Below are 144,179 nucleotides of genomic sequence, written 5' to 3'. Positions count from 1 at the left end.
GCTGGACATCTGCCACCAGAGCCTGTTTTAGCCACTTCGTGAGGAGTTAGGGGCTGCTGCCCTGTGGCCAATTCAAACGGACTCATCCCAGTTGTAGATGATCTATGTAGTTGTAGCTAGGGCTGTGCAAAATACCGCCCAATCCGCTAAAACCGCACCGATCCGCATCTATCCGCACTGCTCTAACCACTAACCGTGGTTTAAACTTTAAAAATTATAATCCGCCAACCGAACTGCTCCGCTCCGCTATAGTTAATACATATATATTTTTTAACCTCCAATGAAATATCAATGTAAAAATGAGTGTGAGAGAGATATAAGATATGAAATTTATTACAAATTAGTGGTTATATATATGAAACATATTATGTAAAATTACTTTGTGTTATATATCTAAAAAATATTATACAAATTAGTGTTATATATTATGCAAATGTATGATAATTAGTTAGAATATTCTTCAATCTGCCAATCCGCCAAAAACCGCCCAAACCGAAATTTGTCAATCCGCTAATCCGTCAACCCGCCATTCAGTTTGTAAATTTACCCTCAAACCGTCCGAACCGCACCGCGCACACCCCTAGTTGTAGCAAAACTGTGCACTGTCCAACAATTCAACCCGGTTCTTTGGACTTGCGGTCACATAATGTCAGAGATACTCCTCCAGCAATCCATTCATCCTCTCGATTTGGCCATCCGTCTGAGGGTGATTTGCTGTGGAGAACTTTAATTCGGAACCCAACAAATTAAAGAGCACAGTCCAAAACCTTCCCGTAAACAGGGTATCCCTTTCGCTAATTATGTCCTCAAGAAAGCCAAAGTATTTTACAATATACTTATAAAATAAATCAGCAGCAATATTAGCGGGACAAGCATGAGGAGTAGAGATAAAAACAACATACTTAGAAAAACGGTCAACAATTACGATGATGGAGTGCATCCCATTAATTTTAGGAAATCCAGAGATGAAGTCCATGGATATGGAAACCTAAGGCTTCTAAGGGACCGACAGTGGTTGTAATAACCCAGCTGCCTTCTTTCTTTCGGTCTTGTTCAATTGGCATACGATGCAAGTTTTGACATAAGCCTCTACGTCTTCTTCTATTTTTGGCCAAACATATGAACGCGGCAAAAATGCCATCATGCGTTGTTGTCCCGAATGACCAGCCCACTACGGGTCATGTGTTTCTCTAAGAAGTTCCACTCGCAGTCCCCCAACACTAGAGACATATAGCCTATCTCCTTTGCCATGGAGAAGACCATCTTCAAGCCAATACCGAAGAGCAATTCTATCATTTACTTGCTGTACCAACCGTTGATATTCTGAGTCCATTACAGCACTATCCCTGATCCTTTCCAGCAATTGTGATTCAATGTTGGAGATAGCAGCCACATATTCAATTATCTCTTTCCGGCTTAAGGCATTAGCGACTAGATTATGTCGTCCAGGCTTGTGTCACCACTCAAGGTCATATTCTTTAAGGAATTCTTGCCAACGGGCCTGCCTTAGAGATAACTTTTTCTGAGTTTTGAAGAATATATTAGCCACATTATCAGTAAGAACCAAAAACTTCTATCCCAACAAATAGACCCTCCAGGTGAGAAGGCAATGTACTACTGCCGTCATCTCCTTCTCATGGGCTGAATAATTCTTCTTAGCAGCATTCAGTTTTCTGTTTTCAAAGGCCACAGGGTATCCTTCTTGCACCAATACTCCTCCAAGCGCTTTGTCTGAGGCATTCGTGTGTACTTCAAAAGGTAGCTTGAAACTAGGCGGTCGCAAGACGGTTCGCTTTCCACTGCACTTTTCAATTTGTCAAAGGCCTCTTGACAATTAATGGACCAATGCCATTTGTGATCTTTCTTCAGCAAATCAGTGAGGGGAGCAACCTTTTTTGAATATCCCTCAATGAATTTCCGATAGTAATTTGTCAAGACCAAGAAGGATTGCAACTCTACAACATTGGTGGATGGAGACCATTCCATAATAGCCTGCATCTTTTTTCCATCCATTTTGACATGGCCTTGACAAATAATATGCCCAAGAAATTTAATTTCTTTTTGAGCAAATTCACATTTCTCCTTCTTTACATAGAGTTTATTTTCTCGCAGTCGGAAGAATACCTTTTTGAGATGGGTCAAATGGTCTTGTACTATTTCACTATAAATTACAATGTCATCTACGTAAACAACTACAAACTGATCAACATAATCGTTAAAAACATCATTCATTAAATTACAGAATGTCGCAGGAGCATTAGTAAGGCCAAAAGGCATAACTAAAAATTCAAAAGAACCATATCTAGTTACATAAGTGGTTTTTGCCTCGTCTCCTTCCGCAACCCGAACTTGCCAATATCTCGAGAGCGAAGGTCCATCTTTGTGAAGAATGTGGCCTTGCTAAGATGGTCGAACAGATTAGCCACCAAAAGGGACAAGGTACTTATTTCTGATAGTCACCTTATTTAGGGCCCGATAATCCACGCACATCCGTAATGATCCGTCTTGTTTCTTTTGGAATAACACTGGGGCACCGTATGGGGCTTTGGAGGGTTGGACTAAGCCGGCTTCCAATAACTCCGACAATTGCTTCCTCAATTTAGCAAGTTCCAACGACCACATTCGGTAGGGTGCCTTGGCAGGAGGCTTCGCTCTAGGCACCAATTTGATTTTGTGCTCAGTGGCACGTTGAGGAGGAAGAGATTTAGGCAACTCTGGAGGCATTACATAAATGAACTCCGCCAAGACAACAACTACTGTATCTGGTACTTCCACGGTAAGGTCAGACTTCATTTCAATCAATGCTACAAGGAATGTTTCCTTGCCTTTTCTTAGTCCGTTAAGCACTTGCACGGCCGACAACATCTCATCCTTCTTCTTTGCCCTATTTTTCTTGTCTGGTCGGGTAGAGCCCGACACAAAACAAGGTTGATTTGCAGCCACAAAGAAATCATTCCCAAGAATAACATCAAAGTCATCTAATGGGACTGCCATCAAATTTAGTTGTCCAGTCCATTCACTCACTGCTACCTTCACATCTCGAGCCATCCCATGCACCGGTTGGGCTACAGAATTCACTGTCTTGATTCTGCTTGGATTCTAGACAATCTTTAATTTTAGGGATTGCACTACCCTTTCAGACACAAAGTTATGGGTGGCTCTAGTGTCCACCATTGCAAACACTTTGATACCGTCCATCATTACCTTTATGTACATTAAACCGGATAAGGGGGTCTTTTCTGCCCGAATTACATTCAGCAATTGCAAGGGGTTGACTCGAGTAGGGCCATCTGAGTCAGATCCCGCCTTGTCATTTTCAGCAACCATCGCGTTAAGTTTCTTACGTTTGGGACAATCCTTCGCTCTATGGGGTCCATCACAGATGAAACACCCTTTGTTAGATTTCCCACCATTGTTCTCGGAAGTTTCCCCTTTTTACTTGTATTTGAAACCGTCTTTGCCCTTCTTGAAACCAGACTTTTTCTCCGTCGTCTTCTCTTTCCTTTTCTTCTTGGTTTTGCTGGTTTCAGATGTGGGTTCTTTGCTTAACTTGTAGTCAAGCAACCCATCCGCTGCAGCCATGGCAGAGGGCAAATCCTTGACACTGAGTCTCCGAAGTTCCACCTGGGCCTAATTCTGCAACCCAGACATAAAGTTGAAGAGTTTATCTTCCTCATGTTCTTGATGTCAAGCATCAAAGAACTGAATTCTTTCACATAGTCCTTCACCAATCCGGAATGTTTCAACTGTTTCAAGGCGTCTCTTGCAACCCAAGATGTGTTGCAAGGAAGGAATTGTTCCTTTATTTCCTTCTTAAGAGTCTCCCATATTGAGATCTCTGGCCAAGTATCATCTTCGACACGTGTACGCCACCAAAGTTTACATCACCAGTAAGGTACATGTTTGTGATTGTAACCTTATCTCTTTCTAGCACATAAGCAACCTTAAAGTATTGCTCCATGTCCCACAGAAAATTCTCAAGTTCCTTGGCACTCTGATTTCCACCAAAAGCTTTAGGGCCTGGAATTTTGATTTTCGAAGGAGTCTTGTCAGAATTCGTATGCCTATAGACAACCTTCTTTAGAAGGGTCAGTTCGTCCATAACTTCTTGAAACTTGTCCTTCAAAGAATCCGAAATGGCAAGCATATCTGTCAGCATGTTTTTGAACCGATCTGCTATCGAGGTCTTAACGGCAAGAAACCCTGAGGCCACAGCATCCAATCGATCCGTCAGCGAGCGGTTCTCATTAGCAAGGTCACCCACGAGATTTTCTAACTGCGTTACTCTTTCTTTCAAGTCATCCATGCCAGAAACCATTAGAGCATAACCGTGCTTTGATACCAATTGTTATAGGGTCAGTTTTTGTTTCAAATGTTCAGCCTGTAATGGCACTAAGTTAGAGCACTTAGTTTAAGCCAATTATGAATACACACACACACACAAAGTGTTATAACAAGTAAAAGAGTAGGCAGCAAGAGATTACAGGAAAATTCCCAACCTTTATTAATTGCACCAATAATACAAAGGTGTACCTATGGTAACTCTTACAAACACTTAGTTATTTCCGAGTTCCATGGCTATGCCTTAAATAGGCTTACAATCAGTTACAAACTTATAACCAGTATTACAAGAAAAGCATGCCAAGTGGCATGGTAGTTGACACCCCCAACTACCTAGGGACTTAGGAACATTTCTGGGACTAACTGCTATTAACTGCTGCTATCTTTCAGCCTTGATTCCTGATGTCCAGGCTTGCCTTGTCTTTGCCCAACATAGATAATTGCTGCCAACAGACATGCATAACTGTTATTAATTGCCATGTTGTTTGCCTCATCAAGTTAGCTACGAATTTGGTTGTCTTGGCCCCCAGACCAAGTTTTTCCCACTGATTGCTTTGAACCCCCAAGTATGCTGCAGCCCACATTTGGGTCATGTTAATGCCTTGCATTTGTGCAACTGCTGCCCATACTTTGGCCAAGGGTTGTGTACTGCTGCCTTAACACTTTGCCAACTTTCTACCTTGCTGTTTTGGCATGCCACCATCATGCCATTGCCTTGGTTGGACATTGGCACAAGGTGTTGCCAATGCCAAGCTTGCAGCCTTCAAGTAGAAGGTGCTAACAGCTATAGTATATTTAGACTGTCCCCCTAATGACTGGGACTATTTAAGGATGCTGTCAATAACTTTAAACAAAATAGAGGACTTTCGTTCATTCAGAATTAAAATAGAGATTCATAAACCATAGCATATTATCAAGCTTTCCAAATAAATTTTGAACATAATGTTATAATAATATTACTCACAGATGGTTCGTGCACGACTTTACCCTTTAATGGCCTTGGCCTATACAAAAGAATACCAATACCGATGTAACAAAAGCATAACAATCGAACTAACTTACCTTGGCTTCATTTAGATTGGTGTTTGAGTGTATTTAACTTCCAAATAGGTTTAAAAAATGTGTAAGGGTGTTTGAGGGTCGAAGAAAATGAGAAGAAAACAAAACGGACTAATACCCTGCAATCTGCACGTACGGTGGAACAGGGCCGTACGTGTGGATTGCACGTGCAATTAAAGCAGACATAAATTTGGTTTTGGGTTGGGGATGTCACACGTGCGGGGACCAATTCAGCACGTGCGGGGATATGTTGCACGTGGGTTTGAGACAGCTGCTTGTTCTTCGTGATTCTTGAAGTCTCCAATCCATTTTCACACTTTTAAGGTTCAAAACTCAGTTCTTAACATCGTAATATGCATATATATATATATATATATATAACGTAGAATCAATAAAAACACATGAATATACATTGATTTGAAGATCAAAATAAGTAAAAGATTGATTTAATTCATGTTACAAATCTTTTCTAAACTTTCTTTTATTTCTACACTTTCAATTCTTCAAAAGCATGATTTCAAGACTCCCAAGTGTAAATAAAGGGTGTAGGTTCATGGCTTTACAATTGTATAGCTCAAATCTAACATAAAATCAATTCAAAACATGATTTTTCAACTAATTCCTCAAACCCTTTTCTTATTTCAAACTTTTCTATTTTCCTTTCATTTTAATCTTCCCAAAACTTGTTTCTAATGAATTTTTAACTAGGTTTTGATATCAATTTATGGAAGTGGGTGAGTTTCTTACCTTATAGTGATTTTCTTGGGATTTCTAGGATTTTGATTTTTTTCTTCTTTTCTCTCCTTTTTCTCTTAGCTTTCTTTCCTTGCTCTTTATGAACACTAGCTCTCCCCAACTTCTCCATCTTTCTAGTATTTGTAGGAGGGATTAGTTTAGTTTGCTAATTACTTCATTATATTAATTAATTAGGCTTAGTTCTAATTAACCTTGTTTAAGTCCTTATCTTGGTTAGCCTAATTAACTTTACTTAAGCTTAAGCTAATCTTATTTAATTCTTGCTAATCCTCCTTAATTTTTGATTAAGTATTCATTAGACTCTATTCATTAGACCAAGATCATTAAGCTCCTTACTTAAGGTTTTCTACGTCATCTAAGCATTCAATTTCTCAATTCAAATAGTTTCCCTAACTTCTGAATGCTTACTATCTTAAGGTTTCATACTAAAGTTCTGCAAAGCTAGTTAAGCTTCCTACTCATATTCAACAATTTCTACATTTCTTTGCAACAACCATATCTTATGCGTTATGCCAATAAAATGAAGGAATTTACTATCATGAATGAATATGTGAATGTTATGCAACTTGGTTATCACAAAGAAATTTTTCTTGAGTTTTTCTTTTTCTGAAAGCTTTCTTATTATTAATTAATACTTTATTTTAAATATTGAACATAATGGAATGGTTAGTTTGACTTAGAGTATTTAAGCGTGGTTATTAATATAGTTATGGCATGTGATGTTTTTTACGATATCAAACTCATGAATCCAAACAGTGTTCTTCAACCTAGACGGGAAGGAATCACACCTCCTTAATTTAATATAGACGTTGTTATTTGACATGATGCCACCTGCCGCAATGAGGATGAGGATTGATGAGATTACTAAACTATCAGTTACACACAGCAGAGTTCATACAGATGAGGTACAACATACCAAAGCTTCTATCAATTAATATAATTGTATTTGTTATATTAGTTGAGTTGGTTATAATATGTTAGATATAGAATAGATATAGTCAGTTAGGTTCTACTGATGTATAAATATAGATATGGTGTAACTAATTCTATTCATTGAATAAGAGAGATTCATATCTTCTTCATGGTATTAGAGCAATTGCTCTAACGAGCTTAGGTTCTGGAAGCATCTTCAATGGCGTTCATGGATGAGTTTGTAACTACTCTTCCTCCTAATTTCACACTCTTGATTTCTATTTGAACTCGTTTGTTACTGTCAAATTAGATTCTTCTAATTACATCATCTGAAAAATTCAGTTCCAGAACATACTCCGAGCCACAAATCTATTGAGTTTTATTAATGGTTCTGGTGATTGTCCTTCTGAATTTGTGCTTGATTTGAATGGTAATAATGTCATCAATTCCGGATTTCAGAAGTGGAAGCAGATTGATTCTCATCTGCTTAGTTGCATCACAACAACTCTTACCTCTTCTGTGTTTACCTCTATTTTTGAATGTACAAATTGCAGAGAAGTTTGGTCACTTCTTGCTAAGAGATTTACTTCTCTCTTTCGTTCACATATTCATCAACTCAAGAATTAGTTGACTAACATCTCAAAGAAATCTTCGACAATAGAAGCATATCTTAGTTAACATTTTCGATCAGTTGGCTCTCGCTTCTTCACCTATATAAGATGAAGATCTTGTTCTCATTGCTTTCAATGGACTTCCTGCTGAGTACAATGCTTTGAAAACTACCATTCATGCTCGTATTGAACCTATCTCTATGTCAGATCTTTCTTCTTTGTTATGTTTCGAGGCTTTACATGTGGAAGGTGCTTCTTCAGTATCTTCTTCCTCAGATCTTACTGTCGCATTTGCAGTCATGACAGATCAGAATTTTAAATCTCATTCCTATGGTTTTCAAGACAATCGAGCCTCTTATTCTAGAGGAGGTGGTCACAGAGGTGGTAGATTTTTTCGTGGTTCTTCTACTAGACGAGGTGGTCACAGAGGTGGTCATGGTAGCCAGCACTATAGCCAACAGCCACAACCATTATACCAGCAACAACCATCATACCAGTCGGCTTCATCCTTAATTTGTCAAATTTATGGCAAGCCTAATCATACTACCCTCACCTGTTGGTATAGGTTGGACACTTCATTTCAACCCTCATCTTCTTCCTCCAAACCTCCTTTTGTTGCTTCTTCCATTTCCAATTCCTCATCTTTATCAGCAAATTGGTATGCGAATTCTGCTGCCTCATCTCATGTGACTTTTGATTTGAACAATTGCCAACAATACCAGCCCTACTATGGTATAGATCATGTTACCATTGGCAATGATCAGTCCATTCTAATTCAACACACCGGTCAAGGTATCTTACCCATCCCTTCATTTCCTTTCAAACTAAACAATATTCCTCATGTTCCATCTATTACTTCTAACCTCTTGTCTGTCCATCAGTTGACTTATGATAATAACTGCACTATCACATTTGATAATCAATCTTTTGTGATTATGGACAAGATCACCAAGAAACTTGTCTATAAAGGTGTTCATAGTCATGGTCTCTATCAGTTGCCTTCTGGTTTGCCATTATCTACCCATGCATCATCTGCTTCTCCTGCCTTTCTTGCCACACTTTCTGTCTCTCCTACTACATGGCGTACCAGGCTTGGCCATCCTTCCTCTCAAAAGATGCAAGTCCTGATGAAGAAATTTAGTTTTCCTGTCTCTTCTACTTGTAATAAAACTCAATTGTGTACTCATTGTGCTGTGGCCAAGAGTCATAGATTACCTTTCCATTTGTCTGATACTACTATTAATAAACCATTGTCCCTTATCCACAGTGATGTTTGGGGTCCTTTCTCTTCTTCTACCTCCAGTATTAAGTACTATGTTCTTTTTATAAATGATTTTAGCAAGTTTACCCTGATTTATCCTTTGCTTTACAAGAGTGAAGTTTTCTTTAAATTTCAAAAATTTAAGGTGTTTGTTGAAAATGAATTTGATACTAAGCTTAAAATTTTTTACATCGATGGTGGTGGTGAATTTACCAATAATCAGTTTGAAATGTTTCTTAAAACTCATGGTATTTTGCACCAACTTTCTTGTCCGCATACTCCTTCTCAAAATGGAGTTGCAAAGAGGAAACATAGACATCTCATTAGCACCACCATTGCTCTTCTTCATTAATCAGGTCTTTCACTGTCCCACTGGTTTGATGTTTTGGCTATATCTGTTTTTCTTATAAATCGTTTACCTAGTTCCAAATTGCATAATAAAACTCCTTTTGAAATATTGTTTTATCGAGCACCAGATTTTGGTTTTCTCAAAAGTTTTGGATGTAGATGTTTTCCTTGGATTAAACCCTATAATTCTCACAAACTTCAACCTCCTTCCTTGCCTTGTACTTTTATTAGTTATCATCATTCTATCAAAGGCTATAGATGTCTTGATCCTCTTACAGGCCACATTTATGTGTCAAGACATGTTGTGTTTGATGAATCTTTATTTTCTTTGGTCATTTCTGATACACCATCTTCTGCTACACTGTTTCTTTCCTCTGGTTCTGTTCCTGTATTTTCTCAGCTTTACGCTTTCTTTTGGTCTACTCAGTCATCTACTCCATTGAGTTAGTCTACTTCTGTTTCACCTCCTCCTCTACAGGCTTCTCTGTCTTTTGCATCTCTGTCTCCATCAGTTTCTGCTTTTGTAGTTTCCTCTACTGCTGCACCTGTTCTATGCTCTCCTGTCTTTGCTGCACCTGGTCTAAATCTGTCTCCTCCTACTGTCCTTCAAACTGTGGTTTCCACCAGCCCTGTTCTAGCTGATCCATCCTCTTCTATTATTCCTATTGGCTCTTTTGTTATTGATCTCAGTCCTTATTCTTGTCTAGCTCCTTCCCTAGCTCATTTTCCTTCTCCTTGTCTAGTTTCCTTTACTATTCCAGCTACTGTTAATTTTCATGCCATGGTTACTAGGTCCAACGCCTCTCATTTCTCCTTTCTTACTTTCACTTCTCTTTCTCTTGATCTTTCTCTTATTGAACCTCAGTCTCATCATGAAGCTCTTTAAACTCTAGCCTGGACTCAAGCCATAAATGAAGAATTTCAGGCTTTGCAAAGGAAGAACACTTGGACTTTGGTTCCTCTTCCTACTCATAAGCACTCTATTGGCTGTAAATGGGTTTTTTGTCTTAAGAAAAATTCTGATGGAACTATTGCTCGCCATAAAGCCTGCTTGGTTGCTAAGGGTTATCTATAAGAGAAAGGGATTGATTATCATGAAACCTTCATTCCTGTCACCAAGCAACCTACCATTCAAGTGTTTCTCAGTCTTGCTCTCCATTTCAATTGGTCCATCAAGCAGTTGGATATCTCTAATGCCTTTCTGCATAGTGTGCTTGATGAAGAGGTTTATATGGTTCAACCTCCAAGGTTTGAAGACTCTAACTTTTCTTCTTATGTGTGCAAATTAAGTAAAGCCTTGTATGGTCTTAAACAAGCTCCCAGAGCTTGGTATTCCAATTTCTCTTCTTTTCTTCCATCTTCTGGTTTTGTTAATAACAAATGTGATTCCTCTCTCTTTATTCATCATTCTCAGTCTGTCATTTTGTTATTGGTATATGTGGATGACATCCTTATTGCTGGAAATAATTCACAGCAAATTTCTTCTTTGATCAAACATATGCATTCAGCATTTTTTATGAAGGAATTGCATACTATTTCTTATTTTCTTGGAATCTTTGTTCACTCCACTGTTGATGGCTTCTTTTTATCTCAGCAAAAGTATGCTTTTAAGATTCTTGCCAAGGCTGATATGACTAATTACAAGTCCTATTCTTCTCCTATGGCTACCAAGTCTTCTCCTTCTCCTGACACTCTAGTTCCTTTTTCTCAAGCCAATCTTTACAGAAGCATTGTTAGAGCTTTACAGTATCTCACTATTACTCGGCCTAATCTCTCCTTTGCTGTGAATCATGTATGTCAATTCATGCATGCCCCAACTGTGGCTTATTTTAATGCTGTTAAGAGGCTTTTACGTTGTCTTCAACGTATTTTGCATTATGGTTTGCAATTTGGACCTAGCTCTTTGGATCTTCATGCTTACTCCGATTCAGATTGGGCTGAAAGTGTAATAGATCGAAAATCTACTACTGGTTATTGTGTGTTTCTCGGTTCCAATCTTGTTTCTTGGACTGCCAAAAAAAATGCACCATTTCTCGGTCCTCCACTGAAGCAGAGTATCGAGCTTTTGCTCAAGCTGTAACAGAGTTGGCCTGGCTTCGTATGTTTCTCCATGAGCTCCATCTGCCTTCCTTCACTCCTACTCTTTGGTGTGATAATCTTTCTGCCATTTTCTTAGCTTCTAATCCGATATTCCATGCGAGGTCCAAACATATTATTGTGGATTACCATTACATTTGTGAGCAAGTTGTTGCTAAACAAGTGGTTGTCAAGCATGTCTCTTCGGTTGATCAAATTGCTGACATTCTTACTAAACCCTTGTCCACTGACTAGTTTACTGCTTTACAAGCCAAGCTCATGGTTCGTTCCTCTCCCATTTGCTTGAAGGGGCATGATGAGATTACTAAACCATCAGTTACACACAACAGAGTTCATATAGATGAGGCACAACATACCAAAGCTTCTATCAGTTAACATAACTGTATTTGTTATATTAGTTGAGTTGGTTATAATATGTTATATATAGAATAGATATAGTTGGTTAGGTTCTACTGATGTATAACTATAGATATGGTGTAACTGATTCTATTCATTGAATAATGGATATTCATATCTTCTTCAAGGATATCATGTGATAATGTTTACAATTAATATTCATTTTTTATTTCACTTTTTCACTCTAAACACAAAGTAATAGGGTCTACCTCAATAAACGAGCGTAAAAATTTAATACAACTGTGATATTACGTCATCAGTGATACATGGTGTTACTAACTAATAAAAACTCTATATGAAATAGATGAATCCCTTTTTTACGATGTCACATATACCTAACAAGAAAAATAATAATAAATGATTGGAGGGTGATACCATGTCATTAGTATAGTGGTTGTATTCAAATTTTTCTCAAATAAATGCACATGAAATTTACTTACTTGTGCCGAGACATGAAAAAATGAGATAAGAAATAAGATTATATGCAACATTTTCCTAAGTAAATTTAAAATATAAGTTTTTCCATTATGTTTCAACTAGTAGTAAACTCATTCTATGCGTGAGATGTGAAAAAAGTTAATAATGTATTTATATATATAAAAAAATAGATATAGTTATCTTTTTTGTATGCAAATTATAAAAATGAAAAGACTGATACCCATTTTTTTTTTTTTTTTAGATGGTTGACCTACAATTTAAGTCTCACAATTTTACCACAATGACTTTATATGTCAATTATTGATTTGTCATGAACTCAAACCATGTAATGTTCAACCCCCTTGTTAGAGCTACAAACTTGGGTGGGCTTAACCTGATCAACTCAATTCTAGCCCAAAATTTTTAAGAATAAAGATTGAGAGCTTTAATTTTGGAGCTCTAAAGAGAGCTCTAGCGATGTGGCAATGGGTGGGCCCCATATGTGATGTGATGTGTGTGCTTATATTTTTATTTTTTTTTCTCTTGCCATATCATTAGAGCTCTCTTTAGAGCTCTCTATCATTGTTTAATTTTTAAAGAATCGAGCAACATATTTTTTATTTCGTTGAGGGTTTGGGCAAAAATTCAAAAACACGAAATAAATCCAGACAGGCTTGGATAGAAACACCAAACACTACAAAAATTTCAATTTTTTGCGACGGCACTCTTAATGCCGTCTCAAAAAAGTTTTAGCGACGACAAATGACTTTTAACGACGGCAAATGGAGGGTTACAACAGAAGGCGTTGCAAAAACCTTGCCTTTTTTTACTGATGACAATTTTTACCTTTTGCGACGGCAATTTACTGTCACATATAATATGTAAAAAAGTCAGACCTTTTGCGACGACACCGTTTTACCATCGCTAAAAGTTTTTTTTGAAACGGAAAAAAATGCTGTCACGAATGGTTTTGTTTTCTTGCAACGACATGCCCACTGTTGCCAATGGTTCTGATATTTTTGCGACGATATGGTGCCGAAAAAAAAAAACTGCAATATAATTATTAAAAATATTAAAATTGCCTGTTTTTTGCGACGGTGTGGTGCCGTCGCAAAAAATAAATGAATAAATAAACTGCAATATAATTATTAAAAATATTAAAATTACCTATTTTTTGCGATGGTGTGGTGCCGTCGCTAAAACAAAAAAAAAAACCTACAATAAAATTATAAAAAATATTAAAATTACCTGTATTAAATAAAAAACAATTGAAAAAAAAATCAATAATTGCATAATAATATAAAAATTCCTGTATAGAAAAAATAATTTCTCTATAATAAAAATATTCTTGCATTTATAACTATACATCAACAAAATTACCCACTACATAATGTTCCATAATACATATATAATGTTTAAATACATACTGTTGTTCATAATTCAAAATAACATAAACCAAAATTGCAAGTTTTGCTCATCATTCTCCGTGGGTAACAAAAACAAAAATTAGTCGTATTCTTCACAGACATGCATTCCACAAGAAGCAAACTCCTACTTGGGAAATATCTGAAAACAAAAAATAAATATAATTAATGACAATATAATTATGTTTTAATATGTTAAATACAAAAAAAAAACATAAAAATTTAACTACTATACAATTACAAAAATAATTAAGCAAATAATTTTGCCTAACCGAAATCTGGCTCTAACTCCCAAACTGGGAACTCGATTCGAGTCTCGTCTTCTCCCACAAGTCTCTCATGCCTATGCGGTTGTGTGTGCCAAGTTTTGTGCTACTTTTGACGTTGTTTGGTGATTTTGGGGGCATTAACACCTTGAACTCTAAGTTTCTTAAGAAACTAGTTTGTTTAGAGTGAAATCCAACCCTAACTCCCAAACTGGGAATTTGATTTGAGTCCCATCTTCTCCCATAAGTCTCTTGTGCCTAGGCGGTCGTGTGTGCCAATTTTCGTGCTACTCCAATGTCGTTTGGTGATTTTGGGGCGTTAACACATCGAATTCTAAGTTTCTTAAGAAATTAGTTTGCCTAGAGTGAAATTCGGTCCTAGCTCCCAAATCGGGAACCCGATTCGAGTTTGTTTTCTCCCACAAGTCTCTCGTGTCTAGGCGGTCGTGTGTGCCAAGTTTCATCTTACTCCGGCGCCGTTTGGTGATTTTGGAGCATTAACACCCGAATTCTAAGTTTCTTAAGAAACTAGTTTGCCTAGAATGAAATTCGGCCTTAACTCTCAAACCGGGAACTCGATTCTAGTCCCGTCTTCTCCCACAAGTCTCTCGTGCCTAGGCGGTTGTGTGTGCCAAGTTTCGTGCTACTTTGACGTTGTTTGGTGATTTTGGGACGTTAACACCTTGAATTCTAAGTTTCTTAAGAAACTAGTTTGTCTAGAGTGAAATCGGACCCTAACTCCCAAACCGGGAATATGATTCGAGTCTCGTTTTCTCCCACAAGTCTCTCGTGGCTTGGCGGTCTTGTGTGCCAATTTTTGTGCTACTCCAATGCCGTTTGGTGATTTTGGGGCGTTAACACCTCGAATTCTAAGTTTCTTAAGAAACTAGTTTGCCTAGAGTGAAATCCGGCCTTAACTCCCAAACCGGGAACCCGATTCGAGTCCCATCTTCTCCCACAAGTCTTTCGTGCCTAGGTGGTCGTGTGTGCCAAGTTTCGTGCTACTCCGACGTCGTTTGGTGATTTTGGGGTATTAACACCTCAAATTCTAAGTTTCTTAAGAAACTAGTTTGTTTCTTAAGAGTGAAATCCGGCTCTAACTCCCAAATAGGGAATTCGATTCGAGTCCCGTTTTCTTCCACAAGTCTCTTGTTTCTAGATGGTTGTGTGTGCCAAGTTTCGTGCTACTCCGACGCCGTTTGGTGATTTTGGGGCATTAACACCTCATATTCTAAGTTTCTAAAGAAACTAATTTGTTTCTTAAGAGTGAAATCCGACTTTAACTCCCAAACCGGGAATCCGATTCGAGTCCCGTCTTCTCGCATAAGTCTCTGATGCCTAGGCGGTTGTGTGTGCCAAGTTTCGTGCTACTCCGATGTCGTTTGGTGATTTTGGGGCATTAACACCTCAAATTTTAAGTTTTTTAAGAAACTAGTTTACTTAGAGTGAAATTCGGCCCTAACTCCCAAACCGGGAACCCGATTCGAGTCCTGTCTTCTCGCACAAGTCTCTCGTGCCTAGGTGATCGTGTGTGCCAAGTTTCATGCTACTCCAATGCTATTTGGTGATTTTGGGGCATTAACACCTCAAATTCTAAGTTTCTTAAGAAACTAGTTTATGTTTTAAGAGTGAAATCCGACTCTAACTCCCAAACTGGAAATCCGATTCGAGTCCCGTCTTCTCCCACAAGTCTCTCGTGCCTAGGCGGTCATGTGTGCCAAGTTTCGTACTACTCTGACGCCATTTGGCGATTTTGGGGCATTAGCACCTCAAATTCTACGTTTCTTAATAAGCTAGTTTGTTTCTTAAGAGTGAAATCCGGCTCTTACTCCCAAATTGGGAATTCGATTCGAGTCCCGTCTTCTCTTACAAGTCTCTCGTGCCTAGGCAGTCGTGTGTGCCAAGTTTCGTGCTGCTCCAATGCCGTTTGGTGATTTTGGAGCATTAACACCTCAAATTCTAAGTTTCTTAAGAAACTAGTTTCTTTCTTAAGAGTGAAATCCGACTTTAACTCCCAAACTGGGAACCCGATTTGAGTCTTGTCTTCTTCCACAAGTCTCTCGTGCCTAGGCGGTCGTGTGTGCAAAGTTTCGTGCTACTCTGACACCATTTGGTGATTTTGGGACATTAACACCTCATATTCTAAGTTTCTTAAAAAACTAGTTTGTTTCTTAAGAGTGAAATCCAGTTCTAACTCCCAAATCGGGAATCTGATTCGAGTCCCATCTTCTCCCACAAGTCTCTTGTTCCTAGGCGGTCGTGTGTGCCAAGTTTCGTGCTACTCCGACGCCGTTTGGTGATTTTGGGGCGTTAACACCTCGAATTCTTAGTTTCTTAAGAAACTAGTTTGCCTATAGTGCAATCCGGCCTTAATTCCCAGACTAGGAACCTGATTCGAGTCTCGTCTTCTCCCACAAGTCTCTCGTGCCTAAGCGGTCGTGTGTGCCATGTTTCGTGCTAAAAATGGAAAATCCTTTGTCTTTCTTTCTAATTATGGAATTAACCTTTATTATTTTTGGCTGTGTACAGTTAATGTATGGTTATTCTTAGCTTAGAATGCAAATATATATTTTATACCTGATCTTCTGGTGGTGGTGTATATGGAGTCTCATCTCCTGTAGATTCTCTAAATACCCGATGGCCACTGCATGCATCAGGAGCCTATGACAATCCATACATAATGTATTATTCATATTTGAATTTTACTATATATATGTATATATATGTTGCGTGAAAATGTAACTATCAAACAATTTAATTTATATCGAACTTGTTTGTTGGGATCCACACTTGCCCCTTGTGACACAAAGGCCATCATCTCAGCTCTCATCTGCTGTAAATGTGTAGAAAACTCTGCTCGTATCTCCTCCCTCAGCTCCTCCCTTAACTTATCCTTTAGCTCTGCATGAACCTGCTGGGTGATCTGAACAATAGTTGATGGCTGGGGTGTTAATTGTGATGGCCCATCACCATCTTTATACATTGCGCTCTGAGGCATAGTTCTCATATAAGAGCAAAAATATCCATGCCCGTCATGACCTATCAACTTATGGCAAATGGCATTCCTAACCTCTAAAGTCCGGCAATCCTCAGGTAGCATGAAAAGTTGACGATTAAACTCATCTTGTATTAAATAAGCAATACAAGCATATGTTAAATTAAGATGATTGACACACAAAAAATAAAAAATAAAATTTAAATTCAATGATAGGTGTTTGGAAACTAACAAGGTCTGGATAACCTTAAGGTTATCTGTTCTACGTGTCATAAGCCAAACATTCATTTTATCAGTAGACTCCCCGTTGCTGGTCATCTAGATTTTTTTAGAAATATGAAAATTAGAATCCAAATAATTTTCAAATATATAAAAAAATAAAAACAATAAAATATAAACCTTATGCCGGCTTTGAGCGAAAGTAGTGTGGTATGAGGTATGCCGTGAGCTCGCTGATTTTTAGCGTTCCTCGTTACAATTTTCTGTAATAGATTCAACAAATGGCAGTTCATAACTATGAGTTGTATGTTTACATATCATACATATAACTTATTTGTATACCTTAGCATCGGAAGTACACCAATACTCCACAAGTTCTTCCTATTGGCTTAGTACAATGTGCAAAGGAACATCATCCTTCAAATTGGGATCAGAACTTCTAGGCTTGAAATACTTGGTCTTAATCTTATTCTTGTGATCCTTCCATATGCTGTTGCAGGTTTTCATGTAGATTGGCTTATACTCCTCTAGACATATATTCAAATTGTCCTACAAAACACAATTTGAAGGTTTAAATAATAATAACATAATTTTAAAATTTGAATTTTTAGACAAAAATATACTTTTACGTTTACATCCTTCCAGATAGCATCAATAATATCGTCAGGCATAGTGATCTAGTCAAGAAAAGTAAGAGGAACAATGTTACCGTTGCGTACAATAATGCCAAGTTGAGTAGTTAACTTAGACATATTATCCCCTATTGGGCAGTGATTTTTGTCAAATTGTATATCCAACTTTGTACTAGTACCCCACTTCTTAATGCCCTTGGCACATCCTCTACCATGCCTAATTGAGGTTGATGAAGAACTAACATGACCTGCGAGATACAATAAGAATAAACAATATACAATGATATTAAAGAAATGCAAATTAAAAAAATGTTAATACAAATCGAATTCTTATACCTGAGGTGGGCTGTGAAGAAGTCAAAGGGTCTGGAAAATACAATGACAATAAACAAGTTATATAAAATGAGAATAAATAAATGTATATTTAAATAATTTTCATACAAATCAAAGCAAATTTATATACTTGTAGTTGGCTGTGAAGATGATGACTCTAGTCAGGATGATAGCTACTGCAGTGCCACTGATGGTGGACGCACCGATGGTAGGCGTGGAGGCTAAGTAGATGATAACTGTTGTGGTGCACTGATGGTGGTCGATGCGGTGGCCCCTCTGATGGTGGTCGCTACGGTGGCTGGTCAGATGGTGGTGGCACTAATGGCCCCTCCGATGGTGGTCGATGTGATGCCTCCTCTGATGGTGGTGTTATTGATGTCCTCTTATGTACCACATCGGACATCATGCGCAGGGAATGATCAGGCTTTTTCTTCCTTCCCATAATAATCTGCAAGCAATATAACATTAATTGACATTAGAAACATAGAGAATAGTTTTGAATCAACTATAATATGACATTAATTGAACTAATACAATTACAAAGACAAAGTAAATTAAGAAACTGATGATTAACTACAACCTTGGCCTTAATTCAATTACTGATGTTGATTAAATATTAGTCTATTTCAACATCAACTGTTTCTCCTTCTGCGGCTTCCTTTACCCAACCAATTTCTTCATCACGGAGCATTATATTTTCTTCCAATTGTTGGCTCATAGATGGCTCGATTTTTGGATCAGTCGAATTCATATCAAATAAACATCTTTGAGACATCTTCACCACCACTTGCCAGTCTGGTTTTAATGGGTCTGCAACATACCAAACTTGCTCTGCTTGGGATGCCAAGATGAAAGGTTCATTCGTAATTCGATCATCTCGGTACAACAAATGATTGAAGTTGACCAACATGAAATTGAAGACATTTTTTTTCTTCCCGTGAATGTTGTCAATCCAATCACACTTAAACAACACATGTTTTTTCTCATTGAAATATCAAATCTTAACAATATCTATCAATTGTCCATAATAGTACACAGACCCCACATGAGGATTCTTGTCTTTCCGACTAGCATAACTTATGGTATCTGCCTTCAAAGCTACGCCACAATTTTGTGTGGCTCGACGGTCATCCATGGCCTTTACTCGATACCAAAACCCATTCATTATATACCCGTTGAACCTCCTTGCCAGGTTATGAGGACCATTTGCCAATATAATATTTTCTTCAGAAAATGTGATATCACTAGTCCTTTGCAAAGTTTGGACCTATTTAAAACAAAAATGTAAATTTAAAATGTAGTTTGACTTAGGTAACCAGAATATGTAGATTTAAATACATACATGTTCCTTGAACCAAATGTGAAAAGTTTCAAAATGTTCACGTCGAAGTTGATGATCGTTGACACGAGGCATTTTGAGATTAAGTACTTCAAGGTGTTTGCTCTGTAGATTGAAAATTTATCAATACAAAAAATTTGATTCAAAATTCAATAAAACATAATAAAATATTGAGTAAGTGACATAACCTACTTTATAAATGGTTGAACCGCGCTTGTACTGAATAAGACATACTGATGAGCTTGTACCCAAGAAGTATTATTAAGATAAAAGCTTGTGTTTTCACCAACAGTATGACCCAGATTATCATCACCATTGTAGTTCCTCACGGGTTGACTAGATTTGGTTTCCACATCATTGAGATATTGTGCACAAAAATTAATGCATTCTTCTATAAGAAATCCTTTAGCAATTGAACCTTTTGGATGAGCTCTATTACGTACATATTGCTTCAAAGTAAGAAGATACCTTTCAATTGGATACATCCGTCGAAACTGAATCGCTCCAGCCAGTAATGCTTCGTCAGCTAGATGTATAGGCAAGTGCTTCATTATATCAAAAAAAGTCGGAGGAAATATTTTCTCTAGATGACAAAGTGTTACTGCGATACGATCTTGAATATAGTGCAAATCTGTCACACGATTCACTTTGGAAAACAATTGTCTAAAGAAATTACTCAATTCAATCAAGGGTTCAATTACATTCTTCGGTAATGATCTTCGAATAGCTAATGGAATAAGTTGTTGCATCAGAATATGACTATCGTGGCTCTTAAGACCCCTAATACTTCTCTCATGTGAGTTCACATGACGCGATATATTGGATAAATACTCGTCGGGAACTCTAACTTTCTTCAACACTTTCAAGAACAAATCTTTCTCATCCTTGGTCATTGTGAATTGTATTGGTAGTAAATAAGCTTTATTCGACCCTTTTAATTGCAAATGTAAGGGTTTTCTAACATTCATATCTTGTAAATCACGTTAAGCATTAACACCATCCTTCAATTTTCCTACAATCCCTAATATTGTCCACAACACATTGCCACAAACATTCTTCTCTATATGTATCACATCGAGGTTGTGTCTTATTAGATTGTGTTCCTAATATGACAGTTCATAAAAGATACTCTTTTTCTTCTAGCTATGGGTGTGATGTCCAACTTTCTCATTCTCTACTTGTCTCTTATGCCTCTCCTTAAGGTCATCCCTCCTATATTGGGTTAAAATACCCTCAGATTCTAATTGTAGCAGCATCTCAGTTCCAGACAACAATTTTGGTTTGAGTCTAACTTCCCGACTACCATCAAATGATACTTTATACTTTCGAAATTTATGGCCACTAGGTAAAAATCTGCAATGACCCAAGTATGATTGTTTCCTACTATGCTTCAACCAACACGATGTAGTTTCCTTATTGCAACAAGGACATGCATATTCACCTTTAGTGTTCCATCTTGACAAGTTTGCATATGTAGGAAAATCACTAATTGTCCACAGTAAAGTTGCATGCATTTGAAACATTTGATTTGTTGATGCATCAAATATGGAGACACCGTCATTCCATAGTTTTTTTAACTCCTCAATCAACGGTTGCATATACACATCAATCTTGTCACCAGGTCCTTTTGGGCTGTCAATAAACACAGATAAAATTACAAATGGTTGTTTCATGCACATCCATGGCGGCAAGTTATATGAAATAAGCACAACAGGCCAAGTGCTATGAACTATGTTCATCGTCTTGAATGGGTTAAAACCATGAGACGCTAAGCCAAGCCTTACACTTCGGAAATCATTGCTAAAGTCAATATTCCAATGGTCAAAATCTTTCCATGCAAGGGAGTTTGCAGGATGCCTAAAGATGCCGTCATCAGTTCGTTCCTCTGCATGCCATCTCATTAACTTGGCTGTCTTGGATAACATAAACAACCTCTGCAACCTTGGCTTTAAAGAAAAACACCTCATTTGTTTTGAAGCTATTCGTTTGCCACCTTTGTTAGAACCATTTGAACCACCATCACCATTTGATTTCCATCTAGAACTGTTGCATATGACACATTTGTCAAGATTGGCATTCTCGTTTCGTCCCAACATGTAACTGTTGGGACATGCATCCCACGTCTCATACGTGAAGCCCAAATCTATTGTGACATTTTGAGCTTTATAATATGAGTCCGGGAGTTTCACACCTAATGGGAATGCCTCATTCAATAACTCAAGCAACATGTCAACAGAGTTGTCTGTCCACTGATTAAGCACCTTTAGATGTAGAAGTAGAACAATGAATGACAAAGATATGAACTTCTGACAATCCGGATACAATTCACTTTGCGTATCTTGAAGAAGTTTGAAATACTTTGCAGTCTCTATATTTGGACTGAGCTGGGGTTCAGATGCATGGGGATTAGGCGCTTGTGGTTCATTACCCTCGACACTTGTATCGGCATGTGGATTTCCCATAGCCCCTTGTATCATTTTAACCATATCATCCCCAATGTCTAAATTAGCCAATGTTTCATTCTCTCAATTACCATGTAGAGATACGTAAGATTCCCCATGATTAATCAAATGTTTGTACTTTTTAAAAAAACTATTCAAAATCAGATGCTCCCGCACACCCTCTCGTACAAGATGATATTGATTCTCACATTTTCTACACTGACAACTAATCATCGAACCTTCAGCCCTATTGGTGTAGGCAAACACAAGGAATTGATCAATCCCATTAATGTATTCCCTCGACATCCTATTTGGCAAGTCAACCCAACTCTTATCCATCCTCTATTCTTCCCTTAAATATCTCTTCTGCACACATCCACAATAATTAAACATCAAAATAACTATAAAACATGATTAATTTGAAAAAAAAAAACAAAAACAAATACTCTTAAAACATCAGTCTTGAATTGGGTTCACGGTTTGAGGGTTAGAGCTAGATTTCACTTTAGATAAACTAGTTTCTTAAGAAACTTAGAATTCGAGATGTTGACGCCCCAAAATCACCAAACGGCATCGGATTAGCACAAAACTTGGCACGCATGACCGCCTTGGCATGAGAGACTTGTGAGAGAAGATGTGACTCGAATCGGGTTCCCGGTTTGGGAGTTAGAGCCAGATTTCAATCTAGGCAAACTAGCTTCTTAACAAACTTAGGATTTGAGGTCTTGACGCCCCAAAGTCACCAAACGGCGTCAGATTAGCACGAAACTTGGCACACACGACCGCCTTAGCACGAGAGACTTGTGAGAGAAAATAAGACTCGAATCGGGTTCCCGGTTTGGGAGTTAGAGCCGGATTTTGGTCTAGACAAATTAGTTCCTTAAGAAACTTAGAAGTCGAGGTGTTGACACCCCAAAGTCACCAAACGACATCAGATTAGCAAGAAACTTGGCACACACGACCACCTAGACACGGGAGACTTGTGGGACAAGACGAGACTCGAATCTAGTTCCCGATTTGGGAGTTAGAGCCGGATTTCAGTCTAGACAAACTAGTTTCTTAAGAAATTTAGAATTCGAGATGTTGATGCCCCAAAGTCACCAAACAGCATTGGATTAGCACGAAACTTGGCACACACGACCACCTTGGCACGAGAGACTTGTGGGACAAGACGGAACTCAAATCGGGTTCCCGATTTGAGAGTTAGAGTCGGATTTCGGTCTAGGCAAACTAGTTTCTTAAGAAACTTAGAATTTGAGGTGTTGACGTCCCAAAGTCACCAAACGGCGTTGGATTAGCACGAAACTTAGCACACATGACCGCTTAGGCACGAGAGACTTGTGGGACAAGACGGGACTCGAATCGGGTTCCCGGTTTGAAAAAAATCCAATCGAAATCATGTAAATATTATTTTTGTGATGATGAGGAATGACATTATGTAAATAAGAATATACGAAAGACTAAAATCCAGTAATTGAGAAGGCTAGAAAACAAAATTTGAAATTTGTTCAAAATTTTAAAACAAAGAATTCGGTGATGAATCTATATTTAATATTAAATCAGACTTCTTTCAACTTTATTTGTGTGGCTTAATTTTATTTGGCAATATGCTTTGGCTTTAGATTCTGAACGATTTGAAGAAAAATTTAAAATCCAATCTCCATAAATAATGTGTTCAAAAAAGTCTCTATAAACGACTATTAGCATTGTATGGAGAAACAGACATATCTTCCCTATTTAAAATTTCTATAACCATCACTATTGTAAACAATACTAGAAGGCCATGAATGGGATCACAACACATGTTGAGACTTGAGAGAGAAACATGAAAATGAGAGATAACAAGAAAGAGAGAGTGGTAAAGTGGGAATAATAATAATAACCCTTAACTGGTAAGTATAGATGATGGACATTTAACAAATAAATGTGAGAGACCAAATAGGTCTTCTGATTGTTGTAATAAGCAATTATGAACTAATATTGTTAAAATGTCAAAATATAACATCACATATATAGCTGAAACAGACAGGATAACAATATTAGAAACTTTTTCAGGGTATCATGAAGAGAAGGCTCAGTCAAAATGCAAAAATAATATACTGTTTCATCCGATTTTGACATTATGAAAATAATGTCAAAACAAAAACAACCACAAAAAAATCCAATATCACAACAGAAACTTGAAGACCCAGTTTTAATACCTTGAAAATAATTAACTTCACCATATTAAAGGATTATTATGGAAATAAGAAAACACTGTACTGTTGCATTCCGATTTCAACATTACGAGAACTAGTTCAACAACCACAAAAATCCAATATTACAAAGAATAACAGAAACTTTAAGACCCAATTTCAATTACTTGAAAATCAGTAACTTCACTATATTTATAAATAAAATAAAAAGAAAAAAAGAAAAAAAGAAAAAAATGGAATAACTAGCTGCAATTAAGTTTATATACAGCTAAAAATATGTACAGCTAGCTGTAACTAGCTACAATTTTTTACGTCAAAGTGTTATAAATTTTGGTAACATTAATAGAGCATGTGTTTTAAGGCTGTTTAAGAAGACAAGTTTGATTTTAAGACATTTTTAAGAACTAACTTGACTGCATAACTCACAAACATTAATTATCATTTTATATATCACCCATTTTCATGACAATGAATTAACACAAACAACCCATTTTTAACATCTCTAATCTTATTGCACATGCATTGTTACCTCCAAAAGGAGGGGGGACACAGAGAGAGAGATTTGCAATGTTTTGTTTCATTTTGGATATAATTCAAATAGTTAATTCATTATTATGTGTTGCATACAAAATTAGGCTCAAGAAATAGACAATATAACGTAATTAATGAAAAAATGTGAGAGCAATGGTTATCCTAAAGTCGTTTTCCTATTATATCCAAATCAGGGAAAGAAACTTTTGAATGACTTTTAGCAAAAACAATCAAAAAAATCCAAGTAAAACAAAATGTAATTTGAATACAAACAAAATTTATTATTCTGACAAGTTGATTGTAGTAGTATTGTTGCATGTTGGCCTAAGGCTAAATTTTAATAGCAAGTCTTCAACAAAATTGTGATCTTGATTTCTAACTGCTAGCCTAAATAAAACTTAGCAAATCAACAAAGGAACAATTAAATATAATTCAACACAATTAAAAATATGGTCCACAAATTGATTAAAAAATTAATAGATAGGGATGAGATGGGCTTGTTTGGTGTAAATTTGTTGTAACATTAATCATGACTCGATCAATTCAAGCTTCAAAGAAACAATGCAAAATCTAAAGACAAAAACAAAACTAAAAAGAAAATAGAAAAAAGGACACATGTAACAAAACAGAAAATGAGCATCCATGAAGGCAGATCACTCTAGATTACCTATAGTGGACAAACAGGATAACACTGCTGCAGCTGCAGCTTCCCTTTGAAAACTTTGGGGTCAGTTTAAGGATTTACTTAAAATTAAACATATGGCTGGAACCTGAAGAAACCGACCATAAGAGTAAATAAATAAACACTACCCAAAAATAAAAATGAGATTTTGTAAATAAAAAAATATAGAGCACTTACATCTTTGACAAGGAAACTCCGGCGGGAGTGAGATTTGGAGGAGGAGATGGAAGGAGGAGGGAGTTGGAAGTGGAAAGGTCGCTGCTAGCCGTCACTCGCTGCTGCTCGTCACTTCGGCGACGGCTGTTGTTCGCTACTAGCCGTCACTCGCTACTGCTCGTCACTTCGGCAAAGGCCGTCGTTCACCCTCATCACTCGTTGTTCACCCTCGTTCACCCTTTTCAATGTATGGCAATGCTGAATATGACAGTAACTTTTAGGGATTTTGAGGATTTTGGTTTCAGAAGCTTAGAGGGATTTTGGGGATTTTGGTTTCAGAAAGCTTTTTAGGGATTTTGGAGAACACTTGACCGCGAATGGGATAAAATGAGCGGGACACAAAATTTTTATTTTTTGCGATGACATATTTAAACCGTCACAAATGATAAATATTAACAAATAAAATGACGTCGTTTTAACAAGATTTAGTTTGCGATGGGCTTTTGCCATCACTAATGGTCCATTATTTGCGACAATAACTTTTTTCTGTCTCAAAATAATTTTTTTTGCAACGGTACACCAGGCGTTGCAAATGTTCCTGTATTTTTCTTGTACAATCGTTAGCGACGGGGGTCATTACCGTCACTAAAGGTAATTTTTGGTGACAGTAGATACACGCTGTCGCAAAAGACCTTTTTTGGTGACGGCAGCTACAAAATGGCGATAGCACTTACCTTGTCGCAAAAAGTTCCGTATTATTTGCCCAGTTTTCTTGTAGTGAAATAACCTGAGCAACCTAAAATTTGAATTGTATATATAAATTATCGTGTAGCCATCACATTTTTTTTCTTTTTATTTAATTTTAGCAAAAGTTATTTTTTTAGCTATTTAAGCCAAAAATATTTTTGCTTTTGATTGTAATTTGTATAATGGGGAAATTGCATGTCAATGTACACTTACAAAAATATTTAAAAATTAATGGAAAACTTTACAAGTATTAAAGTATGTAATGATAATTTTTTTTATTAATTAGTAATTAATTTCTACAAAACCCACTAAGGACTAGTTTCTCTCTAATTTATCACTCCTAAATAATGACTTCTAATGATGTGGCATTGAAATTAGATCCCGCATTATAAAATATTTGACAAATCAAAACTTGACACTTGTCAAACAAATCATTATGGACAAGTTTTAGGAATGATAAATTAGGCGTCTTAAATATTTTTCATATACAAAAAGATGAGAAATAATATTGTATTTTAGGAAAAGTTTAGAGTGACTTTTTTTTTTTTTTTTATAATAAATAATATTAACATTCACATTTCTTACTATATATATTTTTTTGCAATCTTAATATCAAAAAGTGTGAATGTTCATTTTTATTGAATGATTTAAATATGTTATAGCATTTAAGTAAATAAATTAATCGAAAATGTGAAGTTTCATTCACAATTGCACCTTTTGTATCACAGTCAAAAGTGTGAAGATTCGTAATTTTCAAAATTCATATTATTATATTCATTGAAGCTGTGACATATAATTTTCACAATTATTACGAAATTCACACTATTATAATATATAGATTTTGTAATTATAAATAATCATAATTAGTGAGATTTTATTTTGTAACAATAAACAATAGGGATGTAACTTGGGCGAGAAAGTCGTTGAACTGACCTTGCTCGTCGACTTTGGAGTTATTTGCCGAGCTGATCTTGCTCGCCAAGAAGAAAGTCGCCGAGCTGACCTTGCTCGCCGACCTTGGAATTCCTTGCCGAGCTGATCTTGCTCGCCAAGAAGGAAGTCGCGAAGCGGACCTTGCTCGCCGACCTTAGAGTTCATTGCCGAGCTGATCTTGCCCGCCAAGAAGAAAGTCGCCGAGCCGACCTTGCTCCCGCTCTTGAAGTTCCTAGTCGAGCTGATCTTGCTCGCCAAGAAGAAAGTCGCCGAGCTGACCTTGCTCCCGCTCTTGAAGTTCCTAGTCGAGCTGATCTTGCTCGCCAAGAAGAAAGTCGCCGAGCTGACCTTGCTCGCCGACCTTGGAGTTTCTTGTCGTGCTGATCTTGTTCGCCAAGAAGAAAGTCGCTGAGCTGACCTTGCTCCCGCTCTTGAAGTTCCTTGCCGAGCTGATTTTGCTCACCAAGAAGAAAGTCGCCGAGCTGACCTTGCCCGCCGACCTTGGAGTTCCTTGCCGAGCAGATCTTGCTCGCCAAGAAGGAAGTCGCGAAGCGGACCTTGCTCGCCGACCTTGGAGTTCATTGCCGAGCTGATCTTGCTCGCCAAGAAGGAAGTCGCGAAGCGGACCTTGCTCGCCGACCTTGGAGTTCATTGCCGAGCTGATCTTGCTCGCCAAGAAGCAAGTTGCGGAGCGGACCTTGTTCCCGACCTTGGAGTTCCTTGCCGAGCTGATCTTGCTCGCCAAGAAGAAAGTCACCGAGCTGATCTTGCTCGCCAAGAAGCAAGTCGCGAAGCGGACCTTGCTCGCCTACCTTGGAGTTTCTTGCCGAGCTGAGCTTGCTCGCTAAGAAACAAGTTGCTGAGCTGATTTTATTCGCCAAGAAACAAGTTGCTGAGCTGATTTTATTCACCAAGAAGCAAGTTGCCGAGCTGACTTTGCTTGCCAACTTTGAAGTTTCTAAACCAAGCAAAGTGAACCGCCGAGGAAAAAGTCGAGCCCGGCCTTGTAATGTAATTCTGGTCACGCAAATGCGGACGAAATTAAGGGGCAATTGAGAGGGAGATTTCTGTAATCTCGGCTTGGGTTGCGGTTCTGGCCGAGCTGAAAGTGGTCCAAGCATATTTGGACCGAGTTGGGCTAAGCCATGCTGAGAGGAAGCTTGTTCGACCGAAGTCCAGACCAGAGTTGGCCGAGATGATCCTCTGCCAGCTTATCTTCTCTTGTTCGCTCGTTTTAGCTCGGTGATCGTGATCTGCCGCAGACCGGCCTAACTTGGCTGGAGCACAGTCGCACCGGAGTGCTGCTGAGTTCAGTAGTGATGGTGCTCGACGAGGAGCATTGTTGGGCTCGTTAGGCAGCACAGTTGAAGGAGGCCGGGATGGTGCTGCCGGGCTGTCCGTTCCCGCTAATGTTGTCTGGCAGTTTGATTAGGTGGTGTTTAGCTGGATTTGCGCTGACAGATGGGAGAGCAGCTCCACGTGTCAATAGACGAATGGGTGCAGAGGTGAATGCAGAAAGTATACAAGCATGACTGCGCCCCCCATGCGGTGGATGGAACATCATTTGGTGAGATAGACTTACATTCATTGCGTTTCTCTCTCTCTCTCTCTCTCTATCTCTGAGTGTGTGCTAACTTGATCGTCGAAGGGGTTTTCCGGCCACACACCGCCAGGTAGCTCACCACCGTTGTGCTCGTAGGTCGATCGGATAGACAAGGAGCTTGGACAAAAGGAGTACGGGCTCCGCGAAATATTTGCTCCCTGTACAGGGATGTTACTTGGGCGGGCTCAATCCGAACAATCCGAGCCCATTCTGAATTTTTTTCGGTCTTGGAAAAAATATTTTTAAATTCGATATGAGCTTGGACAAAAATTTAGAAGCGCGAATTAAATTTCGGCAGATTTGGAAAAAGATATCAAACAATCCGAGCAACCCGGAACCCAAATTAAATATATAAATATATAAAAATATTGAATATACATATAAATTATTAGTCATTAGATGATATTAAAGTAATTTAGATCGTCAACTCATATTGAATATATATTATATACACAAGTAACACAAAATAAAATTTTACTTATTTATTTTTTCTTACTCATAAATTGTAAAGACCATCATAACAACGTCTGTTTTACATTATATAAATTATTTATTTTTAATGTTATTAGTGATTTTGTAAAAAAATTATTAATAGTCTAATTCTAATAAATTAATTAACTTAGTTGCACTAAAAAACACTAAAATTTTTGTGCACTTATGCAATTTGGGCAATTCAGATTTAACTCGAGTCGGGTTTGGACAGACAATTTCGGATTACAATTCGAATTTGTACGGACTTGAGCAACTCTCAGCATAATTTGAGTTAAGCTTGAACAACCTTTTAATCTGACCAAACCTGTCCAAATTGCACCCTCAATAAACAATCATAATTAGTGGTATTTGATTATGGTAATCATAATTAAGGAGATTTGATTTGATAACTATAACTCATGCCCTTTCAATTTGATAGTTTTTTTTTTTTTTTTTTTTTTTGGGGGGGGGGGACATAGGACGTTTTGGATTAATAGAAAGTCAATGGACAAATTGAAGTATAAGTTCCATATGTAGGATTTTTGATTAAAAACTCCTATTTAGAAACGTGAAAAATGAGACAGAAAAAAAATTGTAAAAATATATGAAATGTAAGTGATTTTGTAATGGGTGCAAGTGCAATGTTATAAGGGTGTAAGTGTAACTTGTATCCCTCCATATTTGCATAAATATTTTTTTCCATTATCCATATTAAAATAAAAGAAAAAAAAATGAAAGAACCAATGATATTTTGACATGTGTAATTTTACAATATAAAAAATATAAAATTAAAATAAAATGAATTAGAACTTTCACCTTCAATTACCGCATAAAATTTTACAATCACTACAAGAAAACATAGCAAAAAACACGGAGTTTTAGCGACGCCGCGCCCCCCGTCGCAAAAAATAGTTTTTTGCGACGGTAACTGCACCTGTCGCAAATAATACCCTTTAGCGACGGTACTGACCCGTCGGTAATGAAACCAAGCGGAGGGGTTGGAAATGCGGAAGTATTAGCGACGGTAAATAAAACCGTCGTAAACAATCTTTTTTTGGAGACAGCATATATCATTTGCGACAGAAATTTGCCGTCGCAAAAAAGGATTAATTCAAACGGTGCCGTTTTGCCTTCTATTTGCGACGGTCTACATCATACCGTCGCAAAAAGTCCAAAAAAAAAACCCCTTCTTTTTCCTCTTGGCTGCCGCTCGATCCTCCTCCCCAAATCCCTAACTTCACCCCCAAATTCCCCAAACGGCCTACGAGGAAGACATCGGTGGTGCGGCGGCTCCGGCTCCGGCGACAAGAGTGGTGCTCCGGCGACGACTCTCTCTCCCTCTGCGTATGCTCTCTCTCTCTCTCTCTCTCTCTCGGTCTGTGTATATATATATATATATATAAATCTGAAATCTGTCTATATATATATATATATAAATCTGTTTATCCGAAATCTATATATATAAATCTGTCTATATATATATATATATATAAATCTGTCTATATATATATATAAATCTGTTTATTAATAACATACTTTAATTAAGAACATACTTTAATTAATAAATCTGTCTATATATATGTATATAAATCTGAAATCTGTCTATATATAACAGATTTGTCTCATGGTTATTAATAAAATCTGTCTATATATATGTATATATATATATATATATATAAATCTGTTTATTTTTTAATTATTATCAACATTTATCAATTATTATCAATTAGTGTTTTTAATTTTTTTAATTATTTTTATGGTTGTTTTCATTTATATCTCTTCAACTATTATCATTTTTTTTTTCTATTTCATCCATAAATTATCAATTTTACCATTCAATCCTTCAAGTTTTTTATTTTTTTATTTTTTCCAAATCATATGCTCTAATTAGAAATAGTTTGTCAAAATCAGTAACAGTAGCAACCTAACATAATGTGAAAAATTTTAATCTTATAATTTAGACAACCACATCATCCGGCCAAACGACTATTTTCTTATTCATATTATATTAGAGCATCTCTATCAAAATAGTTATTTTTATTTTTTTAATTAAAACAGTGATTAAATCACTAAATTTCAACTCCATTGAACTAATAACTATCAAGTTAGCTATTTTAGTTTTCGTAGTTTTGGCTTAGTAAATGCAGTTAGTAGTTTTAGCTAGTCAAACATTAAAAATATATTATTTTTGGTATTTTTTAGTTACTTGTGTTGAGTTTACGAACTTAAGAACGAAATAAATTAAACTAATACTTTAATTGTTTAAATCGTCTCAAATTATATTGGTGTTTAAGAAGATTCAATTACAAATAACCATGAGACAAAAGTTTTATCTTTAACTAATGGGGGTATTTTTAACCACGGAAAGTCAGTGGAGGTCTGAAAAAACTTTACTAACGAAATAAAATTTTGACAATGGGGGTTTGATATCATACACATGTAATGGTTCGATTACAAATTTAAATTGCAAATGTTTAAATAAGTCATAAAAATATTTAAGAGAAAATAAAAAAAATACAAAAAAAAAAAAAACAGGATTTTAACCCTTATAATAAAATAAATCTTAAATTTTTAATTTAATTAATTTAAACCTTAAATAGGAATTTTAGACATTTCGTTAATTTGCCAAATAGGATGTCGAGTGAATATTTATGTGTAGGTATTATATTTAGAGTTACTTTGGTGAGATATTCTTGTGGATGTGTACAGATGATGGATAAGAGTTGGATTGATTTTCCAAATAGGATGTCGAGTGAATACATTAATGGGATTGATGAATTCCTTGTGTTTGCCTACACCAATAGGATTGAAGGTTCGATGATCAGTTGTCCGTGTAGGAAGTGTGAGAATCGATACTATTTTGTACGAGATGGTGTACGGGAGCATCTGATTTTGAATGGTTTTTTTAAAAAATACAAACATTGGATTAATCATGGGGAATCTTACATATCTCTGCATAGTAATCGAGAGAATGAAACATTAGCTAATTTAGACATTGGAGATGATATGATTGGAATGATACAAGGGGCTATGGGAAATCCACATGCCGGTACAAGTGTTGAGGGTGATGAACCACAGGGGCCTGATCCCCGTGCATCTGAACCCCAGCTCGGTCCAAATGCAGAGACTGCAAAGTATTTCAAACTTCTTCAAGATGCACAAAGTGAATTGTATCCGGGTTGTCAGAAGCTCACATCTTTGTCATTCATTGTTCGACTTCTACATTTGAAGGTGCTTAATCAGTGGACGGACAAGTCTGTTGACATGTTGCTTGAGTTATTGAATGAGGCGTTTCCGTTGGGTGTGAAACTCCCGGACTCATATTATAAAGCTCAAAAGGTCACAACAGATTTGGGCTTCACGTATGAGACGTGGGATGCATGTTCCAACAGTTGCATGTTGTTTCGAAACGAGGACGCCAATCTTGATAAATGTGTCATATGCAACAGTTCTAGACGGAAATCAAATGGTGATGGTGGTTCAAATGGTCCTAACACAGGTGGCAAACAAGTAGCTGCAAAACAGATGAGGTATTTTCCTTTAAAGTCAAGGTTGCAGAGGTTGTTTATGTCATCCAAGACGGCCAAGTTAATGAGATGGCATGCAGAGGAACGAACTGATGATGGTGTCTTCAGGCATCCTGCTGACTCCCTTGCATGGAAAGATTTTGACCGTCGGAATATTGACTTTAGTAATGATTGCCGAAGTGTAAGGCTTGGCTTAGCATCTGATGGTTTTAACCCATTCAGGACGATGAACATAGTTCATAGCACTTGGCCTGTTGTGCTCATTCCATACAACTTGTCGCCATGGATGTGCATGAAGCAACCATTTCTAATTTTATCTGTGCTTATTGACGGCCCGAAAGGACCTGGTGACAAGATTGATGTTTATATGCAACCGTTGATTGAGGAGTTGAAAGAACTATGGAATGAGGGTGTGTCAACATTTGATGCATCAACAAATCAAATGTTTCAAATGCATGCAGCTTTACTGTGGACAATTAGTGATTTTCCTGCATATGCAAACTTGTCAGGATGGAGCACTAAAGGAGAATATGCATGTCCTTGTTGCAATAAGAAAACTACATCGTGTTGGTTGAAGCATAGTAGGAAACAATCATACTTGGGTCATCGCAGATTTTTACCTACTGGCCATAAATTCCGGAAGGATAAAGTATCCTTTGATGGTAGTCGGGAAGTCAGACTCAAACCAAAATTGTTGTCTGGAACTGAGATGTTGCTACAATTAGAATCTGAGGGTATTTTAACCCAATACAATAGGGATGACCTTAAGGAGAGGCATAGGAGACAGGTAGAGAAGGAGAAAGCTGGACATCGCACCCATAGTTGGAAGAAAAAGAGTATCTTTTATGAATTGCCATATTGGGAGTACAATCTAATAAGACACAACCTCGATGTGATGCATATAGAGAAGAATGTTTGTGACAATGTGTTGTGGACAATATTAGGGGTTGCAGGAAAATCGAAGGATGGTGTTAATGCTCGGCGTGATTTACAAGATATGAATATTAGAAAACCCCTACATTTGCAGTTAAGAGGGTCGAATAAAGCCTATTTACCACCAGCACAATTCACGATGACCAAGGATGAGAAAGATTTGTTCTTGAAAGTGTTGAAGGAAGTAAGAGTTCCCGACGGGTATTCATCCAATATATCACGTCGTGTGCGCTTACATGATAGAAGCATTGGGGGTCTTAAGAGCCACGATAGTCATATTCTGATGCAACAACTTATTCCATTGGCTATTCGCAGATCGTTACCGAAGAATGTAATTGAACCCTTGATTGAATTGAGCAATTTCTTTAGACAATTGTGTTCGAAAGTGAATCGTGCGACGGATTTGCAATATATTAAAGATCGTATCGCTGTAACACTTTGTTATCTAGAGAAAATATTTCCTCCGAGTTTTTTTGATATAATGGAGCACTTGCCTATACATCTAGCTGATGAAGCGTTATTGGGTGGAGCGATTCAGTTTCGATGGATGTATCCAATTGAGAGGTATCTTCTTACTTTGAAGCAATACGTGCGTAATAGAGCTTGTCCTGAAGGATCAATTGCTAAAGGATATCTTATGGAAGAATGCATGAATTTTTGTGCACAATATCTCCGTGATGTGGAAACCAAATCTAGTCGACCCGTGAGGAACTATAGTGGTGCTGATAATTTGGGTCATGCTACTGGTGAAAACACAAGCTTTTATCTTGATAATACTTCTTGGGTACAAGCTCATCGGTACATCTTATGCAATACAAGCGCGGTTCAACCATTCATAAAGTAGGTTAAGTCACTCACTCAATATTTTATTATGTTTATTGAATTTTCAACTAAAATTTTTGTATGGCTAAAATTTCAATCTACACAGCAAACACCTTGAAGTACTTAAGCTCAAAATGCCTCGTGTCGACGATCATCAACTTCGGCGTGAACATTTTGAAACTTTTCACATTTGGTTCAAGGAACATGTATGTATTTAACTCTATAGATTCTAGTTACTTAAGTCGATCCACATTTTAAATTTTACATTTCGTGTTAAATAGGTCCAAACTTTGCGAAGGACTACTGATGTCATACTTTCTGAAGAGCTTATTCTATTGGCAAATGGTCCTCATAACCTGGCAAGGAGGTTCAATGGGTATATACTGAATGGGTTTCGGTATCGAGTAAAGGCCATGGATGATCGTCGAGCCACACAAAATTGTGGTGTAGCTTTGAAGGCAGATACCATAAGTTATGCTAGTCGAAAAGACAAGAATCCTCGTCTGGGGTCTGTGTACTATTATGGACAATTGACAGATATTGTTGAGATTCGATATTCCAATGAGAAGAAACATGTGTTGTTTAAGTGTGATTGGATTGACAACATTCACGGAAAGAAAGAAGATGTCTTCAATTTCACGTTGGTGAACTTCAATCATTTGTTGTACCGAGATGATCGAATTACCAATGAACCTTTCATCTTGGCGTCCCAAGCAGAGCAAGTTTGGTATGTTGCAGACCCGTTACAACCAGACTGGCAAGTCGTGGTGAAGATGTCTCAAAGAGGTTTATTTGATATGAGTTCAACTGATCCACAAATCGAGCCATACATGAGCCAACAATTGGAAGAAAATATAATGCTTCGTGATGAAGAAGTTGGTTGGGTGAGGGAAGCCGCAGAAGGGGAAACAGTTGATGTTCAAATAGGCTGATATGTAATCAACATTAGTAATTCAATTAAGGCCAAGGTTGTAGTTAATCATCAATTTCTTAATTTACTTTGTCTTTGTAATTGTATTAGTTCAAATCATGTCATATTATAGTTGATGACAAACCATTGTCTATGTTTCTAATGTCAATTAATGTTATATTGCTTGAAGATTATTATGGGAAGGAAGAGGAAGCCTGATCATCCCCGGCGCATGATGTCTGATGTGCTACATAACAGGACATCAGTAGCACCACCATTAGAGGAGGCATCACATCGGCCAGCATCGGAGGGGCCATTAGTGCCACCAGCATCTGAGGGGCCATTACCACCGTATCGACCACCATCAGTGGCACCACAGCAGCTACCATGTACTTGGCCTCCACGCCTACCATCGGTGCGTCCACCATCAATGGCACCACAGCAGCTATCATCATCAGCTTATGAGCCATCCGCAGGTATTTAAATTTGCTTTGAGTTGCATGAAAATTATTTACACATACATTTATTTATGCTCATTATTTATAACTTGTTTATTCTCATTGTATTTTGCAGACCCTTCGACTTCTTCACAGCCCACATCAGGTTTATTTGATATGATTTGTATTCACATTATTTAAATTTGCATTTGGTTGTTACCATTGCATATTGTTTATTATTATTGTATATCGCAGGTCATGTTAGTTCTTCATCGACCTCGACTAGGCGTGGTAGAGGATGTGCCAAGGGCATTAAAGAGTGGGGTACTGGTAAAAAGCTGCACATACAATTTGATGGAAATTACTGCCCAATAGGGGATAACGTGGCCAAGTTAACTACTCAACTTGGCATTATTGTCCGGAATGGTAACATTGTTCCTCTTATTTTTGTTGACTGGAACAGTGTGCCTGATGATATTGTTGATGCTATCTGGAAGGATGTGAAGGTAAAAGTATATTTTTGTCCACAAATTCGAATTCCAAATTTGTGTTATACTTAGCCTTAAACTTTGTGTTTTATAGGACAATTTGAATATATGTCCAGAGGAGTACAAGGCAATCTGCATGAAAAACTGCAACAGCATATGGAAGGATCACAAGAACAAGCTTAAGGCTAAGTATTTCAAGCCTAGAAGCTCTGATCCTAATCTGAAGGATGATGTTCCTATGAACGTTGTGCCAAGCCAGTGGGAACAACTTGTAGAGTATTGGCGTACTTCCGATGCTGAGGTATACAATTACGTTATATTTATGATATGTAAACATACAAATCATATTTACATACTTACATTTGTTGAACTTGTTATAGAAAATTGCAAGTAGGAACGCTAAAAATCGGCGAGCTCACGGCATAGCTCATACCACAGGGCGTACTACTTTCTCTCAGATACGGCATGAGGTTTACATTTTATTGTTTTATTTTTCTATATAAATAAACATTGTATATTTGCAAATTATTTGGATTCTAATTTTCATATTTCTAAAAAAAAATTTAGATGACCAGTAAGGGGGAGTCTACTGATAAGATGAATGTTTGGCTTATGACACGTAGAGTAGATGACCCAGAGGTTATCCAGACCTTGGTAGTTTCCAAACACCTTTGATTGTATTTAAAGTTTATTTTTTGTGTGTCAACCATCTTAATTTCGCGTATACTTGTGTGTCTTATTCAATACAGGATGAGTTTAATCGTCAACTCTCTATGCTACTCGAGGATGGTCAGACTTTGGAGGCTAGGAATGCCATTTTCCATGAGTTGATAGGTCATGAGAGACATGGATATTGTCACACATACGGGAGAATCGTGCCTCGGAGAGTGGTGTATAAGGATGGTGCTGGGCTATCACAGTCAACACCCCATCCATCGACTATTGATCAGATCACGCAGCAGGTTCGTGCTGAGCTAAGGGATGAGTTGAGGAGGAGCTGCGAGCAGAGTTCTCTACACATTTGTAGCAAATGAGAGCTGAGATGATGGCCCTTGTGTCACAGGGGGCGAGTGTGGATCCCAACAGACAGGTTCCATATAAACATCACAATTGTTTGATAGTTCAATTTTCACTCAAGATTATGTATGAAATTCGAATATGATTAACACATTATGCACTGACTAACATAGGTTCCTGATGCATCGAGTGGCCACCGGGCATTTAGGGAATCTGCAGAAGACGAGAATCCATATACACCACCACCAGAAGATCAGGTATAAAATTTATCTTTGCATTCTAAGCTAAAATACATCTTTGCGTTCTTTACTTGAATTCGAGGCGTTAACGCCCCAAAATCAGCAAACGGCGTCGGTTTAGGACAAAACTTGGCACACACGACCGCCTAGGCACGAGAGACTTGTGGGAGAAGACGGGGCTCGAATCGGGTTCCCGGTTTGGGAGTTAGAGTCGGATTTCACTTTAGGCAAACAACTTCCTTAAGAAACTTGAATTTGAGGAGTTAACGCCCCAAAATCACCAAACGGCGTCGGTTTAGCACGAAACTTGGCACACACGACCGCCTAGGCACGAGAGACTTGTGGGAGAAGACGGGGCTCGAATCGGGTTCCCAGTTTGGGAGTTAGAGCCGGATTTCACTTTAGGCAAACTACTTCTTTAAGAAACTTGAATTCGAGGCGTTAACGCCCCAAAATCACCAAACGGCGTCGGTTTAGCATGAAACATGGCACACACGACCGCCTAGGCACGAGAGACTTGTGGGAGAAGACGGGGCTCGAATCGGGTTCCCGGTTTGGGAGTTAGAGTCGGATTTCACTTTAGGCAAACAACTTCCTTAAGAAACTTGAATTTGAGGAGTTAACGCCCCAAAATCACCAAACGGCGTCGGTTTAGCACGAAACTTGGCACACACGACCGCCTAGGCACGAGAGACTTGTGGGAGAAGACGGGGCTCGAATCGGGTTCCCGGTTTGGGAATTAGAGTTGGATTTCACTTTAGGCAAACTACTTCTTTAAGAAACTTGAATTCGAGGCGTTAACGCCCCAAAATCACCAAACGGCGTCGGTTTAGCACGAAACTTGGCACACACGACCGCCTAGGCACGAGAGACTTGTGGGAGAAGACGGGGCTCGAATCGGGTTCCCGGTTTGGGAGTTAGAGTCGAATTTCACTTTAGGCAAACTACTTCTTTAAGAAACTTGAATTCGAGGCGTTAACGCCCCAAAATCACCAAACGGCGTCGGTTTAGCACGAAACTTGGCACACACGACCGCCTAGGCACGAGAGACTTGTGGGAGAAGACGGGGCTCGAATCGGGTTCCCGGTTTGGGAATTAGAGTTGGATTTCACTTTAGGCAAACTACTTCTTTAAGAAACTTGAATTCGAGGCGTTAACGCCCCAAAATCACCAAACGGCGTCGGTTTAGCACGAAACTTGGCACACACGACCGCCTAGGCACGAGAGACTTGTGGGAGAAGACGGGGCTCGAATCGGGTTCCCGGTTTGGGAGTTAGAGTCGAATTTCACTTTAGGCAAACTACTTCTTTAAGAAACTTGAATTCGAGGCGTTAACGCCCCAAAATCACCAAACGGCGTCGGTTTAGCACGAAACTTGGCACACACGACCGCCTAGGCACGAGAGACTTGTGGGAGAAGACGGGGCTCGAATCGGGTTCCCGGTTTGGGAGTTAGAGCCGGATTTCACTTTAGGCAAATTACTTCCTTAAGAAACTTGAATTTGAGGAGTTAACGCCCCAAAATCACCAAACGGCGTCGGTTTAGCACGAAACTTGGCACACACGACCGCCTAGGCACGAGAGACTTGTGGGAGAAGACGGGGCTCGAATCGGGTTCCCGGTTTGGGAGTTAGAGTCGGATTTCACTTTAGGCAAACTACTTCTTTAAGAAACTTGAATTCGAGGCGTTAACGCCCCAAAATCACCAAACGGCGTCGGTTTAGCACGAAACTTGGCACACACGACCGCCTAGGCACGAGAGACTTGTGGGAGAAGACGGGGCTCGAATCGGGTTCCCGGTTTGGGAGTTAGAGTCGGATTTCACTTTAGGCAAGCAACTTCCTTAAGGAACTTGAATTTGAGGAGTTAACGCCCCAAAATCACCAAACGGCGTCGGTTTAGCACGAAACTTGGCACACACGACCGTCTAGGCACGAGAGACTTGTGGGAGAAGACGAGGCTCCAATCGGGTTCCTGGTTTGGGAGTTAGAGTCGGATTTCACTTTAGGCAAACTACTTCTTTAAGAAACTTGAATTCGAGGCGTTAACGCCCCAAAATCACCAAATGGCGTCGGTTTAGCACGAAACTTGGCACACACGACCGCCTAGGCACGAGAGACTTGTGGGAGAAGACGGGGCTCGAATCGGGTTCCCGGTTTGGGAGTTAGAGTCGGATTTCACTTTAGGCAAACAACTTCCTTAAGAAACTTGAATTTGAGGAGTTAACGCCCCAAAATCACCAAACGGCGTCGGTTTAGTACGAAACTTGGCACACACGACCGCCTAGGCACGAGAGACTTGTGGGAGAAGACGGGGCTCGAATCGGGTTCCCGGTTTGGGAGTTAGAGCCGGATTTCACTTTAGGCAAATTACATCCTTAATAAACTTGAATTTGAGGAGTTAACGCCCCCAAAATCACCAAACGGCATCGGTTTAGCACGAAACTTGGCACACACGACCGCCTAGGCACGAGAGACTTGTGGGAGAAGACGGGGCTCGAATCGGGTTCCCGGTTTGGGAGTTAGAGTTGGATTTCACTTTAGGCAAACTACTTCTTTAAGAAACTTGAATTCGAGGCGTTAATGCCCAAAATCACCAAACGGCGTCGGTTTAGCACGAAACTTGGCACACACGACCGCCTAAGCACGAGAGACTTGTGGGAGAAGACGGGGCTCGAATCGGGTTCCCGGTTTGGGAGTTAGAGCCGGATTTCACTATAGGCAAATTACTTCCTTAAGAAACTTGAATTTGAGGAGTTAACGCCCCAAAATGACCAAACGGCGTCGGTTTAGCACGAAACTTGGCACACACGACCGCCTAGGCACGAGAGACTTGTGGGAGAAGACGGGGCTCGAATCGGGTTCCCGGTTTGGGAGTTAGAGTCGGATTTCACTTTAGGCAAACTATTTCTTTAAGAAACTTGAATTCGAGGCGTTAACGCCCCAAAATCATCAAACGACGTCGGTTTAGCACGAAACTTGGCACACACGTCCGCCTAGGCACGAGAGACTTGTGGGAGAAGACGGGGCTCGAATCGGGTTCCCGGTTTGGGAGTTAGAGCCGGATTTCGGTCCAGTCAAAATTATTTACTAAACTATCTTTCTAATTATATAGTAGTCAATTTTTTTTTTATATTTTTCTATAATTAAAATATTAACACATTATATGGTTTTTAATTATTTTTATCTTGTTTTTTTCAGATATTTCCTGAGTAGCAGTTGGCTTTTTCTGGAATGCGGGCGTATCAAGATTATGACTAATTTTTGTTTTTGTAACCCACGAAGGAATGAAGACGAAAACTTTTGATTTTGATTTTGATTTTGATTTATGTTATTTAAATTTGGGAGCAACATTATGTATGTATTATGAGACGTTATGTAGTGGCATAATTTTTATTGTTCTGAATTTTTATTTATGTATTGCTATGAATTGAACAATATTATTAATTTTCATTATTTGTCAATTTTTGTTTATGTACGTATTTATATTATTCTGTAATTTTTCAATTTTTTATACTTATTTTTTATCTAATACAGGTTATTTTAATTTTTTTAATAATTTATCAGCAGGGTTTTTTTTATTTTTTATTTTTTGAGACGGGAGAAGAACCCGTCGCAAAAACCATTAATAGGCTTTTGCGACGGTACCAACACAGTCGCAAAAGCTGTCTTATTGAATGTACAGGACACCTTTAGCGACGGTAAACCGTGCCGTCGCCAATACTTATAAGATGCCAGAGCCTTTAACGACGGTAATGTTCCCGTCTCAAAAACTCACTTTTAGCGACGGAAATTACGTGCCGTCGCGAAAAGTGATTTTTCCCCCATTATTTGCGACGGGAAAAATGCCGTCGCAAAAAACTTGGCTTACCGTCGCAGAAACTAATGGCGACGGTACTTACCGTCGCGAAAGGTCTTTTGCAACCCCGTCTGTCGCGACCCCCCCTCACCGTCGCAAAAAGCCACATTACCGTCGCAAAAGACATTAGCGACGGCTTTCGGGAGCATTTGCGACGGCCGTTTACCGTCGCAAAAAACAAATTTTTTTGTAATGAATTATATACAATACACATTTTAAATAAAATTTCAAATAAATTTATGAATACGTACAACCATGGTTAGCCTTATTTTTAACTAATTACCGCAACATATTAATAAATTAAAAATTGGTAGTGCACATGATGTGTACACATATGATCATTTTGTTTAATAAAATAAGAATGTAAATTGTATGATTAGATTTAAATTTTAAAAATTAAATTAAATTTGCAAAAAAGAGATTTGAAAAAAAAAAAAAATAATTTAGGACATAACTACCAATATAATTGATATCGAGGTATTTATGAAAAAACCAAAAATATGAGACAAACACATGAGTAGCTTTCTCTTTATGGTATTGAGAGATTGAGCAGAATTGGCAACCATAAAAAACTCCTAATATCTCTCTGTGTCCCTCGTCTATATAAAATATTTCGTGGCTTGCGGAAAAATAGATTTCAGTTTTCAGTTGCTCTCTCTCTCTCTCTCTCTCTCTCTCTCTCTCTCTCTCAGCTTTTCAATGGAAGATGAAACTCTTGTTCTCATCAGCAGCAACCAAAGTTGGTGTTGTGCTTATAGTGGTTATTGCGGTTATGGTAACTTCAGTAGGGGCCAAGGGTGGTGGCGGAGCAGCTAGAGGCGGCGGCGGAGGACGAGCCAGAGGTGGCGGTCGTGGTGGTGGTGGAGTGCGGCCCTGGAGTGGCGGAATCGGTGGGGGTGGCGGAATCGGTGATGTATGGCCTCATCATCACCATTCAAGCGCCTCCTCATCCTGCTTCTCTCATCGTCTGTTTTTTATCATCATCATCACCACTTACTTCCTCGCTGCTTATGCTATGTAAAAGCCTTCCTTCTCCATTCATGCACTTCTCTAACTGTCAATCATTCTATATGTCCCCTTTTTTCAAATTTATTATTATTATTATTAATTTTTGAAAAATGCTTGGGAGCACTAATTAGTGCTCCCACTAATTCGGTGGCAGTGGGTCCCGCCATTAATGATGTGATGTTTTGGTCTTGGAGTTGTGTTTTTTTTTTTTTTTTTTTTTTTTTTTTTTAATGCATTAGTGCTATTAGTGGTGATGTTTTTAGTGGGATGAATCATTGTTGTTAATTTTTTTCTTTTAAAGGTTTTAGCCTAGTGTGCGGACTGGTTTCCGCAATAGAGAAAGTTGGAACTTCGTAGACGAACCTTGGTGCACCGATAGGTGAAGGCTTACACAAGGAACAGATGGCTAGACTGCTCGACCGGGATTGGTTGGAAAACCCTCTGACTGTCGGAGTTTGGTAGAGAAAAGGTAGAGAAGACATGTAGAGTATAAAGAGATCGATCCACCTCAAAGGAGAGGGAGGTTACTTTTTAGCTTGACTTACTCATCAAGTTTCTCTCTCTGCCACCTGCCACTCGGCCGCTATGTTAGGTCGCTCCTTATTGGAGGAGAGAAGAATCTGTTAAAACAATTCTGTTATTTGTGAAGGATCATTTTCTCTTTCCATGTATTGGATGCGAGTTCATTTGTGAAATTGGATCATACCAGACGCTCTTATGTGTAGTCCAACGCATTGATTCAAGTTGGTCATCCACCTAAGTTGCGCTCGGCCCAAGTTCGTACTTGGGCTGCGTGGTTCAGACCACTCGGTCTGTTGGGTATAGGATCACACTTGGTCTTCATGTATGGTCCCTTGATGGTTCTCTGGTTCAAGTAAATGCTTGGCCCCACAGGGTTTGGGCCATTGAACATTAGATCGGCCCAAACTCGTGCTTGGTTTTGACGCTCTGATCTTGTAACGTTACTCGGGCCAGGCATCACCCTTGGGCTTGTGGTCTTCTCCTTGCTTCACGTATGCTTGGTGCAGAGTTGTAAATGACCCTCTTCACCTAGGGTTTAGAGTTAGGGTTTAAATCTAAACTTATACATCATCTATATATTGTTTTACTTACAGATGTTGTCCATATATACATACGTACATGTTAGTAGTGGATATAAACATGATTCATTCATAATTTTATATTAAAATTTTTTGACGATTTGATGAATGAAGAAGATGGGTTGAATTTTAAAACTCACATTTGTTTACTGAGTGATTAACAATATGGGCATTCTTAAAGAAAGAAATAAATAAAAAAAATTGAGACAAAACTTCAAGAATTTGAATCATGTGATTTGTATACTAGCATAGATATGATAATAGAATAGATGTATATACTATGTTCTGGCTATACATATTTAGCATTAATCAATTGAATAGGATTAAATACAAAGTACTGTCTTATAGTTAATGATTATATAGGGGGTAAAAAACATAACAAAAAGATCATAAACTGTATTTGGGAGTAGAGGAAGGTTTTGAGAAGTAAAAATCAGAGCATTGATGTATTGATTATAAGATAAAAAGCAAAAGAGTAGGACTGAGACAGTTCAGACTTGAGAGCAATCAACTATAAGTTCTCTTGTTTTTATTTTTATTTTAAATTAACCTTTGTCTAGTTGTGATTGGATTAGTCAAAGTCCAAATTTAGGGGATAAGAATTTCTAAATAAAACTGTGAAAGGAAATAGATAGGAAAAATCTGTTTTTGAAACCCATGCTCTGTTTTTCCCGTGTAATACTGTCCTCCCTTCCCCTTCGTTATCCCATAATCCCAACTAAGAAACGTAATGATTTAAAAAAAATTAGGATACACATACGGTATTAAGAAAAAAAAAAAAAATTAGGATACGCAGACGGAAGGATTTGTGCCACTACATATTTACAATAGGAAACTTTTGTAAATTTATTATTTGGAACAAAGCTTTATAATACAAATTTACTTTCACACACGTCTTTAATTTCCAATCTATCAAAGCAATAACAATGCATACAGAACAAAACCAATGGTTGTCGATGCCAACGTCTCAATGGAAAACAGAACACCCTTCGACCTTGATCCCAGGGGCGGTAGGGCAACTTGCCAGAGGGCAATGTGTTGGAAATGGTTAATTTTTTCCTAAGTTAGGTTTATTTTTAGGTGGGCCCCGAGTGTCGATTAACTCGGGTTAAAGTGGTAACGCGTTCTATGCCGCGTTGTGATTCACGTAGTATATTTGGTTGCTCAAAACCATTACCGAGTGAATGGAAAATTGAAGCCAAAGTGTGCTCCATGGAAATGGAGTTTTGGTGGAAATTCCTTAAGGTTGTAAATTGGCTTGTCCCACATTGATTTGGTGGGAGGTTTTGAAAGGGTTTATAAGGCTTAGGGTGTGATACTTGGGGTGTGCCCCAAGGGGTACCCAAGTGTTTTAGAGGGAGAGGTTATGGGCAAAATGGGCTAGACCCATTGGACCCAAAAATCACCACACACGCGCGCGCGCGCCGCCGCCGCCGTCCGTCCGGTCGGTCGGGCGGGCTGGGCTTGGGCGCGGGTGCGTGGTGTGTGGTTGGGTTGGGCTTCTAATCTTTTTGGGCCAAAAACATTTGAATTTAATTTTATTTTTTATTAAAATAAAATCCATAATTCAAATTAAATTGGTTTGGATTTTTTGTTCATCCAAACAGGGCCCTTCCCGGTTTCAAACAGAAATAACCTGTTTTGGAAATAGTGCACACCCAAACAGGGCCCTTCCCGGTTTCAAACAGAAATAAACTGTTTTGGAATTAATGCACACCCAAACAGGGCCCTTCCCGTTTTGCTATCTGTTTGAATTCAAATCCAACAGGTATCATACCTGTTCAATTCAAAACCAAGAGTTACATACCTGTTTAATTCAAAATGAAGAGCCACCTTCACATCTATAAATAGGACCACCCTCATTTGATGTTTTGGATTCAGAAATTTCGTATTTCACTTCTGTTTTCTATTCTTCATCTTGCTGCATTTTATTCTCAAAAGAAAGAGTGTAAACACTAAGTGTGTTCGTAAGGCAAACAATTAGTAGTGCTGCTATTGTTTGTGGAAGATCATTTCATCCTGGGAGATAGACGTCCGAATTCTGAAAGCACCGTGGAGAGGACGAATCTGTCTTAAGGAGACAGTGTTAAACACTGGACTTGATCACAAAAATAATTCGAAGAAATTAAATCAAGTAAGTTATTTAATTACTTTCAGTGTTATTTTTATTTGTTTATTTATTCAGATTTTAATTTTATTTTTGTAACAAAATAAAATCTGTTTTGTTTTTATTTATTTATTTTTTTTATTTCGAGTTTGATTTTTGTAATCAAACATATTCTCTCCTTTTCTCTATTTCTTTTATTCTTGTTGTTGTTTTGTACACAACAGAATTAAATCTTTTTAAATACAGTGAAGATTGTCGAACAATCTTAAGACAGAATCCTTTTTGGGTATCTTCATTGTATTTAATTTTCTGTGTTTTCAAATTAATATTCTGGTTGGAAAAACAAATAGTGATTTATGCTATTTGACAGATAGTAGTAATATACTGTCTCTTTTCTTTGACAACTACTAGTAGTACGATACTGGTGTCATTAACAATTCAGAATATTATTTGGTATTACAGAAAATTCTTGTGATATTTTATTTTTCTAGTTTTAGTAACAAGGAAAATAAAATTATTTTGTTGTTATAATTATTTTCTGGTTTTAGTAACTAGAAAATTAATTTGTGTTTTAATATTTTCTGATTTTTGTAATCAGAGATTATGGCTACTGCAACTGAAACTGCATCTGGCAGTGATACTCCTATTGTTACACCTACATCGGTCCCTATCCAGAACCATGTTCATGTACCAATCAATCATGGAGAAAAACCGGAAAAATTTAATGGTACCGAGTTTAAGAGATGGCAGCAGAAGATGCTGTTCTATCTTACAACTCTTAATTTGGCCCGGTTTCTCCATGAAGAGGCTCCAGCACTTAAAGAGGGTGAAAGTGATCGGCAAGTTGTTGCCGCTGTAGATGCATGGAAACATTCAGATTTCTTATGCAGAAACTACATCCTAAATGGCCTTGACAATATGCTGTATAATGTATACAGTCCTCTGAAAACAGCAAAAGAATTGTGGGATTCTTTGGAGAAGAAATACAAGACAGAAGATGCCGGCACGAAGAAATTTGTCGTCGGTAAATTTCTGGACTTTGTTATGGTAGACTCCCAAACGGTAATATCTCAAGTTCAAAGTTTTCAAATAATTTTGCATGATATTCATTCAGAAGGTATGTCTCTTAGCGAGTCATTCCAAGTCGCAGCTTTAGTGGAAAAGTTACCACCGGCTTGGAAAGATTTCAAAAATTATTTAAAACATAAACGCAAAGAGATGACTATGGATGAATTGATTGTAAGGTTAAGAATTGAAGAAGATAACCGAAAGGCTGAAAAGAGGAATGGGAAAAATCCCATTGAGTCCAAGGCAAATGTGGTTGAACAAGTTCATAAACCACATAACAAAAAGAGAAAGTTTACTGGAGATGGTCCTAAACAAGGCGATAGTAGAAAGAAGTTCAAAGGAAAATGCTATAACTGTGGCAAAACTGGACATCGAGCTTCTGACTGCCGCCGCCCTAAAAAGAATCATGGAAGTACAAGTAAGAAGACCACTAATCAGGCCAATGTAACAGAATTGGATTACATCTCTGACGGAGTGAATGACATCAACCTCTCTGCTGTGGTGTCTGAGGCTAACTTGGTTGGAAATCCCAAAGAGTGGTGGGTTGACACTGGAGCAACTCGTCACATATGTGCGGACAAGAAGATGTTCACTACCTACAATGAGGCTGCAAATGGTGAACAACTTTTCATGGGAAATTCTTCTACTTCTGCTGTGGCTGGACAAGGGAAAGTAATCTTGAAGATGACATCAGGGAAAGAACTGACCCTCAACAACGTACTACATGTACCTGACATCCGGAAGAATTTAGTTTCTGGGTCTTTGTTAAGTAAAAATGGTTTTAGGCTTGTATTTGAGTCTGATAAGTTTGTATTAACAAAGAGTGGTATGTATGTTGGTAAGGGATACATGAGTGATGGTCTCTTTAAGTTAAATGTAATGACAGTTGTACCGAAAGTTGCTATGAATAAGAATAACACATCTTTTGTTTATATTCTTGAGTCAAATTTATGGCATGGTAGATTAGGACATGTGAATTCTGATGCTTTGCGTAGATTAATTGGTTTAGATTATATACCAAAGTTTGAAATTAATCCTAATCATAAATGTGAAATTTGTGTAGAAGCGAAACTAACTAAGGTTCCATTTAAATCGGTTGAAAGAAAAACCGAACCTCTAGAATTAATTCACACTGATGTATGTGATTTAAAGTTTATTCAAACTAGAGGTGGCAAAAAGTATTTTATAACATTTATCGATGATTGCACAAGATATTGTTATGTTTATTTATTTAGAAGTAAAGATGAAGCCTTAGAAATGTTTAAACTCTACAAAACAGAAGTTGAAAATCAACTTGGTAAAACCATTAAAATGGTTAGAAGTGATAGGGGTGGTGAATATGATGCACCATTAAATGAATTTTGTGCACAACATGGCATTATTCACCAAACTACAGCCCCTTATTCTCCACAGCAAAATGGAATTGCTGAAAGGAAGAATAGAACTCTAAAAGAAATGATGAATGCCATGTTACTAAGTTCAGGCTTACCACAGAACTTGTGGGGGGAAGCAATATTGTCTGCTAATTATGTTCTTAATAGAATACCCCACAAGAAAACCAAAAGCATTCCTTATGAATTGTGGAAAGGTCGACCACCTTCCTACAAATACTTAAAAGTGTGGGGGTGTTTGGCAAAAGTTGAAGTACCTGTTCCTAAAAAGACTAAGATTGGACCAAAAACAATAGACTGTGTGTTTATTGGTTATGCTCAGAATAGTAGTGCATATCGGTTTCTGACTTATAAATCAGATATACCTGATATAAATGTGAACACTATTATAGAGTCAAGGAATGCTGTGTTTTTTGAACATATCTTTCCTTACAAGAAAGGACAGGAATTAAGTTCACAGAAAAGAACTTATGATTGTACACAAAGTCAAGAGACTAATGACAATCAAACACAAGAGACTAGTAATAGTCTCGACCAACAGGATTTAACTAATGATGAACCAAGACGAAGTAAGAGAGCAAGAACATCAAAATCCTTTGGTCCAGATTTTCTGACATACTTGTTAGAAAATGAACCTCAAAGCTTTAAGGCAGCAATGACAGGTCCTGAAGCACCTTTGTGGAAAGAGGCTGTTAATAATGAAATTGAATCCATTATGCAGAATCATACTTGGGAATTGGTGGATCTTCCACCAGGTTCTAAACCTCTTGGATATAAATGGATATTCAAGAGAAAAATGAAAACAGATGGTTCAATTGACAAGTATAAAGCAAGACTTGTTGTTAAAGGTTACAGACAAAAGGAAGGTCTGGACTATTTTGACACATATTCCCCTGTGACAAGAATAACATCCATTCGCATGCTTATTGCTATAGCAGCGTTGTTTAATTTAGAAATACATCAAATGGATGTTAAGACAGCTTTCTTAAACGGTGATCTAAATGAAGAGATCTATATGGAACAACCCGAAGGGTTTGTAGTATCAGGGCAAGAAAAGAAAGTTTGTCGACTTGTAAAATCCCTTTATGGATTAAAACAAGCACCTAAGCAATGGCATGAAAAATTTGATCATGCAATGCTTACTAATGGGTTTAAGATAAACGAATGTGACAAATGCGTCTATGTTAAAAACACTGACCAAGGATATGTCATAGTTTGTCTTTATGTGGATGACATGCTTATCATTGGAAGCAGTCAAAACATGATCAAATCAACTAAGCAGATGCTTAACAAGAGATTTGATATGAAAGATATGGGGGTCGCAGATGTTATATTAGGAATGAAAATTACTAAAACATCTGACGGATATGCATTATCTCAATCTCATTATATTGAGAAAATTCTTGATAAATTTATCAAGGATGATTTGAATTTAGCTAGAACACCTGTAGACATCAGTCTTTATTTATCGAAAAATAAAGGTGATGCAGTGTCTCAGTTAAAATACTCCCAAATCATTGGAAGCCTAATGTACCTAATGAATTGTACTCGTCCTGATATAGCTTATGCTATAAGTAAATTGAGTAGGTACACTAGTAACCCTGGAGAAGACCATTGGAAAGCGATCATTCGAGTTCTTAGATATCTAAGATTTACTCATGATCAAGGTTTGAACTTTACTCGATATCCAGCAGTACTCGAAGGTTATTGTGATGCCAATTGGATATCAGATACTAAAGATTCAAAATCCACTAGTGGATATGTTTTTACTCTAGGAGGCGCTGCTGTTTCTTGGAAGTCCACGAAACAAACTTGCATCGCACGATCCACAATGGAATCCGAGTTTATTGCTTTAGACAAAGCAGGTGAAGAAGCAGAATGGCTTCGTCACTTCTTAGAAGACATTCCAATGTGGCCAAAACCTGTGCCAGCTATTTGCATTCATTGTGATAGTCAATCTGCAATAGGCAGGGCACAGAATCACATGTATAACGGTAAGTCACGACATATACGTCGTCGACATAATACCGTAAGGCAATTGTTGTCAAACGGAATAATCTCAATAGATTATATAAAATCTAAAGAGAATATTGCGGATCCGTTAACAAAAGGTTTGACAAAAGAGCTAGTGTATAGTTCATCAAAGGGGATGGGATTAAAGCCTATTACATAAGAGTCGTCATAATGGTAACCCTACTTATATGACTGGAGATCCCAAGAACTAAGTTCAAAGGGACAACTAAGTTATGTATGGCTCGCCAGAAATCACCAAGGGATTAAAATTCCTACCCATTCCTATGGTGAGAGTGATATCTGCAACATATGTTGTCTGCAGGGGTATAAGGATAAGCTTTGCTTTTAATGATTACTTATATCTTGATTAAGGCATAAAATCAAGACGAGTATAAAGAGATACTCACAATAAGAATCACCTATATGAGTGTTGAACTGGGGCCGGTTCTATGAGAATGAAGAGGCTAAATTCTCTAGAAACACTTATGAAAACCAGGTGCGTTCAAGGCCAAAATGAACACAACAGTGAGAACCACGATGTGTTAGAAGATATTTTGTGTGAAATCTATTGTCTTGGCTTACACAAACGGCTGAACAATTCAAGGCATCGCGTCCATTGGTTAGCCAGTAAGTCCGATAGGTTATCACTAGGGAAGGTTCAAAGCCGAAAACTACCTATCCTGATGCAAGATATTTTCGACTTATACTCTTTCGTTAAGTCTGCATATTGTTGCATTTCCGTTGTCATCAAATTCCATTCATGTGGGGGATTGTTGGAAATGGTTAATTTTTTCCTAAGTTAGGTTTATTTTTAGGTGGGCCCCGAGTGTCGATTAACACGGGTTAAAGTGGTAACGCGTTCTATGCCGCGTTGTGATTCACGTAGTATATTTGGTTGCTCAAAACCATTACCGAGTGAATGGGAAATTGAAGCCAAAGTGTGCTCCATGGAAATGGAGTTTTGGTGGAAATTCCTTAAGGTTGTAAATTGGCTTGTCCCACATTGATTTGGTGGGAGGTTTTGAAAGGGTTTATAAGGCTTAGGGTGTGATACTTGGGGTGTGCCCCAAGGGGTACCCAAGTGTTTTAGAGGGAGAGGTTATGGGCAAAATGGGCTAGACCCATTGGACCCAAAAATCACCACACACGCGCGCGCGCGCCGCCGCCGCCGTCCGTCCGGTCGGTCGGGCGGGCTGGGCTGGGCTTGGGCGCGGGTGCGTGGTGCGTGGTGTGTGGTTGGGTTGGGCTTCTAATCTTTTTGGGCCAAAAACATTTGAATTTAATTTTATTTTTTATTAAAATAAAATCCATAATTCAAATTAAATTGGTTTGGATTTTTTGTTCATCCAAACAGGGCCCTTCCCGGTTTCAAACAGAAATAACCTGTTTTGGAAATAGTGCACACCCAAACAGGGCCCTTCCCGGTTTCAAACAGAAATAAACTGTTTTGGAATTAATGCACACCCAAACAGGGCCCTTCCCGTTTTGCTATCTGTTTGAATTCAAATCCAACAGGTATCATACCTGTTCAATTCAAAACCAAGAGTTACATACCTGTTTAATTCAAAATGAAGAGCCACCTTCACATCTATAAATAGGACCACCCTCATTTGATGTTTTGGATTCAGAAATTTCGTATTTCACTTCTGTTTTCTATTCTTCATCTTGCTGCATTTTATTTTCAAAAGAAAGAGTGTAAACACTAAGTGTGTTCGTAAGGCAAACAATTAGTAGTGCTGCTATTGTTTGTGGAAGATCATTTCATCCTGGGAGATAGACGTCCGAATTCTGAAAGCACCGTGGAGAGGACGAATCTGTCTTAAGGAGACAGTGTTAAACACTGGACTTGATCACAAAAATAATTCGAAGAAATTAAATCAAGTAAGTTATTTAATTACTTTCAGTGTTATTTTTATTTGTTTATTTATTCAGATTTTAATTTTATTTTTGTAACAAAATAAAATCTGTTTTGTTTTTATTTATTTATTTTTTTTATTTCGAGTTTGATTTTTGTAATCAAACATATTCTCTCCTTTTCTCTATTTCTTTTATTCTTGTTGTTGTTTTGTACACAACAGAATTAAATCTTTTTAAATACAGTGAAGATTGTCCAACACAATGATCATCCAAATCCAATCCCCACCAACTTATACCATCGATGTTTCTAACTTGCAATGTGAAATAGCATAAAATCGCCATGAACGCAACCCCCGCGTCTAGCCCAGCAGACAGAATGTAGTTGTGCCTCGCCCACCACGCTTTGAACCTCCGATACACAACAAAGTTGAAGAAAAGGCCCACCGACAACCAACACAAATAGTTCACTGCCCTGGCAGGCGGCATATTCCCCGTAGCACCTAACAGAATCGGCATATTTATGAGCTGGATCCACTTTTTCTCAGGAAAAATCCGCGAGAGGATCCAAACAGGCACCGGCGCAAGAAGGCCAATGAGAAAAAAATAGTTCATCTTCTGGTATAAGCCTCGACTTCCAAACATGCGAAGTGGACCAACGACGCCCCATATAATCGACGCGTTATAGAAAACATCGTCTCCAGGGCACGTCCACGGGCTTCCACTAGGCAATTTTGTTGGATCACACATGTTTTCCACCGCGCTGAGGAGCCACCAAGACGTGCCAAAGTAGACAGAGGATGCAACTACCGTTCCCACTAACTTCATTAACAACCATAGATAAGTATTAACCGCTCTATTTAGTTTCGTTTTCACAACTGTTTTCAAGCATAGTTGCAATGAGAATGAGAGAGAATGGAGGGGCTTGTGATTATTACCTGAACAACAAACATGGACTTTGGAGGGATTTTCATGTAATGGCCTAGCTTGAAATCTGAGAGAAACATGATTGCTTGGCTCATGCTTATGTAACCATAGGTTTTGAAGGCAACATTGGCAAGAGGCTTCCCCGGATACATGTAACATATGATAAGCTCAGTGATGACATTTAGTCCTGGTTGCTGGCTTCCACAAATTAAGATATCAGAATGTGATTTAGCACAAATTGTAACAAGAAACTGATTATGTAGGAAGGTGTGTATATATATACTAGTTTTTTTTTTAATTTTTTTATCTGTCAAACTCAGTTGTTAATTGTTAGATTGACACCAATAGAAGTTGAACCCATGACCTCTTTCTTGGGACAAAGCCTTTAGGAGAGTTATGATGACCAACTAGGACTAGCCTAGTTGTTTATATATAGTTCTTGGTATAAATACGATGCGCTTGTAATTTTAAATCTAAACTATTTGGCAATTTGATGAATGAAGAAATGGGTTGCATTTGAAAACTGGTAGTAATTATTAGCAGTTAACACTATGGGTATTCTTAGAACAGAAAAAAGCATAATAAAAATTTAAAACTGTTTTGAGTTGTGTATTTTATACAATAGAATAGCTATATATATATGGTATATATAAATACTTAGGTAAATTACACTAATGATTCCTAATTTTTGCTACCTATTGAACTTTATTCCCAATCTTTTAATCTTCCATTTTAGTCCTCAAAATATATAATCTATTAAACTTTAATCTCAAATATTGTAAACTTTTTTATTATTTTTTATTTTGGCCCATGAAATATATGATCTGTTACACTTTGGTCTCTAGTGTCAGCTGTTCATAATCGATATAACATTAGGGGTATTTTCTAAACTTTACAACCAAAAAAAAAAAATGCACTTAAATTAAAAATAAAAGGGGGAGGGGAGGGGAGGGGGGACCGGGGGGGGGGGGGGGGGGGATCAAAACGCAACAAAGTGAATAAAATAAATCATATATTTGAGCGAACAAATGCAACAAAATTCATACTTCAGGGATCATGTGAGTATTTGATCATTTAGATTTTGTTGAGGTTTCATATATATATATATATATATATAACTTCAAAACTACACTTGCTCCTGCTATTAATTTTGAACATCACTAATTTCAACAACTAAAGTATAACAAAATATATATTTTGTAGAAAAATAAAATATAACATACATAGCATATTTTGAGAAGCATTATTATAAGTAAATGATATGTAGTGTAGTATACCTGGTTGGTGGTGGCTGTAATGACGCCAATAGGTAAGGTGAAGACGAAAGCCAAGGCCATTGCGAGTAGGACTCCCCAGTAAGGCAGCTGTAATTGTCTCCCAAAGCCTTCACAGGTGAGAATGGTTAGTCCAATCACCACCACCAGCAGTGAGTAAAACCACCACTGTGGTACTGCATCATAGTTTTTCTTCATCAGTCTTGTGTGCACATCTCCAAATTTATGTTCGAATGATGCCTTTGTTTGTTTCCAAATGGTACTGCCAATCAATTTATAAAATTCTACATAATTAAAGACGTATATATAGCCTTCGTTTGGGGCAGTTTGATTATATGGCAAAATGATAATTTTGTCATTTTTTTTAAGTTGTGGATCAAGCTCAAAATATGGGAGCATCTATTTGCACACACTCAATCCTCTATTTGCACATCTTTCTTAATTCACACACCTAAAAAAATAAAAAATAAAATACTTACTCATTACACACACTTTTATTCCAATTATATCCCCCATAAACACAACTTTCCAACTCTCCCAATCCACACACCTTTCAGACCGGCGACCACCTCGCCGGCAACCACCTCACCGGCGGAGACGCAACACCATCGTTACCACCTCCCTTCCAGTCGCCATTCCCACCCCTTCCTTCACCCACCGGCAACACTACCGCGACGCCCAGCCCATCCCCTCGATCTCTATCTCTCTCCCCTCTCAGTCGCGAAAAGGGGGCTTCGGATGTTGATTCTTTCCAGATCTAGGTTCTCCTCTGTGTGTGTGTACGCGCGCGCGCGCGTGTGTGTGTGTGGCGAAGGGGTAGAAGCTGCGGCGGCGGTGGTGTTGTGTCCTGAAGTGAGGGGTTACGGGGGTGGTAGGGATGGTGGGTGAGTGAGTGAGCGATAAATGATGGGGTGGGGTGGGGCTTCAATTCGAGAAGAGGGAAGCTGGGGGGAGGCGACGGAGGGAGGAAGGAGATGACCGGAGGGGGAGGCATTGTGCTGGGTATTAGGGTTAGGGTTAGGGTTAGGGTTTTGGTTGGAGAAGAAAGGGATATTTTGATAATTTTATTTTAGGATAAAAATATAATAAAAAAAATATCATTAAGTGTGTGAGGAAAGGGGGATGGTGTGTGCAAATAGAGGCTCCCTCAAAATATCCATATTCAATCCAAAAAACAAATAAAGTAGGTCTTGAAATTACAAAATTTACAATTTTTCGAAACAGTTGATTGTTTAATTTTGGGTCCAGACAAATCGGTTTTAAATCAAAAAAATTTTAGAAAGTGTTTTTTAATTATTTATTTTAAATATTAATTATAGGTAATTTTGGCATAATTCAGGTGTGAATTGTGATTTGGTCAACGTTAACTATAAATTGGATATTTAACTTTTGAGGCTAGGCTATTGGTGATTGAGTAATAAAAATTCATAGAATTTTCATCTTTCCTATGTTCTTTTTTTTGTTGTTTTTTTGTTATTTTTTGTTATTTTTTTTGTGTGTGTGGGGGGGGGGGGTGTTTGTTCAGTTCATACACTTTCCTGCCTCATAGTCATCAAAGCTAGAACTTTCCTTACTTTTTTCTAGACTTTTGGCCACATTCTTACAATCAAATATGACTGTTTATTTTTATTAGGAAATATTACAAATCAGTGTAAGTTTTCAAAAATAATTTTAAATTAGTAGTAAATTTTATCAATTTTAATAGGTCAATATTCAATTTATCCTTTGTGGTTTTGCCTGGGAGTACTTTACTCCTTATAGCTCAAATATAGGCAAAGAAGCCTTTTAGGGTGTGTTTGATTGGACGGATTGGAAAATGGAGGATTAGAATCTATCGGACTTGAATTCTGAGACTGTGAATCTCCCGGACTATTTGGTCGGATTGGATATGTATCCTGTGTTTGTTTTTTCATGGGATTAGATGTCTGGATAGGACTATTTTCAGTGAATCCAACGTTTGGTTGGACGGACTGGATAGGATAAATGAAAAAAAGACTATTTTACCCTTTTTCAATTGTTTACTATGTAATAGCAATATTAAACATATCTTTAATATTTTAATTATTTTTAGTAAACATTAAACATACTAATGGTTAAATTTTGTTTAAAGATATTTAAACATACTAATATTGATAAAAAAATTTGACTGGTATAGATTATTTTTATTTAAACAAATAAAAATTTATTGTTGAAATTAAACATACTAATGGTTAAATGTTTAAATTTTTATTTAAACAATTAACATTGAAATTATTTTGATGTACAGATTATGTTTAAACAATTAACAATTAAATAAATGTTGATGTATAGATTATGTTTAAACAATTAACAAATGTTGATGTAATTAACAATTAACAAATGTAGATATAATCAAATGTTGACGTATTAAAACATAATTTAATAGATGTTAAATAAATATACATGTTGATGTACAGATGTTGAAATAATTTAATAAACATGTTCATGTACAAATTGTTTAAATGTTTAAATAAAACATAATTTAAATAAATGAAATTATTTATTGTTGAAATTAAACATTTAATTGTTTAAATAAAACATCTATTAAAACATCTATTAAATTTAAACAATGAAATTAAATAAAACATAAACAAAATTTTAAAATAAAACATCAATAAAATATCTATAAAAAATTATTTTAAAAAATTAAATAAATAAAACATTAATAAAAAGTTAAATAAAATTATTTTTGACATGGACAGGCCCACGAGGCATACAGCCCACGGCAAACCGCCCCGAACCCATCACCTCGGACCCGTAGCATAACTTAATTGGCAAAGCCCAGGACAGCTGGAGTCCACCTGGACTGTATCACCCAAGGGCATTCGGACACATGACAGATGAGACACAGGCCACATCAGCAGACAAAGATCTGCAGAGTTATTGCCACAACACATCACCATTAATGCAGCCCATCACAACATTTATTACGACAACACCTCCCCGTCGGAACAGAGCCCCCTCACCCTGAACAAGGTAAGCTACGGCACAGGCTTTCGGCGAAAAGGGGGGCACGTCACAAAGGACAGTGAAATGATTACCAAAGGATATAAGCAACAAGAGAAGCACAAGAATAAGGTTAAGCTTTTCATTTCTCCATCTTCTTCGCTATATTTTCCTGTCTTCCTTCTACTAATTCTCTCGCCGGAGGGTTCACTGGGGGACTGTCCCGTTCCCCTTTGGACTTGCTTGCAGGTCATTTGACGGAATCACCACCCGAAACCAGAACATGAAGAACCTGGGCCAGCCTGACCCATCCACTCGGGACGGCCTGTATCATCAGTTGGCGCCGTCTGTGGGAATCTAGTGGTTTATCCGTGCGCTAGTTGTGTTCACTACCGCCGGAGCCCTCCCCTCTCACCATCACCTTTCCCTCTCGCCCGTCCAGGTGTATGGTCACGACTAGGTCCATGGCTTCTCACCACAACGCCGCCGATCACCAAACAGATCCTTCCCACCCAACTAACCCACTACAATATATCATCGAGCTCACCAACAGCATTAACCGCATGGCCGAGCAAAACCAGGCCCTGATCAATGTGTTACTCCAGAGAAACCCCCCCGTTCCACCTTCAAATATCCCACCCAACCAAGGAATAACCCCAGGCCATACTGCTCCACAACCCCCTCCGCCTAACCCAGAAGGCTCGCAGCCCCTTCCTCCCCAACATGAAAACCTACCACCTCCACCTCCACGCCCGCCAGTCGCAGCACTGGCTCCTGAGGGGGAAGCTAGCAGCGTCCAGCCTCCATTGATCGACCATGGCGACAACATTCCCCTCTGGGACGCTGAAATCCGAGCTATAAAACTCCAACTACAAGGGGTCATGCAGAACATTCAGCACAAGCCCTCAGTCACCACCAACTCGCATTTTGTTGCCTCCATCCGCGACAAACCATTGCCTACCAAGTTCAAGATGCCTACCGTTGACTCCTTCGATGGCACGACGGACCCAGTCGACCATCTGGAATCCTACCGCACCCTCATGATCCTCCATGCTTTCCCTGACGAGATCATGTGCCGAGCTTTTCCAGTGACACTGAAGGGATCAGCTCGGCTGTGGTTTAGCCAACTCCCGGCGGACTCCGTCTCCACCTTTCAACACCTCAGTGACTCCTTCCTGAGCCACTTTATTGGAGCCCAGCGTCAGAGACGCCCAGCCACCCAGCTCCTTAACATTCGTCAGACCGAGGGGGAGTCGCTCCGCAGCTTTGTCACCCGGTTCAACACTGAAGCCCTTCAAATAGCGGAGAATGACGATAAGGTCATCCTCACCGCTTTCATGGCCGGCCTGCGGTCGTCTAATTTCCTTTTCTCCCTCTCCAAAAACCCTCCAACCACCATGGCAGCTCTACTATCCAAAAACCAGAAATACATGAATGCTGAAGATTCCCTGGCCGCTCGGCAAGAGCCGACCCCTAAAAATCCGACCCCCAGAGACAAGAGGAAAGACTCCGAGCCCAGAACCGCCCAGTATAATAGCCAAACACCCCACTATAATGACCGACCCCCCCCGAACCGACCGGCCGACTCCGACCAGACCACCTGGTCGGTTTGAGCGGTATACACCTCTCAACTCCCCCATGGAGCACGTCCTCAATCAAATCCAGCGGGACTACCCCCTCAAGTGGCCCCTACCGTCCAGAAACCCTTCCACCCGGAAGGATCAGTCCAAATACTGCCGCTTCCACCAAGACCATGGCCATACTACCGACGAGTGCATCAACCTCAAAGACCAGGTCGAGACCTTCATCCGCCAGGGCCGCCTCAGCCGATTCACAGACCCCCGCCCCGCACAGAGGCAAAGAACTAACCTTCCCAGGAACAATCGGCGACTCACACCACCCCGCAATCAAGCCCCACCAAATGAAGGCCACGATCACTCGCCACCACAGCCTCGGCCTCCGGGCAATCCCCCTCCACCAGTCGGAGAAATCAGAGTCATTTCGGGGGGCCTTGCTTGCGGGGGGCCATCCCGCTCAGCTCAGAAGGCAGAACTCAGAAAAATCAGACAAGGCTCAGACAAAGCAGTGGCGACGGTGGACCGACCTCCCAAACAGTCAAAACAATGGATCGAACCCATCACCTTCACCGACACCGACTGTGCAGGAGTCCGTTACCCACATGATGACCCTCTTGTCATTTCCACCATCCTCTCCAACTACAAAGTCAGACGAGTCCTCGTAGACAACGGCAGCTCTTCAGACATTATCTTCCTCAATTGCTTCCGCCAGCTCAAGATTGGGGAAGAGAGTCTGTCTCCTCTCCAAACCCCTCTCGGCTTCACCAGCGACCGCATTACCTCCATCGGTTCCATCAATCTACCTATCACCATTGGCGAGCACCCCCGACAGACCACTAAGTTGCTCACCTTTCTTGTGGTCGACTGCCCCTTTGCTTACAACATCATCCTCGGCCGCACAGCCCTCAACGCCTTCCAAGCCATCTCATCTACATATCATCTTGCCATCAAATTTCTTACCGATCCCGGTGTCGGCACTGTCAAAGGAGAGCAGACTGTGGCCAGGGAGTGTTATGTCGCCTCGCTCAAGGAAGTCAAGTTAAAAGAGGCCATGATCATCGAAGGGCTTGACGTCCGAGATGAGGACGAGCTGGTCAGAGGTGAACCTGTAGAGGAACTTATTGAAGTTAACATTGATCCCACCAACCCAATCAGAACCGCCAAGATTGGCAGCCAATTACCTTCCCAAGTCAAGGCCGACCTCACTGCTCTACTGACCGAGCACAGAGATGTATTCGCCTGGACCCATTCTGACATGCCAGGCATCGACCCCTCCTTCATAACCCATCGCCTCAGCATCGAGCCCCACTTTCGACCCTACCGCCAGAAGCAACGCATTTTCCACCCGGAGCGTAACACCCTCATAGCCGCCGAAGTTGACAAACTCCTCGAGGCCCAATTCATCAAAAATGTGGACTATCCTAGGTGGTTGTCCAACGTGGTCCTCGTCCGCAAACACAATGGCAAATGGCGGCTCTGTGTCGACTACTCTGACCTGAACCGAGCTTGTCCCAAAGACAGCTACCCCCTTCCCCGCATAGATTTGCTGGTCGACGCCACGGCCGGTCATCAAATGCTCAGCTTCATGGATGCCTTCTCTGGGTACAACCAAATTCTGATGCACACATCCGACCAGGAGCACACATCATTTGTCACCGACCGAGGTACCTACCACTACTGTGTAATGCCGTTCGAATTGAAGAATGCTGGGGCCACTTATCAGCGGCTGGTTAACGCCGTTTTCCACCACCAAATAGGTCGGAATATGGAAGTCTACGTCGACGACATGCTAGTCAAAAGCAAATACTCCTCCGATCACCTTGCTGACTTACGTGAGACCTTCGCCACTTTGCGTAAGTACCAGATGAAACTCAACCCAGAGAAGTGCGCCTTTGGCGTAGGGTCCGGCAAATTTTTGGGCTTTATGGTCAGTCAATGCGGTATCGAAGCTAACCCTGAGAAGATCAAGGCCTTGGTTGAGATGCAGTCGCCTAGGACGGTCAAAGAAGTTCAGAGACTCACGGGCCGAGTGGCGGCCCTCAACCGGTTCATCTCCCGTGCGACAGATAAGTGCTTGCCCTTCTTCAAAGTTCTTCGGAAGACTTTTGAATGGACAGCTGAATCCGAAGAGGCTTTCCAACAGTTAAAGCAATGCATGGCCAACCCCCCCTTCTCTCCCAAGCAATCACGGGCGAACCCCTCTTCCTCTACCTAGCGGTATCGGAAACCGCAGTCAGTGCAGCTCTCCTCAGAGAAGATGGCTTAATCCAACGGCTGGTCTATTACATCAGTCGGGCTCTCAAGGGCGTGGAGTAGAACTACCCCTTGCTGGAAAAACTGTCCCTGGCCTTGGTCATTGCCTCCAGACGACTCCGCCCATACTTCCAAGCTCATTCCATTGTGGTCCTCACCGACCAACCCCTGAAGAAGGTCATGTAGCAAACAGAACTCTCAGGTAGACTGATGCAGTGGTCCGTAGAACTCAGCCAGTTCGACATCTCTTACCGCCCTCGGACAGCAATTAAGGGGCAGGCCGTAGCTGACTTCATCATGGAGTTCACCAAGCTGACCCCGACCACAACACCTCCGCCCCTACCAACTCCAACAGAGCCAGAAGATCCTCATTCTTGGACTCTTAATGTCGACGGATCGTCCCGAAGAGAAGGAAGCGGTGCCGGCCTCATCCTCACCTCTCCTGAGGGCGGCTTCTTCAAATGTGCCCTCCGTCTCTTGTTTGAAGCAAACAACAATGAAGCCGAGTATGAGGCATTAATAGCAGGACTCCGCCTTGCCAAGGACATAGGGGTCAGCCATCTCCGAGTTTTCAGCGACTCCCAACTCGTCGTCGGTCAGATGACGGGGGACTTTGATGCCAAGGACGACACGATGCGAGCTTACAGAGACCTGACACTCCCCCTTGCTCGCCTCTTCAATACCTTCCACATCAGGCATATTCCTCGGGCAGAAAACTCCAAAGCAGATGAGATGGCTCAATTGGCCTCTGCTGATCATCCTACTCTCAGCCAGGATGTCCGCATTGAATATCTACACCACCCGGCCGTTTCACCCGATCTACAAGCTATACAATACATTCAAAATGAACCTATCGCTTGGGCATCCGACATCCTCCTATTCTTGACCACAGAAGTACTCCCAGATGACCAGCAGCAGGCTTCCAAAGTCCGATCTCGAGCGTCCAATTACGTCATTGTCGACGATATATTGTACAAACGCGGCTTCTCCCGGCCATATCTACGGTGCCTCAATCCAGCGTAAGCAACTTACGTAATGCAGGAGATCCATGAGGGGATTTGTGGTAATCACTCAGGAGGTCCCTTGCCCAGAAGATACTCCGTACTGGGTACTTTTGGCCAACTCTCAATTAGGATGCGACCGACTTCGTGCTCAAATGCGATAAATGTCAACGGTTCGCCAACATCCCTCACGCCCCTCCTACAGAGTTAATCACACTATGCAGCCCTTATCCGTTTGCCAAGTGGGGGATCGACCTGGTCGGTCCGCTTCCCACCGGTCGAGGTCAGACCAAGTTCGCGATCGTTGCCATTAATTACTTCACCAAGTGGGTCGAGGCTGAACCCCTTGCCACAATCACCGAGCGGAACATCACCAGGTTTATCTGGCAATCGATCATTTGCCGATTTGGCATCCCTTAAGCCATTATCTCTGACAATGGCAAACAATTCGATAACGCGAAGTACAGAAAATTTTGTGCAGATCTCCACATCCAACCATGCTTCTCCTCCCCCGGTCACCCCCAAGCATACGACCAAGTTGAGGTCACCAACCGTTCCCTTCTGAAAATCATCAAAACCAAGCTCGAAGCTGCTAAAGGCCTTTGGGCTGAGGAACTGCCAAATGTACTCTGGGCTTACCGAACCACCGCTCGCACTCCCACTGGTGAAACACATTTTCGCTTAACATATGGCGCTGAGGCGGTTATTCCGGTAGAAGTCGGCTTGCCCACCCCTAGGATTTTACATCCGGATCTGGCCGCAGCCGAAGAACTCCACCAAATAGAATTGGACCTCATCGAAGAGCTCAGAGAGACCGCTGCTGTCAGATCGGCTTCGTACCAGCAGAAAATGAGAACACACTACAACCGCCGAGTCCGACCACGAGAGTTCTCCGTAGGGGACCTCGTCTTACGAGAAGTGACTCTTGCTACAAAGAATCCAACCGAGGGTAAACTGGCAGCAAAATGGAAGGGGCCCTACGTTGTGAAGACCCGACCACGACCAGGCACTTACCGACTTCAAGACATGGAAGGCCGAGACCTGCCCCATCCCTGGAATGCGGAACATTTGAAGCGTTACTATCAATAATTCGTACTTTTGTATTGACAATATCGTTGTATTTCCCTTTCTATACATAATGCAAACGCCGCCTGGTGATTTCGATTTTCATAATTCAATTGTCTCTATGTCGCTCCCATAACTTTTTCACTTGCAGCACTTCAAAGCCTCGGCCAGACCGAGCACTTCAAAGCCTCGGCCAGACCGAGCACTTCAAAAGCCTCGGCCAGACCGAGCACTTCAAAGGCCTCGGCAGACCGAGCACTTCAAAAGCCTTCGCCAGACCGAGCACTTCAAAAGCCTCGGCAGACCGAGCACTTCAAAAGCCTCAGCCAGACTGAGCACTCCAAAGCCTCGGCAGACCGAGCACTTCAAAGGCCTCAGCCAACCAAGCATTTCAACAGCCTCAGCCTGACTGAGCACTTCAACACCAGGCAGCACCACATTTTCAACACTTAGTCACATTCTGAAGCTTCTTCACAGTTCCAGGACCACGTCTTTACCTACTTAAATTCTCCACATACTCTCACGTATTACATTTACTGATCAGATTATTCGCCAACTATTTTGTTACAATTTACAACCTGCCTCTTACTCCAATTTTTCCATTATCTTTTCAATTTTCATACAACTCCAATCGCATTATTTTTATTGACAATATTTTATGACCAATTTTTATTGACAATATTTTCATACAACTCCAGTTTTAACTCTCAATTTTTTAACTTGTATAACTCTCACGTTGCACAATATTTTTATTGACCCAATCTTTATGACCAGTTTTAATTACAACATTTCATTCATGCTGGCAACATAAGCACAATACACAAAATTCAACTGGCTATACATTCATCCATTACAATTAAATTATCTTTGTACACAACTTCATTACAGTTAAATTCTCCATACCTTCATTCATTCACTCCTTTACAATGTGTTTACAAGTTAAAAAAAAAAAAAACAAACACAGAGCACGCCCAGTCTTTCTTCTCCTTGGCTACTCCTCCTCGCTAGATGCCAGATCCTCTTCTTCAACGCCTTCGTCCAGGGGGGTCTGGGCCATATCATCTTCGCCTATTGTCACACTACTAAGGTCCAAGTGTGGGAACAGGTCTTTAGCTCTGCGCTTGAACATTTTCCAACCGCTGTCCCAGAACTCGGCCATTTCGTGCTTATAGAAGTCTGACTGCTGGAACCTTTCAATCACCTCTGCCTCTGTCCTACCTCCAGCAATCTTCCTTGATGGGCCCACCCCCCCAGACTCCTGACCTGCCAGACTCCTGGCGATAGCAGCATCCACCACCATCTGAAATTCGGGGGACCCTTTATATTGCTCTACTGCTGCGACGCATAGATCAGGGTAGGCCGCCTTTTCAGACGCTGCCTTCGCCCTCTCCTCGTCCAGCTCCTTTTGCAGGGCCCCCCTTTTAGCAGCCGCCGTCGCCCTCTCCTCTTCCACCCCCTTCCTCAGACTCTCCAGCTCCGCCGCCGCCTTCGCCTTCTCCATCTCCCACTCCCTCAGAAGCCTCCTCTTCTCCTCCTCTGCTTTGGCACGCTCCTCCCCCAACTCCTTCAACAGATCTCCAATTCTGAAGTCCGCTTCATCCTTTTGCCTGACCAGCTCTTCATTGCTGGTCATGGCCTCTTCATGCCGCTCGATTGCCACGGCGCAGGCCCTCTCAGACTCTTCCAACTTTTTCTGTTCACCAGCCAGTTGGAACTCCAGCGACACAACCTTACGGCGTGTGTCCTCCAGTTCCAACTTGACTGCTGGCAGATCGGCATGGGCAGTCTTCCAGTCGGCACTATCCTTCTTTAATTTGGCCAACTGGGCCCTGGCCTCCTCAGCCTTCAACTTGGCAGCCCCAGCCTTCCTAAGAAGGGCCCCCGCCAAGGTAGTTACCTCCATTTGGGCGGAGCATAACCCCCTTAGCAGGTCGGCCTCATTATACCCAGATGCCGCGCGCAGAGCTCCCTCCTCCACAATCTTCACCAGGCGGTCTGCCCTCGCCCTGGCTGGGCCTTCTTCTCCCTCCAACCTTCCAGCCACCGCGCGCGCGTGATAAATCGCAGTGGCCAGACGAACCCCTCCTTCTTGGGAATCAGGCCTCTTCTGGACCTGTTCCCCTCCGCTCGGCGCCGCCTCACTCACCCCAGCCTCCACTTGCACTGGTGGAGCAATCTCCACAACCTCCACCATCGGGATGATCTCCACCACCTCTGGGGCGTCCTTTGCCACAGGGACCTCCACCTCCGTTGGGGCCACCTTCGCCCTCTTGGCCTCAGACTCCTCTGCAGCTTCCTTTGGGGCACTCCTCTTCTTCTTCTTCTTTTTCAGAGGCTCCACCCCCTTTCTGGCCTTTTCTTTTACAGGGTCTACAGGCGGCGGCCGCGGCTCAAAGCTGCTTAAGTCTTTTTCCCCCAATGGCCTGGGACGCGGTCGGATCCTCTCCCGCGCGATCGGTTGAGGCGGTCGGTCCCTCTGCGCCTCCATCAACTTCTTGGCCTTGGCCATAACGGCTCGGTCCTCTACCTCCTGCGCTCTCCTCCTCTCCTCCAACTCCGCCCGGCCGAGGTCTCCACCTTTTGGCTGCAGTCCCAACCCCACCTCAAACAGTGCAGACGGCTGGACAAGATCGTCCCATTTGACCTTCTCTCTCTCTCTCCACTCCTTCACTCTCTTCACCCTCTCTTCCGCCACCGCCCCCAGTCTCAACTCCATCGACCAGGTTGGCACCTTCCAGATGGTGCGTACACCCATCCCCCCATTAACTCCCACGAAGAACCACCGTGGCCGCCACCCCTTGATCGACGTAGGCAGCCCTGCCACCAACCCCCTCCCCATCACCGCCTGTAGGGTGACCCAAGTTTCTTGCTGCCCCGACGCCTTGTAACACGAGAAGAACTCGTCTATCGTCATGGCCTCCCCCCCATTCGCCTTAGGCCACGCACTCGCACAGGCCAGCATAATCTTCCACGCATTGGGCATCAATTGCCCCGGCGCTACCTCCAGGCGATTTAGCACGTCAACCACCACTTGAGGCAGTGGCAGCCTCAGCCCCCCTTTTAGCGCCTCCTCGTACAGGGAAAATTCCCCTAGCCTCACAGTAGACGGCCTTTCCCCTGATGTTGGCAGCCGTAACTCTACCTCCGCCGGAATCTGGTACCGTCCCCTAATCACCTCCAAATCCGCCGCCGTGAGTGTGGATCTATCTGTCTTAGTGTGCCACTGATCTAGCTCTACCTGGCTTAGTGGCTGTGGCGCCAATACCAGGACCGACGCCTGCGATTCTCCCACCGTTTCCCCCACCATTCGCACCTCCGTCCTGTATTGCGCTGCTAACTCCTCCCCATCATCATCCCCCAACGGGTCCACCCTCACATTAACTCCTTCTTCTTGTGCCATTTCTAGGGTTTACTTGCAACTCACTTCTGACGCAGGAATGAGGAAGTTCAGAAAATGCTAACACAGGTATGTCGTCTGCAGTGAAGGAATTAACACTTGGATATTTTGGGTTTTTGTACACAGGTAGTTGAAACGCATGATACTAACACCCCACGGTTTACCCGTATTCCGTGGATCCGCATTAATTTTCGCCCGTTTCAAAACCTTTCAAATCAACCGCCAAAGCCGCCTTTTCAAAACCCCACTCGTGACCTATCGTTTCATTTCTGCTCCAACGCTTCACTTCCCCCACGATATTACCACGTGTATGGCCATGATGCACTGTCCTCTCCCCTTCCCCACTGTCCCCCCCTTTCCCCTGTCTTTTCCATTTCAAATCATCACATGGCCCCAACCCACCCCCTCTCCTTTCGAACCCCGCGCCGTCCTGGTCGGCACGCCTCTCGGTCGATCCTTCTCACTCGGCCACCCTCGCGGTCGGCACGCCTCTCGGTCGACCCTTCTCACTCGGCCACCCTCGCGGTCGACACGCCTCTCGGCCGACGCCTCCTACTCGGCCACCCTCACGGTCAGCTATTCGGTTCGAATTTCTCTTCCTTATTACTATTCCCTTCGTTGGACTAAAGCTGCACTCGGAAATGGGGGACTACTGACATGGACAGGCCCACGAGGCATACAGCCCACGGCAAACCGCCCCGAACCCATCACCTCGGACCCGTAGCATAACTTAATTGGCAAAGCCCAGGACAGCTGGAGTCCACCTGGACTGTATCACCCAAGGGCATTCGGACACATGACAGATGAGACACAGGCCACATCAGCAGACAAAGATCTGCAGAGTTATTGCCACAACACATCACCATTAATGCAGCCCATCACAGCATTTATTACGACAACACCTCCCCGTCGGAACAGAGCCCCCTCACCCTGAACAAGGTAAGCTACGGCACAGGCTTTCGGCGAAAAGGGGGGCACGTCACAAAGGACAGTGAAATGATTACCAAAGGATATAAGCAACAAGAGAAGCACAAGAATAAGGTTAAGCTTTTCATTTCTCCATCTTCTTCGCTATATTTTCCTGTCTTCCTTCTACTAATTCTCTCGCCGGAGGGTTCACTGGGGGACTGCCCCGTTCCCCTTTGGACTTGCTTGCAGGTCATTTGACGGAATCACCACCCGAAACCAGAACCTGAAGAACCTGGGCCAGCCTGACCCATCCACTCGGGACGGCCTGTATCATCAATTTTATTTTTAAATTGAGACATTTAAATTTTATTGAATTTTATTAAATATAATACATAATTAAATAGTAGAGGGTCAAAATGGTCATTTTCGCATATAATCCAAACAGTGATTAGTCCCCCACTTTCTATCCCCCCCCCAGGACAGGATAGTCCCCCATATGAGGGACATGGAGTCCGGCCGGACATGGAGTCCGCCGGACTAAAAAAAAATCAAACGACGGATAAGGTGCACTATTTGGATTACAATCCAAATAGTGGATAGTCCCCCCTCCTAATCCCCCCAATCAAACACACCCTTATGGTTTTGGACTAAAGTACAAAACTAATTCTGCTAAAAGTAAATACAAAATTATTTAAATACCCCTATGGTATATTCTCTTTCTCTTCTCTAATATATATAATTTCCTATCTTAATCAAATATTTAATAAATAAAATCATAGTGAACTAAAACACCTTAATTTATTTCTATAAAATTACCTTAATCTAAATTTTAATTTTTAACCCAATTTCTTACTTAATAACATTTTAAATCAAGCAAAAAATTACCATGAATTAAACCATAAGATTAACCTATACACCTTAATTTATTACCATAAAATTATCTTAATCTAATTTTTAATTTTTGTAAAATTTTAAAATAAACATATATATGATTAAATCATATATTAAACTAAGAACACTAATTTATTATCATAAAGTTACCTTAGTTAATAATATTTTTAAGTAAACATATAAATATATATATATATATATATATATATATATAAATTAAATCATAAATTGAACTAAACACCCTAATTTATTAAAATTATTTTATTTAATAACATTTTAAATTAAACATAAATATATATATATTTAACAAATTAAGTATAAATTAACCTAAATACCTTAATTTATTATCATAAAATTATCTTAATCTAATTTTTAATTTTTAACCTAATTTCTTATTTAATAACATTTTAAATCAAATATTTACATATATATATATATATATAAATTAAACAATAAATTAACTTAAATAATTTAATTTATTACCATAAAATTATTCTAATCTACTATTTAATTTTTAACCCAATTTCTCATTTAATAACATTTTATATTAAATTAAATTTGTTGTAAAAGATGACAATTAGGGTTAGGATTTGGTTAAGTTTAAGATTTAATTTGGAGAATGAGATGAATTTGAGGGTATTATTGATATTTGCTTTAATTTTTGACTTTAACTAAACACTTTTGTATTGCTCACTCTCAATTTGAGAGAGTGCGGCACACCTTCCGTTATCTTTAACAAAAAAATTACTCATAGCTTTTTAGTCCCAAACTATAAGGGTGCTCTTTTCCTATATTTAAACTATAAGGGAGTAAAATGCTCCGAGGCGTAACCACGAGAGGTAAAGTCAATTTTGCCCATTTTAATAATTAAAACTCTAAACTTTTTCATGAATTTGCAAATATTTTGTAAAGTTTCAACTAATTTGCAATTTTTTCTTTTTATTATAGGGGATTTGGCCAAACCCCTCTCATAATAAAATTTTAATGCATAATCACAAAAATTTTTACTGGAAAAGTTCAAAACATTCCAATATTATCAAAATATTAAACTTTAAAATAATATAACTTTTGCTGTAGATGTCAGTTTTTAATAAAATTAGTATTTTTAAAATTCTCTTATCAAGATCTATAAAATAAGATCCATGTTAATTATGAAATTCTTAAAAAAAAAAAATTATTACTGTCAAAATTAATGTAAACAGTAATAGTAACATGTTACTCTGTTTGATAGTAACATGTTACTCTAGTTCACAATAACATGTTACTCTGGCAATATTATCTAAGAAGAAAAAAAAATATATTTTACTTCCTTAAGGGATTTATGAAATAAAATAAATTGAACTGTTATTTTCATCAAACAAGAGTCTAATAGAGGGGTTTTGTTTAAATTTCCTTTTTATTATCAATTGTTTTCAAAACTTTTGTATACGCCAAACCCTCAAGTTTTTGTTTTGTTTCGTTTTATTTTATTTTATTTATTTATTTTTCTTTTTTGCACACAAAAATAAAATAGAATAAATAAATAATTTGTTGAATTGGCAAGGACACACCATAGACAGAATAGGGAAAATGATATACCTCCCATTGAATAGTGCAACATGAGACAATGTAGCAGACAAAGTAGCAAAGCTGAGACCATAAGCGAAGGCAAACAAGATACTCAGATGAATCTTGCTATAACTCTCATAACCCTGTCTATTGAGTGCGAACGTTGTTTCATTCAAAACTTTCGAAACATCGTACAACCCTCCATTGGCATTGAACACATGGGCTGAGAAAATCGGAAATCGCTTGGCTTCAAACGAATTGGTCCAATATGCAATAGGAATCAAAACGTACAAAAGTGCTATGTACCCAACCAGTATGTTGAGGATGGCAAAACCAGGAGTAGCCAAAGGACTTCCCAGAAAACCAGCCACTGTGGACCAGTCAAGAGCGAATGAGCCAATGCCAAGGCCACGGAGACCTGAGCCGATTTGTTGAGCAGTTACAGAGTCCTTCCATATCCAGCAGACAAAGGAGAGAGCGGTTATGGATGGGAAGAGGTAGTTGGGGACGATGTAGTATGAGAAGCTTGATATGAGTACCACTATGAAGAATTGGAGTCTAGTTAGTCCTCCTTTAGGCCTAGTCTCAACATCATGTAAGGCCCTACAGTTGCCACAATACCAAATTAAACCAATCTAAATGAAGGAGAAAGGCCAAGTGTACAGAGAATTTTTACAAACAGTTCTTTTATGTGTGTACGAATTTGATCATAAAAATAGGCATGTAAGAGAGAGAGAGAGAGAGAGCGCACCTGAAGAGGGAGACCTGAACCAGATTAGAAGGCCACCACATGTATGGTGAATCAACTAGAAACTTTCTGAAAATACCAGCCCATCCATACCCAAGCATCTAAACAGTCCATTGGACACCATCAAGAAAATTCAGCAAAATGAAGATGCTGAAAGAGAAAGAGACTTGCAAATGAAGATGCTAAAAGAGAGAGAGAGAAAGAGAAGCACCTGGGTAGTTTGGGTTAACAACATGGCGGCAAGAGGATGAAGTTGCTGATGATAAAACGCCTTCACTATGGTAATAATATTCACTGCATATACAGAATTCGAACCTGAATTGGCGAAAATGGTAATAAGAACATGCTCTTTCAAGTTGAATGGCCCTGGATTCATCGAAAATGTCCATTTTGTTCCCGGGATTTGGATCGACTTGGTTGGCAGATATGCTGCCATAAACTTTGCAATTGGAAGAGCAGCAATTTGGGTGAAACAGAGGAAATATAAAGCGCGTTTTGGCGATAACCAAAGAATTGGTTCAAGAATGCCAGGATAGCACATGAAAGAGTCCCTAAAACCCATGTCCGGAATGTCAAGCAAGGCAATGTTGGATCATCTGTTATTGGCACCGTCAGGCGGACTTGCTCGATTGGAGAATCGTTTACCTCTTCTGCAGAGAATTTTGTTTTAGAAACTAAACCTGGATCTCTCATAAACACAACATGTCTTTCATATAATTTTACGCTCTCACTCCATTTGTTTTAACGTAAAATATTTTATAAAATTTTTTTTTTTTTGTAAATTAATTTTATACATAAAAAATGTTTTTGTTTTTATTTTTATTTTTTCTCATTTGATTGGCACTTAAAACAAAAATATTTATTGCCTAAAAGAAATTTTTTTGATTAAATAAAGTGTTATTTATGATTTTTTAGTGAGTTAAGATATTTATTTAAAATGACTAAATATGTTAAAAATATAGTGAATGAGAGTCAACTTAGTAAAAACTAATTTACAAAATTTTTAAAAATAAGTTATGTTTGAGAAAATGATTCAAAAATATTTTCTTTAAAAAATATTTTTCTCAATTTTTGTTCAACTAATCGACATTTGTGAGGATATATTTTTAGAGATGTTCACGTAGCTCAAGGTGTTTATCGAGGTATCACGTGGAGGTGCCAAGTTGCCGAGGTTGTTAACCTGTGGCCGAGATATGATGCGATATTATCACAATTCGAAATATTTAGATAGAGGATAAGAATCGTAGGTGATTTGAGACTTTCTGTTTGGATAAAGATGACTCTTAAAAGAGTTCATTCTTATCTGAATATAGAAGTCCGAGATAATTGTTATTCTTATAAAAGATAGAGTCCTCAGAAGTCATTCTTCAAGAGGACGAAGGCATTGCTGATTATAAAAGTAACTACTCTCGTTGGTTTAAGATATGTTTTACCTATGAATTATTTATTTGAGTTGTTTTTGTTATTTTGAGGGATAAGAGTGGATGAGTTGTCACGGTGTTTATTGCATTCTTATGTGCAGGTGTTAATTTACTCTCATGTGTGCTCTACGGCTCAGAAATCAACGCTCACAACATCAAAACAAGCAGAACCGCTGCTATATCCTTGGTATGATAAATTTGAAAATTTATATCATGTGAATAATTTAGAAAAGTTAAAAAGGGGCAAAAAAAACTCACCAGATATTTCATCGGAAAAGAGTGAGTATCGCGATCGAGTTTCGACAAAGGATTTCCATTACTACCCGATTGCTCCATCCTTGAACAAATGCACTGAAACCAACACGGGGATTATTTAAGTAGGAATTAGGAGGAAACCTTAAGATTCCATTTTCTGAGGTACCAACTCCTAGCCTTAAAATGCTAGTATATATTAACAGTGTTAGGAACATATAAATCATACAAAAAAGGGAACACAGATATCTTATAAGGGATCGGGCCCATATGTGTAAGATACACATATGAGATCCATCCCTTCTCATTTTGTATATTAGTGGTGTTACATGTACTAATTAGTGTATTAACTAGTGTATCAATACTAGTTATGACATTATTATTAACCACACTCATTGTATAAATTATAAATACTAAAAATATCTTAAATTATGTCACATTATTAATTGGTACACTAATTAATACATATAGGATTATTCTCTGTATATAGTTTCTATGCACATAGATTTATTGAATATGTATCACTACAAAAAAAATGATTTTTTGCGACGGGAATATTTCTTTTTTGCGACGGCAAATTTCTGTCGCCGATAGTGGATGAAGATCTGGGCTTTTTTGTGACAGCACAAGCTTTCCGTCGCTAAATAGATTTTGCCGACGGCAAAATTCCGTCGCAAAAAATGCCGTCGCAAAAATGTGGTGTTAATGACTTTTGGTGACGGCAATTTCACCGTCGCTAAAGCCTTGTTTCTCAAATAAATTCCACACCTTTTGCGACGGTATGGCTGCCGTCGCAAAAAGCCTGGCACAGCTTTTTTTTTGCGACGGGGTGTTATGCCGTCTCAAAAAAAAAAAAACCCCTGTTTTACAATTATTTAAAATATAAAAATAACCTGTAATGTTGGCAAATGATATAATAATATAAATACATAAATAAAATAACTAATGTTGGCAATTGAAAAATAGCTAAAAAAAAATCAAAAAATGACATAATAATATAAATCCATACATAAACAAAAGTTGGCAAGTGATAAAAATTCCTAATGTTGGTCACATAATACATACATAATGTTGGTCACAAATTTAAATAACATAAATCAAAATCAAAACCAAAAGTTTTCGTCTTGAATCTTTCGTGAGTTACAAAAACAGAAGTTGGTCATAATCTTTACGCGCCCACATTTCACACGAAGCAAACTGCTACTCAGGAAATATTTGAAAAAAACAAAATAAAAATAATTAATAACAATATAATGGTGGTAATATTTTAATTACAGAAAACTATAAAAAAATTAACTACCATATAATTAGAAAGATAGTTTAATAAATAATTTTGAGTAGAGGAACTAGTTTGCCTAAAGTGAAATCCGGCTCAAACTCCCAAACCGGGAACCCGATTCGAGCCCCGTATTCTCCCACAAGTCTCTCGTGCTTAGGCGATCGTGTGTGCCAGGTTTCGTGCTAAACCGACGCAGTTTGGTGATTTTGGGGCGTTAACTCCTCGAATTCAAGTTTCTTAAGGAACTAGTTTGCCTAAAGTGAAATCCGGCTCAAACACCCAAACCGGGAACCCAATTCGAGCCCCGTCTTCTCCCACAAGTCTCTCGTGCCTAGGCGGTCGTGTGTGCCAGGTTTCGTGCTAAACCGACGCCGTTTGGTGATTTTTGGGCGTTAACTCCTCGAATTCAAGTTTCTTAAGGAACTAGTTTGCCTAAAGTGAAATCCGGCTTTAACTCCCAAACCGGGAACCCGATTCGAGTCCCGTCTTCTCCCACAAGTCTCTGGTGCCTAGGCGGTCGTGTGTGCCAAGTTTCGTGCTAAACCGATGCCTTTTGGTGATTTTGGGGCGTCAACTCCTCGAATTCAAGTTTCTTAAGGAACTAGTTTGCCTAAAGTGAAATCCGGCTCAAACTCCCAAACCGGGAACCTGATTCGAGCCCCGTCTTCTCCCACAAGCCTCTCGTGCCTAGGCGGTCGTGTGTGCCAAGTTTCGTGCTAAACCGACGCCGTTTGGTGATTTTGGGGAGTTAACTCCTCGAATTCAAGTTTCTTAAGGAACTAGTTTGCCTAAAGTGAAATCCGACTCTAACTCCCAAACCGAGAACCCAATTCGAGCCCCGTCTTCTCCCACAAGTCTCGCGTGCCTAGGCGGTTGTGTGTGCCAAGTTTCGTGCTAAACCGACGCCGTTTGGTGATTTTGGGGCGTTAACTCCTCGAATTTAAGTTTCTTGAGAAACTAGTTTGCCTAAAGTGAAATCCGGCTCAAACTCCCAAACCGGGAACCCGATTCGAGCCCCGTCTTCTCCCACAAGTCTCTCGTGCCTAGGCAGTCGTGTGTGCCAAGTTTCGTGCTAAACCGACGCCGTTTGGTGATTTTGGGGCGTTAACTCCTCGAATTCAAGTTTCTTAAGGAACTAGTTTGCCTAAAGTGAAATCCGGCTCTAACTCCCAAACCGGGAACCCGATTCGAGCCCCGTCTTCTCCCACAAGTCTCTCATGCCTAGGCGGTCATGTGTGCCAAGTTTCGTGCTAAACCGACGCCGTTTGGTGATTTTGGGGCGTTAATCCTCGAATTCAAGTTTCTTAAGGAACTAGTTTGCCTAAAGTGAAATCCGGCTCTAACTCCAAAACCGGGAACCCGATTCGAGCCCCATCTTCTCCCACAAGTCTCTCGTGCCTAGGCGGTCGTGTGTGCCAGGTTTCGTGCTAAACCGATGCCGTTTGGTGATTTTGTGGCGTTAACTCCTCGAATTCAAGTTTCTTAAGGAACTAGTTTGCTTAAAGTGAAATCCGGCTTAAACTCCCAAACCGGGAACCCGATTCGAGCCCCGTCTTCTCCCACAAGTCTCTCGTGCCTAGGCGGTCGTGTGAGCTAGGTTTCGTGCTAAACTGACGCCGTTTGGTGATTTTGGGGCGTTAACTCCTCGAATTCAAATTTCTTAAGGAACTAGTTTGCCTAAAGTGAAATCCGGCTCAAACTCCCAAACCGAGAACCCGATTCGAGCCCCGTCTTCTCCCACAAGTCTCTTGTGCCTAGGTGGTCGTGTGTGCCAGGTTTCGTGCTAAACCGACGCCGTTTGGTGATTTTGGGGCGTTAACTCCTCGAATTCAAGTTTCTTAAGGAACTAGTTTGCCTAAAGTGAAATCCGGCTTTAACTCCCAAACCGGGAACCCGATTCGAGCCCCGTCTTCTCCCACAAGTCTCTTGTAACAACCCTCACCACTGATTACCGTTAAACATTGATTACCGATGACTGAATTGGTTATGACTGATAACTTAACGGATTACGACTGATAAATGAACTGATTAAAGTACTGAAACGACTGACTGAAAACTGGAACTGCATTGATTGAGTATACGTTAGTTAAATTGCATTCTATCTGTTTGATTGTATGAATATCTGTTCATGCTTATATGTTTAAACTGCTAATTGAAGGCCTTATCGGCGGCCGAATTAGAAATTGATTGAAGTTTTATGATCAACATAATTAATGTGATTTTATGGTATAATTATCTGAAAACTGATTGGGTATGATTAAATTAGATTAAAATAAGCCAATTAAAGAGTTTGACGTAATTGCACTTTTGCCATTTAGTGGGGCCTTTGTTTACTCATATTTGAAGCCTTGTGTATGCTTTATCAAAACATTTTCTTCAGCCATATTTTGAGCACACCACCAAACTAGAGAGAGAGGAAGTGAGAGAGTGGAATTGTTCTAGAGAATTGGCTTGAAAGGCTTGAAGAGATCATAGGAGATTTGCCTAATTGGACTCCTAAACCTTGAATACAAGCTCTAGGTAAGGATTTCATCTTCTCATTCTTGTGTTTGAACTAGTTCTTGCATGGTTCATGTCTAGTTGTAGAGCTAAGTCATGAATTGGTCCATTAATGGTGAATTGAAGCTCAATCTTTGCATGCATGTTAGTATTGTTGGATTTTGAGTTGAATTCATGGCAAATTGTCACATGCATGTCCATGTTTTAAGAGTAGTCCATGTTTTCATCATGTTTTGGAATCAATTGGCTCACTAGAGCATGTTTTGAAGCTTGAAAGTTATTTAAAGATCATGCATGTCATGTTTGAAGATTGTTCTTGAAAATGATTTGAAATTGAGTTTGAATAAAACACCCTTGGGCTTTGATTTCTCAAATTGAGCTTTGAATCATGTTATTCTATGTGTTTATAAATGTTTTCCAGAAAATGGGCCTAAGAGGATTGGTTTTGATGCATTTGAAGGTGAGTTTGAGCTTGGAGGTGCAATCTGGAATTTCCAGATTCTGCACTTCCGCTCGAGTGGAGGAAGTGCCGCTCGAGCGTAGAATTCGAGCATCCAGTATCTCTGCACTGTTTTACAGTCCGCTCGAGCGGAGGCAGGTCTCACGCTCGAGCGGGCATCGAGCGGAGATTTCACCCATCCAGTACTTTTACGGTACGCTCGAGCGGGAAAGTTTACGCTCGAGCGTGTACCTTTGTTGCATTACCGCTCGAGCGAGGAAACATGCGCTCGAGCGGAACTCTGTTTTTCTGAAAATGCTTTTAAATGTACATCTTTGCATCCTCATCCCATTCTAGGCATTCTTAGGCCTAGTTTAAGACATCTTATGAGGATATAGATGTAGAACACACCAAGGCAAATTAGGGATTAAGTTATTATCTTTCCCGGCTGTGTAGCTTAGTGTGTGTTCAATCTGTTAACTGTGTAGGGTTGGCAACTGGGGAGACGCGCTCTAGCCTACTGTAGCCCAAACTTTGTGAGTAACAATTGTGTAAAGATATGTTCAAATGATTATCTTCTGAATACTGAACTGAACTGTTTACTGAATTGATATTGTTTACTGAATGAATGTATGTCCTATATTCTGAACTGTATTGTGGCATCCTTAGCACCTACTGTTTACTGTTACTGTTACTGTTACAGAGATCTCTGTCGGTTCCCTCGTGGAACCACTACTGTTTACTGACTGATGGCCATCATTACTGTTCGGTCTTTTAAGACCTACTGTTACTGTTATGCTAATGGATGTACCACATATGACTGTTTACTGTACTGAACAACTGAAATACTGTTTGAATTGAACTGTTTTCATTACTGTAAGGACATTCATTCTAAACCCCTTTACGCTTTATGTTATTCACTGGGCTTTAGCTCACTGCTCATATATATATGTAGGTGTACAGGCACCAGACCGCGGCTAGGAGCGTCAGAGTAACTCCAGTTTTGTCAAGCCAGCCTATGTGCCTCACTGCGAGGTTCCGAGCCTATCTGCTAAGGCTTAGGGGTGTTTTAGGAATCCCCCTTCTGCACCGTTCTACTGTTCTGTTTAGACTGAATGTTTACTGTACTGTCATGCAGGGATTGAGTCCCTAGTCTGAATGATTGTAAATTTTGTATAGACTGCACCGTTTGTATATGTATGAACGTATGAAAAGTCTTTTTGGCATGCAGACTGTCACAGCTCATTGGACATTGTTTATTTACTGTATTGGCTTCCGCCAGGCCCTGTACTCTGATTTACTGTATTACTGATAAGCAGGCCTTCGGTAATCTCGGATTACTGGCCAGTTACGGTGCTAAACCCATAGGGCCGGGTTTGGGTCGTGACATCTCTCGTGCCTAGGCGGTCGTGTGTGCCAGGTTTCGTGCTAAACCGACGCCGTTTGGTGATTTTGGGGCGTTAACTCCTCGAATTTAAGTTTCTTAAGGAACTAGTTTGCCTAAAGTGAAATTTGGCTCTAACTCCCAAACCGAGAACCCGATTCGAGCCCCGTTTTCTCCCACAAGTCTCGCTTTAACTTAGAATGTCTAAATTATGCAAAGATACATTTTAGCTTAGAATGCAAAGATACATTTTATACCTGGTCTTCTGGTGGTGGTGTATATGGATTCTCGTTTTCTGCAGATTCCCTAAATGCCCGGTGGCCACTCGATGCATCAGGAACCTATGATAGTCAATACATAATGTGTTAATCATATTCGAATTTTATACATAATCTTGTGTGAAAATTGAACTATCAAACAATTTAATTTGTATCGAACCTGTCTGTTGGGATCCACACTTGCCCCCTGTGACACTAAGGCCATCATCTCAGCTCTCATCTGCTGTAAATGTGTAGAGAACTCTGCTCGCAGCTCCTCCCTCAACTCATCCCTTAGCTCTGCACAAACCTTCTGCGTGATCTGATCAATAGTCGATGGCTGGGGTGTTGATTGTGATGGCCCAACACCATCTTTATACACCGCTCTCCGAGGCACAATTCTCCCGTATGTGCGACAATATCCATGTCCGTCATGACCTATCAACTCATGGAAAATGGCATTCCTAGCCTCCAAAGTCCGACCATCCTCAGGTAGCATAGAGAGTTGACGATTAAACTCATCCTGTATTGAATAAGACATACAAGTATATGCCAAATTATGATGGTTGACACACAAAAAATAAACTTTAAATACAATCAAAGGTGTTTGGAAACTACCAAGGTCTGAATAACTTCTGGGTCATCTACTCTACGTGTCATAGGCTAAACATTCATCTTATCAGTAGACTCCCCCTTACTGGTCATCTGTATTTTTTTAGAAATATGAAAATTAGAATCTAAATAATTTGTAAATATACAATGTTTATTTATATACAAAAATAAAACAATAAAATGTAAACCTCATGCCGTATCTGAGAGAAATTAGTATGCCCTGTGGTATGAGCTATGCCGTGAGCTCGCCGATTTTTAGCGTTCCTACTTGCAATTTTCTATAACAGGTTTGACAAATGTGAGTATGTAAATATGATTTGTATGTTTACATATCATAAATATAACTTATTTGTATACCTCAGCATCGGAAATACGCCAATACTCCACAAGTTCTTCCCACTGGCTTGGCACAATGTGCATAGGAACATCATCCTTCAGATTAGGATCAGAGCTTCTAGGCTTGAAATACTTAGCCTTAAGCTTGTTCTTGTGATCCTTCCATATGCTGTTGCAGTTTTTCATGCAGATTGGCTTGTACTCCTCTGGACATATATTCAAATTGTCCTATAAAACACAATTTCAAAGTTTAAATAATAATAACACAATTTTGGAATTCGAATTTGTGGACAAAAATATACTTTTACCTTCACATCCTTCCAAATAGCATCAATAATATCATCAAGCACATTGTTCCAGTCAAGAAAAGTAAGAGGAACAATGTTACCATTCCGCACAATAATGCCAAGTTGAGTAGTTAACTTAGCCACGTTATCCCTTATTGGGCAGTAATTTCCATCAAATTGTATGTCTAGCTTTTTACCAGTACCCCACTCTTTAATGCCCTTGGCACATCCTCTACCACGCCTAGTTGAGGTTGATGGAGAACTAACATGACCTGTGAGATACAATAACAATAAACAATATGCAATGGTAATAAACAAATGCAAATTTAAATAATGTGAATACAAATCATATCAAATAAACCTGAGGTGGGCTGTGAAGAAGTCGAAGGGTCTGCAAAATACAATGAGAATAAACAAGTTATATATAACGAGCATAAATAAATGTATGTTTAAATAATTTTCATATAAATCAAAGCAAATTTATATACCTGCGGATGGCTCATAAACTGATGATGATAGCTGCTGTGGTGGCACTGATGGTGGACGCACCAAAGGTAGGCATGGAGGCTGAGTACATGGTAGCTGCTGTGGTGCCACTAAAGGCCCCTCCGATAGTGGCCGATGTGATGCCTCCTCTGATGGTGGTGCTACTGATGTCCTGTTACGTAGCACATCAGACATCATGCGCTGGGGATGATCAGGCTTCCTCTTCCTTCCCATAATAATCTGTAAGCAATATAACATTAATTGACATTAGAAACATAGACAATGGTTTGTCGTCAACTATAATATGACATTAATTGAACTAATACAATTACAAAGACAAAGTAAATTAAGAAATTGATGATTAACTACAACCTTGGCCTTAATTGAATTACTAATGTTTCCACCACTATCAGCCTATTTGAACATCAACTGTTTCCCCTTCTGCGGCTTCCCTCACCCAACCAACTTCTTCATCACGAAGCATTACATTTTCTTCCAATTGTTGGCTCATGTATGGCTCGATTTGTGGATCAGTCGAACTCATATCAAATAAACCTCTTTGAGACATCTTCACCATGACTTGCCAGTCTGGTTGTAACGGGTCTGCAACATACCAAACTTGCTCTGCTTGGGACGCCAAGATGAAAGGTTCATTGGTAATTCGATCATCTCGGTACAACAAATGATTGAAGTTCACCAACGTGAAATTGAAGACATCTTCTTTCTTTCCGTGAATATTGTCAATCCAATCACACTTAAACAACACATGTTTTTTCTCATTGGAATATCGAATCTCAACAATATCTGTCAATTGTCCATAATAGTACACAGACCCCACACGAGGATTCTTTTCTTTTCGACTAGCATAACTTATGGTATCTGTCTTCAAAGCTACACCACAATTTTGTGTGGCTCGACGATCATCCATGGCCTTTACTCGATACCGAAACCCATTCAGTATATACCCGTTGAACCTCCTTGCCAAGTTATGAGGACCATTTGCCAATAGAATAATCTCTTCAGAAAATATGACATCAGTAGTCCTTCGCAAAGTTTGGACCTATTTTACACAAAAATGTAAAATTTAAAATGTAGTTAGACTTAAGTAACTAGAAGCTATAGAGTTAAATACATACATGTTCCTTGAACCAAATGTGAAAAGTTTCAAAATGTTCATGCCGAAGCTGATGATCGTCAACACGAGGCATTTTGAGCTTAAGTACTTCAAGGTGTTCGCTGTGTAGATTGAAATTTTAGCAATACAAAAAATTTTGTAGAAAATTCAATAAAACATAATAAAATATTGAGTGAGTGACTTAACCTACTTTATGAATGGTTGAACCGCGCTTGTATTGAATAAGATGTACCGATGAGCTTGTACCCAAGAAGTATTATCAAGATAAAAGCTTGTGCTTTCACCAATAGCATGACCCAAATTATCAGCACCACTATAGTTCCTCACGGGTCGACTAGATTTGGTTTCCACATCATTGAGATATTGTGCACAAAAATTCATGCATTCTTCCGTAAGATATCCTTTAGCAATTGATCCTTCAGGATGAGCTCTATTACGCACGTATTGCTTCAAAGTAAGAAGATACCTCTCAATTGGATACATCCATCGAAATTGAATCGCTCCACCCAATAAGGCTTCATCAGCTAGATGTATAGGTAAGTGCTCCATTATATCAAAAAAACTCGGAGGAAATATTTTCTCTAAATGACAAAGTGTTATAGCGATACGATCTTAAATATATTGCAAATCCGTCACACGATTCACTTTTGAACACAATTGTCTAAAGAAATTGCTCAATTCAATCAAGGATTCAATTACATTCTTCGGTAACGATCTTCGAATAGCTAATGGAATAAGTTGTTGCATCAGAATATGACTATCGTGGCTCTTAAGACCCCCAATACTTCTATCATGTGAGCGCACACGACATGATATATTGGATGAATACCCGTCGGGAACTCTTACTTCCTTCAACACTTTCAAGAACAAATCTTTCTCATCCTTGGTCATCGTGAATTGTGCTGCTGGTAAATAGGTTTTATTCGACCCTCTTAACTGCAAATGTAGGGGCTTTCTAATATTCATATCTTGTAAATCACGCCGAGCATTAACACCGTCCTTCGATTTTCCTGCAACCCCTAATATTGTCCACAACACATTGTCACAAACATTCTTCTCTATATGCATCACATCGAGGTTGTGTCTTATTAGATTGTGGGTGCGATGTGGCAATTCATAAAAGATACTCTTTTTCTTCCAACTGTGGGTGCGATGTCCAGCTTTCTCCTTCTCTACCTGTCTCCTATGCCTCTCCTTAAGGTCATCCCTCTTGTATTGGGTTAAAATACCCTCAGATTCTAATTGTAGCAACATCTCAGTTCCAGACAACAATTTGGGTTTGAGTCGGACTTCCCGACTACCATCAAATGATACTTTATCCTTCCGGAATTTATGGCCAGTAGGTAAAAATCTGCGATGACCCAAGTATGATTGTTTCCTACTATGCTTCAACCAACACGATGTAGTTTCCTTATTGCAACAAGGACATGCATATTCGCCTTTAGTGCTCCATCTTGACAAGTTTGCGTATGTAGAAAAATCACTAATTGTCCACAGTAAAGCTGCATGCATTTGAAACATTTGATTTGTTGATCCATCAAATGTTGACACACCCTCATTCCATAGTTCTTTCAACTCCTCAATCAACGGTTGCATGTACACATCAATCTTGTCACCAGGTCCTTTTGGGCTGTCAATAAGCACGGCTAAAATTAGAAATGGTTGCTTCATGCACATCCATGGCGGCAAGTTGTATGGAACGAGCACAACAGGCCAAATGCTATGAACTATGTTCATCGTTCTAAATGGGTTAAAACCATCAGATGCTAAGCCAAGCCTTACACTTCGGCAATCATTACTAAAGTCAATATTCCGACGGTCAAAATCTTTCCATGCAAGGGAGTCAGTAGGATGCCTGAAGACACCATCATCAGCTCGTTCCTCTGCATGCCATCTCATTAACTTGGCCGTCTTGGATGACATAAACAACCTCTGCAACCTTGGCTTTAAAGGAAAATACCTCATCTGTTTTGCAGCTATTCGTTTGCCACCTTTGTTAGGACCATTTGAACCACCATCACCATTTGATTTCCATCTACAACTGTTGCATATGACACATTTATCAAGATTGGCGTCCTCGTTTCGAAACAACATGCAACTGTTGGGACATGCATCCCACGTCTCATACGTGAAGCCCAAATCTGTTGTGACCTTTTGAGCTTTATAATATGAGTCCGGGAGTTTCACACCCAACGGGAACGCCTCATTCAATAACTCAAACAGCATGTCAACAGACTTGTTTGTCCACTGATTAAGTACCTTCAAATGTAAAAGTCGAACAATGAATGACAAAGATGTGAACTTCTGACAACCGGGATACAATTCACTTTGTGCATCTTGAAGAAGTTTGAAATACTTTGCAGTCTCTGCATTTGGATCGAGCTGGGGTTCAAATGCATGGGGATCAGGCCCCTGTGGTTCATCACCCTCGACACTTGTATCGGCATGTGGATTTCCCATAGCCCCTTGTATCATTCCAATCATATCATCCCCAATGTCTGAATTAGCTAATGTTTCATTCTCTCGATTACCATGCAGAGATACGTAAGATTCTCCATGATTAATCCAATGTTTGTATTTTTTAAAAAAACCATTCAAAATCAGATGCTCCCGTACACCCTCTCGTACAAAATAGTATCGATTCTCACACTTCCTACACAGACAACTGATCATCGAACCTTCAACCCTATTAGTGTCGGCAAACACAAGGAATTCATCAATCCCATTAATGTATTCGCTCGACATCCTATTTGGAAAATCGATCCAACTCTTATCCATCATCTGTACACATCCACAAAAATATCTCATCAAAGTAACTCTAAATATAATACCTACGTATTCATGTACCATGATACCTATCCATCAAATTTTTCTCAAATAGGTAGGTAGTCTTATCCTAGTTAGTTATTTACCGATTTAATAGGATAACATAAAAAATGAAATACTTATACAACAACACGTGAGATCAATTAATTGAAGAAAAAAATGATATAATTTCATACTTTCTGAGTCATAACTTAAAAAATAAATAAATCATAACCAAACACCACATGAGGCACAACCAAAGATCTTATAAGTCTTAACTAAAATAATATCATAATTAACGAAGATAATTCATCATAACTAAAGAAAAAAAAAATGACATAACTAATGATGCATATGATAAATGGATGTGTATGGTAGAATTCTCCAAATTATTAGTATTCCATAATACTATGCGGCATTATTTATAAGCTTGATAGATGAGTTATACAAAAACATACTAATCAAGTATATTGTCTCAAAAATTATTTAATAAAGATAGATCATTATTCTGTATATTATAATTTTGAACATCACATACATAATCTTATGTAACAAAGTAGAATAAGAAAGCCCAGTCCAAGTTTCTTTTCTATCTATATATATGGAGGCCCAATTACTTTCCATACTACAAATTACTTCCACAAACACACCAGCAAAGATCAACCAGGTAATGTAAATACTTAAATGCCTCGCACGCTACATGTTGGGAACATTGTAAGATATGCTCTCCTTGAAAGAAAATGCAAAAACTACATATAATGAAATGATAGTAGAACTGCATTAGCTATGGTTATGAAGTTCACAGACTAGATAGATGTACAGTATAACCAAATTAAGCATAGAACCATTACCTGTCGATAGAGTGGTGACTGGAACTTAAAATCCACCAAAAAATAAAGGCTTCAAGTTCCTGGATCAAGTCCCGGCCTAAATTCCCAAAAGTTTATCAAATGATCAAAAAGACTACTTTTCGATACAGTTGTCTGGAAGAAAAACAGAACAAATGATAGGTACATCAATAACAGTATCAGCAAAATTAAACTCATGATTTATTTTATTATAAGACTTAAACTTTGAGTTTTTTATTTTATTTTATTTTATATTGGACACTTCTTATATTATTGAGAATTGCATTACTTTAGTGATTAAGTAGTGTATATAATATGAGAAATTTGTTGGGTTATATTATGAAATTTGAAGTATACCAATGAAGTTTTTTGAAACTCTTCAATCGTAAAACTAAACTGGATTTGAACAAATTTTGCAGTTTGGTTTTGGTTCGATTTCTAAAATTTCACAATTTATGATTCCAAAATTTCTCTAAGGATAGGTTTAGTACTTGGATCATCTCATAAACAAATTAAACTAGTATGTAAACACCCCTACTAAAACAATTGATTAATCAGGCTAAAAATGATTATACATCATTCACTTTTATAAGTCATGTATATTTTCATTTCCAACATTTTTAGCAAGTGGCCACAAATAAGAGACCTGTTAACAATTTTTTTTTTTAAATATATAAAAATAGGTTGTGAATTTTTAAAAGTTTATTATTTTTCAAAAAAATAAAATGATTGGAAATAATGAGTGTTTCCATAAATGTTATTATTATTTATTTAAATATACAAATTAAGTGTTATTATTTATTTTCAAAAAAATAAAATGATTGGAAAACAATGAAAACAGATTTTAGTTTTAAGTTGGGAATAATATCAATGTAATTAGAATTATAATGTATATATATATATATATATATTTATATATAATTTACATATTTTTATATATATATCAATATATATAGATGATACAGATTTATCAATATATATATATTGATACAGATTTATATATATATATATATATATACAGATTTAATAATGTATATATTATCAATATATATATATAGATGTGTATATATATATACAGAGAGAGAGAAAGAGAGAGCATACCTGTCGTCCTCGCCGCAGCACCACCGTTCGCTGTTCATAGGGATTTGGTTGAAATGATCAATACAGCCGTTCGGCTTCGTAGGGATTTGGGGGAAAGAAATTGGTTTCAAACATTTAGGGATTTGGATTATGTTTTGATCGAGCGGCAAGATGAATAGGGAAGAGCGGGGGCAAAAAAAATTTCACTTTTTGCGACGGTAGGTTTTACACCGTCGCAAATGGAAAGTACTTTGTTCATAAAACGACGCCGTTTAAATTAGACTTTTTTGCGACGGACAATTGCCGTCGCAATATGTAAACTATTTGCGACAGCAAACGTATGCCGTCTCAAAACATTTTTTTGGCGACGGTAAAAACATCCGTCGCTAATACTGATGCATTTATTCCCCTATCCGCACATTTTTTATTACCGACGGGGACAACGCCGTCGCTAAAGCCTTCATTTGCGACGGTTTAAGCTGCCGTCGCAAAAAACCATTTTTTGCGACGGGACAAGCGCCGTCGCTAATGCTTCCGTGTTTTTTACCCCCTTTTCTTGTAGTGTATGTAGGAAAATGAAATTTGGAGAATCTTATTTTAGAGTGTCATACGTTCCAATTATATTTTTTGAAGACTTATTGAGTGTTAGTTATGACTTAATTATTATTTGGTTACACGTTGTGGTGATTATACTTTATGTAATATTTAAACAACTCTTTTTTTTTTGCTCCCATTTATATATATACATATATATTAGTTGCAAAAGATTTAGTTATAACATTGATAGTAATCAATCCAACAAATATCATAATTTACATATGATATACACCGTTTAGCATTACCCTACATGTATATATAAGTTTTTATTTTAATTTTATTTATTTATTTATTTTTAACACGGTATTTGGCTATTATTATATAAGAAAAAAACATTACTAAGAGCATCTCCAACGGTTCAGTATTTTTTTCACCAAATTTGAGTAAAAAATGGCTCATTTTCTCAATCTGATATCAGTTGCTCCAACGGTGTATCAAAAGGAATTGTCATCCCGTGGGTCAACCGGTTGGTCGACCGGTAAGGCTAAATTTTTTTTTTTTTTTTTTTTTTAACATTTTTGAACTGTTTGAACCTATCTATTTTGAACTGTTTGAACCTATTTCCGGTCGAACGGTGGGTCGACCGGCCGGACGTTCGGTAGGTTGACCGATGGACTCACTTGCAACGTTACAGCACAGTGAATTGGTGAAGCTCACGCAAATTTTCAGTTTGGTGAAAAATTTGCTCTGTTCTCAGTTTGATATCAGTTTGGTGAAATCATTGGAGCAGAAAAAGTGACTTTTTTCATCAAATTCAAATTTGATACTGAATCAGATGCAACGTTGGAGATGGTCTAACCCCTTTGAGGCTCAAATTCTAATATAATTTTGTATTTTTTTAAAATTTTACAAAATACATTTATAATTATACCATTGGATCTTTCCATTTTATTGCTATTGTTTTTTACCCATTTTATAAATACTCTATTAATTAATAAGGTAAGTTATCATTTTTTTTCTTTAATTGTAAATGTGCCAAAGAATTGGCAACTAATTGACCTATTTAATCGTATTTATAATTATGAAATTTAAAAAACTTTAAATAGAAAGTAAAAAAAACAAAAATAAAAATCTAACCATATTTAACCCATATTTAATTCATATCGAATTTGGAAATTAAAATTTTTTAAAAATAAATTCCAAATATAATTGTAATCTTATATAATTTCAAATTTTAAAAATATTTATTTAAAGATATTAATAAAAAAATATTTTTAGAAACTAAAATATAAATGTGATGTCAAAAAAGGTAAGAATTTTTAAGGCATCAAAATATTTAATGCACATTTATCATTCAAAAAATTTTGACCAATTTTAAAATTAAATCAATTAGTGAGCCAAATGACTCATTGATTGGGCATGAACCAAGACAATTTTTTAACAACAGGACTTAAGCCATGGATTAGTATAAAATTCAATTCGAACTATTAATTTCTAATAAGTTATTTTTAATGTTTAATCTAATATTGACACTTTCAAATTAACTAATATACGTCACAACACAACAAACTATTTATATTTCAAATATATTAAAAAAAAGAGAAATTTATTCAAAAATCATCTTTCAAGTACTTATATTTTAATTGGTCTGTAAGATATTTTTGTATTTCAATAAATCATATTGTTTTGGACATTTGATCTACCAAATCCTAATTCTTATATTTAAGGTATTTTATGGACAATGTTACTCTTACAAATATTTTTTTTAACTCTTAGCAATTTGGTGATGTAAATATTCACATTAAATAAATTTGACAGTGTGAATGTTTCCATTTACTCTGTCAATGTAAATATTAATGCGCACTTTACCATATTATTATTGGAGATGTTTTGGTAACTATAATACTCATATGACTTATTGAAACATAATAAAATAATTTCAACTAAATGAAATATAAGTAGGTGGAGAGGAATTTATGAATACATATCCCAAAAAAGAAACTATTTATACTATTATATAAGAAAAACATTACTGCCACTTTGAGGTTCAAAGTTTTGACATAATTTTCTAACTTTTTAAAAATTTTAAATATAAAAACTACATTAGTAATTATACTATGAGTAATGCTAGGGATCATGAAAAAAATATTATGAAAATGATCATGAAAGATTTTTCATCTTTAAATTACACATGCAATAAAATATCACACACTAATCAAGGGATGCAAAATCTTCATGATGCATTTTATGATATTTTTTTCATGATTCCTAATATTATTCTCATAGTATAATTCTCTTACCATTTCATTAAATACACTAATAATTACTATGGTAAGTTTTTAATTTTTATATTATAATAAATGAGCCAAAGATCTGCAATGAGTTGGCCCAAAGAATCTGCAATGAATTGGCCCATTTACTCGTATTTATAATTTAAAAATTTAAAAATCTTTATGTAAAAAAAAAAAGGTTAGCCATATTTAATCGGATTGTGATCTTCTCATTTGCATATTTATAGTAGAGAGATATTCTATTATATCATCTAATAGTGTGTACAATGATCTTTTTCTATTTAAAATAATTATAAATTTACATTCTTATTTCACAGTTTTTAGATTTGTAATGATAATCCTTCATTACATATAGAGAAGGAAGAGAATTAAAGTCCTATTTAATCCATATCCAATTTGAAATTTAAAAATTATAAAAAAATTCAAATATAACTGTAGCCTTATAATTTTAAAATTTGAAAATATTTATTTAAAGATATTAATCAAATTTTTTATTCTTAAAAGTTAAAAAATACATGTGGCATCTAAAAAATTGTTAGGCATCAAAACATTTACTGCACTTTTATCATCCAAAAAATATATCAATTCAAGAATCAACTAATAAGTGGGCCAAAAAACTCATAAATTGGGCATTAACCGAGACAACTAACCATAGCACTTGAGTCAAGATTAACATAAAATTCAATTTAAACTCAATTTATAGGCTATTTTTAATGTTTAATCTAATATTAACATTTTCAAGCTAACTCATATTCGTCACAATATAACAATCTAAAGGTGTTTAGCGGATATTTCGATTTGTCTAAACCGGTCGAACCGAATCGATCCGTCGTATTTTGGACAGATACGTAATGACAAGAAGACAGTTACGAATTAATTTTTTTCGAATCTGCCTAGTTTTGGATGGATGACAAATTTGAGGTTCCTTTAACTGCAACTGAACCACCAAACCTCGAGCACCCCTAGTAATTTGTAAGACTTGGTATTTTCTATTTGTTTAGATATTCTGTTGTGTTTTCAATTTATTTTCAATTTATAAATTCTTTTATCAAAATGACAAGTGTTGATATTTGGTATCTTTGTGTGGAAAATATAAAGCTTAATTTTGCTGTTTGTTTAAAAAAATCAAATTAAATAGTTTTTAAATAAAAAAAATAATGAAATAGTTTTAATAATGAATGATTTTCTTATATGTATTTATTATTGATATTTGATAATTTACTTGATAATCTTTTGGTTATGTTGAGTTGGATTGTTATCCAAAGAAAAATGTTGACAAGTTGTTGTGTTATGTTCAAAATTTGTAAAAATTTAAATCGTCAAACCGATTCGCATCCATTCACTAATCTGCCAATCCGCATCTGTCAATCTGGTTGACGGATGCGGATTGATTTTTTTCAATCGGCCAATCCGATGAACGGATGGCGGATTGAAAATTCATTGACCTGAACCGAACGGTGAACACTCCTATAACAAACTATCTATCTATACTATTATATAAAATAAAAAGATAGGGACAATTACAAAAAAATAAATAAATAATAAATATCTAAGGTTTTGAGCCTTATAACAAAATAAATCTTAAATTTTTAATTTTATCAATTTAAATCCTAAATTTTTTAATTATTTTCAATCTAAACATTTGCGTGTTTGAGTTAAGTAAAATTGATAAAAAAAAAATAAATATTTTAGTTATTAAATTAAATAAAAATTATATTTTAGACATTTTATATATATATATATTTATATTGAGTTTAACTTCTTAGTTCTAAACCTATATAATTGATTTGTGTAAAGGTTCTTAACATATATAACTAAAATACTTGTTTGTTGAGGTTAGCTTGAAAACAAATATTACATGACAAAGTTTCAATCCTAATAGGGAAATTTATTAAAAAATTCTTTGAAGTACTTGAATCCCAATTAATTCATAAGATATTTTTATATTCTAATAAATTCAATTATTTTAGATATTTGATTCACTCAATCTTAATTTTCATATTTAAAATATTTTATGAATAATTTTACCTTTGCAAACATTTTTTTAAATCCTTAACAACTTGGTAATATAAAAATTCTTATTAATAACTAAATAAAAAATGATATAAAGTCCACATGCTAACCATAAAAACTCTTTTAATCACTCTCCTTCGTCTATAAAACTAATTTAAAAATGATTGCATAATATATAATAAAATACTACAAATTAATTCAAGAGCAAAATAATTTTATGATATTTCTTTCATAATAACTAGCATCGTTGAAAATAAATAGAATATTTTGTGACTTCTAAAAAAAAAAAGGTATTTGTTTTGTCTTGAGTTGCTCTGTGTGTGTGTGTGTGTGTGTGTGTGTGTTTCCTCTCGATTTCAACTTTTGAAGGAAGAGAAGATGAAACCCTTGTTCTCATCAGCAGCAACCAAAGTTAGTGTTGTGCTGATGGTGATTACAGTAACTTCAGTGGTGGCCAAGGGCGGTGGTGGAGAAGGCAGCGACTGTAGTGGTGGAGTGAGGCCCTAGGGTGGCGAAATCGGTGGAGTATGGCCTCATCATCACTATTCAAGCGCCTTCTCATCCTGCTTCTCTCATCGTCTGTTTTTTATCATCATCATCATCACTTACTTGCTTGCTGCTATTGCTATGTAAAAGCATTCTTTCTCCATTCATGCACTTCTCTAACTGTTGGGCTTTGTATAGGCTGCACAATTATTCTGTATGACCCATTTTATTTATTATTATTATTTGACACAGGTGGGCCCATAGGGGCTTTTGACCCACTACTTAGAGCCCAATGCACGATTCAAACACTAAAGCTCAACATTACTGGAACCCAATGTTGCACCAAGAACCAATAACATCTAAACACTTGTCAAGAGAAGAACCAGCCACGTAAGCAGGCAAAGATCCTGCAGAGTTATTGCACCACACATCAGCCATTAATGAGGTCCCCTGCAGCATTTAATGCGATAACCCCTTCACGTCGGAACAGAACAACCTCACCATGAACAAGGCAAGCTAGAGCATAGACTTTCGTCCAACATGACAGGTCGGAGTAGACAAGGAAATGATGAACAAAGGATGTAAGCAGGTTTCGAAGACAAAAAGAAAGTTAAGTTCCCCATCATCCCTCTACCTCTACATTCCATTAGTCTCTCTTTTCTAACTTGCTCGTCGGAAGGTTCGCTGGGGGACTCCCGTTCCCCGTTGGACTCTTGTGCAGGTTTCTCAGTGGGCCCAGCGACCGGATAACGGTGTGGGAGGCGTGGATCAGCCCGACCCATTCTTCAGGGATGAGTAGTATCATCAGTTGGCGCCATCTGTGTGAAGCTTTCACTCCTTGTGATAATTGTGCTCATTGTTGCTAGAGACCTATTCCCGATAATTCCTCCTTGCCACCCACCATGGTGGATGGTCACACACGAGATCCATGGCTTCTTAACACAACGTTGCCGACCCCCAAGCTGACCCTCCTAACCCAAACAATCAACCTCAATATTTCACAGAACTCACCAACAGTATCAACCGCTTAGCCGAACAAAACCAAGCCTTAATCAATGTTTTACTTCAGCGAGACCTCATTGTGCCTCCTTCACCACCACAAGATATCCCACCTAACCGAGAACAAACCCCGAGCCATCCCTTTCAATAAGCCCACCTCTCCAACTTGGAGGGTTTGCAAACCCCACCCCAAGATATAAACCCGCCACCTCGGGGCCTACATCCATCAGTCCAAGCAATTGCTCCCAAGGGAGAGGCCAGTAATGTCCAGCCTCCATTGCATTCTGGTGGTGACAATGTTCCTATATGGGATGCGGAACTCCGAGCCATGAAACTCTAGCTTCAAGGAGTCATTCAGAACATACAGGATAAACCCTCCACAACAGCTAATTCACCGTTTGTCGCTTCCATCAGGGACAAATCCCTACCTCCTAAGTTCAAAATGCCCTCGATCGGCTCTTTCGATGGCACAACGGACCCAGTCGACCACTTGGAGACCTACAAGACCCTAATGATCCTCCATGCTTTTCCTGATGAGATCATGTGTCGGGCTTTCCCCGTAACGGTTAAGGGGTCGGCTTGATTATGGTTTAGTCAGCTGCCGACGGACTCCGTCTCTACTTTCCAACACCTAAGTGATTCATTTCTTAGCCATTTCACTGGTGCCCAGCGTCAGCAGCACTCGGCGACTTAGCTCCTCAACATTCGTCAGACAAAGGTGGAGCTGCTACGTAGCTTCGTCACTCGTTTCAACACCGAGGCCTTGCAGGTGGCGAAAAACGACGACAAAGCTATTCTCACGGCTTTCATGGCTGGTTTACGATCATCTAACTTCCTTTTCCCTCTCTCCAAAAACCCTTCAACCTCCATAAAAACCCTCCTTTCCAAAGCCCAAAAATATATGAACGCCGAAGATTCTGTGGCCGCTCGCCAAGATTCTACAACTAAAAACCTAAGCCCCAGAGAGAAGAGAAAGGAATCTGAAACCAGAACCACCCAATATACACAACAAACACCTCAGTATACTGACCGAACTGCTCGAGCCGACCGATCAGCACTTACCAGACCACTCAGTCGGTTCAAGCGGTATACTCTCCTCAATTCCCCCATGGAACAAGTCTTGAACCAAATCCAACGAGATTATAACTTGAAATGGCCACAACCCTCGCGGTCTCCTTCCAACCGGCGAGATCAATCCAAATATTGCCGTTTCCATCAGGACCACGGCCACAACACTGAGGAATGTATTAACCTTAAAGACCAAGTAGAGAGCTTGATACGCCAGGGGCGCCTCAGTCGGTTCACGGCAGCCCGTCCCCAACAACGGCCAAGGACCGAACTTACAGGGGGAAACCGCTGACGCATCCCTCCCCAACAACCTGCACAACCAAACCAAGGCAATGATCGGCCCCCATAGCAACCCCGAGCACAAGGCAACCCTGCTCCCCCTGTTGGAGAGATCAGAGTCATTGTTGGCGGGCTTGCATGCGGAGGACCATCCTGTTTGGCCCAGTGAGCCGAACTCAGAAAAATCAGGTAGGGCTCCGACAAAGAAATCGCAACATTGGACTGCCCCTTCAAACACCCCAAACAGTGGATGGAACCCATCACCTTTATGGAGGCTGATTACACAGGCATCCGTTACCCTCACGACGGCCCCCCCGTCATCTCCGCTCTCCTGTCCAATTACAAAGTCAGACGGGTGCTTGTCGACATCGGCAGCTCTTCAGACATCATCTTTCTGAACGCCTACCGCCAGCTCAAGGTCGGGGAAGAAAGATTGTCCCCTCTCTAAACCCCGCTGGTCGGCTTCACGGGGGATCGGGTGACCTCCATAGGCTCCATCGATCTCCCCATCACCATTGGAGAGTATCCACGACAGACCACCAAGTTACTCACTTTCCTTGTCGTCAATTGTCCCTCTGCTTATAACATAATCCTCGGCCACACAGCACTTAACGCTTTTCGAGCTGTCACATCCACATACCATTTGGCAGTGAAATTTCCTACCGACCTCAGGGTTGGCACCGTGAGGGGAGAGCAGACGGTGGCCAGAGAATACTACGTTGCTTCACTCAAAGAGGTCAAGCTGAAGGAGGCTATGATCATCGAAGGACTTGACGTTAGAGACGCAGACGGGTTAGTTAGAGGGTAACCAGTGGAAGAACTTGTTGAAGTCCCCATAGACCTTACCAACCCAACAAAAAAAGACAAGATTGGTAGCCAACTATCCTCCCACGCCAAGGCCGACCTTATAGCCCTCCTAACCGAGCACAATGATGTATTTGCCTGGACCCATTCCGACATGCCGGGTATTGATCCCTCCTTCATCACACATTGTCTTAGTATTGAGCCCCACTTCCGACCTTTCCGCCAGAAGTAGTGTGTCTTTCACCCAGAACGCAATGCCCTCATTGCCTCAGAGGTAGACAAACTACTGGAGGCACAGTTTGTCAAGAATGTAGACTACCCTAGATGGCTGTCAAATATGGTCTTGGTCCGTAAAAACAACAGTAAATGACGACTCTGCGTCGACTACTCCGATCTTAATCGAGCTTGCCCCAAAGAAAGTTATTCTCTCCCCCGCATAGACCTGCTTGTCGACGCCACTGCCGGACATCAGATGCTCAGTTTCATGGATGCCTTCTCCGACTACAAACAAATTCTGATGCACCCGACTAACCAAGAACACACCTTCTTCATCACAGACAGAGGAACTTACCACTATCGTGTTATGCCGTTCGGATTGAAAAATGCCAGAGTAACTTACCAACGGTTAGTCAATGCCGTATTTCACCACTAGATAAGTCGGAACATGGAAGTCTACGTCGATGACATGCTTGTCAAGAGCAAACTCTCCTCTGATCATCTGACAGACCTGCGAGAGACCTTCGAAAGCCTACGCAAGTATCAAATGAAACTGAATCCAAAGAAGTGTGCCTTCGGCGTAGGATCTGGGAATTCTTGGGTTTTATGGTCAGTCAGCGGGGCATCGAGGCCAACCCCGAAAAGATCAAGGCCCTGATAGAAATGCGGTCTCCTAGAATGGTCAAAGAGGTTCAACGGCTTACCGGTAGAGTCACTGCCTTCAACCGTTTTATTTCCCGCGCAACAGACAAGTGCCTCTCCTTTTTTAAAGTCCTCCGACAGGCCTTTGAGTGGACCACCGAATCCGAAGAGGCCTTTCAACAATTGAAGCAGTGCATGGCCAACCCCCCCTACTTTCTCAGGCGAAACCCCTTTTCTCTACTTAGCTGTATCAAACACCGCAGTCAGTGCAACCCTCATCAGGGAGGACAGCTCAGTATAGCGTCCAGTTTATTACATTAGCCGAGCTCTCAGGGGGGCAGAACAGAACTACCCTCTGCTGGAAAAAGTGGCCCTTGCCTTGGTCATAGCCTCAAGACGACTCTGACCTTATTTCCAAGCTCACTCCATAGTGGTCCTCATTGATTAACCATTGAAGAAGGTAATGCAACAACCAGAGCTGTCCGGCAGACTTATGCAATGGTCTGTCGAGCTCAGTCAATTTGAAATCTCTTATCGACCTCAAACGGCGATCAAAGGACAGGCCGTCACCGATTTTATCTTGGAATTTACCAATCCGACTCCAACCGCACTCCCTCCACCAAGGCAATTCAACACTGAGGCAAATGACCCTCATTCTTGGATCCTCAATGTCGATGGATCATCCTGCAAAAAAGGCAGTGGGGCTGGTCTCATCCTCACTGCTCCTGAGGGTGGCTATTTCAAGTGTGCCCTCCGTTTCCTGTTTGACGCAAGCAATAATGATGCCGAATATGAGGCCTTGATAGTAGGTCTTCGCCTAGCCAGAGACATTGGTGTAAGCCATATCCAAGTGTTCAGTGATTCCCAATTGATCGTCGGGCAGATTACGGAGGAATTCGACACGAAGGAAGATAGGATGCGGGCCTACAGGGACATTGAACTCCCTCTTATTCGCCTTTTCAACACTTTCCATATCAAACACATCCCATGGTCAGAAAATTCCAAGGCAGACGAAATGGCCCAATTAGCCTCGGCCGACCAGTCAAACCTCATCCATGGTGTCCGCCTTGAATACCTGGCCCATTCGGCTGCTTCGCCAAACCGGCAGGAGGTTCACTTCCTCCAAAATGAACCTATCCCATGGGCTGTAGATATCCTTCTATTTTTGACAAGTGGGGAATTGCCCGACGATAAACAGCAGGCCGCCAAAGTCAGAGTCCGGTCGTCCAATTACATCCTCATCAGCGGCCTACTGTACAAACGCGGATTCTCGTGCCCATACCTCAAGTGTCTTAGTCCTGCTCAAGCAACCTATGTGATGAGGGAAGTCCACGAGGGCATATGTGGTAATCATTCGGGTGCAAGATCTTTGGCCCAAAAAATCCTATATACCGGTTACTTCTGGCCTACTCTCCACCAAGATGCCACCAATTTTGTGCTTAAGTCTGATAAATGCCAGCGCTTTGCCAACATCCCTCATGTCCCTCCAACATAACTGATTATGCTCTGCAGTCCCTACCCCTTTGCCAAGTGGGGCATCGACTTAGTTGGTCCATTGCCCATCGGAAGGGGCCAAACCAAGTTTGCTGTAGTTGCCATTGACTACTTCACTAAATGGATGGAAGCGGAACCCCTCGCTACAATCATTGAACAGAACACAACCAGGATTATCTGGCAGTCGATTGTATGCCGATTTGGAATCCCTCAAGCCATCATCTCAGACAACGGCAAACAATTCGACAACGCCAAGTTCAGGAAATTCTGTGCAGAGCTCCACATTAAACCATGTTTCTCTTCCCCAGGTCTTCCCCAAGCCAATGGGCAAGTCGAAGTCACCAATCGCCCTCTCCTGAAGATCATTAAAACTAAGTTAGAAGCCGCTAAAGGACTCTGGGCTGAGGAACTACCAAACGTACTCTGGGCTTATTGAACTACCGCCCGAACCCGTACTGGGGAGACCTCCTTTCGCTTAACATACGGCGCTGAGGTGATTATTCCAGTGGAAATCGACCTGCCAACCCCGAGGGTTTTGCACCCAGATCCAGAACTAACCGAAGAATTGTGTCGGGTTGACTTGGACCTGATCGAAGAGCTCCGAGAAACCACTGCTGTCAGACGGGCGTCATATCAGCAGAAAATTATAACACATTACAACCGCAAAGTCTGACTGAGAGAGTTCACAGTGGGGGACCTAGTCTTGCGCAAAGCAACCCTTGCCACCAAAAATCCCGCCGAAGGCAAGCTAGCAGCCAAATGGGAAGGACCTTACGTTGTTAAGGCCAGACCCCGCCCAGGCACTTACCGACTCCAAGACATGGAAGGCAGAGACCTCCCACATCCATGGAACATTGAGCACTTGAAGCGTTATTTCCAGTAAAATGGCATCTCCTATTTTTGTATTGATCGATTGTTGTATGTCCCTTTCGACGATCTGCTCACTTGTTCATTTTTGCCATTTCCATACATGGTGTAAACCTGTGATCAACAGGCTGTGCCTTAAATGACAATGACTTTATATCTCCATTATCTGCGTTGTGTTTCAATAACAACTTGTTAACTAAAAGCCTTAGCCAGACTGAGTCAATAAAAGCCTCAGCCAGACTGAGCACAAAGAGCTCAGCCAAACTGAGTTAACTAAAGCCTCAGCCAAACTGAGCACGAAGAGCTCGGCCAGACTGAGTTAACTAAAGCCTCAGCCAGACTGAGCACGAAGAGCTCAGCTAGACTAAGTTAACTTAAGCCTCAGCCAAACCGAGTTAACTAAAGCCTTGGCCAGACTGAGCACCAAAAGCCCAGCCGGACTGAGTTAACCTAAGCCTCAGCCAGATTGAGCTAACTTAAACCTCAGCCCGACAGAGCCCTCCAATTCTTAGTCAGAACTAGCATGAAGAATTCAGCCGGTCTGAATCAAAGCTAGTCTCAGCTATCCGTTTTCACTAGTCATACAAGTTAGCCTGTTTGCCCATTTTTAACATTTTTATATCATGGTTTACTTACGAAATTTCATATTCCCAAATGTGAACATACTAGTTAGCCTGATTGCCCATTTTGACCATTTTTACATCACAATTTACTTACAAGTTTCATTTTTACACCTACTTTTTATTGAATTCTGCTCAGCCATTTTCACCATTCCAAATTACGAATAAAAGAAATAACGACAACAACAGTAAATAAGAAAACTCGTTGTTTTATTAACAAACTTGCATTTTTATACAAATTCATTACAGAAACTACCTCTATTACAAAAAAAAAAAACAACAACAAACAAACAAAAACAAATAATTTTATACAGTTAATCTCCCTCGATCGACGCGAGATCTTTCTCTTCAACCCCCTCATCTAGGGGGGTCTGGGCGACGTCGTCTTCTTCTACCTTCATGAGGCTGAAGTCCATGTTCGGGAACAGCTCTTGCGCCTTATACTTGAAAGTCATCCAGTCGCTGTCCCAGAACTGGTTTATCTTGTGCTTGTAGAAGTCAGACCGTTAGAAGCTTTGGATCACTTCCTCATCACTCCTACCTCCAGCGGCCGCTCCCGATGGCCCAGCCCCCCCATCCCCCTCTTTCGCCAAGCTCTTGGCGACCGCGACATCAATGGCCATCTGGAATTCGGCGGACCCCTTAAATTGCTTTACGGCCGCTACGCATAAGTCGGGGTACGCTGCCTTCTTAGATGCCAACTTGGCCCTTTCTTCCGCTAGGGCCTTCTCCAACTCTGCGATCCGACGATCTGTTTCTTCTTTGTCTTTGATCGACTGGTCGCACTGTTCCTCGTTGTTAGTAAGGGCCTCTTTCCACCTCTCATTGGCGATGGTGCAGGCTTATTGGACTAGCTCTAGCTGCCTCTTCTCGCCCGCCAGCTTGAACTCTAGCGATACCGCCTTGCGGTGTTTCGTTTCTAGCTCTGATTTGATCGTGAGGAGCTCAGCACCAGCACGCTCTGCTAAGTAGCTCAGCATCACCGCCAATACTTCCATCTTCTTTGCTCTTTGCGCATACTCCAGCCCCTTTGCGCATGCACTCTGAGCGGCTTTCTTCCAACCCACTGTCTCAACCCTTAGTTTCTGTAGCTGCGCCTTTATCCCTTCCTGTTGGACCCTCAATGGCTCTACCTCCATCTTCGTGCATGCTGCTTTATTCATCAGGGCAGTCGTCAAGGTCTCTGCCTCCATCTAGGCTGAGCAAAACTCTCTCAGGAGGTCGGCCTCCGTCAACCGCGCCATCGACCACACGGCAGTGTCCTCTACCACTCCAACGAGGCGGTCGGCTGCGACCCTAGCTTTCCTTCTTTCTTCTGCCAAGCGACTTGCTAGCGCGTGTGCGTGGTATAGGGTGGTCGTCAGCCCGACACTCGTCTCTGGCTTGCTGACCCTAATTTTTCCTTCACTAGGATTGGGGGTTACTTCTGGTGCAGGTCCCGCCGTCGTTACCACTTGGGCACTTGGGCCCTTCTCTTCCACCCCCATCTGGGCACTTAAACCCTTGTCCTCTTTCGCCACTTGGGCATTTTCCTCTTCTGGAGCCTCCTCTGCCCCGCCCTCCTTCATCTTCTTTACAACAGGGGCGCCCTTACTCCTCTCTACCGCCGCCCTCTTCTTTGTTTTCTTTAGCACTGCCTCTACCTCCTGTTTGCCCCTCTCCTTCAACGGGTCTACTGGTGGTGGCAGAGGGGCAAAGTCTATTAGGTCTTTGTCTCATAACAGTTTGGGCCGCGGTCGGACTCGCTCCTTTATCACCAGTTTAAGCGCGGGCCCCAACTATGTCTCCTTATACTTATCTGCCTTGGCGAACGCCCTCTGTTCCTCCACCTCCTCCGTTTTCCTCCTTGCCTCCAACTCCTTCTGCATAGGATCTTTCTCCGTCGGCTGCGGCCCCAAGATCAACACAAACAGGGTTGAAGGTCGGACTAGGTCGTCCCACTTTGCACCCCCCTTCTCCCTCCATTTCTTTATCCGCTTCACCCTATTCTCAGCCACCGCACCTAACTTTGGCTCCACTAACTTTGTGGGGACTTTTCACGTTGTTCGAACCCCCCTCCCACCGTTTGCCGACACATAGAACCATCTCGGCCTCCACCAATTTACTGAAGATGGTAAGCCTGCCACTAGACCTTGGCCCGCTACCGCTTGTAAGGTGACCTGCGTTTCTTGTTGGCCGGAGGCCTTTTAGCAAGAGAAAAATTCCTCTACTGTCATCGTCGCCCCTCCGGTCGCCTACGGCCATGCGATCGCGTAGGCCATTAGTATTTTCCAGGCATTCGACATCAGCTGCCCTGGCACCACCTCCAGCTTATTGAGTACGTCCACCACTATTTGGGGGAGTGGTAGCCTCAGGCCCCCCGCGCAGTGCCTCCTCATACAACGTGAATTCTATTGGCCGTGCATCCGACGCCCTCTCCTTAGATGTGGGTAGCCTCAGCTCTATCTCCGCCAGAATTTGATACTTCCTTCGAACCTCCTCCAACTCCTCCACCGTAAACGTAGACTTGTCGGCCTTGGTGTGCCAGTGGTCCGGCTCCACTTGACTAATTGGCCTAGTAACTACGATCATTGTTGCCGGACGAGCCCGCGACGCTTGCCCAGCTCCTCTCTCCTCTGTCTTCTCTGCTCTGTACTGTTCTGCCAACTCCACTGTGTCGTCTTCCCCCAATGAGTCTATCCTCATGGCTGGCACTTCATCTTGCGCCATTCTTCCTACGTTTCGGCGTATGGCTTCGGACGCTGGCGCAAGGAAGTTCGCAAAGTGTTGCAGCGGCGTGTCACACGAAACAAATGAGTTCACCTCTGGGATGTGTTGGTTTTTTGCGAAAAGGTAAATAAAGCGAATAACTCCAAATGCCCACGGTTTGCCTATATTCCAAGGATCGAGATTAAATTTCGCCAGTTTAAAAAATTTCAAAAACTTCCTCCCCCACTTTTTCAACGCCCTATATTAGCCTATCCCTTCGCTTCCTACTAACGCATCACCTCGCTTATTACGGGATTATGCCATATGTACGACCACGATCCACTACTTTCTTCCCCTTCCCTGTCTATTCCACTTCACATCACCACGTGTGTCGCCGCTCCTCGAGCCCCACGCACCGCCATTTCCTCTTCTCACTCGGTCGCCCTTCGAGGTTGGCCCTTCTTCCAGTCGCCCTACTTCACTCGGTCACCCTTCGCAGTCGGCCCACCTCCCAGTCAGCCTTCTCACTCAGTCACCCTTTACAGTGGGCCCTTCTCCCAGTCGGCCTACTTCACTCGGTCATACTTCGCGGTCAGCCCACCTCCTAGTTGGCCTTCTCACTCGGTCACTCTTCGCGGTCAGCCCACCTCCCAGTCGGTCTTCTCTCACTCGACCACCCACAACCCCCGTCTTCTTTCTTATTCCCTTCGTTGGACTGATGTTGCACTTGGGAATAGGGGACTACTGACACAGGTGGGCCCATAGGGGCTTTTGACCTACCACTTAGAGCCCATTGCACGATTCAAACACTAAAGCCCAACATTACTGGAACCCAACGTTGCACCAAGAACCAATGAGATCTAAACACTTGTCAAGAGAAGAACCAACCATGTAAGTAGACAAAGATCCTGTAGAGTTATTGCACCACACATCAGCCATTAATGAGGTCCCCTGCAGCATTTAATGCAATAACCCCTTCATGTCGGAACAGAACAGCCTCACCATGAACAAGGCAAGCTAGAGCATACACTTTCGTCCAACATGACAGGTCGGAGTAGACAAGGAAATAATGAACAAAGGATATAAGTAGGTTTCTAAGACAAAAAGAAGGTTAAGTTCCCTATCATCCCTCTATCTCTACATTCCATTAGTCTCTCTTTTTTAACTTGCTCGTCGGAGGGTTCGCTGGGGGACTTTTGTTTCCCGTTGGACTCTTGTGCAGGTTCCTCAGTGGGCCCAGCGACTGGACAATGGTGTGGGAGGCGTGGATTAGCTCGACCCGTTCTTCATGGACGAGTAGTATCATCATTATTAATTAATTTGTTTTTAAAGGTTTTAGCCAGGGTTTAGATTTAGGGTTTAAGACTAAACTTGGACATCATCTATATATATACTATTTTACTTACAGATGTTGTGCATGCATACCTATATATTAGTGGTGGTCACAAACTTGATGCATTAGTAACTTTATATTTAAATTTGTTCTACTATTTGATGAATGAAGATGATAGGTTGAATTTTAAAATTGTTGGCATTTATTTACTGAGTCATTAACAATACGGACACTTTTGAATAAAGTGTGACAAAACCTTAAAAAGTTTTTTGAATTATAGGTGTTTTGTATAATAGTATAGATATAATAATAATAGAATAGATGTATGTACAATGATCTGGTTATAGATATTTAGAAATAATCAATTGAATAGGATTAAACAGAAAGTTCTATCTTATAGTTAATGATTCTATGATAGGGGGTAAAAAACATAACAAAAAGATCACAAACTGTATTTGGGAGTCGAGGAAGGTTTTGAGATGTAAAAATCAGAGCATTGATGTATTGACTACAAGATAAAAAGCAAAAAAGTAGGATTGAGACAATTCAGACTTTAGAGCAATCAACTATAAGTGTTCTTATTTTCTATTTTTATTTTTAATTTAACCTTTGTGTAGTTGTGATTGGATTAGTCAAAGTCCAATGGGGATAAGAAATTCTAATTAAAACTGAAAGGAAATAGATAGGAAAACAAAATCTGTTTTTGAAATCCATGCTCTGTTTCTCGTTATAATAATATTCTATTCCCTTCCCCTTTGTTACCCCATAATCCCAACCACTAATGCTATTTCTTTATCACTCTTATACTAAGAAAACGTATACAGATACAAAACATAACGATTTAAAAACAAAATAGGATACAAATAAGGTAGGATATATATACATAAGGAAACTTTTGTAAATTTTCCATGTGGAACAAAGCTTTATAATACGATTTCACTTTTACACAATGTCTTTAATTTTACAATCTATCAAAGCTATAACATTGCATACAGAACGAAACCAATTGATGTTGACGCCAACATCTCAATGGAAAACAGGACACCCTTTGACCTCTATCCCAAGGGCAGTAGGGCAACTTGCCAGAGGGCAATGATCATCCAAATCCAATCCTTACCACTTAATACCATTGATGTCTCTAACTTGCAATGTGAAATAGCATAAAATTGCCATGAACGCAGCCCCAGCGTCAAGCCCAGCAGACAAAATGTAGTTGTGCCTCGCCCACCACGCTTTGAACCTCCGATACACAACAAAGTTGAAGAAAAGGCTGACCGACAACCTACACACGTAGTTCACTGCCCTGGCAGACGGCATATTCTCCCCAGCACCTAACAGAATCGACACATTTATGAGTTGGATCCATTTTTTCTCAGGAAAAATGTGTGAGTGGATTCAAACATGCACCGGCATAAGAAGGCTAATCAGAAAGAAATAGTTCATCTTCTGTGTTAGTGTGGTAGGTAGATGTGAGTGTGTTAGGTGAGAGTATAGTGTGGTAGGTGAGTGTGTTAGTATATTCCTCTTCCTCTCCTATGTATATGAGAGTCATTGTATACATTCAAAATCAATGAGATATATACACAATTTATTCTCTCTATTTCTCTATACATTATTCTAACATGGTATCAGAGCTATAAGATTTAGGCCTGTATTTCTTTCTCACCGGCGGGCAGCTGGCCAGCAACTTTGCCTTCGCTGCCCGCTAGAGTTTTCTACACATACCTTCACTCTTCTTCACCACCTCGCCGGAGCAAACCCAAAATCCCTCTAGGACATTTCGTTGAACACCATGTCTGCAACAATGATGAGCATGACACACACACAAAGATGAGGCTGCTAACCCACAACATGCTATCATCCAACATCAAGGGGGTCACCAATGGCTTCCCTCTCCAAATCAAAGAGCGAGTGAGAGTGCCCCTCCCCCCCAAACCACCTTTGATGACTGATGACTGAAACTTTTCAGATTAGAGGTTTAGAAAGAGAAACAACAAATGGGTTTGAGATAGAAAACAATGATCTTGTTCCTAGATTTGGTGTCAAGCAACAAGACATCGAGGGAAGTATTGTCGCCGATGGGGAAGTCTCGTCGCCAATGGAGACAGGCATGGAAGATGCGGTGGAGACCATTGTGAGCTTGCTAGAGGAGGACTTTTTGACTCTCTTTTCTCCATGCCTGGGCATGTCTTAAGCCCATGCACCATCATCTTGCTTTGCACACCAACACCAACTTCCTTTTCGCCATGTGATTCTGTTAAATTTGATTATCTTCTTTACAAGAGGGTGATAGACATTCATCACTCGGTTTTAAGTGATAGAATAAAGAGAATAAAAAAAAAATGAGAACTAGGAGGATAAAGAAAAGAGAGTCAGAGAGATAGTGCCTTTTCTTTTTTTTTACAACCAATCCTGTCTACCTACTCATCATATACTATCTATCCTCAACCACCCCTCATTATCTGCATCTTTTCTCTCTGCCTTAGTAATCCCCAATTCTAATATAATATCTTCAATCTTCCACCCATGCTGACCATAACTCACTATCCCTTATCTCTCACAATAATTTATCATTTTTTCCATCCAAAAACTCATTGTAATATATTCTACCTATATTCTAATATATAAACATCTATTCGCAAGACTCATTATTATGCTCTCTACTCGCTCTCTCTCTCTCTCTCCATGGAGCCAAGTAGTCTGATCCCACTATCCCCAATTTATTTATTTTAATTTATCTTCCTTTTTTTTCATTATAAAAACAAACAAAAAACAAAAAAAACAAAAAACAAAAAAAAAATTCAAACATTCACACCACTTGATTTTTCTGCATGCCATTCCTACTATACGGATTTGCACAGCACACCTTGTTTTATTCATCTCAAGGATCAACCTTGATCACCGTTTTACATCCAAAAAAAAAAAAAAAAAAACACAAAACCACCAACCACAACCACCACAACCACCACAACCACCGACCTTACCTTTTCGCCTCTTCCACTGCTTTCTTCCTCCTGCCTTCATTTTGGACGACACTTGATGGCCCTACCTCAGTGCTTCTAATTCCACCGAGCAAGTTGCCTCCCCGCTGCTCCTCAAACACATCATATGACGGACCTCCGAATCAGAACATGACAGTGGCCTTCCATTTTAGCTCATTGTTTTCCACCTTCAGTACGCATATTTCTGCTCGCGTATCCTTATACATGCACTAGAGTAGAGCGAGTTGGGTATTTAACTGGTGCACCTCACTAGTCCTTTTCTGAAGCCGGTGAGACAAGTTAGTGATCGCCGTCATGGTCTCCACACATGACTTCAACGTATAATGGTTGGCCTCAATATCAGATTGAGCTGCCATTATTTGCTCAACTGACAGCATAGGAAAGTTCAACGGAGCAAAAATAGGGGTGCTTGGTCCAGGGGTGCTTGGTTGCGCTTCAAGGGCGAAAAAATCGGTTATCTCTATTATGGACTCATTCAGGTCTGGAAAAAGGGTGAGCAGACCACGGGAAGAAGAGGCCATGTTATATTAGGGATTACAGAGTGCTTCAGAGAAGTAGAGTGTTTCAAGGAATGTCAGACAGGGTTTGTAGCTATCAGAGAACGAAGAGGTTTCAGACTGGTTTGTTTTGCACTGCCTCTATCCAGCCTCTGCCTCGATTTAAATAGAGAACGAAGAGCCACAGGCAACAAACGGGAGCAAGAGCCACGTGAATCGTGCGACACTCGAAGCTACAGTGTCATGCACGGCTTTTGATGTCTTGGGTGTTGTAGACACCCCATTTTTGACCGACCTTAAGACTCAAACGTCATTGATTGAGCGCTCGATGATCACGTATGTTTGTGCTCGATTCGAGTTTCCGGAGTTTTCGGTTGAGTGCCTTGCCTCCAGGCCTTTGAACTCTTTGTGTTTTGGCTTGGTTTGTGGACCATGCCTTGTTGCCCTTGCCTGGAGGGAGAGAGAGGTCCGTAGACCACTTTTTGTAGTCGTAGACTACTTTTCCCTCTTATAGGCTAGTTTTCGATTTCCGGAGGCTTCGGCCGAGCGCCTTGTCTTGGGACCTCTTGACGTTCTCCTCTTCGCCTGGTTTTCGGACCATGCTTTGTTGCCTTTGCCTAGAAGGACACAAAGGTCTTGTAGACCACTTTTTTTGGCCGTAGACTACTTTTCCCTCTCGTAGACCACTTGTGGTGCCCGTAGACTAGTTTTCGAGATTTTTGGCTGCGTGCCTTGATCCACGGACGCTTGTCTTGCATCCTTTTTGGTTTGTTTTTGGTACAAATCTTGTTTTCCTTGCTTGGAGGGTGGAATAGGGGTTGTAGACCAGTTTCTGTCCCTGAGAACCACTTTTCTTGCCTGCCAGCCAGTTTTCTGGTCGGCCAGCTAGTCTTGGTGGTCTTTGGACCACCAAAAGTGGTCGGCAGCCATGCCACCACCTTGCTTTCCTTGTGCAAACCACCCATCCCCCTTGACGACCACTTTTCATTCTTGTAGACCACTTTCACTGGCCGGCCGACCAGTGCAAGTAGCTGGCCAACCACTTCAACTGGTCAGTAGCTTTCCTGTAGTTTTCTGCAGATATTTTCTTGCCAGCTGTGCCAGCTGTTGGGCATAGAAGACATCCTCCATACACTGTATGGAGGGATTGCTTGGAGCCTAAAGCTTGTTCAACAAGCTTGATGCATGATTTTTCTATATAACAGAGCCTCCTCCCTCTTGCCTTAGGTTCAAATTTTGGTATTGGAGCTATACATATATCATCTATCTCTATATTGCTCCTCATCTTCATATTTGTGCTTGAAAGTGCCTATTCTTCACACTTTTGCACATAAACACCTAGTGAAACACCACACTCTTGTTGCTGAAGCACCTTGAAGCTGGTTTTGGTGTTTTTGGACTGCTTTTGATCCAAAAAGGTTGCTGGAGTTGCTTCCTTGAAGTTGTTCTACAAGGGTGAGTTTCTGACCCCTTAAAGCTTTGTTTTTGTTTAAGTCTTTGGCCCTATTTGCATGCTGATTTAGGCCTAACTTTAAACTGAAAAAAGTTCTGATTTTTAGTGCTTAACATGTTTGTTTAAGGCTTCTTTGGTGTTGGGGATGGTCTACTCCCTTGCATGCCTTGTTTGCTAGGCTTTTGAGCCATCACTTTAGGCCTTTGTTTTAGCCTTTGTTTGGCCTCTTCACAACTGAATTCCAGACGAATTTCAGTGGTGGAAATTGTGTTTTGAGGTCCCAAATAGGAGGGGGTCATCCCTTCTCCTTGTGTCTTGTGTGCTTGCCTTATTGGCTCATCAAAGTAGCATGCTTATCTATCATATTTTGGCTCCATCTTAGAATGTTTTTGGCCTCATTTCAGTATGGCATACCTTTATTTTGGCTTGGTAGAGTCACCCTTTGGATGCTATTTACACTTGTAGTGTAATCCTTACAAACTAGCCTTGTATGCCTCATGTTTTAGCATGCCTTGCTAGCCCATTTTGGCTCTATCTCAGTATGTTTTTGGTGTTGTTTTAGCATGCCTTAGCTCTGTTTTGTCGTGGTTTGGTTACCTCATGCATGCATTCTACACTTGTAGTGCATTTCCATTCACTAGCCTAACATGCATCATGCTTTGGACCATCATTCTAGCATGTTTTTGGTTTCACTCCAACAAGTTTTTACTCATGTTTTGCCATGCTTAAGGTTTGATTTATGTTGTTTTGGCCTTACATGCTTTGCTTTGTATAGCCATAGTGCATTCTAGCTCACTAGCTTTGAGTTTCCAAGCCACTAGCATGCATTGCTTGGGCTATTTTCATGATTTGGCATCATTTGATATGTGATTTCAGTACACGTAGTGTGGTCATGCCCTCATATCTTTCACTCATTCAATGCTTTGGAGGGTTGGTTCTTTATGCTTTAAAAATGAGCCTTTGCGTATGCCATCTTGCCTAAGCATTTGGGCTGCCATATCAGTGTGTTTTTGGTTTTGTTTTACCATGATACAACTCTGAGTTTGTTGGTGAAGTCATCTCATGCTTGGTTTTGGTAGGTGTAGTGTAATCCTCCTTATTGGCCTTGCATACTCAATGCTTCATGCCTTTCATGCTAGCATGAGTTAGCTCTAGTCCGCGCATGTTTTAGCATTATTTTTTAATGCTCTAGGACTGTTTTGGGTTGTCTTGGCCACATGGTTCATGTATTGCATAGCTGTAGTGCAATTGGCCTTGCTTGCCTTGAGTTTTGAGCCTCCTAGCATGCTTCATTTGTGACATGTGCACGATTTGGCATCATCTACCATGTTATTTCAGAGCATATAACATTGTCATATTCTCACTTCTTTCACTCTTTGAGTGCTTTCAAAGGTTATGCGTTATTGCCTTGTTTGTGGATCAATGCGTATGCATGCATGCCTAGGCTTTTGAGCTTCTATCTCAGCATGTTTTGGTCCTTGTTTTGACCTAATTGAGCTCTGTCCATGGCTGGTTCAGTCATTTGTGCCATGTATTGCATGCCTCTTGTGTAGTCCATCTTGGTGGCCGCCTTAGGCCCTCTTGCATGTTATACTTGTGTTGTTTGAATGGTTTGGCATCATTTCATACATGACTTCAGTGTATATAGTGTTGTCACACTTCCATATTTGTCAATTCTTAATCATGTTTGAGGGTTGTGCTCTTATGCTTAGTTGATGAGCCATTGCATGTGCATGCATTATCTTGCTTTTCATGCCATCCTTTCATAGCATTTTGATCACTGTTTTGGGCATGATTGAGGTATGTCCATATTCTGTTTAAGTCCATTGAGCATGTTATTTGAATGTTGTTGTTCGCATTGTGTTTGCATGCTTGTTACATTTCATTATGTTTGTATGCTTGTTGCATTGTATTATGTTGGCATGCTTGAGTTGCATTGCATGTGTTTGGATTGGACGTTAATCCAAACACGAGAAACGAGAGGCATTTCATACTTGAAGTGATGAAACGTGCTTAATTTCTCGGTCGCCGACCCTCTTGATCATGCATGATAGAGGTTAATGCCCTTATGTGTTATTTGTGCATTCATTGCCATTGATTCGTGCAATCTTGGCTGTTTGGCCATCGTGCATTGCGATGCTCGGTTGTTGGCCTGAGAGTCGAAAACCGCACTCCCTTGAGCTTAAGAAATGATAAGGAGGGTGGTTGTGCACATATACTTTGCAAATACATTGCTGTGCCCTTTCTTGTTCTCTGTTGCAGCAAAATGGAGCTTGTGCAGAATTTTCTGGTCGGCAGACTAGAAAAAGTAGCTGGCCGACCACTTTTTCTAGTCTGCGGCATACTTGAGTGGTCTACAGGTGGTTTACAACACCAATAAGTGGTCAGCAGCCTTCCTGGAGGTCTCCATGATGGAGTAGAAGCTATCTGGAGCTTTGTGCAGTGTCTTCAGAACAATTGCAAACAGAGGCAAGTTGGGACATAGTGATGGATTTCCGAATGAGGCAACCGAGCATGCATGCACCCCTTGCCCCGAGGACCTCTTTTTACTGCTTTAATTAGCTGCTTTGCTTAGCTAGCTAATGCTTTGGTTTTGTACTTAATTAGTTGATGCACTTAGCTAATCAATTTATGTTGTAATAACTAATTAGTTAACTAGGATTAGTTAATTAGTTTTGTTTTGTAATAGTTAGCTTAATTAGCTTAGATTAGCTAGTTAGCTTATTATTCGAACCCTCTGTCGAGAGGGCACAATATTGTAATAAGGATGTGTGTGTGTGTGTGCATGTCTTCCAAACCCATTTTTTTCTCCTTTTTACTTAACTGTTTTCGATGGTTAGACTAGGGCATATTTCAATTAACATCCTTATGCTAGCATGTGTACATCATTTATCTGTTTTGCATGTACCGGGCTCGACGCACCATACAAACTGCATTGTATTTCAATACTAATTTGAATACATGTTATCTAGTTGCATTCACATGACATCTTAGAATAGCCGAGCCTATCTTAGTTGCATTTTGCATGTATTGCAATAGGCATTGTTAACATAGCTAGGATCATGCATTGATTACTAACTAGCTTCTATTTTGGCTCGGAGTACACTGTGAGTGTTTATGCTTTAGCATCCTTGCATGTGTGTAAGTGACTGCCATGATAGTATGCTTGCCATGAGGCTATGTGCTTAACTGCTATAACTGCATGAATGTCTGTGGATAAAGGCTTCATTGCTTGAATTGAAACAATTCATCAAAATGTGCGTTTTAAGCCCACTTTGCGGAGTGGCAAAATCATGTTGTTTTCTAAGCTCACTTGAGGGTGGCAAATCCGCGTCTTAGTCTACTTGCGAGTAGCACTTCCAAACCATTTTCGAAAACAAACATGACTTGAATTGTTCCAATTCTCGTGATTGAGTCTATACTTGTGTGCTGTGCGCATTACGTAGTAATGATAGATTAATAATCGGAATAAGAACGCATGTGTTTTCAAAACAACATATTATGTTAGTAAAGGCCGATCTTTGATCGGGCGAGCGGGGGTGCTCATTTCAGGACCTTCCCCTCTCGTACCCAAGTTTCCGAACTGAGGCAACTTTGGTGATGACAGACAGGTGACCTTAGGCACGAGTCAGGGTTTCCTAAATTTTTCCAAAACAAAACATTTAGGTGGCGACTCTGAAATCTGGCAAAACAGTCCATGTTTGGCGCTTTGATTAAAATCGATTTTTCAAAACGATTTGTCGGATTTGGACTCTTTGGTGATTTATCAGTCTTACATTGCACTTTGTGAGATTAGATTCAAAACCGTGACAGGAGTCTGAATTGTAGTAGCTAGAACCACAATTCGCGCCCTCGCGCGTAGAGCGGAGTTTGGGCGGTCTACAGGCGCGACTTTTGAGGGCGCGATATATATATGTATATCTTTTGAGCAGCCTATATACACGACCATACAGTGTATTCTCCAATTGTTCGACACGACCACAAAGTGTCTGCTACAATGGTCTGACACGACCTCACAGTGTTTTCTACACGACCATATAGTGTATTCTCTAATGGTCCGACACGACCACACAGTGTCTGCTACAATGGTCTGACACGACCTCACAGTGTTTTCTATAGCGGTTTGACACGACCACACAGTGTCTTCTACAATGGTTCGACATGATCATACAGTGTCTTCTACAACGGTTCGACACGACCATATAGTGTCTTCTACAGCGGTTTGACATGACCTCACAGTGTCTTCTACACCGGTCCAACACGAGCCATACAGTGTCTTCTACACCGGTCTGCCACAACATGTAGAGAGAAAATGCACAGTTCTTGATGAAAAACAAACCTTACTCAACAAAGTTCACGAGACTTAACCACGATCCATATGTGATATATATATATATATATATATATGTATAAAGAGAGAGAGGAGATGAGGGAGAGAGGTATCCAGTGTTAAAGAGAGAGGAAAAAGCGGAAGTCTTTTTTTTAATTGATTTGTTTATTATTTGGGTGTACCATAAATTATTATTTTATATTGAAATGTAATTTAGGAAAAAATATAGAGTGTATTAAGAATAAATTATAAAATTAAATAATTAAATAAAGAATAATAAGAAATTGGACGTACTAAATAATCTTTTGGGTGCAAATAGAATCACCCTAGAGTTAATCACATGTTAGATCATGGTGTTCGCGGTTCGGACTTGGACGGTTTGGACCCACCTGCATCTATACGGTTTGGGAAAAAGTCAACCCGTAACCGCCCGCAGTGCGGTTTGCGGCTTATGCGGATAGAATTCACGGATGTGCGGGCGGGTGTGGGCGGTTTGCGGATTAGATTTTTTTCTTCAAAATTTTATTTTTAAGCCTTTTTTTTTTCTTCCTATTTTGTAAATATTTATTTTGGGCCATTTTCTCCCCATTTTCTAAAATGCTCCAATATTTAATAATTAATGAATTAAAATTTATAAAATTAAAAATACAACAAAATCATTTATAAAACAAACAAATCATTCAAAATCCTAAATCAAATCATAAACTAACGCAAGCACATATTTCAAAATCTTAAACTAGAATTCCATATTCATTAAGGAATTTAAAATTCCAAATCACACTTCATCCGGGACAAGTTTAGTTATGAAACAATAATAATATGATCAGTATTTATTCAATTTCAATTGATATAATACTATTAGCAAATGTAATGCTAGAGTAAGTTCAAAGAACAAATGGTGTTTTGTTTTGGGCAAAAATATCTAGGTAAGATATAAGAATGAAATCAACGGTTAAGATTACTAATAAATATATATATAAAAATAAAAAAGTGCAGGCGGGTTCTTGTGTGTGCGGGTTAAACCCGCAACCCGTAAACATGCCATATTTCAAGCCGTATCAGCCCACATTGTGTCTGTGAAACCACCCATTTGTATGCGAGTTGGGTGGGTTGGACGGATTTTGCAGATCGGTTAAACCGTAGCCCACCCTTAATGTTAGATGTGAAGTCATGCTATATATTGAGTCCATGGCTTTAAAGAAGGGAAAATTTCACATTATGGTAGATTTCTAAAATAAATTATAAATTAGTGATAAATTTTATACACATTAATAATTAAAGTTATAATTTTTTTTAAAAAATCTGTAATAATTTTCTGATTGTAACCCTTATACGTAATTTCCACGTCAAAGAATGGTGATGTAAACGTCAAATTGTACTAGATTGCTGGCACTTGAGTGGGATGGATGGATGCTCCAAGTTGAAGGTAAACTGTAAAACTTAAAAAAATGTTGAAGCTATAGAGACTAGTTGTAACCAGAAGAGTTCAAGTTCAATTCAAGCTTTTTGTATGACACAATACAGTACACTAGACAGAGTACGGGAAGATGAATAGAACCAACACAGAATAGTTGTTATGTTTATTATGGCTGTGGCTAACTGAAATAGAGGGAGGAAGGAGTGATGATGAAGTTTCAACATTAGGATTGGGTTGCCCACACAATTCACATTCAATAAGACTACCTATACTATTTTTTCAATAGCATATAATATTATTTACGTAATATTTTAAATCAATCTAGTAATTACATAAATAAGATATTTAATAAAGAGTAAAGATTTTCTTTCTTTTCCTTCCCCTCTTATCTATACTTCCTTATTTCCTCCTGATTTTGGGTGGTTGAGTTCCATAACATATGAGAGACTAAAGGATTGGACTGGTAAATGAAATGTTTTTTATTTATTTATTTATTATTTATTTTTTATCAAAAAAGAAATTTTTTATTAAAAATAGGAATTTAAAGATACAAGAAGGTAAAGTGTCTTGAAAGAGATTCGAAGAGCGAACATCTCTTCTACTATTGTAATTCGCACCTACACAATGCTTCCTTATTAGGCATAATGTTAGGATTTGAGTTTTGCCCAGGGCGTTGAACCCTAGGCAAATTCTAGAAATAAGACCTTTACACATATTAAAATAAATTATTAATAAAAATGGTATGTATTCATGTTTTTTTTTATTTGTTAATATTCACACAAAATGTTATTGCATATATATATTCACTTAAATTATATATTAAAATTTACTTGTATAGATTAAGATAAAACATATCATTACAAGTCAAAAAAAAAAAAAATTGATTTTGTTGCTTTAGAACTCAAAAAGACTAGGAAAAAATGGTATTGTTTTCAATTTTTCAAAGAAAAGAAAATTTCAAGAAGAATTTAAAATTATGATACGAAATAACATTTAAATTAAAATATCACTTAACAATAAATGTTATCGCATTTTTAAGTGAAATTTTTTAATTGAATTTGCATAATATAACTTACGTACTACATATTTTTCAATAGATGACATAATTAATTTTCTAAATTGTTATTGTGATAACTAATGTATTCAATGTTTCTTATGATATGGTTGAGTGAATATAAGAATTGATTAACTTTAACTTTAAAATTTTTATTTTTTCATTGGCAATTGTAGTTGACAAAGTCAAAAAATATTTTATATAAACAATCAATAAATTTGAAAACAATCACTCATTACTTTTAAATTATTTATCACTTTAGTTATTTTTTAATTATTTCGACAAAATGCCATTTTTTTAAACTATTGATACAATAATTGATTCTCTAGAATAAAAGTGAAATGGAATGAAATGTTCATTCGTCTTTACATGAAATGACCATTCATTTAGACTGCAATTTATAACGAACCAAACATTACCTTAAGTCATAAAATATTTGAAGGCCTTAATTTTTAAACAAAATTTGGAAGCCCAGTAAAGCCCAATTATCCGCCTTGGCCGCCTACACCAGGGCCGGCTACATAGCTTCACATTATCCCTATTCTCTTTACCGATTGTATAGAGAGAGAGAGAGAGAGTTGGAGAAGCCTATTGAAATATTGGGCTAGGGTCCAGACTCAAGCTAGTGATATATTGGAAGTCCAAGGTATGGCCCATTAACAGCTTTTAAAAGGATTTTTTTTTTGGTGAAATCTCCTTTTCGGGCATTTTTTAGGATAAATGATAACTTAATGAATTTTCCTTCAAAAAGCTTCTGACGAGGAGACACGTGACTCAATAAGGATATTTTATAAAAAAAAATTTGACAATATTTCCCTTATATATATATATATATATCATATATTTGAAAATTTAATCTCATATATACGAATCTCATATATTTGAATTGCGAAATTAGTGATGAAGATCTCGTCCCCGACGATCTCACCCTCGGTCTACAATAGACGATATCACTACCAATGGTCAACACTCTCAATTAAACGAGAGATTACATTTCAAATATGTACAAATGTGTATCAGATTTTGAGAGTTTCATCGAGATTGTGAGTGTTGATCAAATTTTAGAGATTTTGCTTTAATCACGTGTTTGATTATTGTTCGAGTTCAATCAGGTCTGCTGATTATTTTATTTTATTTTTTTGATTTATTTTTATTGTGTATGATTTGATTTTGTTTCCCGGAATGAGAATAAAATTTTACTGTGGTATGTGCTCTGTTTTTGTTTGATAAAATGAGAGTAAAATTTTAGTCTGGTGTTGTGTGTTTTGTTTTTTTATTTTTTGATAGAATGGCAATAAAATTTTACTCTGGTATTATGTTTTGTGATTTGTTTTTGGACTTATAATGATAGTAAAATTTTACTTTGATTAGCAGTAAATTTTTACTGTCAATTGATTGTAGATTTGAAAAATGGTTCCACCTCTTATTTTGTTATGCAAGTATGGTGATCGTACCATCGTGTTCAAGGTTGTGTCAAACTGCACGTTAAATGATTTAACTGATTTCTTAAGTTGTAAATTGAAGAAGTTTGACAGTAGTGGTTGCATACTGTTATCGTACTGTTTACCTAGATATTCTCAATGCATAATTGATGATGATTCTGATTTACAAAATATGTTGTCGCTTGTTTATCCCCTTGGTGTTGACCGGGTTGATATGATTATTACTGAAATAGGTATTTCAAATGAAAAATATGAAATTAGAGAATTGGGTGAAGCTAGTGGATCCAACGTTATTGATGATGAAATTAATTTAGTCTCTATGTTTTGTCACCATGAAGAAAGGACTTTGTTGTCTTCTAGATGGGTGAATGAAATTACTCATGTAAATCAAAGTTTAATGGAGGTGCAAAGGATTTTCGGACTACATTATGTAAATGTGCCATTGAGATAGGATTTGAGTTTGTGTATGTAAAGAATGAGAAGTGTTGGGTCACTGCTGTGTGTTCAATACGAGAGTCCAAAGGTTGTTTATGGCGAGTTTATGCATCTCTGGAGAGTGCTAATAATTTTTTCTACATTAGGACTCTACATGATGAGCATAGTTGTGGACCTGCAGTTTGTACTTCTAAAAACTCAAGTTTGAGTTCAAATTGATTGCAAGTTTGATTGTTAATGAAGTTCGTGCGAATCTCCAAACTCGTCCAATTGATGTTGTTCCTCAATTTACAGATCAATATGGGCTCACCATTACGTACAATCATGCTTGGTTGGGAGTTGATTTCTTTATGAGCACAAATCCTGATAGCTATTAACAGCTTGACTATAACCATCAAAGTGGATGGTTCAAGAGGTTTTTTTGTTATATTTAATGCTTCCATTCAAGGGTTTAGGCATTGTCGTCCTCTATTGTTTATCGATGGTACTTTTATGAAGAGGAAATATAAGGGCACCTTGTTAATAGCTACAACGAAGGATGGGGATCAAGGAAGATATTACTGTTATAGTTTATTAAAAAGTAACAAGTTACTTATTTTCAGAGTAACATGTTACGTTTATTCAGAGTAAAAATTTACTATATTTGTCCTTTTTGTTTAATATACTTACTAATTGTAAAATGTTATTTTTTCATGTTTTTTTTTTCTCTTGCAAGGGCAATTGTCGATGCAATGGCTACAAACAGTTGGGAATGGTTTCTTATACATTTGTCGAATATATTGTTGGATGAAAGGCCAATTACCTTCATATTTGATCAGAACGTTGGACTTTTGGAGGTTTTACCCAAGGTTTTACTTACTGCTTACCACTGTTTTTGTCTTCAACACTTGAAGGCCAATTTGAGGGATAGGTTCTCCAGTGTAAGTTTCAGCAACACTTTCAGGAGTAGAATAGTTTTTTTTTATTTTCTTCATGTGCTTATGGTCCAACAGTGGGATGTTTTAGTCAGTGTTTGAATGAATTACAAGATAAGGGAAAAAGGATCGCTTGTAGGTTTCTATCCAATTTGCCCTATGACAAGTGGACAAATGCATATTTTAAAGGACAAAGATATGGTGAAATGCACTCGAATGTGGTGGAGTCTTTCAATTCATGGATCCGTCAAGCTCAACATTTGCCCACTACGAAGATGATTGATTCAATTAGGTTGAAGATCATGGATTTGATATCAAGAAGGAGAGAACAAGCTAAGAAATGGAACATGTTTCTTTGTGTCTGGAGATGGATTCAACATTAGTAAAGGCTCTTAAAAGTGGAAGAACTTGGTTGGTTAGTCATTCAAGTGATCATGTTTTTGAGGTTCAATCCTGGCCATTAGTTATTGTTGACCTCTTGAATAGAACTTGCTCGGGTTACCAATGGTAATTGAATGGTTTTCTTTGTACTCATACGGCGACTGCTATCCAAAAGAGCGGAGGTGATTTGTATGCACATGTGGAACCATTTTATTACACTGGCAAGTTCAAAACTTGCTATGCTGAGTTCGTTTATCCGATACCCACTATTGAGAAACCTCTTATAGCTATGGATGATCTTGTTGTCCTTCCTCCAGTTTGTAAGAAGCCACCCGGTAGGCCAAGGAAGAATAGGATTCCATCTAAAGGTGAGAAGATAAGACAAGTATAGTGTGGTAGATGCGAGAAGTACGGTTATAATAAGAAGACTTGTAAGGATACATTGCCAAGAAAGACATTATTGCTTTGTAATAGAAGTATGAAAATCATGCAGTTCTTTTGCAATAAATAGTCCATAGCAATAATAGTCTAGTCTTTTAGACTAGACTTGTAAGGAGGCATTGCAATAAAAGTCATTTTTACTATGTTCTTGAATGGTTGTCTATCCAAGTTTCTGATTTGCTTTGTGGTTGAATTTGACATTTTAATATATATTTTTTAATGTAGTTAAATAAGCTTCATGTAAAGGAAGTTATAATGAATTTTGTTTAGTATATGTAAAGGTTTGATGTAAAATTCTAGTCTAAAAGGAAGTAAACATGAAAGTAAAACTTTACTGCCATTTAGAGTGAGACTTTACTATCTTTTAGAGAAATCTATGATATAAGAAAAGGGACTTTTTAGTAAGAAACCTTCTAGGAGCTCCAAATCCTCATTATAATTTTTTTGATTTTCTTAATTTTAAATAGTTACACTTTTATTTGATAATCTCACATCGGGAAAAGAAGGAAAAAAATGAGTTGTTTTAAATAGTTACACTTTTATTTGATAATCTCACATCGGGAATTAGCTGACGTCATCGCGCATAAGCAAAACACGCAAAAAGGAAAGAAAACACGAATGTAGGGATACGTGTAACGCCCTCAAAATAATAACATTAAACCCATCAATATAGACATACATTGATATATATAAAAGTTCCACATTCTTTTATTCAACAGAGTTTCATTACAAAAGTATTACATGTTAACAACAAAAGCAAATGCCCTAAAGGCTTACAGCTTTCCAAGCTAACACTTGGTTACAACAAAAGAGTACTAACTCATTTACACATTAAGCCCTTGGCTTGAATATACATGTAATACACCAAAAGGGAAAAGACAACAAAAGTCTGCCCGCCTCTAGCCTCCCAAGCTACGTCCTTGGAGGTGGCATGCTACCTGTACCTGAAAATGATGTTCCCATATAGGGTGAGCCACAGCCCAGCAAAGATATACTAAACCAACTATGAGCAATGACTAAAAGATTAGCAATTGATAGATGGCCAACACCGAAACATCCGCATATATCACGTCACAATTTCATAACATACGAGTCTATGTCACTTTCCATTTTCCATCATTATTTAATAGATAAGCATATTAGCTATATCAACACATCAACAGATAAACATCTTAAGCATCAACAGATAAGCATATAAGCTGTATCCACACTTCACTAGACAAACATAGGAGCTGTATCTACACTTCACTAGACAAGCATATGAGCTGTATCTGCACTTCACTAGACAAGCATATGAGCTGTATCTACACTTCACTAGACAAGCATATGAGCTGTATCTACACTTCTCAAAGATAAGCCTATGAGTTGTATCTTCACTTCTCTAGACAAGCATATGAGCTGTGTCTACGGAGTTCATCCCCCATCTCCTCCAATCCTATCCGGTTTAGAGGTACATCCCCCATCTTCCCCTAAACCGCGGAGTACATCCCCCATCTCCTCATCTACACACAATGCATATAAACACAAGGGTTCTATACACAATCAATCAATACATAGAATTAATGTATTCAATTCACCGTCATACTCTGTGACACAATCACTCGATTAGTTTTAGTTTGCCTAATCATCATGCATTGTCTACAACAATCAAGACTATCCTCCACCGATAGCCCAAAGTAGTTATTTCTAAATAGAAAATAAATGCACAAAATGGATATCAAATCGACATTTCAATTAGGTGAGCAATAAATGATCCAACCACACTCTTTAGTCCCATACATTCTCGATTTCAACATTCTAAATTCAATTCCTCATTTCCAACAATTAATTATACAAATTAATTAACCAATGCAATTAGGGCATATTCCATAATTAACATCACAACCCTTAGGTTCCATTTTCATTAATGTTTTAACATTAATTTCACTTTTCCATACCAAACATGCATTTAGGTTTTATATGATTAAAACCCCAACTTTTGTAAAATTACCAAAGGTCCGAACTTTCTCAAAATTATCCAACAACTCCCAACATATCGAAATGCCAAAATTTAAAGACATAACTCATAAAGAGGAGTAGGATATCCTTACCTCAAATTCGGAGTTCAAGGGGTGAAGATGAAGAAACTCAACGTGCTCCAAAACTCGAAATTTTCGGATCAATGTAAAGCCCTCGACGATCAACCCAACTTTTGTAAAGACCAAAGGTGAGGAATACACCCTAGCTAGATCAATACCTAGAGAGAAGTTGAGGTTCTAGTGAGAGGAGCTCTCAAATGGAGGTTTTGAAAAGTAAGAGAGAGAAAAGGAGTTGAAAAAGTGATCCAAAAGTCGGATCTCGGATTTATATAAAAGTCGCCCCGCTCGAGCATCAAACTCCCCGCTCGAGCGTCACTCACAGACTCCCGCTCGAGCGTCAACAATCCCGCTCGAGCGGCGGATACACACTTCCAGAACTTTTACAAAACCATACCTCCGCTCGAGCGTCAACCCTCTCCGCTCGAGCGTCACACACAACATCCCGGTCGAGCGTCAAAACTCTCGCTCGAGTGCACAACTCTGCAGAGGAGATACTGGAAGATGGAAAACTACGCTCGAGCGTCGGAAACCCCGCTCGAGCGGACAGACAGCAACGATGGGCCCGCTCGAGCGTCAGAATCCTCGCTCGAGCGTGAAGACCAAAATCTGGGCAACTACTCTTGGTTTCTAAGTCCAACCAACCTGTTTCAAACTCGCCCAACACAACCCAAGACTCGAATGCAAGGAGTAAAGGATGTAAACAAGACATATACAACAACCAACTCCACGGAACCTAAGTCCGGGTACAATAGTTAAAGGAAAGGGGAAACCGGGATCGCTATAATACGGGGTTTCGAACTCCCGATCTCAAGCTTAGGCCACAACCCAAACCACTGAACCAAGCCACTTTTGTGACCAGATATGGTCGAATAAATATATATAATGCATAAATATACAATATAGATACATATATGTATACAACTTTCCCGTTTCTCTCTCTTCTTTTGAAAACTGCGTTTGACACGCGGCCTTGCTTTTGCTTGTTGGCCGACAAAAGTAGACCTCCTCGATTTGTAAGCTCGTCTCGGCTCTCTCTCCCTCTTGTCTTATTCTCTTCCGCATTTTTCTGAATCAGTATCTTCCCTCTTCTACTTATTTACTCATTTCTCCTTCTTCTTCATCATTCTCTTCCATCTCCTTCTTCTTCATAACTCTCTTCTGTTTCTTCTTCCTCATCGAGAGAAAAGAGAGACTGAACGGAGGAGTAAAGTTGTCCCAAAACTCAGTCTATTCTCTGCTATTTCTCTGACTCTCCTTTCTTTCTCTTTACATCTCTCACCACATATGGCCTCATCTCGTCCCCTCACTCTCTTTCCGGACCTCAATGATCCAAGCTCTTCTGGACCAAGTGCCCCTGCTCCTATCCTTCCTAACCTTTCTAGACCGAGTGCCCCTGCTCCTACTCTTCCTAACCTTTCTGGACCGAGTGCCCCTGCTCCTATTCTTCTTAACTTTCCTATGATGTCAGTTGAGCAAATCATGGCTGCTCAATCTGATATTGAGGCCAACCATTTCACACTGAGCTCTTGCATAGAAACCGTGATTGCGGTTACCAAATTATCTCACTGCCTACAGAATAGGACCAGTGAAGTACAACAATTAAACTCCCAACTTTCTCTGCTCCAGCACATGTACAAAGATGCGCGAGTAGAGATTTGTGTGCTGAAGGCGGAGAATAAGGAGTTGAAACGAAAGACCACCATCATGACCCTATTCGGGGCACCTTCATACTTCGCCTTTGACAGCCAGCAGGGAGTCAACTCTCCCGGCGGTCCTGTACGTACTGAGGCAGAGCCTTCAAGGGTCTCCCAAGGGGACAAAAAAAAGAAGAGCTCGGCGGGAGAGTCGAGTAAGTGAAGTCAGCATGTGGCTGTTATAAAAAACAAGATCCCTCTTTTCTCTTTTTTTTTTTTTCTTTTTTTGACGCCTCTGTAATCGGGGATGTCATCCATTGACTTCAATAAAATCAGTTTTGCCTTTTTTTTTTTACACATCAATGGCATAACTGGCATAACACTTTGAGCTCAAAAACAATTTTGTTTGACTAAAGTCGAAAATGATTAAATTTTGAACTCTGAACTGGACATTAATTCCACACTGACCTGAATCAAAATCATGGCTTAACGAAAGAAAAATGAAGCAAAACAATGCTAACACACTGATATACACTGACTGGTATTAACGAAAGAAAAACCGTGTAAATCCATATATTGGCAATAGAATTACAAAATAAGAAGGTACTTCTCACAACCGAAGGTGCTTGCACTAACTTTGGCGTGGTAACAGCATACACACGCCCAGTAGGTCTCTGATCCACCTGTTCCCCTTCTCCTGTGCCGGAATCTCATCCGGTATTGGCATCTCGTGCCTCTTGGGCCTACCATGCCTACCACTCCCCTTTCCACGTCCTAACATCCTAATAAATGTAACGCTCGAGATTGACACAGTCATAGTTGTGCCGAAACTAACTCACTTATGTCCTAATACATTGGACAACAATAAATCATTCCATGTATGCACATAGTCACATAAACACATACAAATTTTATTCCCAGATAATGACCGTCCCATGGCGTTGCTAGAGTTCCAATTAGAAATAGCAGTGATCAAGTGCTCTTCCAATAGGACTTCTAAAAAACCGTAGACTCAATCAACATCTTAGGAACCAAATCCCATACTCATATAAGCACATAAGCATGTTATCACATAAGCATACAATACATGCTAACGTCTCAATCAAGCGAGACAAACCCATTGTGGTACTAACCACTTCCCACGTACCCAAAGTATTCAAACCCGGTACGCTCTGATACCAAGTTGTAACGCCCCCAAAATATTACAATAAGGATAACTCATATGCGGAATGAATATGAGAAACAACATACTTTCATACATCAAAGTTCACTGTTTCACAACCAGTTAAATGCCATTTAGGCTTACAATCTTTCCAAGTCATTTCTTGGTTACACAAATTGAGTCTCGCTCATTACATCTTAAGCCCTTGGCTTTTCAAATAGCAAACATACACACATAAAGCATAAATAAGAAGCTCTTGCTTCCTGAAAGTCCATCCATGCTATTACCTTGGAGGAAACATCTCACCTGCACCTGAAAAATGATATTCCGGTATAGGGTGAGCCAACAGCCCAGTAGAGATAATCTAACACGATATATGAAGTTTAGCAAAGGTATAAATGCCACGTGCATAAACAATACCGATATGGTTGTATCCACAAGGCCTACGTATCCATATGCCACTAAGGCCAATCTCATTCTATTTTCCATCAATTCATTTCCAATTCATATATATACTACTCAATTCATGAGTTAAATTTATTATCTTTCAACAACCAAAATGAGACTACAATTCAATGGTTCCCAATTATGCAAACACACATAATCACTTCAAATCTGCCATTTTACGAAAATTTCGTTTACGGGAATCGGCACCCATTTATATATAAAATTTCAGGTCTTTCACCCAGGACATGCCGGCCAACTTGCTTTAAATGGAGTCCATCCCCTTTCTCCTACCAAACAAATATACATACGCAATGTATTTATAAACAAAATCACATATGGAGTACATCCCCTATCTCCTCCCAATAAACATACATATACAATGTATTTAAAAATATAATCACATATGGAGTACATCCCCTATCTCCTCCCAATAAACATACATATACAATATATTTAAAAACATAATCACATATGGAGTACATCCCCTATCTCCTCCCAATAAACATACATATACAATGTATTTAAACACATTATCATATACAATGATCAATTATAGCACATATTTAATGTGTTAATCCAACCGTCATATTCAATGACATAATTCAGTTGATTAGTTTCAATTTACCTAATCATCATGCAGTTCTACAACAATCATGGCTATCCTTCACCGATAGGCCAAAACAATTATCACTAAACATGTATTAAATCTCAAGATAAATAATTATTTAAAACGTCCAAAGGTGTGAGATAATACATATCCAATTTCACCACTTACATCAATAACCATCCAATTTAACATATTCAATGTTAATTTCAATTATTTATACAAAATATTTATTTTATCAAGTTAGGGCAAAAATCCCCTTTTTTCCAATATTGACTCAAACACCCAAAATCAACTATTTTGGTACACCAAGATCTTATATTTAAACCCCATACTCATTTATCTTTCATACATCAAAAACCTCTCTTTTCACACTCAAATCTTAGATTTGTCCAAACCACAACAAAATCTCATCATTTATACACAATAGCAAATAACTAAGCTAAAAACCATATTAGAGTGTAGAAAATCCCTACCTCAAGTTTGACGAGGAAACACGCAAAAACTTCAATTTCCAACTTTCTTGGATTTTGATCTCCATCGGTCAAAACGTTACTTTCACCAAGCCCTTCACGTTGGCCTCAAGAAACTATGGTCTAAACCTTGGGTTCAAAATTGAGTTGAGTTTGATGCCACCTTCTTCGGATTATTTTCCACCTCTAGAACGTATTCTATCTAATAATTCACCTCCTTTGCATGACTCCATTAGTGTAGGGGAGAAATAGTCCTCACTAGCAGATTCACTGTAATGTGGATCAGCACTAATGTATGACTCTATCAGAGAAACCACTCCACCATTCATGCCATTTGGTTCTGCCGATAGCACATCAGACCCACGGTTGGAGGAAGTACATCTAAGTTTTGTTTCTTTCTTAGCACCAGATTCAACTGGTAAAATCATTTTGGATTTCGGGGGATCAATTGAGGTATCATCTTTAGACGCAGTTGAGCCAGCAATATTGTCACAAAATTTTGCTACACTAGAATCACATCCTGTAACACCAACTGTAGCTGGACACGATATCATAGCAATCTGGTCACATGCTACTTCATGATTCTCACTTATTTCATGGCATGATGACACCCTGCTCAAATCTTTCGATGGGGGGAGTGGTTGACCTTAAAATTTCTGATGGTAGATTATTGTTCCTTGTAGATTTTCTTTTGATAGGCACATTTAATGTTCATAAAAACCTCTATCTACATTGTACAGTCCACTGAAAGAACTATGGTCTGTATTTGCACCAGAAACCACTTTTGAATCCTCTTCATAGTATCTTTCTTGATGCTTGCTTTTGGTTTCTTATAGATCCCAAAATCAGCATAAGGGTTCAGAGACAAATCAGCAGCAACCACTCTCACAGGATCTATACAAGATGGAGGAACCAAATTTTGCACAACCTCTGAGTAAAACTTTTTGACACTTATACCAACCGTCTGCACCTGATTTTCAACATATTTAACTGTGTCCTGATACATAACTTGTTCCACCTCCAAGCACATAGCTTCAAACTTTTGATATATATTTCCAACCCAGGCTATACCGTTAAAATCCATAGTGATCATATGTTGATTCTGCTAGAAACTAGACCCAGTGATTTTATTGGATTCTGTCTCCAAGATGGCACTACTCTAGTAGGGTAGAAATCAATACCCAGAAGCCAAAACCTCATAAATCAACAATTAGGAGTGAATTCCAGAACCAATTTTGGATTTGAAGGAGAAGAGATAAAAGGAAGTACTATACCAAAGAAAGAGTTTTTTAGAGAGAGAGAGAGAGATAATTTAAACAAACAGCAATACTAGTTATCATGAAAAGCACCACACACTCTTTTATGACAAAATTTTCACGATCATTTTCATGACAAAATTTTCACTCACATAAAATGAATCTTATGCTCCCATTTATATAAGCAAAGGAGATTTTTAGTGAAAAACCCTATTATCAATATCTCATACTCATCTTTTTGATTTTCTTCATTTTAAACAATTAAGAAAATTCCTATTGGCTATCTTCCATTTAACTTTTATTTTACAATCTCACATAATTTTGATTTTAAAAATAATTTTGTATGAGATTTTGAAACTCACATAATATTTAATATTAAAATAATTACAATCTCATATCGAGAAAAGAAAAAAAAAGAAAAGAAAAGTGAATTGTTTCATTTATATAAAGTGTTACAATCCACATCGGGAAAAGAAAGAAAAAGTGGGTTGTTTCAATATATAAAATGAATCTTATAAATGGAGTTTTAAGGGAAAAAATTTCTAGAAAGTCCAAACTATCATTCTAAAATTATTAAATTTTCTTAATTTTAAATAATTAAGAAAATTCTCATTGGCTAACTTCCATTTATTTTTTATTTTACAATCCCAAATTGAAAAAAAAAGAAGGAAAAAGTGAATTGTTTCAGTTACATAAAGTGAATCTTATGCTCCAATTTATACAAATTATTAAAATTTCTTAATTTTAAACAATTTAGAAAATCCCTATTGGTTAGCTTCCATTTAACTTTTATTTTACAATCCCACATCGAGAAAAGAAAGAAAAAGTGAATTGTTTTACTTATATAAAGTGAATCTTATGTTCCCATTTATATAAGAAAAAAAGAAGATTTTTAGTGAGAAGCACTATAATCAATACCATTTTTTTTATTTTCTTAATTTTAAACAATTAAGAAAATTTCTATTGGTTAACTTCCATTTAACTTTTATTATACAATCCCACATAGACGTTTTGATTTTAGAAATAATTTTGTGTGAGATTTTGAAACTCTCATAATATTTACTTTAAAATAATTACAATCCCACACCGAGAAAAGAAATAAAAAGTGAGTTGTTTTACTTATATAAAGTAAATCTTATACTCCCATTTAATATTATAGTATTGTACATGTTTTAATTTAAGATGATTTAAATTTTAAAATAAAATTTAAATGTTTTAATTAATTAATTTTGTTGTAAATTGGATGGTCTTTTGACTTAGCCAAATATATTGAATCGTTTTCGGTTTGACTGATTCAGTGGTTTAACCATGGTTTTAGCTGTTTTATCAAAATATATTGCTTAGATTTGTTTAATTTGAAATAAACCAAGATCGACTTTATTAAAAATTGATCGATTGAGATTGCTTGATTAGAAATGAACTTCTCTTCTAAACAGCTGTTAACTTTTATTTTACAATCCCACATCAAGAAAATGAGAAAAAAATGAGTTGTTTTACTGTGGCCTTGTTTGGTAAAGGCTAAAAATTGACCTTGTGGGCTAAAATTCACAAAAGATAAAATAAGCTAAAATAGTCAATAAGACAAAATGTCACATCAAATCTATAATCATTTAACTTTTTCTCTCTCAAGTATCACATCTAACTACAAAAAAAATCAACAATTTTCCCAAATACAAAAATTTTAGCCTACTAAAATAGCCAAAAACTAAAATAACCTACTAAAATAGCCAACTTCCCAAACAAGGCCATATAAACCTTATGCTCCCACTTTAATATTGTAGTGTTGTGCATTCAAGATAGTTTAAATTTTAAAATTAAAATAAAATTTAAAAGTTTTAATTAATTAATTTTTGTATAAGTTGGTTAGTACTTTGACCTAGTCGATAGGGTGAACCGTTCAGTTTGATTGATTCGCTAGTTTAACTACGATTTTAGCGGTTTTATTAAAATATATTGGTTAAATTCGTTTGAGTCGAAATAAATTAAAAATTGTCTTAATTAAAGATTAAATGGCTAAGATTGCTTGATTCAAAATAAACTTCTCACCCAAATAATTGTTAACTTTTAAACAATTAAGAAAATCCCCATTTGCTAGCTTTCATTTAACTTTTATTTTATAATCCCACATCGAGAAAAGAAGGAAAAAATGAATTGTTTCACCTGCATAAAGTTAATCTTATACTCTCATTTATATAAGCAAAATGAGATTTTTGGTGATAAACCTTATGATCAATATCTCATACTAATATTTTTGATTTTCTTAATTTTAAACAATTAAAAAAATTCCGATTGGCTAACTTCCATTTAACTTTTATTTTACATAATATAAAAAAATTACACATAATTATCATATTTTTATTAAATATTTTATTAGTTTATCCCGTGCATAGCACGGGTGATAAGCTATTGTACTTTGAAATAAAAGTAAAATTTTATTATGTTGTTGAATGGTTGTCTATGTGTAACAACCCTCATACTGTTTACTGATTAATGACTGATTGATTACCGATAATCACCGATTACTGCTAAACGAAACTGATAACGACTGATAACTGACCGATAATTGAACTGAATGAAATACTGAACGGACTGACTGAAATTGAAACTGAATTGACTGAGTATATGTTAGTTAATTGCATTCTATCTGTTTGATTGTCTGATTATTTGTTCATGTTTATATGTTTAAACTGCTAATTGAAGGCCTTATCGGCGGCCGAATTAGAAACCGATTGATGCTCCGTGACCCTCATAATTAATGTGATTTTATGGTATATTTATCTGAAAACTGATTAGGTATGATTAAATTAGATTAAAATAAGCTAATTAAAGAGTTGGACTTAATTACCATATTGCCACCCTTAGTGGCCCACTCAACATACATGTTTGAGCCTCATCACACCTTGTATCAAAACACATTGGTTTGGGTCGTGACACTATGGCTGTGCTGAGTCTGTGTTTTCAGAGTACAATTTTACTATATCTCAGAGTAAAATTTTACTTTATTGCAGAGTAAAAATTTACTTATTTTAGAGTAAAAATTTACTTTCATTCACATAAAAGTAAAACTTTACTGCATTTCTAAGTAAAATTTACTATCTTTTAGAAAAATTTACTCTGAAATGAAACTAAAAATTTAGTATGTTGTTGAATGGTTGTCTATGGCTGTGCCGAGCCTGATAGAGTAAAAGTTTACTGTCAGACAGTATGTGAGTCCCATTGAAAAACATATCCAACTTGCACTAAAATTACCACAATACACAAACTCCCTGATACTCATCATGCAATCTTTGTGTAAAAATAATCTAACAACACAACTACATATATTATCAAGATACACAAGTATAACCTGTATCATTGTATTCTATCGATAATAACGTTCGTTCCTAGTCAAAACAATATCTTGCTATAATAATGTATTAATCACCAAATCATAGTAAAATTTACTAGAATGATAGACATAGCATGTATTAGCTATTACTCTTTTTGTAACGCCCCCCAAAATAATACAACAAAGAAACTCATATGCGGAATAAATATGAGAAACAATATACTTTCATATATCAAAGTTCACTGTTTGACAACCAGTTAAATACCATGTAGGCTTACATGTTTCCAAGTCATTGTTTGGTTACACAAATTGTGTCTCGCTCATTACATCTTAAACCCTTGGCTTTACAAATAACAAACATACACACATAAGGCATAATTAAGAAGCTTTTGCTTCCCAAAACTCCATCCACGCTATTGCCTTGGAGGAAGCATCTCACCTATACCTGAAAATGGTATTCCCATATAGGGTGAGCCAACAACCCAGTAGAAATAATCTAACACAATTTATGAGGTTTAGCAAAGGTATAAATACCACGTACATAAACAATACCGATCCTGAAACATCTACAAGACCTGCATATCCATATGCCACTAAGACCAACCTTATTCCATTTTTCTTTAATTTCATTTCCAGTTCATATATGTTACTCAATTCATGAGTTAAATTCGTTATCTTTCAACAATCAAAATGAGACTACAACTCAATGATTTTCCAATTATGCAAAACTCACATAAACACTTCAAACCTGCCATTTTACGGATATTTTGTCCGAAGGAATCGGCACCCATTTATATATAAAATTTCAGGTCTTTCACCCAGGACACTCCGGCCAACTTACTTTAAATGGAGTCCATTCCCTTTCTCCTCCCAAACAAATATACATATGCAATGTATTTATAAACATAATCACATATGGAGTACATCTCCTTTCTCCTCCCAATAAACATACATACACAATGTATCTATAACATGGTCATATTCAATGACACCAACAATGGATTAGCATTAAATCACCTAATCCTCATGTAATTTCTACAACAATCATAGCTATCCTCCACTGATAGCCCAATGCAATTATTTCTGAAGAGATGTTCAATATCAAAATAAATAGTTTATTCAAAACTTCTATAGGTGAGATAATACATATCCAATATCACCATTTATAATCACAACCTTCCAATCTCACGTTTTCAATGTTAATCCCAATTATTTATGCAAAATAATAATTTAATCAAAATTAGGACAAAATCCCCCATTTCACCAAATATCAACCCAAATACCAAAATCAACTATTTTGGCCCAACATGATCTCATATTCAAACCTCATACTCGTTTACCTCATATTCTTCAAGACCTCTCTTTTCATTTCACACCCAAATCCTAGATTTGTCCAAACTACAACCAAATCTCATCATCTATACACAATAGCAAATAACTAAGCTAAAAATCATATTAGAGTGTAGAAAATCCCTACCTCAAGTTTGAAGAAGAAACGAGTTGAAATCCCAAAAATCAACGATGTCTATATTCGATCTCCACCGCACACAACGTAGCCCTCGCCTAGATAACCAATTTTGATGAAGGGCTTGGATCTAAATCCCAATGGATTTGGAGAAATCAAAGATCTTGTGAGGTTTTTGGTAGGAAACGTAGAGAGAAGGGAGAGGAAATGTTTTTAGAGAGAGAGATATATACCAAAAAGTGACATTCAATCAGCCCAAAGAGAGAAGAAAAGGAAAAAAATTCCGGATCTACCTAATTTCCCGCACCTCCAACCGCACTTGCCTTTTTAGCAGTGTGTTTCAGCCCCCCTGCCCTGTTTTCCGCACGTGCGGCCACATTCCTCGCACGTGCGGACAAGCAATTTCGAATGCATTTTGCATTTTTGTTTTGAGGGGCGCTGCCCCTTGGACCCCCGCGAAAGGGCGCTGCCCCCTCGACCCTCGACCGGCCCAGTCGAAGTGGCAAAACATAAAAGAAGGAATGAAACCAGGATTGCTACACTTTTAGCATTCTTTCACTTACAATTACTCTTTTAGCATTCTTTCATTTACAAAAAAGAAAAATTACATACATCATTCATAGATACAAAAAAGGAAGGTTTCGGATGCAAGGGTTTTTGAATGATGGTTTTCAGAGGAGTGTTTTCAAGCGATGAAACAGAGTGAGGGGAGACAGAAACGGTTCAATCGTTTCATATTTTCCCATTTATATGGAAGGGTATTTCAGTCTTTTCATCATATTTATTAATTTGAGAGACTTTTGGGACCATTATTTTATTCGGTGGGTTTCACACAAAAAAGGTTCGATAAGAGGGATTTTTCACCAAAAATCCTCTTTTAAAACCACAATCAATGACTTTAGTAGAAGCGTTCGGCCCATTGAAGCCCAGGAAAGCCCAATTTCAAGACACTGCTCCAAGTCCTGTTGTCAATTCATAGTGTGAAAATTAAGTTTTTTTAGAACACCATGAAAATGAAGTTAAACCAAATCTTTAAATGGGGTGGACATAACACAAGCCTTCAATATAATTTGGTAGAGACAAGGTTTGATTTCCTCATTCAATTGACCTTTCTTTTGTCCTGATGTTATCAAAATAGATGGTTCAATGTTGAATGCTCAGTAGGCTTTGAGCATTTTTTTCTATCAAATATAACCAAGTTGGAACCAATAATCCAAAATAGTTACGCGTGCTCATGACATCTCCTTGATAACGTGGTTGAACTAGAGTCATTTTTTTAAAAAAAAATATTAAGATAAGTCTTTGTTTTGAAAATATTTTTGTTAAGTTGTTCTGAATGTATTTTTTATATAATTTTTTTCTTGAAGTCCTTAAATACACTCAAGTGGTATTGATTGTTAATGTCTAACTTGCGTTACCACATTTTATGATTGTGATTGTAAATTATTTAACTCGAAATCATTAAATATACTTGAGTGGTATTGATTGTTAATCTCTAACTTGTGTTACCACATTTTATGATTGTGATTGTAGATTGTTTGACTCGAATACCCATCTCCCTCTTATAAATTAATATTATTAAGACGATCAATTTTTTTTTATTATCTAATATGCCACACTAATGTTTTAGTTATACATGATGATCCATGTGGAATGCTCCAAAAATGAGCAGAGCCTACTATGTGTTGAAATGGGAAGCAAGGACCCAAAATAGCTACTCACACATGCACATGACATCTAGTGATAATATATATGGAAAAATTATACAAAAATGATGTAATTAAATTAGAGCCATTGATTTGAAAATAAAACAATCATAAAGATGATCCTTAATTTTAAAGATATCGTCATTACATCACGCCTATTTATAATTTTTTTAAAGAATAAAATTTTCCATAATACATAGTGATATTAGGAGTCCTTGAATATGCTCTGAGTGTCTAACTTGTGTGAGTAGCCCTTTCAATCACACTTCAACAAGTTGGCTCAGCATAATTACAGAAGATTAGACCAAGGAAAGCACCATGTGATGCACCTACATCATTTCATTTGGTTATGCCTCTGTTATTAGAGCACGCCTTAGATCACCCAATAACTTCTTTTTAATTAATATCATTTTAGGTTGGGTGGACACTAACAATTAATAACAAATATATAAATTAAATTAATTAAAGCATGGGTCTTGCTAATAAATGCCCTTAAGACACAAGAAAATGACAAAAGATATGTCAATCCCGATAGATTTATTATTAAATTCAATATACATTTAATAGATTTTAAAATACGATATAATTTTTTTACACTTTTTCTCACCTTCCCAATATTAACAAGCATATATAGGGTGCTACATAGATCAGTTTGAATTTTGAAATTCCAAATGAAGTGTTGTAGCATAGTAACTACTAATTGCATAAGATCCCATTCCAATTAAAGATTTAAGTCAAGGTTTTGGACAAAAGTAAACACCCAAAATTTGAGGTTTTTTTTTTTTTTTTACCAAACTCTTGAGACAAGATTGTCAATGTAAGTTATTTTGAACTTATTTTTCAATTTTGAATTGGTTTTGTTAGGTTTTATTTTTGGCAACCCCGTTTGACAAAACTCCTTTCAGTTGTATTTGTTTTCGCACTTTTTATTTCAGTGAGGCTATGAGTTTATTAGATGCGAATCCAACCCGAATCGTGCCTTTGTCAATTTCCATGGATCAAAACCGAGGTTGTAACAGGATCTAGTTTTTCAGATTTTCCAATTTTAGTCGTCCCGCTCGAGCGGGGATTGCAAGCTCACAGTATCTCTGTTTCGCCTGAAAAAGTACTGGATGGTGTGATTCTCCGCTCGAGCGTGGAAACTTCCACTCGAGCGTGAAGCCTATATGAATCACACAATTTTGAAGCCTCCACTTGAGCGGGAATTCCCACGCTCGAGCGGACTGCGCGAACACAGATTCTTAGATTTCTATAAGGAATTGGTTTTTTTTCCAAAACTAGGATTACTTTGGTTTTCTATAAGTAGTTGGTTTTCTCCCAATACTTTGACAAGTCCTCCAGATCTTCTTTTTGGATTCTAAGGTTTATATCTAGGGATATTTTTGCTAGTTTTCTTTGATGTTTTGATTGAGTATTCAACTCATGGTTTAAAGAGTATACATCAAAGGATTTTTTGTTTGTTCTACACAAAAGCGAGAGTTGTTCTTTGATGGATTCTGAAGAATTCGAGCATGAAGCTTTGGTGGATTTCGGAGTGGCTCATCGTCAAGACAATTCCGAGGTGAAGACGGGGTTGGAAGAGACACATAGAGGATGGTTCAATTCGGGCGTGGATTCGCTAGGTAATTGAGAGTATACCCGTGTAATTTCTTTAAATCTTCTTAGTGGATTGTTTTGTGGCTGTTGCCCGTAGTTTTTTTATCACAATTGGAGGTGTCCAATTGTGGTTTTTCCACGTAAAATCGTTGTGTCATTTTGTCTTGATTGTTTGATTGAGATTGTTATATATTGCTTAAAATTGATACATAATCACAAATCAATATCTAGGGGATTTCTAGATTTTTCAATTGGTATCAGAGCGGGTTGCTCGTTTGTTTTTTTAAACTTTTGAGCGAGATCTTATTTGATTTGTGATAATGGATTCAATTTGTGAGGGAAATTCTATGGTTCGACCACCCCTACTTGACGGATCCAATTATTCTTTTTGGAAAGCTCGAATGAGATCGTTTTTGAAATCTATAGATGAAAAAGTTTGGCAATCTATCATGAATGAGTAGACCAAACCAACAATTACCATTGATGGAGTAACTTTCCCCAAACTAATTGAAAAGTGGGACACAATTGAATACCAAAATAGTAGCTAGAATAGTAAAGCTATCAATTCTCTCTTTTGCGCTATCACACCCGAAGAGTTTAGTCGAATTTACAATTGTGAAGTCGCAAAAGAGGCTTGGGATATCTTACAAACTATTCATAAGGGCACTCCTTCTGTTAAACGCTCAAAACTTCAAAGGCTCAAGTCTAGTTTCGAAAACCTTTCAATGAAAGATAGTGAGACCTTTGATGAATTTTATGCGAAGTTGAGTGACATTGTAAATTCCAGCTTCAATTTAGGTGAAAAAATACCAGAATCCAAAGTTGTGGGAAAAATTTTGAGATCTTGCCCGATCGGTTCTAACCAAAAATTAGGGCTATTGAAGAGGCTCAAGATGTTGACAACCTCAAGCTAGATCAGTTGGTTGAAAATCTTCAAACTTATGAGGCACATAGGAATTTCAAAAAGAAACAAAAAGATATTGCTTTTAGTAGTGCTCATAGAATTGGAGAGGATTCTGATGAGGATTGTGAGATAGATTCCAAGATTACGGCTGCTTTTGTTAAACAATTTAAAAATTCTTTTTTGAAAAAGAATCCTAAACTTTTGGAATATACTCATACTCATAAATCTAAAGGCAAAGATAAACTCAAAATTAATCCTATAGCCAAGAAGGAGAAAGGAAAGATACAAGAAAACTCTGAAAGAGTCCAATGCTATGAATGCCAAGGATTTGGCCACTTTGCTTCAGAATGCCCTACTCGTTTGAGGAAGAAGAAAGCCCTCGCTATCACTTGGGATGATGAATCAGAATCTGATGAAGATGAAAGTGACAATGAAGATCAAGGCGAAGAGGGACATAAACAATTCCTTGCTTTCATGGTGGCTTCCGAAACTAAAAGACGAACAGAGTATCCGAAGAGGTCGGTTGAGAATGCCACTGATGATGAATCCTCGGGAAGTGATGATGAAAAGCTTGAGCAAGCTTATGAAAAGTTATATAAGGAATCTCTTAAGCTATCCAAATTGAATGACAAACTCACTATGAAACTCACAGCATGTGAAAGTGAGAATGTCAAGCTAAAGGAAGAGATTTCCGAGGCTAGGATTGAAGTCATCAAGATTTCTAATGATTGACAAGCTCTTTGTGCAAAACTCTTGACTTGTGAGACAGAGAGGAATAAGCTACAGAAAATCTATGCAACATATGAAGAAAAAATTAAAACTCTCGAGATGTCTCAAGTTGCTCTGGAAGAACTAATGATCAAAAAAGAGGAAGAGCTCAAGGGTGCTATAGCTACCATTGGTCTTTGGAACAAATGATCAAAGACTTTGGACAATATCATTGGTTCTCAAAAAATTTGTTCTGACAAGAATGTCATTGGCTTTGGTGGTAAGAAAGAGCAAAAACAGAGTGCATTTACATCTCATGATACAAAAACTCAAGGAAAGGGGGAACAAAAAATTCAACATAAGGATGGACTTCTCAAACTTCCTAGAGTTGGTAAGGTAAAAGAAAAGAAGGTACACCCTGTTTTTATTTGTCATCATTGTGGTATGCATGGTCATATTCGCCCTTATTGTTATAAGTTGCATGGGAAAGTGTATTTGCCTAGACCTAGGAATAGAAAGTTGGAAACTATGTCGAGACGGGTTCCTATTGTAAGGGAAAGGAACCGCAACGTCAAGACACCACCCAAGAACCACAATTCTCACAATTTTGTTCGTACTAAAGCGGTTTGGGTGAGAAAACTTGACTTGTGTTAATTTGTTTTGTCGTTTTAGTTTTTGGGTTTCTGTGTGTTTTTTTTTGAAAAAAAAAATGTGTGCTTGTTCGTTTTATGTCTTGCTTTGTTTAGAAAAATAAAAAAAATAATGAAAAAAAAAAACCAAAAAGATTTTCTTTGTATGGTTTTGCAAGCTTGAAATTTTTGAGTAGTCCTTGGTGCATATTGGAATTGATGAGAATATCCATTACATGTTAATATATGTGTGCTTTCTGTGGTCTTTTCTCATTTTGGAGTGTGTGTTTTTTTATTAGTATGTCTCATTCTGTATACACTCTTGGATTAGCAAATATCGAAGTCTTCCGCCTTAGTGATTATTTTTTTTTATGGACTTCTCGCATTGTATCTTTTGCTTTTCTAGAGGAATTGACCTATACTAGCATATCTTGGGTGATGTTGAGTCTCTTAACCACCTTCCATGTTTTTGCATCTCCACGACTTTCCCCTCTATTCTTTGTAGTCCAGCCAGGAGGAAAAGGCTACCTCAGAGTCACCAATCAGGCCATCCTTATTATATCCATGCTTTTTTGGTTCAGTTTCCATACTCTTGAGCGTGTTAGCCGCCAATGAGTGTGCAAAAGAAAAAGAAAGAAAAGAAGAAAAAATATGCAAAAGAAAGAAAAAAAATGTGCAAAAAAAGGAAAGAAAAAAAAAGGAAAAGATTCATTGATTGAGGGGGAGCCTCCGCCTTTACTCACCAAATACCCCTTGATTCCTAGTGGTTTGACTTTCCTTTGTCGTGCTTAGATTCTCTTGTCGGAGGTCCAACTTTCATATCATTACTAGGATTGAATCTAGTGTTTGTCGAACTCCAAGAGTCACACACACACTTTTCTCACGGGATCTATGCTTTTCACATAATGCATCACTTTCTTTCACGAGGAATCTTCTACAGACTGTGCACATTGTGTTTACTATTAATTGTGCTTCTTGGATAATCTTGTGTGTTTAAGATACAAATCTGAAATTCCTTGCTTGCTCTACCATATTATTTTTGTTGTTTTCTTCTTGTTCACTGTTTTCAGTGTTTGTGGTTACTTTTAGTGAGGGGGAGTTTGGTTTATCTTGACTTGGGTTGGTTTACGATCTTGCTTTTGTTGTTTGAGAGTTGTTTTTCATGAGTCTTAATTTTCATCTATTCATGCTTTCCGTCTCATGTTTCAAGATAATCGTGTCGTATGTCTATTGCTTTTTCATATACTCTTGTGGGACTAATAGTTGTTTTGGAGATTGTGGCACGAATAACTGTTTTGCAGATCATGACCTTGAGAAAGATGTTGGCTTTTGTTGGCTGTAATGGGTTGGGGTGTTTAGGATTTTATTTGTTAGGTGTGTTTTGTCACGACATTGCCAAATGGGGAGATTGTTAGGTTTTATTTTTGGAAACCCCGTTTGACAAAACTCATTTCAGTTGTATTTGTTTTCGCACCTTTTATTTTAGTGAGGCTATGAGTTTATTAGATGCGAATCCAACCCGAATCATGCCTTCGTCAATTTCCATAGATCAAAACCGAGGTTGTAACAGGATCTAGTTTTTTAGATTTTTCAATTTTGGTCGTCCCGCTCGAGCGGGGAAAGTGACGCTCGAGCGGGGATTGCAAGCTCACAACATCTCTGTTTCACCTGAAAAAGTACTGGATGGTGTGATTCTCCGCTCGAGCATGGAAACTTCCACTCGAGCGTGAAGCCTATATGAATCACACAATTTTGAAGCCTCCGCTCGAACGGGAATTCCCACACTCAAGCGGACCGCGCGAACACAGATTCTTTGATTTCTATAAGGAATTGGTTTTTTTCCAAAACTAGGATTACTTTGGTTTTCTATAAGTAGTTGGTTTTCTCCCAATACTTTGACAAGTCCTCCAGATCTTCTTTTTGGATTCTAAAGTTTATATCTGGGGATATTTTTGCAAGTTTTCTTTGATGTTTTGATTGAGTATTCAACTCATGGTTTAAAGAGTATACATCAAAGGATTTTTTATTTGTTCTACACAAAAGAGAGAGTTGTTCTTCGGTAGATTCTGAAGAATTCAAGCCTGAAGCTTTGGTGGATTCCGGAGTGGCTCATCGTCAAGACAATTCCGAGGTGAAGACGGGGTTGGAAGAGACACATAGAGGTTGGTTCAATTCGGGCGTGGATTCGCTAGGTAATTGAGAGTATACCTGTGTAATTCCTTTAAATCTTTTTAGTGGATTGTTTTGTGGCTGTTGCCCGTGGTTTTTTTATCATAATTGGAGGTGTCCAATTGTAATTTTTCTACGTAAAATCGTTGTGTCGTTTTGTCTTGATTGTTTGATTGGGATTGTTATATATTGCTTAAAATTGATACATAATCACACCAACATCTAGGGGATTTCTAGATTTTTCAGGTTTTTTAAAGTCAAGTGTTGAAAACTTGACTTCAAGCTTGAAGTTGGTGAAGTCATAAACACGACTTCATTGCCTGTAAAGAACAGAAAAGAAAAAAAAAAACTTGGTGCTGTGTTTTGAAAAAACTATTTCAAATTTTCTTACAATAAGATAATTGAAGATACTTCAAAATTAATATGAATTTTAAAAATAAGTTTAAAATAACTCGTATTGGGGAATTTTGTTTAGAAATGATATGGGTATGGTAGATAACTCCCAAAAATTTGTTTACATGAAGCTGTTTTGAGAAGTGATGATGAAAGGTGAGGTTCAATATGAAGGCAAGATGGGAATTGTTTATGCAACCATAAGTATGATTAGGGTACTGTTTTTGGTTGACATAAATGAAAGATCCAAAATCAATAATTTTTTTTTCCTAGTAACCAAACAGAAGTCTGATTATATTTTCCCAATCCATTTGATTCAGAGCAAGAAACGTAGAGTAACAACTCCGATATAATAATTTAGTTTTGGTGTTATTGTCACGACCCAAACCCGCCCCTATGGGTTTAGCACCGTAACCGGCCAGTAATCCGAGATTACCGAAGGTCTGCTTAACAGTAAGATAGTAAAACAGAGTACAAGGGCCTTGCGGAAGCCAATACAGTAAATAAACAATGTCCAATGAGCTGTGACAGTCTGTATGCCAAAAAGACTTTCCATACATATATGCAGTCGGTGACAAAACAGTATGTACATTGTATACAATCATTCAGATCAGGGACCTAATCCCTATTAAACAGTACAGTAACAGTCTATACAGTTCTACGCAGTTACTACAAAACAGATGGGGGAATTTCAAACACCCCTAAGCCAAAGCTTGACAGGCTTGGAACCTCGCAGTGAGGCACAGTGGTTGGCCTGACAAAACTGGAGCTTACCTCGACGCTACTAGCCGCGGTCTGGTGCCTATACACCTACATATATATATAAGCAGTGAGCTAAAGCCCAGTGAATAACACAATGCGTAAAGAGGTTAAGAATGAATGTCCTTACAGTAGTGAAAACAGTTCATTAAATCAGTATTTTAGTCGTTCAGTCAGTACAGTCATATGTGGTACATCCATTAGCATAACAGTACAGTAAACAGTAGGTCTTGAAAGACCGAACAGTCAATGATGGCCATCAATCAGTAAACAGTAGTTGTTCCAACAAGGGAACCGACAAAGATCTCTGTAACTGTAACAGTCAGTAACAGTAGTTGCTAAGGATGCCACAATACAGTTCAGAATAGAGGACATACATTCATTCTATTAACAGTATCAATTTAGAAACAGTACAGTTCAATTGTTCAAAAGATAATCATTTTTGAACATATCTTTACACAGTTGTTACTCACAGAGTTCTGAGCTACAGTAAAGCTAGAGCGCGTCCCCAGTCGCCAACCCTACATAGTTGGGAAAGATAATAACTTAATCCCTAATTTGCCTCGGTGTGGTTCTACATCTATATCCTCATTAAGATGCCTTAAACTAGGCCTAAGAATGCCTAGGATGAAATGAGGATACAAAGATGCACTCTAAAAGCATTTTCAGAATTTTCAGAAAACAGGAGTCCCATTCGAGCGTAGGTTAATCTGCTCGAGCGGACATGCAGACAAAGGTTTCCGCTCGAGCGCAGACTTGGGCCCTCAAGCGTACTGCAAAACAGTCAAAAGTGCTAGATAGGTGAAAATCACGCTCGATTGGGCGCTCGACACCCGCTCGAGCGTAAAACACAAGGTCCCGCTCGAGCGTAAATTACCCCGCTCGAGCTGCTCGAGCGTGAGTTCAAAATCTGGAATTCCCAGATTTGAACCTCAAGCTCAAATTCAACTAAATTCGATTCCTTTGGGCCCATTTCCTGGAAAACACTTCAAAACTCATAGTTTAACATGATTCAAAACTCAATTTGTAAAATCAAAGCCCAAAAGAAGATCAATTAAACTCATTTTCAAACCAATATTCATGAACAAGATGAACATGCAATATGCATGGACTTAAATCATTTCAAAGCTTTAAATACAAGCTCAAATGAGCTAACTCTTACAAAAACATGATGAATTCATGGTCTACTCTCAAAATATAGACATGCAAGTGAGGAATGACGAATTACAACCTCAAAACTTATCAATATGCACATGCATGCAACAATTGAGCTCTAATTCAACAATTTGAATCAGTTTAATTACCAATCATAATCAGTCTCAGTTTAGCAGTAATCGGTAGTTTATCGGTAAACAGTGACGAGGGTTGTTACAGTTATAGCAGGGGTGCTTCTCAGGAAGTAATTTGTGCCTCGATGTTGCTTTATTATGATGTTTGGATTCTCTGCTATGCCTTCTCTGCACTTTATACATCTCAACAAAGTATATAATTCAATGATTTAAAATTAAAATGGCAAAAATATTGCATAACTACCGAATTCAATGGTTTAAATTTAAAATGAAAATAAAAATGACAAATTTGTATAACTACCTACCCTAAAACAATGTGGCTTTGCTTTAACTTTAACTGATTACTGTTATTATTTCAAAGACACTTTGGATTTGAAATTCTGATATTGTATGTTAATGCACTCAACTCAAAATTAATTGACAAGGAGCGAAGGAACCTCCCAAGTATGTTAACCAAGTTTAGGTGACTTAGAGAGTAGATTTGAGAAAAATCTAAATAATGTAACAGAGAGGGAGTGGGACATAGGATCCAGATTCCTTTGCTCCTTACCTCGTCAAGTACTCTCTTCTGTCAGAAAACTATTACTTTCATCTTGTTTGGACCATGCTATGATCACTTTCTGCAGGAAAGGGACTCCTTACTTCACTTATGGTAGCTGCAACTTTCATTCACACCTTTCGTTAGGCCATCCAGTTGGTTCTATTAGATATAACACTATGCCCACCCTTGTCTATTGTTTACTTGTTGAAATTTTACACTAGCAGCACGATTTTAAATAGATGTATTGAAATACATAGCGGTATTGTTTGATTATGACCCAAAAGTTCTTTGATTATATCTTATGTGGTATTTGGTTATTACTCTTTCTTTTTATATTATTATTTGCCACTCCCATAGAATTGATTTATAACATTTGTAGTGATCAACTTTACAAGTATCATTACTTTCAAATGGTACACACCAACATCATCCTATATATATTAGCATTTTAAGGCTAGGAGTGACTACCTCAGAAAATGGAATCTTAAGGTTTCTTCCTAATTCCTACATAGATAATCCAATAATTGGTAACACTATTCTCTCCGACCATCCTTGTGGCTCAACATAAAAGACAAGAGGGAAAGTCTATAGTACATTTTGTTAAAAAATGTACGGTACATAAAAAATCAATGGCTAAGATTGAGCCACATCATTAAAAGTGACCTATTAAACGGGTCACTGTTTATAGTTATGAGCCAAAATCATATTTCTTCATAACTATAATCAAATTGATCATAACTTGGTCATAGCCACATCTCATAACCAACACCATTTTGTTCATAACTAATATAGCATATTTCATAACCACATCTCATAACCAACACCATTTTGTTCATAACTAATATCACATGTTTCATAACCATAATCACATATCTCATAACCACATCTCATAACCAACCCCTTTGAATCATAACCAACTTCACATATTTCATAATCACTAGTCACATATCTCATAACCAACACCTTTTTTTTTTTTTTTTTTTTTATTTCATAACCAACATCACATATCTCATAACTAACACCATTTTGCTTACAACCACATCACTTTGATTATAACCAATATCATATATCTCATAACTATTGATCACATATCTCAAAACTATTACCCACATGAATCATAACCATATCTCATAACCAACCCATTTGAGTCATAACCAACATCATATATCTCATAACCACTAGTCACATATCTCATAACTAACAACAATTTTTGCTCATAATCACACCGCTTTGATCATAACCAAAATCTCATATCTCATAACCACTAACACATATAGCATAACCAAACACCCTTTGACACCACTTTGCTTATAAACAAAATTACATATCTTATAATCACTAATCAAATATCTCATAACCATTATCTACATATCTCATAACCAACATCACATATATTATAACTACTAATCACATATCTCATAACCACATCACTTTGATCATAACCAACATTACATATCTCATAACAACTAATCACATATCTCATAACCAAACACCCTTTGACTTATAACTACACCACGCTGCTCATAACCAAAATCACATATCTAATAATCACTAATCATATATCTTATACCTTTACCCACTTATGTCATAACCACATCTCATATCCAACACCATTTGCCTCATAACCAACATCACATATATCATAACCACTAATCACATATCTCATAACCACTATCCACATATTAGGGTGTAAATTTGGCCCACAAGCTCGCGGCACACCCCAAGTCTAGTCGTGCCCTGGGTGGGCCCAACCAGGCCTGAGCCTAAGCCCAACCTAAGACCTTGGGCTATCTGTTCTAGAGCTCGGCCTGACTTTGGTGTGTTATGGAGTGTGACCCATCTCGTGAGCTCGACAAAATTTTTTTCCCCATCTGGCCCAACCCAACCCAACCCAACCCCAACTACTCCCTACCCCCTTGCTAGTGCAACGGTTAACAATTTTGTAAAAAAATTTGAAACATTCATATTACCGTTAATTCCACCAACAACCAATTTTATTTTACTTTATTTTTTATATATATTAACCCCTCCCTCCCAAGTCCTATAAATACCACCCCTCTTTCATTTTATTTCTCACAAACAAATCTGTCTCTCAAACTCTCATTATCTCTGAACTCTCAACTCTCTCAATTAATTTTGAAGTGTCATCCCTAAGTGACAATTGCAATTGATCACCTATCTCTATTTTAGATTTATTTTTAGTCATAGTATCTTCATTAAATTTAATAGAAATAGTAATATACAAACGATATACTTTTTAAAATATCTATATACACTTATATATATATATATATATAATTTAACTAAATTATAAATACCACCCCTTTTTCATTTTATTTCTCACGAACAAATCTGTCTCTCAAACTCTCATTATCTCTAAACTCTCAACTCTCTCAATTAATTTTGAAGTGTCATCCCTAAGTGACAATTGCAATTGATCACCTATCTCTATTTTAGATTTATTTTTAGTCATAGTATCTTCATTAAATATAATAGAAATAGTAATATACAAATGATATACTTTTTAAAATATCTATATACACTTATATATATATATATATATATAATTTAACTAAATTTTAATAAAAAATATATTGAAAAAATTATTTATGACGTGATTTTATTTTGTTTTACTAAATAAATTTTCTCCTAAATTTTTTTCCCCAACTTTATTTCTTTTTTTCTCTACTCTATTTTCTTTCCCTTGATTTGTCCTAGTTGTGCTTGAGCTCTCTCTATTTCGTACTCAAACTTCTCTATTTTGCTCAAATTATCGAACAACCATTGTTGATAGTTCTTCCTCACTGGATTCTTCCTCTCTCTACTCCTGTGTCTCTACAATAGATCCTTGAACTCATCACTACTCTCTTTGTCTATTTCAACACTATTCATTTTGGTGATATTTCTCTATCTAGTAAATGCATCTATCTTGAAACTCTAGCTCTTTCACATTAATATGTCAAACTGTTGGGTACATATTTTGTATAAGCCAATCACAGCTTAATACGTTGCAAGATGAGGACAATATGGGGAGTTAATTCAAGTTTTCAATCGAAATCAGATACGTGGCAGTTAGCGTTGGTAATCATGGATCTGCGTAGCATTGGATCAGTGGAGAAAATACAAGATGATGTGACCTAACGGTTACTTATATATTTAAATTCAAAAATCAGGAGGGAAGCCTAACTGCAAGAAGTGGCGTAGTAGGACTAATTGAGGGGGAACATGTTTAGCAATCATGAAGAGCATTTCGACGGTTGAAAGCTCACTTCGACGGTTATTAATGAAAAATATAAATAGCAGAGAAAGCCCTAGAATGAAAGATCCAGACTAAGATCAAAAAATTAGTTTATTTACTTCGTATTTCCTTTTAATTTTTTACAGTTCTTTACATTCCTGTACTTCAATTCCAGTACTGCACTTCATTCCTAGGAGTAGTTTCAAATAGCTTGTGGTTGTAAACGTCTACGAGGCTGGGTCAGATCATTGTAAGTTTTTCATTTTACTTAATGAAATTCAGATTCTGGAATTATTCACTTGTTGATATTTACTAAATTCTCCTAAAACAAGCCACCAGTAAAAGTCCTTTTCATTGAGGCTGAAAGAATTAAAACACAATCGTCTGATAATTGGTTGGCAATTAAATATTCTATAAGGACTGATTGATCTTTGCTGGCACGCTTAAAATTACATTATTAACCTTCGAAAGCCAAAAAGCCAACACA

At 38.6% G+C, this 144,179-nt stretch overlaps 4 protein-coding genes across 11 annotated transcripts; 2 read left to right on the top strand and 2 right to left on the bottom strand.

Annotated features, from left to right (window-relative positions):
- Positions 1 to 13,510: 13,510 nt before the first annotated feature.
- On the bottom strand, positions 13,511 to 25,812 carry LOC114298762 (uncharacterized). 8 transcript variants are annotated; one of them, XM_082888419.1, is made up of 12 exons: positions 19,599 to 20,236; positions 19,410 to 19,511; positions 18,648 to 19,334; positions 18,198 to 18,515; positions 18,071 to 18,100; positions 17,822 to 17,982; positions 17,445 to 17,651; positions 17,283 to 17,365; positions 17,116 to 17,201; positions 16,679 to 17,011; positions 16,466 to 16,549; positions 13,511 to 13,764 (listed from the first exon to the last, which is right to left on the bottom strand). In XM_082888419.1, exons 1-3 carry the CDS (start codon positions 20,153 to 20,155, stop codon positions 19,232 to 19,234), a joined length of 762 nt encoding a protein of 253 aa, XP_082744545.1. In that variant the 5' UTR covers positions 20,156 to 20,236; the 3' UTR covers positions 13,511 to 13,764; positions 16,466 to 16,549; positions 16,679 to 17,011; positions 17,116 to 17,201; positions 17,283 to 17,365; positions 17,445 to 17,651; positions 17,822 to 17,982; positions 18,071 to 18,100; positions 18,198 to 18,515; positions 18,648 to 19,231. The 8 variants fall into 8 exon arrangements, 7 of the variants coding, with proteins under 7 accessions (XP_082744545.1, XP_082744542.1, XP_082744547.1 ...); XR_014340892.1 differs by lacking the exons at positions 18,648 to 19,334; positions 19,410 to 19,511; positions 19,599 to 20,236 and adding exons at positions 25,241 to 25,343; positions 25,433 to 25,812; XM_082888416.1 differs by having other exon boundaries at positions 17,445 to 17,982.
- Positions 25,813 to 34,316: 8,504 nt separating this feature from the next.
- LOC145800054 (uncharacterized) lies at positions 34,317 to 42,416 on the top strand. Its single transcript, XM_082889712.1, has 7 exons — positions 34,317 to 34,653; positions 34,729 to 35,415; positions 35,548 to 35,833; positions 35,931 to 35,960; positions 36,050 to 36,300; positions 41,222 to 41,237; positions 42,127 to 42,416. Exons 3-7 carry the CDS (start codon positions 35,554 to 35,556, stop codon positions 42,414 to 42,416), a joined length of 867 nt encoding a protein of 288 aa, XP_082745838.1. The 5' UTR covers positions 34,317 to 34,653; positions 34,729 to 35,415; positions 35,548 to 35,553.
- A 9,714-nt stretch (positions 42,417 to 52,130) lies between these two features.
- LOC145800053 (oligopeptide transporter 1-like) lies at positions 52,131 to 73,381 on the bottom strand. Its single transcript, XM_082889711.1, has 9 exons — positions 73,274 to 73,381; positions 72,170 to 72,262; positions 70,702 to 71,140; positions 70,494 to 70,591; positions 69,773 to 70,345; positions 54,141 to 54,399; positions 52,875 to 53,057; positions 52,200 to 52,758; positions 52,131 to 52,168 (listed from the first exon to the last, which is right to left on the bottom strand). The coding sequence occupies exons 3-9, from the start codon at positions 71,050 to 71,052 to the stop codon at positions 52,131 to 52,133; spliced, it is 2,061 nt and encodes a 686-aa protein (XP_082745837.1). The 5' UTR covers positions 71,053 to 71,140; positions 72,170 to 72,262; positions 73,274 to 73,381.
- Positions 73,382 to 95,408: 22,027 nt separating this feature from the next.
- On the top strand, positions 95,409 to 98,597 carry LOC145800052 (uncharacterized). Its single transcript, XM_082889710.1, has 2 exons — positions 95,409 to 96,155; positions 98,355 to 98,597. Exons 1-2 carry the CDS (start codon positions 95,409 to 95,411, stop codon positions 98,595 to 98,597), a joined length of 990 nt encoding a protein of 329 aa, XP_082745836.1.
- The last annotated feature ends 45,582 nt before the right edge of the window (positions 98,598 to 144,179 follow it).

The sequence above is a fragment of the Camellia sinensis genome, chromosome 9 (assembly GCF_055761805.1).
Source record: "Camellia sinensis isolate YWXY chromosome 9, ASM5576180v1, whole genome shotgun sequence".
Taxonomy (NCBI): domain Eukaryota; kingdom Viridiplantae; phylum Streptophyta; class Magnoliopsida; order Ericales; family Theaceae; genus Camellia; species Camellia sinensis.
Note: the sequence above shows the minus strand (reverse complement) of the source record. Positions and strands in the feature narration are given on the sequence as shown.

Excerpts from the sequence above, each read along its gene's own strand:
- LOC145800054 (XM_082889712.1), top strand. The coding sequence starts at position 35,554 with ATGGGAAGGAAGAGGAAGCCTGATCATCCCCGGCGCATGATGTCTGAT. Across the intron at positions 35,834-35,930 it reads AGCTTATGAGCCATCCGCAG|ACCCTTCGACTTCTTCACAG; the intron begins GTATTTAAATTT and ends TGTATTTTGCAG. Across the intron at positions 35,961-36,049 it reads TTCTTCACAGCCCACATCAG|GTCATGTTAGTTCTTCATCG; the intron begins GTTTATTTGATA and ends TGTATATCGCAG.
- LOC145800052 (XM_082889710.1), top strand. The coding sequence starts at position 95,409 with ATGCAACAACCAGAGCTGTCCGGCAGACTTATGCAATGGTCTGTCGAG. Across the intron at positions 96,156-98,354 it reads ATAAACAGCAGGCCGCCAAA|CTCTTGCGCCTTATACTTGA; the intron begins GTCAGAGTCCGG and ends GTTCGGGAACAG.
- LOC145800053 (XM_082889711.1), bottom strand. The coding sequence starts at position 71,052 with ATGGGTTTTAGGGACTCTTTCATGTGCTATCCTGGCATTCTTGAACCA. Across the intron at positions 54,400-69,772 it reads GTTGCACTATTCAATGGGAG|TACCATTTGGAAACAAACAA; the intron begins GTATATCATTTT and ends ATTGATTGGCAG. Across the intron at positions 52,759-52,874 it reads AGTCCATGTTTGTTGTTCAG|TTAGTGGGAACGGTAGTTGC; the intron begins GTAATAATCACA and ends TTGTTAATGAAG.
- LOC114298762 (XM_082888416.1), bottom strand. The coding sequence starts at position 20,155 with ATGCAACAACTTATTCCATTAGCTATTCGAAGATCATTACCGAAGAAT. Across the intron at positions 19,512-19,598 it reads GCGGTTCAACCATTTATAAA|AGCAAACACCTTGAAGTACT; the intron begins GTAGGTTATGTC and ends TTCAATCTACAG. Across the intron at positions 19,335-19,409 it reads ACATTTGGTTCAAGGAACAT|GTCCAAACTTTGCAAAGGAC; the intron begins GTATGTATTTAA and ends TGTTTTAAATAG.